Source organism: Onychostruthus taczanowskii, unplaced genomic scaffold (genome assembly GCF_017590055.1).
Source record: "Onychostruthus taczanowskii isolate IOZ18803 unplaced genomic scaffold, ASM1759005v1 scaffold14, whole genome shotgun sequence".
Classification (NCBI taxonomy): domain Eukaryota; kingdom Metazoa; phylum Chordata; class Aves; order Passeriformes; family Passeridae; genus Onychostruthus; species Onychostruthus taczanowskii.
Window position 1 is genome coordinate 6310586 of NW_024498573.1, and position 121896 is coordinate 6432481.

At 51.9% G+C, this 121896-nt stretch overlaps 4 protein-coding genes across 6 annotated transcripts in view; 2 read left to right on the forward strand and 2 right to left on the reverse strand.

Moving 5' to 3' along the window:
* The window catches only part of SPARC (secreted protein acidic and cysteine rich), a 9946-nt gene extending 2954 nt beyond the window's left edge, over nt 1–6992 (forward strand). Inside the window, exons 2-10 of the mRNA XM_041397745.1 lie at nt 3130–3198; nt 3375–3425; nt 3580–3664; nt 4081–4202; nt 4403–4523; nt 4927–5060; nt 5192–5340; nt 5910–6058; nt 6253–6992. Coding sequence (XP_041253679.1) covers nt 3142–3198; nt 3375–3425; nt 3580–3664; nt 4081–4202; nt 4403–4523; nt 4927–5060; nt 5192–5340; nt 5910–6058; nt 6253–6281 — 897 coding nt within the window. The 5' untranslated portion in view covers nt 3130–3141 and the 3' untranslated portion in view covers nt 6282–6992. The remainder of the gene's footprint in view (nt 1–3129; nt 3199–3374; nt 3426–3579; nt 3665–4080; nt 4203–4402; nt 4524–4926; nt 5061–5191; nt 5341–5909; nt 6059–6252) is intronic.
* Nucleotides 6993–48904: 41912 nt separating this feature from the next.
* FAT2 (FAT atypical cadherin 2) lies at nt 48905–92468 on the forward strand. The gene is made up of 23 exons (XM_041397737.1): nt 48905–52169; nt 52579–52893; nt 59332–59393; nt 60216–60527; nt 61154–61364; nt 63590–63729; nt 65447–65722; nt 66150–66360; nt 67201–71253; nt 73419–73615; nt 74670–74823; nt 75505–75738; nt 76532–76921; nt 77695–77909; nt 78569–78706; nt 79547–79690; nt 79939–80136; nt 81259–82066; nt 82829–82974; nt 86061–86502; nt 88928–89081; nt 90572–91164; nt 91936–92468. The coding sequence occupies exons 1-23, from the start codon at nt 48905–48907 to the stop codon at nt 92466–92468; spliced, it is 13191 nt and encodes a 4396-aa protein (XP_041253671.1).
* A 2501-nt stretch (nt 92469–94969) lies between these two features.
* On the reverse strand, nt 94970–115733 carry LOC121332313 (proton-coupled amino acid transporter 1-like). 3 transcript variants are annotated; one of them, XM_041397668.1, is made up of 11 exons: nt 115682–115733; nt 112328–112475; nt 111554–111644; nt 110879–110967; nt 110553–110648; nt 109748–109832; nt 107436–107654; nt 107106–107204; nt 105525–105691; nt 100425–100594; nt 94970–97697 (listed from the first exon to the last, which is right to left on the reverse strand). In XM_041397668.1, exons 2-11 carry the CDS (start codon nt 112468–112470, stop codon nt 97429–97431), a joined length of 1428 nt encoding a protein of 475 aa, XP_041253602.1. In that variant the 5' UTR covers nt 112471–112475; nt 115682–115733; the 3' UTR covers nt 94970–97428. The 3 variants fall into 3 exon arrangements, with proteins under 3 accessions (XP_041253602.1, XP_041253603.1, XP_041253601.1); XM_041397669.1 differs by having other exon boundaries at nt 115630–115728; XM_041397667.1 differs by lacking the exon at nt 115682–115733 and having other exon boundaries at nt 112328–112927.
* Nucleotides 115734–116697: 964 nt separating this feature from the next.
* On the reverse strand, nt 116698–121529 carry GM2A (GM2 ganglioside activator). Its single transcript, XM_041397997.1, has 4 exons — nt 121250–121529; nt 119338–119490; nt 118320–118502; nt 116698–118206 (listed from the first exon to the last, which is right to left on the reverse strand). Exons 1-4 carry the CDS (start codon nt 121364–121366, stop codon nt 118051–118053), a joined length of 609 nt encoding a protein of 202 aa, XP_041253931.1. The 5' UTR covers nt 121367–121529; the 3' UTR covers nt 116698–118050.
* Between the last annotated feature and the right edge of the window lie 367 nt (nt 121530–121896).

Here is a 121896-nt window from a genome sequence, read left to right on the forward strand (position 1 = left end):
GCCCCAGACTGGGGTCCCCGTGACAGACCCAGTGGCACAGACTCTCTGTGCATAGCTGCAGGGTGTGTTCCCCGTCAGGAGGAGCTCATTATGGTGCCACAAGCTTGGGGGGAGCGTGGTAAAGAGTTCCCTGAGCAGCTGGCTTGGAGTCTCTGGAGGTGCTGAGGGTCAGCCTCTGCCCTCTCTGCACCCCTGGTTTTCTTCTTTGGGGTATGGCTGTGAAATGCAATGAGCAGCTGGTGCTGAGGGCCATGCTGCAGAGGTGAACCACTGAGAGGGGTCTGGGGGAGCCCCCAGACTCTGTTTAAAGAGTGACTGGGAGCTGAAGTTCCCATGTAGGATGCAAGTGGGATCAGGTATTAAAAAATCTGCCCAGCCCATGAGTCCTGCAGCCCATGGTGCCCTCTTGTCTGCTCAATCCACAGCATTCAGGAGGGCAGGCCTGAGGAGAGGGTGGTGACCATGGAGCTTGTCTTATTCTATACTCAGCAGCCCTTTCTGTGCTGGTTTCCAGCATCCTGCAAAGTGCTGGTGTCTGTTGATTCCTTTAGGATGCAGAAGAGCCTAAGTCCCTGCTTGCTAAAATATTTTTCCTTGTTTTCTTCTGTCCAAAACAACCCTATGGCTGCACCCTCCTTGCTGCCCTGTGCCCTCCATGGGGCTCACAAAGCAGTGCCAGGCATTCCCAGTGCAGAGCCCCTCAGGGATCCTCCCAAGTCCCTGCAGCTGGGGGATGGATGCTGAGCTCGTGGTGTGGCCCAGCTGCCAGCTCCAAAGAGCATCCTCTTGGATAGCAGGACCATGGTTGCTCCACAAGAAGGGAGACTTGCACCATGGACCACGTTATCCTGATAGAGCAACCCTGTGTGCAGGGCTCCCGAGCTGTTATTTCAGGACTTTTGGCCACCAGGCATTCAGGAATGACCATTTGCAACCCAGCCAGGGGCTCACAGACTCTGTAATGTCCTTGCTGCACAGCTTTGCCTCCAAAAAGTTGTTATTTTATAATAAATTTGTTTTACCGTCTAAGGCACAAGACAGTTCTGCAGAGCTTGTTTGCTCAGACTTTTTCATGCTCCTTCTTCCTCCAAACACAACACTGGCAGCTCCAGCTGTCTGCTGGCTCCTAGCAAACACCTAATTCCCTGACCCCACTTACTGCATGCCCAGCCTTTGAAATTCCAGGCTTTTTTAAAGCTTGGGGAAATGATCTAAGATGGCCTTGGTGTGGGGTTGGGTTCTTCTTAGTGCCACCTCCCACATGTGCATGCACTGCCCTCTCCTCCAGGCTGGGCACTGCCCAGTGAGCATCACTGAGCCTCAGAGCACCTTCCAAAGCAAACAAGCCCCTGGGAGAAGCCCAGGAGGAGCCTTTACTAGCCAGGGGATACCAGCAAGGGGGGAGATGGCCAGAATCACCTGTACTTTTCCACCTCCCTCCCCAAACAACCCTTGCAGAAAGAAAGAACCAGTGATCTCTGCTGGCTGATGCTGGCAGAGCTCACAGAAACCTCCAGAACAAACCAAAACAAGGGGAAAGGACAGCTCACACCAAGGAGGAGAGGAAGGAGGTGCTCAGCTGCAGCCTCAACAGCCCCAAAGAGCTCATCACCCCTCCCCACAGCCCCAAGGAGCCCATCACCCCTCCCCACAGCCCCAAAGAGCTCATCACCCCTCCCCACAGCCCCAAAGACTCATCACCCCTCCCCACAGCCCCAAAGAGCCCATCACCCCTCCCCACAGCCCCAAAGAGCTTGTCACCTCTCCCCACAGCTCCTCTGCCACAGGCCCTTCACACCAGCACAGCAGCCATCCCCACCACCCCCTCCCAGCCCTCTGACATCCCAAAAAAACTGCCTTCCATTCCTTGACCCTTATTTTGCACAGACACCCCACTAGAGGCTGGGGGAGATCCTGAGATTGGAAAGAGGCTGTTCTCTGAGTGGCCAAACCTCTCTAAATTAGGAAGCCGAGCCCAGCCAGGTTTGGTGCCCTGGCAGCACAGCTCTGGTGTGGCTTTATACCCAGAGAGCTGCTGTGCACGAGGAGGAAAATGCAGTGACATCAGATACCCTGGGAGACAAGAAGAAACCTCATGCAAGGCTTTCAGTCCCAGCAAATCCCTCTCTGTGTGGCTGGCCCCGAGGCGGGCTGTGTGCAGGTGGAGAGGAGCAGGGCAGGGCGAAGGGGAGGTTGGCAGGGGCGAGGTCCCCTCGCTGGCAGGGGACAGAAGAGCGGCGCTGTGCCGTGTCCCCGCGGGCGGAAGGGAGCGGGCAGCCCCGCTGGCAGCCGCGGAATGCCAGCGCACAAAGCGGGCAGCTGAGCTCCGCTCCGCCCGCACACAGAGCGCTCAGCCCTGCCAAACGGGAACCGGGGGGGACAAGGACACGGGGATGTCACCAGCTGTGCTCTCCCGGCTCGCACCGCAGCTGGGCTGCCTCTCCTGCAGGGACTCTGCAGCAGCCCACGCCGGGAGGTGCAAAGGGCTCATCAAAGGCACAACCCCCAAGTGGCTTGGATCCCTCAAACCCAGCCTGGGGACCCTCAGGTCTGAGCAGGAAAGGGAAAAGCAATAGACATCCCAATATTTTGTGGTGCTGGGGATGAGGGACTGGTCTGTGATACCCCTAGGGATGTCTGTGTCCATGAGGGAAGGGGTTTTCTACAGGATTTAATTCTCAAGTGCTGTCTCATTGTCTCTCTGTTATCTCTTTCCTTCATCCACTTCCATATTTTTTCTGATTGGCAACTAACATGCTAGAGTTTCATTCCTTGTACCGGGCACTCATATCAGGGGATTTTTAATGTGAAAAATGTGGGGGATTGGTGAAAATAAACTCTCCAGAGAAGGAAAGAGCCATTTTGACTGTAATTTTCCTAAAGGTATCCAGGAGAGCAACAGACATCTAAACCCCACTGTCTCATTTTGCAAAATCAAACGAATTTATCTTGGAAACACGATTTGGCCCAAGGTTTTGCCTAGAAAAGCCAGCATGTGGGTCTGTAATACTGAACAGACGAGGCAGGAAATGGAGAGAACACCTTCCTCGAAGTGTCTGCTCAGCCTGGAGCCCAGCAGCACACAGTGGCCTCCTTCCTCATCCCTCCTTTTCCTCTGCTTTGTTCAAGGTCTGCTGAAAGATGAGGGCCTGGATTTTTTTCCTTCTCTGCCTGGCAGGCAAAGCCCTGGCAGCACCGGTAAGTGCAGGAGACAGGGGAGCCTCTGCTGTTGGAGTTGTTCATATGGAGCAGCTGATGGGGATTTGCTTTTATAACAAATAAAGTACTGAGGAATGAGGAATCATTGTTCCAGTGGGTCACCCCCCCTTGGGACTGTCCCGTGGACCCCCACTCATGTGCATTTTCCTCTGCAGCAGGAGGCTCTGCCCGATGAGACAGAGGTCATCGAAGATCCCACCACAGAGGTAGGTGGTTCTGTCCCTGCTCCTCTCCCATCCCCTCAGCACCCACTGCTCTGCAAAGAGCATCTCCAAAGCTCTGGGGAGCCATGGGGGGCTGCTCTGCCCCCCAGGAGCTGGGGCTGTGTACCCACAGCAGAAACACTAACCTCTCTTGCAGGAGACTGTGGGGGCTAATCCTGTCCAGGTGGAGGTGGGAGAGTTTGAGGAACCCACGGAGGATGTAGAGGAGATTGTTGCAGAGAGTAAGTCACTCTTCCCCTGCCCTCCAGCTGGCAGGGACACTGTCCCCTGCCTGTGTGGGGGAGCTTTAGCCACCCCAAACAGTGAGGGGCTCCTTTGGGAAGGGCTGTAGCACAAGGACGATGCCAGCCTGGGTGCACATTTAAAGCAAGAGGCACATGGCATCTTCCAGCCCTGGGCTCTCTGCAAGCCCATCTTTGCAATAGAAAAGCCATTGGTGTGGCTACAGAAAGGAGTCCACGATTAGCCCCAGGGCTAACATGGACTTCTGGAAACCTTCACATCTTCCCAGTGTGAGAACAGATGTGGGGGGTGTCCCTGGCAAAGTTTCAGTCTTCCCTCTGTGCTGAGGTGCCCTGAGCATCTCATGGGAGGTGAGGATGTGGCTGGCTCTGACTTTGCTCCCCTCCTGCTCCAGACCCCTGCCAGAACCACCACTGCAAGCACGGCAAGGTGTGTGAGGTGGATGACAACAACTCGCCCATGTGTGTGTGCCAGGACCCCTCCAGCTGCCCCGCCACCGCCGGCGTCTTCGAGAAGGTGAGAACAGGCTCTGCTCGGTGGCCCAGGGCAGGGAGGGACCCACACGGGCTTTGTCAGAGATGGTGACACATGGAGACAGAGCCAGGGTGGCTGGTCCCCATCTGGTGGTGAAGAAGGAGCTATTACCCCAGGAACAAGCTAAACATCTCATCTGGAGGCTCTCCCTGCCTCTCACGCAGCATCTCCCTTCTGTGCAGGTCTGTGGCACTGACAACAAGACCTACGACTCCTCCTGCCACTTCTTTGCCACCAAGTGCACCCTGGAGGGAACCAAGAAGGGACACAAGCTGCACCTGGACTACATTGGGCCTTGCAAATGTAAGTGGAGTACTCCCTCAGACAAGGGGACCCCTAAGTGGGCACAGCCCCCATGTTCACAGCCTGGTGGAGAGCAAAGGTACTGGCAAGTTCAGGGCTGAGGTGGGAGGGCAGCGGGGCTGTGTCCAGAGCATGGAGCTGCATGTCCAGATACTGCAGTGACCTCTGTGTGTGACTTGCAGTCATCCCTGCCTGCCTGGACACAGAGCTGACCGAGTTCCCCCTGCGCATGCGGGACTGGCTCAAGAACACACAGCCCCCATTTTCACTTTGCTCTCCACAGCCTGGTGGAGAGCAAAGGTCCTGGCAAGCTCAGGGCTGAGGTGGGAGGGCAGCAGGGCTGTGTCCAGGGTGTGGAGCTGCATGTCCAGATGCTGCAGTGACCTCTGTGTGTGACTTGCAGTCATCCCTGCCTGCCTGGACACAGAGCTGACCGAGTTCCCCCTGCGCATGCGGGACTGGCTCAAGAACGTGCTGATCACGCTGTACGAGCGCGACGAGGACAACAACCTGCTGACCGAGAAGCAGAAGCTCAAGGTGGGGCACAGGGGAAGGGGTCTGGGAGCTCACCCCCACACTGGAGGCCAGCACAGGCAGGGAGCCCATCCAGGGAGCACTTGCACCCCATTTCCCTGCTGACAAGGCCTCCCCGGCCTCTCCCACGGCAGGTGAAGAAGATCCACGAGAACGAGAAGCGCCTGGAGGCCGGCGACCACACCGTGGAGCTCCTGGCCCGGGACTTTGAGAAGAACTACAACATGTACATCTTCCCTGTGCACTGGCAGTTTGGGCAGCTGGACCAGCACCCCATTGATGGGTGAGTGCCAGCAGAGCAGGATGAGGACCCCAGAACCATTTCCTGCCTGAGGACCAGGGTGATTTGGCAGTAGAAGGTGTCAAGGCAGGGTGGAAATGTGACACAAGTGGGTGGCTGGTGGCAGAGGTTGTGGCAAACCAGGCTGGGGTAGAGGCACCTTTGCCTCCTGCAAACTGCTCTTCTGCAGGAAGAGGGGCCTCCCCCAGCCCCAGCTGCTCCCACCTCCCTTGGGTGTGGATCTTCTCAGATTTACTGTTCTATGAGAGTGCCCTAAAATATCTTAGTCCAAAGGCCCTGGGATAACTTCAGCAGCTGAGATAGCAGCTGCTGGCTTAGCTGTGGGCTGCAGATGGGCATGGGAATGATCACACAGGCCTGTGGGGCGGGGGGCAGCTGGCAGGGACCCCCAGCTGGTGGCTATTTTGTGACCAGCACAGCTGGCTGCAAAGACAGATACCAGTCCTTGACCCTCGTGCCACTCAGTGGCTGATACTGGGAGGGCACAGCAGCCAAAGCAGGGAGCTGGGGCCAGCATCTTCCCTCCTGTGAGCGCGTGATGGCCTCGGCAGGTACCTGTCACACACGGAGCTGGCCCCGCTGCGTGCCCCCCTGATCCCCATGGAGCACTGCACCACTCGCTTCTTCGAGGCCTGCGACCTGGACAACGACAAGTACATCGCCCTGGAGGAGTGGGCCAGCTGCTTTGGCATCAAGGAGAGTAAGTACCGAGGAGGGCAGCAATGGGGCTGGGGGAGGCTGAAGAGCACCCCCAGAACCCCTCTGTGGATGAAGCAAAGCATCACAGCCAGCCCTGGGTGAGGGGAAGCAGGGGCAGTGGGAAGGGTACAGGAACAGCACAAGGACCCTGGCAGCATCACCTCCTAACTTTGTCTCTCTCTTTTCCTTCCACAGAGGACATAGACAAGGATCTTGTGATCTAAACGCTCGCCTCCCTGCTCTGCTGCCAACTTTGTCATGTTTTAACCTTCCCACTTCCTTTGGTTTTTAAACTGCTTTTGTTTTGTTTTGTTTTTCCCTGGGAACAAGGTGCTATTATAGGTCTAAACATATGTAGTAACGGTGCTAAGAGAAATAACAGTCCTCATTCATAGCCTTATCTATCACCACTAGATTACTCACCCAACTGTTTCCACAAGCTCTTACCAGCCTTTTCTCTCTCCTAGTCTTTATTGCTGATTGTTCCTGTGCTAAATATCCGCTCTGCCTCACCATCCGCTCTCTCTGGGATGGACTTCTCTTAACTTCTCACTAACAGCACGTTCCTGGACACTCAGACACAAAACCCTCTCAGCTGATTCACCACCCCAGGCACAGATGCCAGCGAGGGAAGGCAGAGCCAGAGGATGTAGGAGGACTGGGTTCTCAAGCAGAGCAGCTGTAGGTGACATTGTGGCCACCCAGCTCGTGGTAGGAAGGATGGAGAGGGGTGAGAAAGACAGAGAGTGGTAGGATTTTGTTTTCCTTTTTTTTTTTCCCCTCCCATTCCCAGGGTTTGAATTTAGCAGTTACTGGGCACAAAAAAAAAGATAAACGGAACAATTGAATAGGGAAGCGCACAGAATTTAAAACAAATAAAATGAAATTATTCCCATCCTGTAAAATCCTCTTGAATAATAAAGGTTTGAAAGTGCTACATGCTTCACCATCACTCAATGACCACGCTGCTGTCGTGTTTTCTGTGTGGCTGCCTGTTCCCCGGGGTGTGTGTGGCTCGCCTTGATGTTGTGATTCAGCTGCAGGTGAGATAAAGCTCTTGGCTCGCCCCAAATCACAGTGCCCTTAAGCACTTCCCACCCCCTGCCTTGGCTGTGCCTAAATTCCAGCCCTGCTCTTTCAGGGAGGCTGTGTCAGACTTGGAAGGGATATTTCTGCCCAGAAAGTGGCATGTTTGCCACATGCTCGAGGGAAAGGCTGTAATATTTTTTTCCTGTTGTGGATTTAAGGGATGCAAAGGATGGAAGGGAGAAAGTATTTGGATTTTGCTTTATAAGAGAGAGTCCTGACAGGAGCAAAGTGATGGTTAAATCTCACAGGCTGAGAACTCTTTTTTTACCTCTGAATGTTCCCTGTGCCTTATATTATTAAATTCCTGCCACAGTGTGAGCAACCTGATGAGTTTCTGTAATAAAAAATACTGATTTGAAACACTGACAATAAACCAGCCTGCAATGTTCCTCTGTTTCCTCCCATCCTGGTGAGAGGGACTGCCTCCTCAACACCAGCCTGATGCATGGGTTCAAGTTGTTACCACAGGTCTCCCAGCCCCAAAAAAGGTTCTGGTCCAAGGTAAGCTGAGGAGCTTCTGCCTATTCCAACCCATCATTGGTAAGGGTTTGGGGAATATTGGATGGGAAATGTGGGCAGAGATGGGGTCACTGCAGCAGCCAGCACAGACACTCACATGGCTCTCAGGCCCTTGCCTTCATCAGCAATAAAATCCCTGGGAAAGGCAAAAAGGCACAAGAGTAGGAAAATAAACACCCCCATTTGCATGGGCTAAAAATAGCCAAGTTGCAAGAGCTCTGGCTCAGCTGTGAGGTCCCTGTTGACAGCCCCTGAGGAATGTGCTGTGCTCCCAGCTGGGCTGTCAGGTCAGATCCTGCCCAGGTCACTCCTGGCTGCAGAGCTGGGGCAGGTCCCACAGGACATAGACTTTGTATGGCCAAGGTGTTTGACCCCTGTGGGAAAGCTAAGCCCAGAGGGGCCAGGTGAAGCACAGCACCCATTCCCCTGGCCACGCTGCTTCCCAGGGCTGTGAGCCAAAGGGGAGCTCTCAGTGGAGACACAGTGAATGCCTCCCCACTGTGGGAGCAGCTGCTACCAACTGGCAGACCTGACACAGAGGGGCATCAATGCCCATGACCCCTGCAAGAGCCAGCTGGATGTGACCCACCTCCAGGCCTGGAGAGCTGTTGAGAGAAGTTTTGGGCAGGGGAGAGGACAGGAAGACAGGCAGGGGCTGCCGGAGATCAGCCATCCTGTGCAAACCTGCTTTCCAGTCACTCCCTCTCAGCCAGAGATCCTCACTCTGCTCCCCTGTGGGAGGCAGCTGCAGTCCTTCCAGCTCAGCCCTCCTGCCAGTGCCACCAGACAGGCACAGGAGCTTGAGTCCTGTGCAAGGGAAGGCTTTCCAGCCCTGCTCTCCCCTGCCTTCCCCTCTGGTGCACGAGTCAGCCCTGAGTCCCAGCAAGCTCAGGAAAGCCAGCAGGCTGCACCAGGAGAGCTGGGTATCTCAGCTCTGAACATGCAGTGATCGCTCTCCAGGGCCATGTCCCGTCCCATGGGACAACACTCCTGTCCCAGCAGTCTGGCAGAGCCCAAAGGAGCCAACCCAGTGCTCCAACAAAGTGCAGCTGCCCTGGCTTTAACTGAGCATCAGAATGAGCTCAGGAGGTTTGAGCTGGGGCTCTCTTAACCCTTCAAAGGTCACAGCCTCAAGTATCAAGTGGTTGGAATTTCACTGCCTTGGGGCAAATGCCATACAAGGGGTTATGTCAGGACTTGAGGAATAAGCTGGCCTCTTTGAGCTTTCAGACCCAGACAGTCAGCAAGGGTGGAACAGAACAGCCCTTTCCCTGTTGGAGCTGAAATGGAGCCTTCCCGTGCCTCCACAGCAGTAAACCAACTCCCCTGTACTTTCCGAGTGGAAATTCTCCCTGTGGTTTGTGCTGACTGAGGACACAGTTTGCAAACCCGAAAAAAAAAATTAAATAGAAAACTAACAGACAGATCTGGATCCAAAACCAGCACCCGAGTGCTACAGTGCATCCGCAGAGAAGGTTCCTTTGGTGCAGTTACTCACTGAGCCATGTCCTGCATTCAAGAGAGGAAAGATGGGGCAGACAAAGATTTCTGTAGAGATTTGTGCTGTCCTGTCTGTTTTCCTGACCCATACTTTTGTAAGAGAAACAAACTGTGGCATAAATACTGCATTAAGGTTTGTGGCTGAAATGTACAAAGTGCAGGTGATGAAAAAGGTGACAAGCCAGGGATCACTGTGACTACTCCAGTCACACACCTGGAAACAGCCTGGATCAGAGCCCCACCGTTTGTGTAGCTGCACCTGGAGCTGCTTCTACTCTAGCTAACAGTGACACTGGAAACCCATGGAATTAAACTCATCCTACAACATGGAATCAGGCAATCACAGAAAATTCTGAGTTGGAAGATCCCACAAGGATCTCTGAGTCCAACTACAGCGACAGGACAACCCCAAGAATTACAACATCTTGAAATCATCTGCTTCTTGAAATCAGGCAGGCAATGTGGCCACTTCCCTTGGGAGCCTCTTCCAGTGCCAAACACCCTCTGGATATTTAAAAATATCCAACCTAAGCCTCCCCTGACACAGCTTCACATCATTCCCTCAGGCTCCATGTGTGAAGGCTGATATTTCACACAGGTTCAAGTCTCATCAGCTAAAATCAGCCCTGCAAAGGAAGATTGAACCACGTAAGTGAGGGCTTTGACCCGTGGTCAGGTACTCAGGGTGGTGGGGTTGATGGAGTCACCATTCCTAGTGGGAATCTCATACACAGGTCTCTGCCACAGCAGTTCAAGCATCACCAGAATTACTGAGGGGGGATTTTATCATGGGTCTGGCACAGAGGGTGTCCCCCAGTGTTGGGATTACCTCCACCCATCTGCCCTGCTCCGGCCTGAGGAGCAGCTCCCAAACTGCCCATATCCACTGTGGAGCATCCTTTGGTCTTAAAATCCCATCTATTTGAAAGATGCACGAATTCAGACAAATCTTGCCCAACCTCCAGCGAAGAGACAACGCCGGGGGAAACCCTTCGAGGGACGCATCTCCTGCGGCCGGCCTGGAGGGAGGGCAGAGGGGAAGGGAGCAGAGACGCTTTTGTCTGCCTCCTGAAACTGTAAGAGGAGCGTCCTCTCCTTCCTCCCCGTTCCGCTCCTCCTCGGCCGGTCCCATCCCATCCCCGGCTGCGGCAGCGGCGAGGAGCGGCCGGCGGGGGGAGCGATGGGATCGGGATGGAGCGGGAGCTGCAGAGAGGCTCTGAGGAGCGATGGGATCGGGATGGAGCGGGAGCTGCGGAGAGGCTCTGAGGAGCGATGGGGCCGGGATGGAGCGGGAGCTGCCGGGAGGCTGTGCGGAGCGATGGGGCCGGGATGGAGCGGGAGCTGCCGGGAGGCTCTGAGGAGCGATGGGATCGGGATGGAGCGGGAGCTGCGGAGAGGCTGTGCGGAGCGATGGGGCCGGGATGGAGCGGGAGCTGCGGGGAGGCTCTGAGGAGCGATGGGATCGGGATGGAGCGGGAGCTGCGGGGAGGCTCTGCCCGCAGAGCCAGAGCGGGCAGGTTGTGCTGGGGCTGCCTGGGCACAGGGACAGAGGAGGGACCCGCTCCCGCATCCCTCAGCTGAGGGCTCTGCTCTTTGCAGTGGAGCAGCTCAGAGCCCGGGTCCCTTTAGGGCTACGTCCCCACCACGCTTGGCTACTGCATCCCATCCATCCCATCCCATCCCACCCATCCCATCCCATCCCATCCCATCCCATCCCATCCATCCCATCCCATCCATCCCATCCTATTTGCTAAACCCTTCAGACACAAAGCAGTTGATCAAATCTGAGCCTAAGTCTGGCCAGGGAGTCCACTCTGAACCTCATGACTCAATGGGAGGCTCTTCCTTACTCTTTGCACTCTTATCCTTTTGTACCTCTGGTCTCCAAGCAAATCCTTTTAAGATGATTTTGGTCAATTTTCCTCTGTATGCTTCATCCACGTAGGAAGTGACAGAGTAGATGTTGCCCATCAAACTCTGTTAAGTTGCAGTTTGACCAACTTACATTCAAACATGCTTTTACTGATACCTTTGTCAGTGACTCTCTAAGTGACCTAAGCCACTCATTCATGACACCATCCCACCCCACCCTGAGGTGCCTGAGCCCCCCCCCCCAGCCCTTCTGGAGCACAGATCATTTTACAATCTATAGGATTCATGGCTTATATGATTCCAAGTTTTGTGTTTTGCAGCTCGGTCTGTCTTCCTCACTACCATTCCCTCTAATTTTTGAACCTACTGGCTGGTCTTGATTTGATGGGGCATAAAACCACAGCCATGGCGTTCCTCTGGGTGGCCTGAGGACAGAGAGAGGATGCAGACAGACAGACAGACAAGTATTTCACTTCACAGTGATGCTGAATTCTAACAGGAGCTGGGCTCGGCTCTGGTGCCAAGGTAACTGCACAGTAAGTAATTATTTGTGTAAGGGTTTATCCAGTTTCTGCACTGCCCATGGAGAACTTCCATTACTTTCTATTTTATGTCCTACCACATAAACAAGGGCCATTTCCCAACTGAGCCCATTTTTTGTCAGGCTCAGTATTATGTTCCTAATCAAAGAAACTCTGATTCTGTGATTCTTGGGAAACAACTTGCCCCAGGACACATTTTTATGTGCATTCCCTACATTTTTCTTAATTTCATATTCCTTTTGATTGCTGCTCCATCTGGATTCAAGAGACTGCATAAGTCTCTTGTTATTTCTTGTCCAAACACCTCACTGATCACCTTTACTGCCTGGGTTTTGGAGACTCTGCTGCTGTCAGCTCTGGGGCCGAAATTCTCCGTGCACAAAGCCCAGCCTGACTGCAGCCTGATCGTGACTGTCTGCGGCTGCCCAGGGCAGTCGTGGCACCACAACCACACCTGGCAGGACAATTCTTGGTGGCCAGGGCTGTACCTGACACTCACAGGGCTTTTCACAGCCAGGAGCAGTGTAAAACCACCACAGGACTCCTACATTGAGCAGCCAGTGCTGACCAGCCATGTAATGCTTTTCCTTCCCGTGAAATGAGGGATCTCCTGGAAACTGGAGGCTCTTTCTCCCCCAACACTAATGTCCCCAGAAGAGCTGCTTCAGCTCACAAGTGCCTGAACTGGATGCAGTCTGGAAGCTGGGTTAATATCTGGGTCAAGTATCACCACTTGTTTGCTCTGCTCCTTCTCCCTGAAGCATCTCCCATTGAGAGCAGAGATGAGTCAGGGCAGACCTTTGGTCTGACCCAGTCCTGCTGCTCTTCTGCACTAACCACACCTGCAATCATGCCCTGTCTGCTTGGGCTTGAGCAGCACCATTCATCCTACAGGATTCCTGTTGTTTCCTCCTGGTCATGGTGTCCTTAATGAAAACCTTACCTTATCTTCCATCAGATGATTCCCCCTTCACTTGAGAGCCAGCTCCAGGTTTTAGCTCTGGTGTGGATTTTCATGCCCTTCAAAGAGCCGTTCCCTATTCTGAGCACTGCCCACATGCTGTCTGTTTGGCGAGCCTTTATCCTGCTCCACAGGAATAATTTCCTTTTCCTTTACAGCTTGCTCATCTAGCAGTATTTTACTTTACATGTCTTGTTTGCATCCTTCTCCTTCGCCTGGCAGCTGGCATCAGATGAACTACCTGTGGCAGGAAGAAACATGCTGTAATAATCAGAGGGGAAATCTGGAGGGCTCCAGAGGTTTGTTGCCCTTCAGAGGCAGATGCCCATATCCCTTGCACTTTAACCATAACACAGGGCCTGTGCATACAGATGTTCTCAAGCCAGTGCTGGCAAACTTCAACCCCTGGCCATGGAAACTCATTTCCCCTGGAGATCCTGGCATGGCAGACAGACAGGAAGGAGAATGAATTTCCCTCTCCATATGCAAAGGGCAAAAGAGGAAGGAAGGAGAAGACCATCCTCCTCTCCTTGGCTGCCTCTGCCTAAAATCTGGCAGGGATGAAAGTGCTGCACCTAGAGCTCACACCTACAAACCCCTGCCCGTGCTGCCACAGGGGCAGCCCTCCAGGGAGGAGAACAGGGCTGGGAGCCAAGCAGCCTCCACAGCCCTGGGCACCGCGGGGCTCAGCCCAGCGCTGCCACACCGCCGTGCCCATCCCTCCCCCTGCCACCTCCAGACCCCATCATCACCACACAGCTGCAGTCAGAACACAGCACGCAGGAAATGGCCCCCTGGCAGACCCAGTCCTCCTACTCTGGATGGTTTCTCTCCCCAGGGACGCTCAATTCTGGCTTGAAAAGACAAATGTTAACTGAGGAGGAACTCCCTTGGAAAGGAGCTGGGCTGGGATGTCAGGGCACACCTTGCTGCTCCAGCAGCCAGGCCCCACTCCACAGCCCCAAGCTGGGGGCCCTGCTGAGGGCTCCCCTTTTCCTCCACGCTGGAGCTGTGGCTGGCTTCCCTGCTTCTGGCCTCCAGCCGTACCTTTAACAAGTGTGGGCAAACCCAGGCTCCTGAATGCAACTCGGTTCAAGGCAAAGGTGTTGGGGCACGTTCCGTTTGGGAGAGAAGGAATGATTGAATTGCTGGGGAAAGGCCAGCCTTGGACTGCCAAAGGTGGGAGAGGCCTGGCTTCCTGATCCAGCCCTGTCTGGGAAGGCTTTGAATGGACCCAGGGAGGAGGCAGCGAGGGATGGAATCGCTGGCAGCCACAGGGACAGAGGAAACAAGATGGGGTTGAGACATGCCCCTGCTGCAAAAGGTTCCTTCTGTGAGGATGCCAAAGGATCTGTGAAGAGAGTGAATGAACCTGCCTTGGCATCCCTGCTTCTTTGTAAATGTTTCTTCTTTCCATCCAGGTGTGAGAGCAAAAATCTTCCCCTTCCATGCAGACTGAAGTGAGACCCCATGGCAGAGCCGTGCTTCACACACACGTGTGCACACCCACGCACAAACAGGGGTTCTTGGCTTATCTGACAAGCTTCTACTTCTTCTTCCATGCTCTGTTCCCTCTCTTGCTTCTCCTCTGGGCTCAGCTCATCTTGCACAGCTCCTTCCATTCCAGTGAGTTAGGCTGAGATTAAAACTGACTCAGGGTGGCTCTGACTCTGTGGGCACCACACCAGCCCCACAGAGAACAGGAGTGGGGCTTGTTAACCCAAGAGACAACTCTTGGTGGGTGGGTGTCTCTGTATGGGAGTCATCCATCCAAATCCTGCTGCCAGCCAAACCCCATGTCCATCTCTGCACTCCCTCTCCCTGTCTCTGTCCCATCCTGCCAAGCCAGCTCCTTGGGGCCACTGCTGCCCACAAAGAGGGCTGGAGAGCTTTTCTCAGCTACTCTGAGCACCCCAGGACCCCTTTGTCCTGCCCGCTTTCCAGCCTGTCTTCTCCAGAACCCAGCAGACTTCCCAGGAAATGCTGGAAGGGATTTTCTGCCTCTCTGTGCTGGGGTTTCCGGGAGCCAGAGAAACCTCCTACATATCTCCAGATCTAAATCACCAGAGACGTGCCACAGCCAGCAGCCACCCCAGCACTCCCCCCATCCCTCCGGAGTGAAGTCAACCTTCCCCCAGAGCTAAACAGGAGGCTCTGCTCCCCACCCTCTTGGCAAGTCCATTGCTCACCCACAGGGGAATATCAGCCTTCATTCTCCTGGCCCCATCTCTCCTTCCCCCCTCAGCCTCAGGTGCTCGGGAAGAGCAGGCACTGATCTCTCAGCATGTTTTCCTAGCAGAACCCTGCCTATGACCTCTGCCTGGAGACCTGCAGAGGAGCAAAGTTGAAAACCATGAGCACAAACTGAAGGGTCTCAGCTTTCCAGCTGAGTTGATTCATATCAGGCACCCCAGGAATGGGGTTAGCTGTGGGGTTCAGCTCTTATCTGAGTACTTTGAGTCTGACTCTGCCTTGCTGAAGAAGAGATGGTTGGATTTCTTGTAGATTATTTAGGGTATCAGAAGTAGCCTGGCAACAACATTTTTCTTCCTTGCAGAACTCAGAATTAAGCTTTGGGGGTGGTGAAAGGATGATCACACAGGTGATCATTGAAAAAAACCACCCAAAATCTCCACTGACTTCTACTCATTTCTAGTTTTGCTCATTGCCAGTGCTTCCCATTTCATCTGACTCTGATGATGACAAGCAGGATTCCAGCACTGGGAGGCATTGATTGACCAAGTTCTTCATCCTTTTATTTACTTCCCCATCCACCCACACGTGGCCAGGCTTCGATTCCCTGAAGAATCAGCCCCTCGGCGTTCCTGAAGACTCATCTACAGCAATAATCAGCACAGATGCCCTCAGCAGGGTTGAACTGTTTGAGGGAGGGAGTGCTGATTTTTTGGTGGGAATCCAATGAATGATCTCATCCTAGAAAGGAAGCCAGAAATCACCATCTCCACCGGGCAAGTCATGGTGCTCACTGTCAGCTGCACAGACCACCCCGTGCTCTCTGCAGATGGTCTGTCATGCCTCCCCACCCCTCAGTCCCACCATCACCTCCACCTCCACATTCTTCAGCTTTGATTTCCTGGCAGGAATAGTCAGGACTGCTGTCATGGCTGTGACTGTTATCTCACCAAATGCCAAGCTGGCCAAAAGGAGAAGAAAATAAGTTCAGTGTCAGAGTAGCAAAACAAACCCCAAAGAAGGGTGGCACAAGCAAGCAGTCTGTCTGATAAGGGCTGTGGTGGCACATGTGGTGTGGTGGGTGCTGCTGGGGCAGAGGCAGACGTGTATCCCTGCACAGCCCCACCCCTGCACAGCCCCATCCCTGCACAGCCCCTTCCCCATTTCCCTGCTCTCCTGGTGGCAGGGCAGCCTGGCCATCCTCCACAGAGCTGGGGGCTGTTCTGCACTCCAGCTGTTGTCCCAGTCACCCCTTCCTTCCCTGTTGTGGCACTTCCTCAGCAGGCCCAGGCAGCAGCACATCAGTGGCACCGTGCTGGGGCACCATGGCTCTGGTGAAGCCCTCGAGATGTCCCTTCTCAGCCCCGTGGGAGGAGGCCAGCAATGCAAGGACTGATCAGCACCATTCACTGCTTGCATTTCTCACCTGAGCCTCCTCCTGCCTCTGAGCCCTTTCCTGTCTGCCTCCCAGCTGCATTTTCCAAAAAGGGGCTACAATTCTGTTTTTGAAACCTAGGAGCCATCCAGCCCCTGTGATGGTCACTCAGCCTCCATCCACCACGCTGCAGCCACAGCTCCACTGCACCCCGAGCCCTCCACCCTGTGCCTGGCTGACACAGCCTGCTCAGCTCCTGGAAGCAAGGACAGGGAGCTCCCTGCCAAGGTCACAGAGAGGGCGGGGAGGAGATGTGGTTTGTGCATGTCCACAGACACCACTGCAGTGCTCCCACTGCCAGTGGGTCAGAGGCTCAGAGATCCCTCCTCAAGGTCGCTCCCTTGATCTGCAGCAGGGCTGCTCTGTGGTGGAGTGGAGCCCTCCTGGCCCACCTGCCTCTCACACATGGGTCCTCCTAGAGACATCTCATCCTTGTTCTGACTCCCACTGTGACATTCTTTTTCCACTCCTCTGTATCTCCATACAGTTCCAGACCTCTGGCTCGTCCTTCCAGACTCTACCATACTCACCATCCTAATTCTGCATTCCAGTGCCTCCTGCCACAGCCCCCCATTTCACACATCTCATCTAAGTATTTTTGCTCTATTTCTGTCACTCACCAGCACATCCCTCACTGGCTCCATTTCCCTCCCCAGCTCCCCAAAAACCATCTCCACCCCCCTTCTGTCTGCTCTCAAGCGTTCTCTCTGCCTGCCTCCACCCACAGCTTCCAACAGCACTGCCTACCTCACACGTGGCTTTCCCTGCCCACCTTCAGCCCTCCCCTCTTCAAGCTCTCTAGGAGGGCATGGAGCCATCAGGAAAGGTTCTGCCCTTTTGGAGAGAAATCAGCCTGACCCAGATCCCCTTCCACGAGTGTAAGAGCCAGCCAGAGGGAGAGGTACTTTGGATGGGTGCCTCCCTTTGGTGGGAGGAATTGGGGTCCACAGGCAACAGGTTTTGGTTTCCTGGGCTGGAAAGTCCTGTGGGACCTCCTACCCTCCCTGCCTATCAGCCACTCTTTCCAGATAGCCCAGGGTACCCTCTGCTGAATGTGGTGCAGCTCCTTCTCTTTGTTTCTTTTCCAAACTCTGCAGTACCTTTGTTCCCTGCAGATTTCAAATTGCTGAAAGATTTATAAGACCGCAGTAAATCACAAGATGCAACACCCAAACAGGGGCTTTAATTATCATCACAAAGGTATTAAGCATACATCCAAAAAGAGAGGGGGACTGCTCATCTCTCTGTGGGTATAATTCCCTGTTGATGTGTTTGGGTACATCTCTTCCCCCCACCCTGCATATTTGTATACCAGTGCATGAATTCATCTTTGAAGGCTTTACAAGAATGTATAATCTCTGCCTTTTATGTGCTTCCATATCTTTTCTCATCTCGATTACCAGGCCTCCCCTTCAGTCATGTTCACGTTGTGCCATGAAAGGCATGTGTGCACATCCATGGAGAGGAGCATAAACTGGTGTTTACTACCTCCAGACATATTTCCACATAAATATATTCTCTATCAACAGCTGCTTTTGCACCTTACAAGGATGTTTTGACACATGTGTGTGTGAAGTGTTTATCCCATGTCCCTAAAACCACTAATTTCTGCACATGCACAACTTTGGCATGGTTTTCTCCACTGCTGGTGTCATATCCTTGGATCAGCACCATTCCCCACCAACCTGCCCCAGCCTCTGCATCCTGACTGCCCAGCAGAAGAGAAAGCAGAGATGTGAAGACCTGGTGAATTTTACAGGTCACTTGTTTTATTTACAACACCTACCTTAGGTTAGCCTAAGATGCCCAACCAGCTTTGAAGGCAATCCCTTGATCCCAAAAACACCCAAATGTCTGTGTTCTTTCCCTTGGAATTAACTCTGCCTTCAGAGCTGGCTCTCATCAAAGGCCCTGGCAGAGAACAGTTTCCCCCACCTCCAGTTTGCTGTCTCCTGAGCCCCACACAGGTCCACATGCCTCTTTAAGAACAAAAGCACACTCAGGAAGGCTGGTGGAATGCCACAGCCTGTGGTCACTTTGCCTTTACCCTCTGTTTACACAGCCCATACATGTAAAAATCCACCACAGAAGAAGACATTGGCCAGGTACACCCATGTGAGGAGCTCCCAGGGGTTTGTCCATTTGTCCATCTGGCACTCACATGCTCCCACTGCCTTGCTGGTCCATTCCTGTATAAACAAGAGCAAGCTGTGGCCATCCTGTTGTTGCTTCCCACAGCCGTTCTGCCCTCTGGTAATTTTGGACAGAAGCACTTAGGAAATTATAAACCACAGGTAACATAGAGGGCCCTTTCAGTGCTGCTGGCAGTCAGGCTTTCTTTTCCCCATCTTCAGTGATTTCAGGTATGAAGAGAAAGGAGATAAAACAGAGATACCAGAACTGGTGAGAATCCACATACTCTCCTGTTCTGCCAGAAAACAAAGAGCAGGGGAATGTCAAATCCTGCAGCCAGGAAGCCAATGTCCCTGCTGTGCACTGTGGGGCTCCTGTCCATGCACTCTCTCTGCTGGACACACCGGGCCACATTTGGAGCCAGCCTGGCCAGCAGGCACACCAGCTGCCACAGGAAGCCTCCTGACCTGCCCCTCTCTCCAGGAATGCTTGGCTCAAGGCACATGTTTTGTGAACTAGGACCTGCCCTCACTTTACACCAGCCTTGGCACTCATGCTGATGGATGTCCTGCTTCCCAGGACTCACAGCCAGAGTCAGTGCATGCCCAGCATCTGCTTCACCCCTGAAACTGCATCTCCCCCAAGGAGAGCACAACCCAGCAGGGAGGTTCTGGTCACCTTAAACCCCTTGGATTCAGTGGTTTGAAGCCTCTCTGAATAAGGCTCCTCAGGGGCTCAGTCAGAACCATTGTCAGCTGATGGCTTTTCCCCTCACCTGAGGATTCAGTCACAAAACCTCATGGTGCAGGAGCTGCAAAGGCTGATCTGATCTGCCCTGAGAGAACAGTGCATAGCCAGGGGCTTTGGCTCTCCCCTCTCCAGCTCTGCATGCCCCAGGTCTCCTTGTACCCAGGGAGCTCCCACAGAGTCCAGCTCCACTGCACTTTCCTGAACTGTGCTGCCCTTTCCCATCTGTGACAGAGGTATGTTTCCTCCTAATCCCTTTATAATTTCTCCCATTAACACAACACGCTGCTTTTGCAGAAGGAAATCCTTTCCAAGTACCTAACAAAGCTATGCCCCATAATTTCCTATTCATTTGGGAATCCTGCATGTTGCTGAAATCCACCGAGCTGTGCTAAGGACTGGCAGGGAGCGCACGGTAGTGTCTAAAGCAGAATTTCCTCTATAACCAGCTTAGGGAGCATTAAGAGCATATTAACAGCGATCTGGGCCTGGCTAAGGATCAGCCAGTGCAGATCCACATGGGAACACCTCACGCTGTCACACTCCCCAGCAGCAGCAGCAGAGACATCGACATGCAGGGGTGTGTTCCCAGCTGCAGCCAGCCTGGGCTCCTTATGCCCTGGGGCTGCAAGCAAGAAGTTCTCCAGACGTAAAACTGGATGAAACACCTGGCTCCAAGCTTATCTGAGAGCAGAGCTGTGTCTGGAGTGGCTGTGTGCAAGAGCCACAGCTCCTGTGCCTTTGTTGAGCTTTGAACAGTGTTCAGTGAAGGGGCAGATGGACACAGAGAGAAGCACCCCAACCAGCGGGTGGATTTTGTGACAACAGAGCAAAAGACAGGGAGCAAGATCTGTCCTCTGAGCCCAGAAAAAAAAGACATTAAGCTGCACATTGTGGCCCTCATAATGCTCCTGCACTGCTGTTCAAGGTGATCTCAGCCAAGCAGAGCCCCAGCTGAGGCACTGGGACACCTGAAGAATTACCCCTCCCTGGTTGTGCAACACTGGTGTGATTTGCATGACAGCAAACTATTGCCCAACAATCATATTTAGGCTGCTCACAATCATCCTTTGTACACACACACACCAAGCCATGTCAGTATTGGCCAATATTTATTAGATCTCACCCATCCATCTGCCTGCCTGCATCTCTGCAACACTTGTGCTGCAGCAGACCAGAAGGCTGGGTTTCCCATGATCAGTCAAGGAACTGGTTGTTTCTCAATTCTTCCTCTCCTGGTGCTTCAAATTCCATATTTCAGGCACTTTACTCCTCTGATTTGACACCAAGGGTGTTCAAGCTGTTCACCTGCAGATTACTCATTTGGCATTAAATAAAACCTTAACAGCAAGAAAATGTAACCAAAGTGAGACCCTCTCCAGAGAGCAGGGAGAGTCCCTCAGAAGGCAGAATGAGCCCCGTGGTCAGCTCAGCCACCTGAAGCAGACACCCCCTCCAGAGCCTGGTATGTGAACCCTTAGGTTAATTCCCTATGAATTCCCTAAGAGAAGCCACCTAACACCTGATGACTTCTTCTAAAACTCAGTGTCAAACTGTCACCCTCAGCTCCAAGGAGCAGTAATGGCACACAACATTCACTTTTTAGTGAAGCCCTGGGCTCCATGGAGCTAAACCTCCCTACAGAACCATGGGGAGAAGGTGTGCAGCAGAGTCTGGTGAAGATGATGGGAAGATGATTTATTACAACATACCAGCCTGGCCTTTAAAGCTCAGCCTGGGGTGCTCTGGTGCCCTGGCAGATGGTCCCTTTGCTGCCCAGTGCCCTCCACAGAGCCCATTTGCTGTTGTTTATCCGAGTACAAGTCAGCCAGGCACAACCCTCGTTGTGAGAGGAGGGACACAGGTTTTACAGCAGAGCTTTCTTCAGGCAGCTCAATAGATGGCCTGGAAATAAAACCCAGGAGAGCTTCGCTCTGGGTGGCACCCACCAGAGATAATTGCTGCTGGATACTTGCCTGGGGCTAGGGAGAAGTTCCTACATCAGCACAGAGGAGCTGCTCCCCAGGTACCCCTGCTCCTTCACCTCCTCATGTCTCCCTTCCAACCTGCACCGGGGGGAATTCAGCCAGCAGCTGAGGTGGCTGTGAGAGTCCAGCAGCACGGGCGGGTGAGAGGGGTTAAACCGCAGTGCCAGCAACAGGAGCCCACCTCCCACTCCCCTCCCCGTGGCTCCTGCCTTTTCCCGCTCCCCCCAGACGAGTTCTGGTTTGTCCTGAGGTTTGCTTCTTGCTTGCCTTGTTTATATGAACGATAATTTTGGATGTGGTAATGGCAGAACTGTAGCAACATGCCTCCCTCCCACCCCCCTTTCTCCACTGGGGGTGTGGGGCACCAAGCTGCACGGTGCTGTAGCCCAGATATTTGGGGCCTGGGAAGGACCAAGCTCCTCAGCACTCACCTCCCAGCATCCTGCTTACTTCTTCTAACCCCAGGTGCTGTTAACAGAGCTCAGCCCATCCTGGCCAGTGCTGTGGTGTGTCCTTGGAAAGCCTCCCCACAGGCTGCCACGCTCCCACCACCCTCACTGCAACAGCAGGGGTGGAACCAGCTCTGGGTTTCACCTGATTTATTCCATATGCCTTCTATGGGCCTGTTCCACACAGGTCTAATAAATCACGAACCAGATCCTCTCAGAAATATATTAATAGCCATGTTTATAGTCAGCAGATTGCAGGAAATTCCCTCCCCACACCTATCACTGTCAGGCTTATCACTGAACTTTCAGGGGCTGCGATTTTATTCTTGATTTCCCTGTGCCAGGAATAGATGAGCTGCAGGTCCCTCGCCCTGCCCCAGAGATGTGTATCTGAGATTCATCCCCTGCAGTTATTGATGGTGTGAATTACCTCAGCACCTTGCAGCCCTTGTCCCAGGGTGCTCAGCACCAGGCACGTGCGGGTGTCTGCCAGCAGCAATGGCACCAAGAAGGTGCCTGAAGGATGGTGACACCACCAGGGTGAGCTCCCCTTCTGCCCAAGACCAGCAGGGAACAACCCCATTGCTTGGTATCAAATAAGGGACGCATGGGTAGGTGGGATAAGCCATAATACATCCTGAGAATGAAGACAGCCTGATGTGATGCAGGATGAGGTGAGTGCAGCCATGCTGTCCTTTAGGGACCTGTGTCCAGATCAGACACGGCTTTGCTGCTGTTCAGATCAGTCCTTGGGTAGACTGAATGGAGCCAGCAGCAAGGCCCAGCAATCCTGGCCAATATTCCCACCAGAAAGCTCAGGTCAGAGTCACAGCCAAGCACAGAGCAGCTCCATGCAGGGGAACCCCAGGCAGGATGTCTGTGGTACCTGTCACCACAGGGCTCCTGCCCTTTCTGGGTGCAGCAGGCTTTTCAGTGACTGGCCACAGGGTTGCTCCAACCCGTTAGTGACATATTTTTGCAAATCCCATCTAAAGAGATGCTCACCAGGCTTACCCACCACATTAGCTTTCCAGGGAGCCCAAAGCAGCCTTACTTCAGCTCCTAACTCCGTTCTCCCAGGACCTGGTAGTACAAAGAGGATTTTGCTGCAAGTGACTAATGCTCATCATTCTACAAGAGTGCACCAAAAGCAGACAGGTCATAGAGGAAGACTCACCAAATGGCTTTCTTTTTAAACTGGTGTCATTGCCACAAGTTGTTTTTATTGTAGTAATTCTTAAATTAGATGCTCTTAACTGCTCTGAACCAGTGGACAGCAAATGAAACAGCACAACAGAAAGAACACAAGGAGAGTTTGCTCCATCCACACAAAATGCCACCCACTGCCTGTGGGAGACGACAGCTGGGCAGGCAGGATGGCCCTGTACCAGCTTCCCCACTTGGAAAACCCCCAGCTTCCAGCTCCAGCGAGAGGCTGTGGGAACTGGCACAGAAACCAGCCCAGCATCAGCCCAGTGCGTGACACGGCGACATCCCCTCCGCAGTGGCCGTGTCCCAGCTTGCCTGCAGCGCCAGCACAGGACGAGCCACGGGGCTTGGGACGAGCTGCAGCCCACGCAGCCAGCACAGGGCAGGCTGGGCTGCCCCGCTCTGCTCCGGGGCTGGCAGCCACCAGAGTGCCCTGCAAGGCTGCACAGCAGCAGCCCAGTGCTCCATCCCCGCCTGATTCCTCTTCCTCTGCAAAACCCGCGTGCTGCATTGCAAAGCAGCCCCGGTCCCTGCGCGGGAGGAAGGCTGCCCACACTCCTCCTCTCCTCCCACTGCCCTTCCTGCTCGCAGCAGGCAGGGCTGGGTAAGCCACTCCTGGGTGATTCACTGCCCAGCAGGCAGAAATGCTTTCCTGGATACACACAGCTGGGCGCAGGGAGAAGGAGCAAGTGCTCTGATCCCGGCTGAATCACTGCCCCGCCGAGCTCCTGCATGCAGGGACAGGGCTCCCGCTGGGGTCGTGGCCAGGTGAGTATTGCAACAGCGCAGCGTGACTCACCGGCACAGAAAAATGCCATTTGGGGTAGGAGCGGGGAACGGGGGAGGAGAGGAGCCCGCCGGGGCACAACCCGGGGGTGGAAGGCTCGGGAACAGCCAGGTCTGTCTCAGGGCGAGGAGGAGAACAAACTCCGGCAGAGCAGTGAGAGGGCTCCGGGCACGGAGCGGGGGGAGCGAGCCCACCCCGAGAGCCACGGGCTCTTCTGCACCCAGCCCTGACAGAGCTCAGTGGGAAAGATCCCCACTCAGCACGGCGCTGGGAGTTCTCCTCTTTCTGTTTCAGGACAGGATGCAGCCACGCAAGCCCCCGCATGGACAGGGAGGTCACAGGAGGTTTGGGCTGGATGGTGCCAGGTGCTGAATTCTGCCGTGGAGTCACACTCCCATCCCAGACAGTGGCACTGCCAGGCTCTGGGAAAAACAGCCCATGGGACATTGTTCTTCTCCTCCCCTGCCCAGTCCCTGGGACAGCAAGACCTGTGCCCTAGCAGTGAGCCAGTGTCCCCAGCACCCAGAGGCTTCCTTGGGCACTGCTCTGGGTAATTCCAGTGGCATGCCCTGCACCTGCCCTACAGGCTAACAGGCTTTTTCCCACACCTATGTTCTCTTGCCTGTCCCTGAAGGCAAGGCAGCCTTGATCAGCATTTCCATGTTGTGTTGAGACAAGACACCAACTCCCTCGAGTCAACTGTCCTAACAGCCTTGCCAGGGGCAGCAGGAAAATGGGCAGAGATTCCCGGTCAGGTAACAAGACTTTCCTAATTCCTGCTAGGAAATGTGTGTCCCTGGTCCAGGGCACAGCCCCATCCCTACTTCCAAGGGAAGGGTGTTGGCCGAGAGCAGCAATGCTGAGCTGACAAGTCATGATGGAAAGCTGCATCCTCCTGCATCTCCCCAAAACAGCTGGATTTCCTCCTGGAGACTGCAGAGGAAGGGAAACAGGGCACCACGAACCACCCAGACCAACAGAGGGGCTCCCCCATCTCCCTCTAGGACTGCAGTCCTTGGAGGATTTCAGGTTGATTAGGCTGGACCATTAGCTCAAGCTGCAGCCCCGTTGGTTCATGGAGCCCTGGGACTCCTTGTCCCAGAGGGCAGAGCCCACAGCATCCCCAGAGCAGTGTCCCCAGAGTGGTGGCAGTGTTTATGTATATGACAACAGCATGTCAGAGCAGGGGTACAGAGCCAGAGCCCTGCTGTGCAACATGCTGTTCAAATGGAGAACTGCAAAAAAAGGTAATACCTATCTATATAAATAAACCAGGCACATCTCCATTGGGAATTTCTGGAAAAAAAAAATAAAATCACTACCCTTTGGGATGCAAAGCAGCTAGGCCTGGAGAGCAGCTAAGAATTGTTATTAAATAAATTAATTAGCTCAGCAGGGCCCGCCAGGTACTGAACACTTTCCACTTCCAAGCAGGTAAATGAGTCCGTGGGAACAGAGGCTGCTCCACGCCTGCCAGGCAGCGCAAGCTGCATTTTAATGTGCATGCAATTTCTGCAGCTCTGCCCTGGAAGTGGCACACCGGGAGCTGTGTGTCCCCCAGGAGGGACCAAAGAGCCCCCCAGGCATCAGGGCCACCTTGCCGTGTGCCCCAGTGCAGGAGGGGTTTGTGCACAGGATGCCTGTGCCCAGCAGAGCCCGGAGCCCTCCCTGCTGGGAAGCAGCAGGTCTGGAGCCAGGGCTGTGGGGGTGGCACTGAGCTGGGCTGGGGGACGAGGAGTGCTGAGCATCACCTCGAGAGCACAGCCCCACGCTTTGCATCGCCAAGAGCTGCTGCAGGCAGCATGCTTTGATCCCTCCCCAGCCCTATCTCGCCGCCTTTAAACACCAACTTTCATCACCCTGGGGTCTGGCAGGAGCAGGCTGAGTAAACTGCCCTGCTGTGCTAATTGCAGCCGACACTGGCAGGCACGGGCCGGGCTGGCAGCAGGTGACAGGGCAGCACTGCCCTCCCTGCCAGGGCCAGAGGCTCAGCTGGGCTTTGGCCTCGTCTGCAGGAGGTGACCCAGGGCCAGGCTGGGCTCAGAGCACGCTGAGAGGAGGCAAAGGAAGAGGAAAACAGGAGCTGGGAAGGAAAGGTGGAGGTGGTAAGCAGGAACTCTCCTTCCTTCCATCCTTCCTCCAGGGCAGGCCCAGCTGCAATGACCCTTCCTGCATCTCCCGCTCCAAATTTTCTGCATCAAAAGGTGAAAAAATCCCTGTCCTGCACCAGCTTTGTTAAAACTGAGAATTTCAAGGGAACTGCAGAAAACACCAGCAGAGCTCAAGCCTCCCTTCCAGGGAAGTGGGGAGTTAGATCTCTGTAATAAGAGGAAGTTCACAATTACAGCACAAGTCGTTACTGGAAAACAAAATTCCCTGGCATGTTGCAAATAAAATCTGAATTCCCCAGTCTGGGGTTCAGCACAGCCCACAGCCTTCATTCCAGGGCCCATTTGAAAGATAAAATGAGATGATATTTATGATGGCGGAGACAGATAAAAGGGGAACAACTCTGGGAGGGCATTTCAAACAATGACTATTACATCCAAAACAGCACAAGATTCACTTGCAGAAAGAAGCCCACAGTGCTGAAAACTCCTGAAATTAAATCTCTGCGCACACCCTCCCCAGTAATCTGAGCAGCACTATTGCAAACAGCTCCAAGAGCAGGATTGTGCTGCCTCTTCCTCTCCTTGGGGAAGGAGGGTTTTTAACTCACTGAGAATCTTCAAACAGCCTTATTTTTCAGTGGGTGACAGCAGCTGTGCCCAGGGCATTCCAGGGCATCCAGCTGCTCCAGCACACCAGGACTGGGGACGCTGCTTTGAGTCCAGCTCTGAGGCACCAAGAGTGACCCGCAAAGCAGCAGTCAATGCTGGCTCAGGTTAATTCCTTAATGGACCCTGATCCCCACCCTGGATCAACCCTCAGCATTCCCCATGGGGGCTGTCCTAAGAACAGAGCACAAACCCAACCTTCTGAGCACTCCTGCCTGCCCATACAGATGTGCCTGCCTGTACAGATGTGCCTGCCCGTACAGATGTGCCTGCTCGTACAGATGTGTCTCCCCACATAAGTGTATCACCTGCCCTTTCCTCCCAGCCTCCTCCAGAGCCACAACAAGCCCCAGAAGCTCCCCAAGGGGCTGCAGAAGCCTCTCGTGTCACCCCACAGTTGAGCAATCTCCAGATTTGCCACGACTTGGGCAGGATTAGGCAGAGCTGCTGCCAGGCTGAGCTGCTCAGGGAGGACAGATTATTCCTGCCAGGAGCCAAGACTCTGAAAAGGGACATTGTTTCAAGGATGATTCGCTGTTTCCCCCTCACACACACACACAAATCTGTAGCTCCAATCTGGCTTTTTTGCGAGGCACCTGCTACCACCTGTGGTCAGCGACCAGACCGGAGAGGGATGAGCAGAGGAAGGAAGGAGTGAAAGCCAGGCTGGTCAGACAAACCCAGGGTCCCTGCTGAGGGGCTGAGCTGTGTCTGGGTGCTCACCTTGCCCAAGCCCAGCTGCTCCTGGTGCTGCACAGTGATCTGAGGGCAGCCCAGGGCAGAAGATGCTCTGCTCCCCTCTCAGGCCAGACCCTGGCTCCCCTCCCCACAGCCCTGCTGTGCCCAGGAGCCACGTGCTCAGTCCTTGCTTCAGGGAACAGGCGGCAATCCCTCACTCCCTCCCCAGCCCATCCTGGCTGGGGTGTGCTGGCAGCTGGGAAGGGGCAGCGTTGTTGCTGACCTCAGGCCCTGCAGGAGCTCGCTGGGAGGGTGAAGCACGCTGCCCTGGCCTCCTCCTGCCACCAAAGCTGTGCCGAGCCACCAGGAGCCACAGGGCAACCTCCCCATCAGCTGCTGATTTCAGATGTACAGCAGCAAACCCACACCCCCAAACACAGATCCTCAGTCAAGCCATCAGCCTTCCCCAGGAGAAGGCAGAAGCCCAGAGCTGGTCTCACATGCTCTGGCTGCAGAGCTCTGTTCCTGTTTCTCTTTGCCCTGTGAGATCCCCTGCAGCCCCTGCCCATGGCAGCACTTCCCTCCACCCCTCAGCACAGCTGGTCCCCCTGAGGTGGGCTTACCCCTGTCCTTCTGCTCCCAAGCCAGCACTCCAGCCTGCCTTTGGTCACACCAATCTGAGAAGTGATGGGCAATCTCTTCTCCTGACTTTAACCTTAGTTTAACCTCAACCTCCAGCCAGCTGCTCCCCTCCCCTTTATCAGGCAGCAAACTCCCCACCTGCACGTTTTCCCCATATCCTTTTTCTGCCAGCACAGTCCCTGCCCAGATGTGAGGCAGGCAGACCCACACCAACCTGACCTCTAAACTTCGGGGACTCAAATTAAAATGGGCCCAAGAGATGAACCAGCCTCCCAGGTTTACTTTTAAGCTCAATGCAAACAAATACAGAGGACATTTTGCAAAAGTCAACATTGCCTCTTGCTGCAGCACTTCAAAACAAAAAAAAGAAACCCCTGGATTATGGGATGGCTCGGGATGAGGTTTGGTCCATGGGTCAGAAGTGTCTGTCAAACTTTCCCTATCCTTGCAGCCAAAGAGGATGGAGAATGCCTTGAGGTCTTTGCAAAGCTCCTGCAAAGGACTCAGTGGGAGGATTTGCATCTGCTGAGCAAAGAACAGGGCCTGGGGCTGTGCCCCCAAGACCCACTGGTCCCAGTGGTCAGGGTTGCTCAAGCTCCAGGGCTCACCACTGTGCTGGGAACGGGGCAGGAACGCTGGCCAGAGGAGCCGTGTTCACACCCTGGCTCCTTCCAAAACACTCCTGGATGGTTTGGAGCAGGATGCCAGAACCGCCCATCATCGTACTTCACTTTTTTTCCTTTAGTCTTTGCCTTAATCCTTTAATGAATTAAGTGGAGCAATTAAGCAGGATTTTTATTTCTTTTTAAAGTGAACACGCATGAAAATGGAGATTGGTATTTTTGTAGTTTGAATGCTTAATATGATAATTAATGCAAAGCCCCTCAGCTTTAGGGATTCTCCACACCTCTCACCCAGGCCTTTTTCTGTTTATCTTCCTGGCAGACTGCCTCTCATTCCAATGAAGGTTGCCCCTTCCTCTTGCTCAGGCTATGCCTGAACTGCACAGATCAGGGGAGGAGGGAAGGGTGATACTCACAGCTGCTTCAAAAGCCCCAACTAAAGCAAAAGCCCCAGCTAAGAAGCATCAGTGGTGGAGAGTGCTGCCATAGCAGAAAATGGAGAAATCTCCTTTTTGGGGAAACACAGAGGGGATCAACCTTGCTCTCCAGCAAGGCATCCAGCCTTCAACTCAAACAGCTGAGTTGAGCCCTCATGCCCAGCTCACTGGGGAAGGGTTTGCTGGGCAGGGTGATGAGAAAAGTGCCTTCCCCAACCCTGACAAAACAGAAGGTTTGGCTCTGCAAAGGAGGCTGGACAGGCTCACCTTCCCAGCAGCATTTCCAAACCCTGTATCTTCTGGCCCCACCAAACCTTCCAGTCCTCAGGTCCCTACTCCCTTCCTCTGCTTTCCTTCATCCATCTACTCCATTTGGATTAACATATTTCCAAGTATGGCTGAACATCTCTGTGCCTGTTTCCCCAGCAGATGCCCCTGCTTCCCTGGAAGGAGGCAGGCACTGGGAGATGAGAGACATTTGGGGGATGCTGTGGGCCCAGCTCAACACTACTGAGGCTCTGCCACCCCTGTTCTCAGCACACATTTTTTATTAAGACTGTCAGCCCTACAGACATCATTATCCCCCATCCCTGGAATGAAGGGAAGGAGCCTGGGACTGATACACATCAGAGCAGCACAACTCCAAAGGTAAATTTCTCAGATATTTCTCCAAATGGTTGGACAAAGTGCTTCAAGGATAGGGAAAGTCTTACTGTAGCTCCATGAGGTGTTACCAAACATGGATCACATGAAAGCAGGCAGTGGGCCACCAGTGAATCCCACAAAGACCACCCTGACTGGGCTGGATGGTATTCCTCAGCAACAGGATTTGCTGTTTGGGAAATGCCTCTGCAACCTGCATTTCTTTCATTTCTCACTCCTTTTTTTCCTCTCAGTTTATTCTACACGTCTTCCTTTTTTCACCAAAACACACAAAAAGCTCCTGGTAATGTTCTCTGACTCACTGAACTGCCCAAACAGATCTGCCTCCACAGGAACTGGACCATCCTGTTTGTGGGTACAACAGCCACCCCCAGCCATGTGCCAAGGGCTGAGGAAAGCTGTTCCCATTGTGAAACACTCCCTGCCAGATGTGGGCAAGCCCTCCCTCACATCTGGAGAGCTATCAGACATTTTGATTTTCTCTCTCAATTGTTTGTTTCTCTGTCCTGAGCAGAAGAAGCCTTGGACATGAGGCTCTTTGCCTTTTTCTGCAGAGCAGTCCACCAGCTTTTTTTTTCCTGTTTTGCAAACCCAGAAAATACCCGCTGAAAAGTAGCTTCAGCACTGGGAGAGGAAGTTTGTCTCCTCTCTTTTGCTAGCCTGTGAGAAATCAGTGGGTTTTTTAAAGGCAATAGATTTGTTCAGTAGTACAAATTCATGGAGGTTTGGGTTGCTGGTACTGTGTCCCTTGGTGGCCACCACACACCTGAGACCCAGCTTTCTTCCATCCCAAGGCACAGAGTGCTGCAGAGGCTGCAAAGCCTGTGGTGATCATGGCCAAACACAGCAGTCAATAAAGCTGATGACCTTTGCTTGGTTGTTCAGTCAGCCAAAGGAAACACTTTTCCCCTCGGGCTCCTGTACTAGATGCTTCAAAAATTAGGGAGACTGCTCCCATAACGTCCCTGGGAAATCTCAGGGACACACCATCCATCAGTATTTTGCAGTCTGAGACAGTAGCAACATCTCCTGCTACACTGGTACAAGCCCAGACACTGTGCTTGGCTTCCTGTAAACAAAAGCTGTTTAGCTCTAAATTCCTCTTTTGGCTGAGGCTCCCCTGGTTCAGCGAGGATGGTATCGAGATAATCATCACAGGATTGTGTTCCTGGTACACGGCTCCCTTGCACAATGGCGCCTCTTTAAAATGCCCTTGGAGCAAGGAACTTCCAGGCTGGTTTCTCTGCCAGGCAAGACTGGTGTCAGGTCTAAGCACCAAGGCAAAGGAGAAGGAGAGAGCGAGGATCTGAGAGGGGAGCATGGAAATGTGGGACTGAGGGTTAGCAGACTAATAGACAAACACAGACTGCAATGCAAAGGAGAGAGTACAAAGGATTTGGGCTGGAGAAGAACAGAACTTTTTTCCCAAAGCATGACAAAGCAGGAGAGGAGTGATCCTTCCTAGAGAAAAGAGTTAGTGGTCCAGGATTTTTCAGGCCAGACCAGAACAAGCACAAATTATTTCCCTATTTCAAAATTAACATCCACTTTGAAAGAGTTTCTGCTCAAGCCAGGCAAACAAGAGACATTTGAGTGAAGCAAGAGTGTGGGCAGACCCTGCTCTGCCTGTGCCTGATCTCCCAGTGCCCGTGCAATCCCCAGCACACGATCCAGTGCACTGGACTAAAAGTTAAACATCCAGTCCAAGCTGGTTGTGTGGCATAGTGAGGGGAGAGACTCATCTTCTGGGAATGGCTCATTCTCCCTGGACAGACACCTGAACTATGGAGCTGTAATTTAAACTCATCCTTGCTCTACCTTTCAGATAAGTTAACTCACTGTTCTCTATCCCCAGCTCCAGTAAGACCCAAGCAATTCCCACCTTGTACCCTGCTCTATTATTCACTGCCACCCCCACCAATCTCTTCCACAAACACCAAGCTGAAGTTTGGTTTCTCATTCAGGGTGGTGGAAAAGCACATCTGTGTTCATCCACCCATCACAGCCCCAGCTCCTTCCTGCAAAACTGGGCCAGCACGAGGCACTCACTGGGTCCCTGCCTTGGCCAGAAGCCACCATGCCTTGCAGTGCATGGTGGGGAGAAGGGAGTCCAGTGCAGGAACTTCAGAAAGTCTTATGGTGGCCTGGAACATTCCTGGTGCAGAAAAGCATGACCCAGCAAAGTCCTGTGAAGGGGACCAGCTCCTGAGTGAGTCACAGGAGGGTTAGGGAGTCTGTGATACACGAGGCACCTGGGAATGGCCAGCAACACTGAGAGAGAAACCTCCTGCCAGACCTGGAAGTGAGAGCTGTTCCCTGGGAGTGCCAGCGAGGAACTCACCTCGTCCCCCACCACCCACTCAAGTCTGGTGGGCAGCTTTGCTTGAGATCATTTCCCCAAGCCTTGCTGGGACGTGGTGGCTCCTCTTCCCACGGTGTCCTGTCGGGGACTGCGGTGACACGCCACTCCAGAGCCAGCACTGGTGGCACAGCCAGCGATGAGATCAGCCATCCCTGAGATGAGCCATCCCTGAGATCAGCCATCCGGCACGCGGTGCAGGACGAGCAGCTCGGGATGAGCTCATGCCTGCTCCGCACAGAGGGATGGAGGGAAGGAGGAGACATGCTGACTCACCAGCTCATCCCATGACGAGGGCCTGGTACAGCCCCCTGTCCTGCCAGGAAAACCTGCAGCTCCAGCCCCCAGTGGGGCTCCGCTCGCAGGGATGGTGACAGTGGGGCCGTGGCACACCTTGCTACTCTGCCAGTGGGTTTTCACTGCCTTCCCCGGACACCAAACCTTCTCCCGGGGTCCTGAGCAGCACCTCACCCCATCCCATCAGTGTCCCATCTGTCTGCAGAGCGATGACATCCCCTCTGTGGGCTGGCATCCCAGCCTTCTGTTGCACTGAGCTTCTGACTCTGTCCTGGTGCCAGATGGCTTCAGAGGCAGATGACTTCATCTCTTTTAAAGGGGCAAGGGATCTGTCAGCAGTGCCCTGTAGGAATCAATGTGCATCATGCTTGGTGGGAAGCCAACACGGGGAGCATGCCACAGCATCCTTATGATCCCACACAGGGCCCAAAGAGGCTTGGATTCCATTCCAACACTGCCAACAGCCTCGTGCCCTTCACTCTTAGCCATGCGTCATGCTTCATCTGTCCCAACAATAAACTTGTGGAGTGGGGGAGCTCCAACAGGAGCTCCATGTGATGCCCTCCTGAGTGTCTAAGGGCAGGGACTAGCCAGCACTCAGCCTCATGAGCCAAACATGTCTTAATAGATCCCACACTGAATGGAGGGGAGTGGTCTGCAGTGCATCAGCCTCTTATTCCCAAAATTATGTATGATGGGTGGCCTGAGTCAAACTCATTCATCACTGGACTCCTCTTGGACTTCAGGCCAGGATAACCTGGATATCAAAGGAAATCCCAGCTCCAATTTGTACTGGGTACAAAGGGTGCGTCTCAGAGTGAGAATGAGGTGTGCTCACAGAGATATGAGTCAAGGGTTGTGATTACCACCCTGCTGCAAGGGGAGAGATGGATCCAGCCTGTGCCCCTTGGGAGATTCCAAACAACCCAAACGTCCCTCTCCAGGCAGCACCCCCTCATTCCCCCACAGACTCTGCCTGTCTGGGAGCTGCAGGGTGGTTTACAGGTCCATAGGAACGATCCTGAGTCATTGGAGCTGCTTCATCAGCACTGGTCAAGGAGGCTGCAGTCAGACACAGCCCAGGATCCCTGCCCAGGACTGGATCCTCCCTGCCCCCAGCACACGCTCCCGCTCGCTGGGGAAGCGCTGCCGCCGTTCCAGGCAGATAATCGCCCCTTCCCTGGCAAGTCCCTGCACGCTGCCGTGCAAACAGATGCAGGGCTGAAGGGCCAGACACACAGACGGGCTCTATTCCCTGCAAAGGGGAAACTGAAGTTGTTTGTCCCTGAGGGAGGTAACTCACAGATCCCAGCACACCTCTGAGCGGACGTTTGCTGTAGGTTTGGAGGCGGACTGATACATCTGGGAGCTGGGATCGCTGAGGAAATGCCCACCAGGAGGATGGCTGCCCACCCTCACCAACACAGCTGGAGCAATCCAGTCCCCAGCTCACCCACACCCTCAGGAGCGATGATGAAGGGGCTGTTTCTGAGGGCAGAAGGGTTTGGACAAAAAAATCCAGTGCCACATCTCAACAGCACTGCCCTGACCTCCAGATCCATGGAGGCAACACTCCAGTGGAGCCAGCTGCAAGTGCTAGCCAGGAAAGGCACACGTTTGGCAGGATGAGCTGGAAAATGGGCCTGCAGGCACATCTTCAGGAGACAGGCAGGGCAGTGAGTCCAGCCACTGGGAGGGAGGCCCCTGTAAATGTTTCTTGCTGGTCCAGAGAGGCCCGTGGTGATTTCCCTAGCCCAGCCTGAACATGCTGCTTCACTGGAACACTCTGCATGCAGGTAACCCACAGCAGAATGTCTTGGCTTTATTACATGGAGATCTTGGGTGGAACCAGGAAATGAAATCTCTCCCTCTGATTAGGGAGAAAGAAGCACCCTTGCCAGCCAAGTGATGGAGCTCTGACATTCCCCACACCCTGGAAAGGTCCCATTGCTTCTGACAGGGTGAGATCCCAACAGCAGGACATGGTGCCATGAAATGTTGACAGCAGCTTGTGGAGCGTTGCTGGCTTGTTTGACTGACTGTCTGAGTGGTGTGAAGGACAAAGCCAGGCACCATGCACAGCTCCCATCTTCTTTCTTTCCTCCTGGCACAGCTCCCCCAGCCAGGCCAATCCTCTCTGCTTGCAACCACAAGTAATTCTGCAACCCACCCCTTTCTGCAGGAGCAGGAGTTGCTCCTTGGGATAAACACAACACTCTTCTTCCCAACCCAGCCTGACTTCAGGTTGAGCAGGAGAGCTGAGGAGGCAAAGCCAGAAAGTTTTCACCAGTTCCAGGCTCTCCCTCAATGCTGATATGGAATGAACCTCAGGAAAACTTCTCCTCTGCTTCTTGTACTTCCTGGATCACTGGGATAGCAACCAATCCAAATGTGCTTTAAGAGACCATGTTTGCCTTTGTATGGAAGGCAGAAGTCCATCTTAGTATCCTACCTAACCATAATATGAGGATTTTGGGGGTTCCATAGCTAGATTGCTGCTCACCCCAAAGCCATGATTTAATTAGGAAAGGTAATTTTGTTATTAAACCATCTGTTACATTTGGAAAAGCAGGTGGGCTTTTGGATAATCAAGCCCTCCTTCAGTCATATCCCTCATGTTCTGCTGCTCCATAGTCAAAGCTTTTTCTGAGAGCCAAGTCCCCTGCAGCCAACGAGAGCGGCACCATGCTCTGCCACCTCTGTGGGAAGGAACACCCAGTGCCACCAACCTGCTGGCAACAAGGTGGAGCTGCCAGTGGCTTTTGCATTCATGGATATTGTACATTTTCTGTAAGGGGATCAGGTAATAGCCAGCTTACACCCAATTTTTCTGCAGGGCCTGGCTGATACACAGCTCTTCTGTGAGCACCAGCCTCCCCAAAGAGCATTTCATCAGCAGAGCAAAGAAAAGGGGTGAAAGAGGGCCCCTGTCACCACCTGGGAGAGCAAGAAGACAGTGCAGACAGGGAGAGCTGGCTCGTGGGTGGCATTGCTGAGATCAGCACTGCTGGCCTTGCTAGCTGAGGGTTCACACCTTGCTCCACAAGATGAGACCAAGTCCCCTCTGCTCCAGATGGAAGCAGAAGGAACAAGGCGACTGTGCAGCGGTGAAAGGCTCCAAACAGGGAAATGCTGGTTCTTGCAGCAATCAGCTGATGCCCTGAAGCCAGAGGTTTGCTCACTTGCACCTTGGTGTGTCTAAATATAATACAAGTATTGTTCTGAGCCCTGCGTCAGCCCTGCTGAAATCCAGCCACCAATACCTGATTCTCTCGCCTTCCTCAGCTGCAAGACCCAAGACAGGCAGCTTGTGTGAAGGAACTTTTCCTTTCCTTCCTCCCAAATGCACCTTCCAGTGCCATCACTGGCTGATCTGGCCTCCTCTCATGAGATGTCCTTCAAAAGAAGATGATTTGCAATTTTAAGGTACTATTACTTCTACTGTCACTTTCATAATCCTCAAAACTTCACTACAAGTTCCCCTATAAATCATGTGAACAAACCAGCTGGAAAAAAATGGGCAAGCTGCACATGTAAATCCAACTACATTTTTGCCCTCTTCCCATTCAGTTCAAACTGTTTCTGAAAGGTCACGATGAGCTGCAAACCAAAGTCACTTTCCAAGTGGAGTTAAGATGCTGTGAGCAGAGCAGCCAACAAGAACATTTGAAGCACAAAAACTACAGAGATTTCCCAACCCAGCAGTGTCCCACAGTGACCCATGGGAGATTGTTCAGTCTCACCATGCCATGCACATTTCCTCTCTCATTCCTGGTACAAACTCCCTAGATTTAACATAAATTCTTTACCAACTTTGATTCCATCAAAACTGCATTTTCTGGTGAATTCACCATATTGCTCTTGCACATCTCCACCAACAGCTCCAAACAGTCCAAATATATCATGGGTCAACTTCTTCACATCTTTTTGGACTTGCACCATGAAATCACATGGATTTTCCAAGGGATTGGTGTAGTGTGATTTAAACTGACAGCTATTAGTTTGAGACAAGTTCTAGTCAAGGCTGTATGTGTGGCCAGAGAATCAATAACCTCTGTCTTGTGAGGCTTGCTCGTGACCAGTAAGGTGCAAGTTTGCACCAACCACTCCTCCTCAAATGGATGTTAATAGACCCTGTCTCTCTCCTCCACTCATTGCTGTGCCATCATTGTATGTAACCTCACGAGGAGCAGCCAGGTACCTAAGTGGACACTTTGAAGTTAAAATTGTCCAAGTTTGAAGTTAAAATTGTCCTATTTCCATACGCTTTTTTTTTTTTTTTTTTTTTTTTTTTTTTTTTTTTCCCCTAAAACTGTACAGAAGGCTTTCTGGTAATTTCATCTGCAAAAACACACCAGAGGGGGAGGAAACAATTTCCATACTTTTTTTTTTTCTCCCCTAAAACCGTACAGAAGGCTTTCTGGTAATTTCATCTGCAAAAACACACCAGAGGGGGAGGAAACTTCACCTAAAGCTGAACATTCATTTCCCACATTGGGAACTACCCTGTTCAAACCTCACTTCAGTCTAAAGGGGGAACGTTAATATTTACTGGGGTTTGGGGTGGAAAGGAAGAGGGGACGCAGAAGGGGACAAACAGGACTGAAGAACACCCACAGAAGGGTCGCTGTCCTTCCACCTTGGTCCAGCCCTGAACAACTCCCCCAGAGTCAGGATGCTCTACTTGTACAAAGAAAAATCCCCCAAAGCTCCTGCACGTTGTCTGGTCTCCCCACGCTGCCATGCCTCCCTCTCTTCCCTCTGCCTCCTGCCTTTTCAGGGCAGGACCCCCTTTTCATCCCCCTCTGCCTGTGCAGCACGGAGCACCCCGGGGCGGCAGATGAGGTTTCTGGGGGCTCCCCAACACAAACAACAACAACAACCACCTTCAAAGTGCCTCTCGCATGCAGCTGCTCCGAGGGCAGATTCAGGTTTCCCCCACCCCCTTCTACCCATCCCTCCTCACAACACCCACCTGGCAGATAGCTAAAAACAATCTTTGAGTTTTTCAGGTGTGTTGGAGGGATTTACCCGACTTATTCCAGCAGCCCACCACCCCCCCTGCAGTTGAAGCCCTGGATTTCATGGCAGTGCTGGTTAATCTAACAGTAAAAAGCGCTGCAATTATTTGGCTCTAAGGCTTGGGTCCTTGCCCAGCCCTGACACAGGCACACACACACACACACACAACTTCACTTCGGGAGCGGGCGATGCCTCTCCTCCTCCTCCTCCTCCTCCTGCAGCCCGTCACGGAAGGGCTGGCGCTGCTCACAGCGAGTTCCACCCCTCGCAACTTTCTCCCTCGCTGCTCCCGAGCGCTGCCGCCGGGGTTTCAGCCGGCAAAACCCCTTCTTGCGGGAATTTCTCGGAGCCCTCTCCTCTGATTTGCAAGCACCATGGAGCCCCGGCGGGCAGCGAGGTGCTGCTGCTGCGGGAGAGGATTTCCAGCGCAGGGAGCACAGCGACAGTGAACGTCAGGAGAGGTCCCTCTCCTGTTGCAACAGGTAAGGCACGCTGCTCGCCGGTGTGGGGAGTTGAAGTGACTCAGGGAGCAGTCTGTACGGCATGGATGGAGGAAGGCATGGAGGATGCAGAGATTTAATCGTGAAACTGCTGTTGCATGTGAGTAATTTATGTTGGGAGCAGCCTTCACCTACAGAGAGAGCTTTGGGATGCAGAGCTCTTCATGTCTTCCTCCCTTCTGGCAGCCCTAGCACGGGGCTCATGGAAGGAGGCAGAAAAAGTTTCATTTGTGTTTGCATCTGGCTTAGCTGGGAAGCTTCAGCAGGCTGCAGCCAGTGCAAGCAGGTGGGCTCCAGGTATCAAAGGCAAAAGGGACGCTGCAGAGCAAGGCAGGTGTGGAGGGAGTGAGCAGAGAAGCAATCCAGGTGTCTGAACAGGGCAGGATTTCTGCAGGGAGCAAGCTTGTGCTGGAGTAAATGGATGAGCTGTGGCAGGAGCAGTGATGGCTTCTGGCTGAAGGCTGAGCTCTTGGCCATGTACAGCCCTACTAACTGGGGTGAGGTGGTACAGCTCCAAACTGTGTCCCCACATGCTCCGCTAGGCCACTTCCACTGTCACCTCGAACTGGGCTGTGCTTTGGGAATCCCCGAGTGCAGTCACAGTGCTGGTGTTCCCCTGCCCAGCTTCCCTGTACAGCCAGCTAAGAGCTCCTCACCTGCCCTTGGATGGGCAGCAGAGCCAGGGAGCTGAAGCCAGAGCCACCCTTTGTGTGCCTGCACCTTCGTTCAGTGCCTTGTGACGGGATGAAATCCCAGAGCAAGCCCAGTCCCACTTCAGGGCGTGCAGGAATTATTTCCTATGTACATGTGCAACCCTGATAAAAGAGGTGGAAACACAGGCAGAGAGGCCTGAGCACTTCCAAACTGCAGTTATCAGCTAATCAGCCTCCCGGGAAATTGAAGTTGGACTCGGTGGAGCACGGCACTCCAGAGGGGCAAAGATCAGCGGTCACGCGACTGGGGTTGCTTCAGAGGAAACCCTTAAAGAAAGCTCCTGCTCCTGTGTGTTTGTGGCTGCGGAGGGCTGAGAGTTTCCAGGTGGTGTGGAAATTCAGGCTGTGTGGTGGTACTAGCTGGGCAGGCTCTGCTGGGCAGGCAGGGCTGTGGCCAACGGGCTCCTGCTCGCCCAGGGTGCCCTGGATCCTGGCAGGAGGACATGGAATGCTCTGTTCCCCCTATTCCGGCACTCAGAGGGGCAAAGAGCAGGCAGGGGATGTGTAGGGAGCTGCCGTGGCTCTCCAGGCTGTCAGCTAGACAGACCTGGGGGGGTATTGAAGCTTTGAGATGGAAAGCAAACAGTGTGTATTGGGCTCCTGAGCAGGGCTGGGCTGTCTGGGGATTCAGGACAGCAAAGTCTCCAGGCTTGGCATTGTGTACTTTTGTCACCTCCTAATGTGCAGCGCACCTCACCTTACCAGAACAGTTCAGGGATATCCGCCTGTCTGCTATAGGATTGGGGTTCCTGAGGGTCTGGGCAGGGGAGAGGTCTCTAACCCAGCCAGGGAGTTTGGTTTCTGCTTCTCCCAGCCTTCCCTGTTGTGCTCCAGTGTGCTCTGTGCATTCCCAAAATAAGCCCAGCTGCCCTGCCTGTGGAGGGGAGAGCGCAGCAGGATCCATCATCTCCTGAGCCTTTCCCTCGCACCACGAATGCATTTCAAATCCTAATGTTCCCAAACCAGTGCATCGTCTCCCAACCCTGCACACAAACAAGCATCATTCATGTACGGAGGGAGAGTTCAAAGGAGGCACGACACCTGGAATCAAACATCTGTTAGGAACTAATGCATTTTGCATCCTGCTCTCCTGCCAACTGCTCCAAGGCAAGTGCTGCAGGATCGTTCCAGCTACCTGCATGCTGCAGCAGTGGCATTCCCTGCTCCGTGCTCCTCGCTTTGTTTTGTGCCACGTGTGGAGCATGCAAGTGCAGCTGCACCTCGAGCAGTTAGCAGTGGGCTTCCTCCTGTATCATGGACAAACATGAGAGGATTAAATACCCCTGAGCCCTTTTAAATTTTTTTAACTGGGTTGGCAGCATGGATGCTGCATTGTCTACTAACAAGCTGATCTGCTGAGCAAGCATTTTTTCCTCTAACCACACTTTTTCCTTGGCAATGAGGCAGGTACTGCTTTATTAGCAAAGAAACTTTCTTCTCTAATTCTTGGAAGTAGGAGCTCCAGGGAGGGGCAGGCTGCAAGGGCTGCTAGAAAGGTTTGTAGCTCAGAAATGGACAAGGAGCAGGGTTGAAACAAACCAAAGGAAACACTTTGCTTTTCTGTAGAGAGTGCATAATTAACTGTGGAACAAATTGCCACAGGATATTGCACACACCAAAAATTGTGTTTGGCTTCAAATAAGGTTTTGATCCATTTGGGATGGAGGGCTCCAGTGAAGGTTTTTAAATGCAATAGCCCAAGATCAGACAGGTACTTGCACTGATGCTGAAAAGTGGGAGAAGGAGCAGGTTACCCATGCCTTCTTTTTTATGCTCCTCCACTAAGTAATCAAAACTGGCCATTTTGGGAGAGAGAATAGAGAGGTAGCCAGGCAGGGCTATTTGGATGCTCTTACATTGTGTGGTTATTTTTGAGTGGCTGGGTTGCACGTTGGATAGAAGCTGTGACTCAGGCAGCCCGGGAGACTAGGTTATGCCATGAATAGACACTCCATATGGCCCCGGTTGACAGGGACACTGTGTGCCCAGCCCGGTTGTCACAGGTGCTCCACGCAGTGTCCATGCACCGTTGCTGGCTCCACAGAGGCGCTGCAATGGCAGGAGATCTCAGAAATACACTTCCAGCAGAACAGGAGGGAGTGACCTGTGCTGGGAGCACAAGGGACACACTGTGGCAATGAGACCAGCCTGGCCTCAAACGCGTCTGTCCTGGGGGTTAATTTTTTCTCCCGTGAAATGCCGAGCTCCCCAGGGCACGGGCTGGCCTTGCAGCAGCCTGTGCAGCGCTTTGGACACTGCACAGGAGGTGGGCGGCTGCGGGCAGCTCTGGGAGCCGAAGGTTTTCTATCAGCTCGCAGGTAACCCTTTGCATTCAGTAAATGCCTGCTGCGGGGAATTTTTGTGGCATGCCGGCCAGCCATCCTTTTACGAGGGAGGATCGTGCCCGGATTGTCTCATTAATTTTTGGTCCTGTGTGTCCTTACGCTGCCTCCAAAGGCAGGAGAGGGACGGGAAGGAGCAGCTCGGGGCAGAGGGGTGGCAGCGGAGGGAGAGGGGCTGCGGGCAGAGCAGAGCGCTGCTCTCCGTGCTCACCTGCGGGCAGCAGGAGGGCAGGGCCGGCAGGCTGCTGGCCAGGGAAGGCGAACAGCGTCGGATGAGTGCGGGGACAGCTCTGCAGGGTGAATGGGAATTGCAGGGTAGGAGGTGAGGTGAGGGAGGAGCGCGGTGGGCAGGGCTGTGCTGCAGGGCAGGGGAGGCTGAGCACTCCCCGTCTGCTGTGCTGCGCCGAGCGCTGCGGCTCCTCACCTGCGTCCAGCAGGGCAACAGGTCCCTCACACAGCTTTTCACGCCAAGATGCTCCCGGGCTCCTTCCCAAACAATTTTGGCGATTTTAGGATAACATGTATGCTCTCCATGAGGGCAGTGGCCTCATTACCAGCGCCCAGGCTGAGCTAAGGGGGCAGTGAGGACTCGCAGGGTCAGACCCCTGCACGCTGTGCAGAGCTGCTGCTGTCCCAGGGCTGGGGTGGGCTGAGCCCTGTTGGTGTCCGTGGCTCTGGTGGGTCGGGTGGGAGTTGTGTGTGGGGCCCTCGGCTCTCCCGGCTTTGCAGCACCTCAGTAAACAGCTGGTTTGTGAGCAGCACAGTTCACGAAGCTCGGTTGCCTGCGGCGCTCCCTCTTGTGTGGATTCTCTGATGTCTAATAATCGGGTTGGGCTCACATTAGAGCTTTTTCTTCCAGCTGGGAGTCCTAATTTGGATTTCTCTCCTCTGTCCTGCTGCTTTTCACAAGCTTGTGCAAAGTTAACTCCTTTCAAGTCTTTGCCTATCTGGTTAAATTTGGCTGGAGCTGGCTAGTGGATCTGAAGGGTAGCAGGATTGACAGTGTGGTCCCACACACCCAAATCCCTCAGCAATCTGCAGACAGGGGAGTGATTATCAGTGTAAGATAACTTGCATCCCGAGCGAGGGAAATGTGAAATGCTCAGTACGAGTTTTGGCAGGAGAAAGCAATCAGAGAAGAGCCCAGGAGCCCTTGTGGGCTCTCACAGGCAGTTTGCAGTGACTGAGGTAAGGAGGTGCTTGGTGCTAAAAGCCTCCATGGCACCTGAATCACAGGGTGAGTGGTGCACAGTCCCAGCAGCAGCAGAGCTGGGACACACTCATGTGAGACCCTGCCATGCTCCACCTGGCCCTTGTGCCTATGTGCTTGGGCTCCTGCACTGTGGTGCCCACCCTCACACCCTGCCTGGTGAGCAGCTCCCACCAAACCTCCTTCCTACCATCACTGACTGCTCCTTCTCCAGCCCCCAGGGCTGTTTCTTGTCCCAGCTAGCAGGTGCCCCATTCCCATGACAGCCACCAGTGGGATGTGCTGTCTCCTCCATGTCTCCTGGCTGTCATATCTGCTGTCCTTGTCCACCCTTCAGCACCTCCACTGCAGTGGCAGCTTTTGGATCATAAGCAGGATTTACCCCCTTGCTCCCATAACTGGGGAGAGCAGAGGAAAGGGATTAGGAATGATGCATAAGGATGGTTCCCTCTTGGCACAAGGAAGTTCACTTCCCTCCTGTCACACTTGCCCTGCGACAGGAGCCAGCAGCAAGGCAGTTGGCACTGCAAGGTTCCCTCAGCCCCCCAGACCTCACTGAGGGCTCCGTAGTTCAATTAACTCTTGCTCTAGAATGATGCTGCAGTGCCAAAACAGAGAGGGACCATTGACCTTCACAACTCTGCAGAGAGTTCAGGCATGTTCAAGTTGTCCTGTGCCTAAAGATGAGCTTACAACAGTGAGACCTCAGCTAGGTGACATATCTGGGCCAGGCCTAGGTGTTGGCAGCAGTACAAAATCCAGCTCTCCCTGGTTTCCTCACAGAGCAGACAGAAATGCACATTGCAGGTGGAAAGGTGGCAGGAGAAAGCCTTTGGCTTCACCTACCTGGTGATGCTGTGGGACAGAGGATGGCTTGGAGGCAAAGACACACAGCACCTGCTTGCTCCAGTGAAGGATCACACCAGGGCAGCAGGAGCAGCATCTGGGCACAGCCAAAGCCCCAAGGATGGGGAATGGGTGAGATGTCCCAGGGGGAAGGGGGTGAGTGGCTGGCTGGAGGAAGCCACAGTAAGGTGTCATGGAGCAAGGTGCCTTTAGAGTCAGTCTGGCTCTGAGCATCCAGAACCTGGCACGTGGAACCTGGCACGGTGACAAAAGCATCCAGCTCTAAGGGGGAAGGAGGAGCTGGACAGCTGAGTAACTAAATGCTTTCCAGCTACCCTTCCCATGTGGAAGGCCATCCTGCCATCTCCTCTCTGGCTCAACTCATCCATGTCTTGCAGCACTCAGGGACAGCATCCCACCACTGTCAGCCCTGAATGGTGGCCCTGGCAGGACCCCCCACAGGTCTCTGGCCACAGCAGACCAGGCCTGGGGAAGGCAGGGCTGCCTCAGAATGAAGCCTTTTCACCAAGCCCTGCTGCAGTACAAGACAAAGGTTATCTCTGCCAGATCTCCCTCCCAGCCTGGGGCACAGACTGCCCCACACAACTCAGTGTCTCACAGGCTTCCCCCAAACTCCTTCAGGGGAGTCTCTGTTCCACCATCACCCCATAGAGGCTGCCAGTCCGAGCTCCTAGGGGTACCCAAACCCCCTGGGTTAAAGCACCTGCCTGGTTCAGCTGGCAGATGATGGAAGGAAGATCTGTAGTGCTTTAGGGCTGTACCTGTTCTGCCCAGGGACATGTGTGTGACCTCCTGCCATGCTGAGCAGGCCAAGGAAAGAGTCCCTGCTCTGCATGCCAGCATGAGACTCGTAAACCCTCGGCTTTCCATGGCTCAGGAGAGCCCTCAGGAGAGCCCACCCCATCAGTACACAGCCCCTTCCCCCCAGGAATAGAGCTCAGCCATGAGATGGTAGTGGCACAGGTCTGGCACTGCCACTCACTGCCCTGGCAGCATTTCATGGGACACTGAGAGCAAGGACAGCCCTTGGTGGTAAAGGGCACGTGCACCAGGTTCTACATGATCAGCCACCTTGCTCCAGGCTGTCCAGCAACCTGGAAACAATTTCCAGAATTCTGTCCAAGCCATTCAGAGATTGGAAAGTCGAGATGGGGAAGGAACAGCCCAGCTGTGCCTGGATGGAATCTGCAAGTCCAGCAAAAAGCTGCACCCACACCAACACAGCCCCCAAGCAGGCTGGTGCAAGCAGTTCTGCAAACACCAGCCCTAAGAAACCATCCACAGGCACTGGAAAACCCCGAGATACATTGAAGAAGGAAACACCGTAACTTCAGGGGCTCTTTTTATTAGTTCTCTGGCTTTGTGTAGTACCTCCAGGACGTGTTTCTCCTGTGCACTGCAAAACCAAGCAGAGACTGCACAACCAAAGGCAGGAGCAGGATCCCCAAGGAGATGGGATAGTTTTGTTTGGTTTTTTTTCAAAATCCAAGAAAACAGTTTGAAAGATACCCATCTCCACAGAGAATTCAAACCCCAGGGGTGACTGTGAGCGGCCGTCATGGAGCTCCCCAAATGGAACAGGATCCACTTCCCACCAAAATCACTGTGGCAGAGGAGAGGGCAAACATTAACCAAGTAGCACAACCTCCCTGCAGGGTGAGCACAGGCTATTTCAGCATTGGGAAGCAAAACATTTCACAGACGTGGCCAGCACAGTGTTCATTTAACGCTGTGACTCTGCCACACTGAAAGCCCAGGGACTGCTTTCTGGTTGGTCCTATTTGGGAGGCAGCTCTAAGGATACTGCCCCAGCTGTAGCTGGACCCCTTCTGCTCCACCAAGCCAGCAGAACAGTGTCCCATCTCCTACTACCTTCCCAAAACCTTGTACTCACCCTCTTACGGGATTGCTCCCTTTGCACTCTCTGTTTCACAATGGCCATTGAATTGCATCGTTAAACTAATTACTTGAACAGCCAGTCTCATCTCCTGTCTTTCCCTGTTCTTGCAGCCTCTGACAAAGAAGTTGATGTGTTTGAGGGTGATTTTGCTTGGTCCTTATCATGGGGAAGAGGGAGAGAAAATGGAGGGAGGAGAGGGAGGAAAATGAGAAAAAGAAAGAAAACTTGGGATGCATGCTAGCAAAAGTGTAGTAAGGGTAGAGTTGTCCTTCTTTTCCGATGAAAATTATTTTTTTTAAGCTTCTGATCTCAAAACCTTGGGCTAAGTCCTCACCACAGCTCATGAGGGGAATGCTGCTCTGGGTGCACTCAGCACTCGCTTTGTTTTGTGTTTTGGTTTTTATTGCTCCTAAATGCTCCTCTTGAAGGGAATCAAAAGGTGGGGCTGGGGCCACACCTGCTTCCTGGCAGGCTGCAGCACTTTTCTGCGATATGGCCAACAAACAGAGCAGCCCACACCTTGCAGGAGACCCCTGGGAGGGCCCCAGAGACCCCCCTGGCCATGCCCCAGCCGCTCCCCCCGGCTGGCTAGAATAGCCTTGTCCTGCCCCAATCCCCCCATCTCCACGGTCTCCCCACGCACGCACTTGGAATCTCAGCTCTGTGTTTGTTCCCTCGTTTCAAGCCGGCAGATTTGGGCATGTCTTTGACAGAGGTTCCCAATTTGGATGTTAAATTTAGACGCGCGCTCGGGCTCTGATTAGAGATACACCGACTGTTTACCGCCTTTGCGGGGAGTTTGCATCTGCAGGGCTGAGGGCGAAGCCCCCCGAGGCTCTCTGATCCTCGCCTGGTGATTAGGAAAGGAGGCTGAATCACCACATAATGATGCCCTGGTATTTCCCTCAGTCGGGAGCGTGCCCTGCCTTCCACACTCCATCCCACCGTGGGCTTCCTCCAGCGCTGCTGCCTCCCCATGTGCAGCCAGCTCCAGCAGGACACCAGAGAGAAGTAGAACACTCTCTGGAGTAGAAATAAATGGTCCCACGAGGTGAAGAGACCAGAGGCAAGTGGGGGTTGTTCAAGTGTTAAATGCTTGCAGCTGGTGTGGCAGCCCTGAAGTGTGCATGGCCCTTGCCACAGGTCCCATGGATCATGCGCTAATTACTGACAGCACAGGGACATGGGGTAGTGCAGCTCAGAAAAGCAGGAGGAATGGTTCTTCTCTTAATCTGCATGAAAAATCGGTTTGATTTCACCCAGTTTCCATGTGGAGATCCTTGAAATCCGTGGCAAGGACCCCTGAGCTTGGCAGCGCTGCCCCTCCTTGGTAGCCACCAGCATCTGGGAATAAGGGCCAGTAAATTGATTTTTTTGCTGGTTTCATGCTATGCACAGCTTTCAGCCCATGGAACAAAAGTCATAGAAACCCACCTCATTTCTTCTGATTCATTGCTGTCATCTTCCAGGGTCAGTCCCAACAGGATTTTCCCTGGAGCTGAGACAATTCACCCTCTCTTCAGAGCACTGTTCCCCGTTTTTCTGCTAAGCTTCACCATGGCCCTTGGAAATGCTCCAATCCAACTTCTGGATAATTTTGCATTGTGACTGTGGCATAAATTATTCCAGAAGCAGAGGACAGATCAGGGACAGCACAGTCATCTCCTGTGAGATCTATCACACTTCAAATTGCACTAAAACCATGCTGGAGAAAGAGAAACAAGACCCTCAGAGCATGATTGCTTCCTAGTGCAACCTACTAAAGGAGGAACTGCAGCTGCAGGTCATAGGGGATGAATTCCAGGTCCAGGATGGGAAGTTGCTGTCAGGGGACACAGACTCTCTCAATTGAGCATGGTCCTGACACAAAGAGAAGCTCTTGAAAAGTTGATGGTGATGCCTCCTAGACAATTCTCCCCAAGTTTTGACTGTGTCTTTCAAAGTTTCAGATCATTTGCAGAGGAAATGAGGCTTCTACCTCGTGCCCCAGATGCATAGTCACTCTCCATCCTCATCATAACTGCTGAAGCCATTGATTGCTTTCAGTCCAGCTTGTAATTGAGAGCAAAGCTCTAAGAAATATTGAGGTCACAACAGGTTTTGAAAAATAATTATCTGGACAGAGAAGCAAAACACTGCTAATACAGAGGGGAAAAGCAGCAATGTTAAGTGAAGCCCTTCTTAGATGTCAGGAAATATACAGGGAAGAGGGAGGTTAAGTGCATTCCAGGAGAGATTCAGACAAAAGCTTGCACCTTGTTAAATGCCAGAAAACCCACTCCTTGCTCAAGGTTATCCTCCCATATTGAATTGCTGGTGCCCAGGAAGGCATGTGCTCTGGATCCAGCTTTTCTTGTGGTTGTGGAGTTCATAACGTCTCTGCTTTTGTGGCTTCTCTGATGTCTTATGAGAGATGAGTTCACATTGCCGTTTGAGTACAATTCAATTAAAAAGTCAATTAGCCCAGATACAAAGCGATCGGATTCATTAAGTCTGCTGTTGGTGGAGCAGCTCTGGTTTGGTTGCTGGTTTGTTCTGCTGCCTTGCTGCACTCTGGGCTCTGTGGACTGCCCCGCTCCCAGCGCTGGCGGCCACGCGTGCGCAGCCTGCCAACGTCTCCTCTCCAGGTTCAGCAGTTGAAAGCGCTGCAAGGGAGTAGCTCTAGGCAAGTCCCTACATGCTGCACAGCTCTGGAGAGCTGTTAAGTAACAAGCAACAAGCAGAGCTTTTAAGAGCATGGTTTTCGACTTCTCAGGAGGAGCCGCATGCCTTTCTGGGTCACCCATCTCTGCCCTCCACGTTTTTCTTTAATTTGAAGTACATTTGGGATTATGTTGTGTTTCCTAGAAGTGAAGTGATGGCGTGAAAAACTGTCAAAACTTAATTGTGTTGATTTCTCTCAGATTTCTGGTAGTTTGACTTCAGTTTCAGACCATTTGTTTCAAAAAGGAATGACCACAGAGAGATTTTTTTGGATGTTTGGTTTCTGTTTACCAGGGAGAAAAGGATTTGAGGCAAATATGAAATGTACAGCTTTGTATTTATCAGTAATTAGATAGCTCAGTGAGAGAATGTGACACATACTGTTAGTTGGGATCTAACAATTTGTTCCTAACATTCAACTTGAGATACAAATTGAACTAGTTCTGGTTCTTAAAGAGATGAGTCTTGAAAAAGTGTCTGGAAAAACAAGTCTTCCCTGTTTAAATTAGGAATGTGCCAAATGACTGGCAGGTACTTGATATATAATTTAAATTTAAAACAGGAAGAAACAGTTCTAGATAAAGATCTCCTAGGATATCTAGGAGAAATATATGCACCTATATTTAGCTTATCCCTGGTTTCAACCCCTAACTGCACACACAGCAGCATGCACTTAGCTTTTGAAAAGAACAGGCCTTGATCCTTTAACAAGCTCTGCAAAGCTCCCTAATAAAGTTACATCCCTGTTAATCACATGTGTGCTCCCCAGTTCCTCCTTTGATACACCTTGTTCTCAGAGATAAACCGTGGAGCTGCTGGGGAGCTCTTGGAGAAGGAAGCTGATGGCAGGTGGTCATGGACAGCAGATCCTCCACAGGAATCCTGACCCTGGGGCTTTGCCATGAGAAGGCAGCAACCAGAGAGATTACTCAAGGGATGAGGGTGACATGGGCAAAGTGTAGCTGGAAACCTGCTCCTTCAGTCAGCACACAGGAGGCAGCAGGGTCAGGCCTGTGAATTACAAGAACTTTGAGGTGATTGAGACAGAGCTTGACTAGAAAGTGAGATAAAGCTGTTGGAAAGGCCACATCGTGGAGCTGCACATTCAGAATTTTTACAACACGGCATGTGTTCTCCATCATTGCTGGGGAAGGACAACACATTCTGTAGCACAGGGAGAGAAAAGGGAAGACAGCCACAGAGAGGCACATAAGCCGGTTTATATTTTGACTCTTGAAGATACTTTTCAGTGAGAGAGAAGTTAAGATGGAGAAGGGAGGCTGGAGAAACAAAACAAGAGAGAGTTTGGATTGGGGATGGAGAGTATAGATATGCTATTTGACTTAGGAGAAAGCAGAATGAAGGGAGGGCAAGATTGTTCACAGAATAGCAGTCAGCCTGATCAGAGCATTTTGCATGACTTATCAGATTTTGCCCTCTATAAAGACAGAAGCTGGAGCAGAGAAAGTGAAGCAATCTGAGCCAGTGTGGGGATGTGGGAAGACAGATCTCTCACTGGGACAGAGGGAAGAAGGGCTGAGCTAACAATTTTATCAATAAAGGTCAGGGTAGACGGAGCAGGGAGGTGAGGCTGAGCCCTTGCAGACTTTTATCTGTAGCACACTGACCTTAATGAGAATTACCAATGTTCTTCCTTTGACACCTGCAGGGCTCAAGGAGACACCGCACCATGGAAGTCTCCATCAGGAGTCACTTCCTGAGTGTTGCAGTTTTCCTGATGCATTGTGTGGTCCACAAGGCCAGCTGTGAGAAGGGCAACACTTCCCCTCTGCACTTCACTCACTTCTTCTACAATGCCACCATCTATGAGAATTCAGCCCCCAAGACCTATGTGGAGAGCTACGTCAAAATGGGTATTTACAAGACAGACCCTGAGTGGGACATCAGGTACCGAATAGCTTCTGGGGACAACACGGGTCTGTTTAAAACAGAGGAGCACGTGATTGGGGATTTCTGCTTCTTGAGAATAAGAACTAGGAGCAGCAACACAGCACTTTTAAACCGTGAGGTCAAAGACAGTTACATGTTAATAATCAAGGCCACAGAGAGCACCTTTGCTTACGAAGCCTGGGCCAAAGTCTTGATTCATATTCTGGACAGAAATGACTTGAAACCTCTCTTTTCACCCCCCTCCTACAAAGTGTCCATCAGAGAAGACACTCCTCTGAAAACAGTGGTCAGCACGCTCAGTGCCACTGACGCTGACGCTGGCCAGAACGCTGAGTTCTACTATGAGCTCAACACCAAGTCCAACCTATTCAGTGTGCACCCCACCACGGGGGCAGTTATGGTCACAGGCAGGCTGAACAGCACCCATCGAGGTAGGCATAACCTGCAGGTTTTGGCTGTGGACAGAATGAGAAAGATCACGGAGGGGAATGGCTTTGGGAACTTGGCTAGTCTCACCATCCAAGTGGAGCCATCTGCCAGGAAACCCCCCTCTATCTCCTCGGTGAAGGTGACATCACCTGACTCAGATGAAGACTTTATCTATGCAACTCTCTCTGTAGAAAGTGGTGACTCAGAAGCAGGGATTGATTCAGTTGAGTTTGTGGATGGAGATCCGGGAAGACATTTCAAAGCCATCAAATCCTACTTTGGGAGCACTGAGTTCATGATTGTGTCAAACAAAGAGATAAACTGGTTACTTTACCCATTTGGTTTCAACCTCAGTGTGCAAGCCAAGGACAAGAGCAAGCCACCACTGTTCTCTCCTGTCAGAGTTGTCCACATACCTCCCTCGAAGTATGTTTCTGCCAGGTTTGAGAAAGAAGTGTACCGTGTCCAGCTCAGTGAATTTTCCCCAGCTGGAAGCCAAGTTGTTATGGTGAAGGTCACACCAGTTGTCCCAAATCTTAAATACATTTTGAGACCGACTCCTGACAGCACAAGCTTTAAGATCAATCCTCACACTGGACTGATTACTACAATCAGAGCAATGAACTTCCAAGAGCAGTCTAGTTTTGAGCTTGAAGTTACAAGCAGTAACAGTCACACGTCCACGACTGTTGTTGTTGACATTACCGACTGCAACAATCACGCTCCAAGTTTTACTCAGTCTTCATACCATGGGGCCTTTGATGAAAATGTTCCTCCTGGCACCAGTGTCTTAACAGTAAGGGCTACAGATGAAGATAAAGGAGACAACGGCTTTGTCACCTACAGCATAGCCAACCAGAAGTCGGTTCCCTTTGTCATTGACCCCTATTCTGGTGTCATTTCCACCTCCAAGTCGATGGACTACGAGCTGATGCAGAGATGGTACCACCTGCGAGTGTGGGCGTCAGACTGGGGCTCACCCTTCCGCCACGAGACTGAGGTGTACGTCTCCCTGACGCTGAGCAATGTCAATGACAACGCTCCTGTGTTTGAAAAGGCAAGCTGCAGTGGCACCATCCCACGGGACTTTCCAGTTGGGAGCCCTGTGGCCACGGTCTCTGCAATCGACAGTGATGAGCTGCAGCATATCAAATACGAAATCAAGTCTGGCAACGACTTACAGCATTTTGAACTGAATCCCATCTCTGGAGTAATATCCCTTAGAATATCTCTGCGAGATCTTCCTTCTGAACAGCCACTTTTCTACTCTTTGAAAATAACTGCAACAGATGGAGAGAACTATGCTTTGCCAACATCTGTAAACATCACTGTGGTCAGCCAAGGCCTCCCCGTCAAAATGCAGTGTGAGGAAACAGGAGTATTAAAGCAACTGACAGAAACCATCATACACTCCATCGAGTCTCAGTCTCAAGGCCATGGGCAGGATGATGAAACATCTCTGAACTTGCACCTTATAAACCATAATGCTCCTAAGTTTGATGACAGCTTTCCACGATCCATTGATATCATAGAGACTGTTCCCATCAACTCAACTATTGCTGACCTTTCAGCCATTGATCCTGACACTGGTTTTAATGGAAAATTGGTTTATGTGATCTCAGATGGAAACGATGACAGCTGCTTTACAATTGACCTGGAACTGGGTCTCCTTCAAGTCCTTTCTCCTTTAGATCATGAGCAAACCAGCTTCTACATTCTCAACATTACTGTGTATGACCTTGGCACACCACAAAAATCATCTTGGAAACTTTTGGCTGTGAATGTGCTGGATACCAATGATAATACTCCTAAATTCACTCAAGGTGCCTATTGGGTGGCAATACCAGAACATGTAGCAGCAGGGACAACAATAGCTCAACTGAAAGCAGAAGATGCTGATACAGATGATAATGGGAGAGTAAAATACTCCCTTCTCACGCCCACTGACAAGTTTGCTATTAACAGTGTCACTGGAGAAGTGACGGTTACAGGTGCTCTAGACAGAGAATTGTGGCCTTGCTATGTGCTGAAAATAGAAGCTAGGGACCAGCCCAAAACGGGCTTCCAGCTGTTCTCTGTTACAGACCTCGTTGTGACTCTGGAGGATGTAAATGACAACACCCCTCAGTGCGTCCCAGCCCTCAACAGTGTGAAGGTCCCCGAAGACCTGCCCGTGGGGACCATTCTCCTGTTTCTGGAAGCTTTTGACCCTGATGCTGGCTCTGGGGGGGAGGTGAGGTACAGCCTCATTAACAACGAGGAGATGATGTTTCACGTGGATAAGCTGACTGGGGCGCTCCGTTTGGAGAAGGAGCTGGACTATGAGAAGAGGGACTCTTACAATCTAACCGTGCAGGTCAGTGACGGTGGGAAGCCCTTCTCTCGCTCTTCCCTCTGCCACCTGGAAGTGAACGTCATTGATGTCAACGAGAACTTGAACCCACCACGCTTTGCCTCCTTTGTCTTCAAAGGCTGGGTGCAGGAGAACAGCCCTAAGGGCACGTCGGTGATGATGGTCACGGCCAAGGACATCGACAGGGGCAAAGATGGAGAGGTTCAGTATTTCCTCCGAGAAGGCACTGGCCTGTCTGTCTTCCACATTGAAAAGGACACAGGTAAGGACATCTTCATTCAATAGTTTCCCTTGAAGGCTTAAACTACCTGCTGTGTTTGGCCTGGCTGTTTACAATGTTCTGTGCATTCAAGCCTTTCGTGATTGTGCAGGGATTTACTAATTTATCCCTGGATCTGGGTAGGAACAAGCAGGGGGTTTTCTCCTTAAAATAGCAGCAAATCAATGTCTGTCCTCCCCCAAAAATACCAAGGTCTTCTCTATCACTTGTATAGCAAAAATTAACCTCAGCAGAAGCAAGCCCCTCACACAATCTCACAGCCACACAAGGTGTGTGTGGGAGTGTGTGTGCAGCCAAGAGCAGGAAGCAGACTTGAGACTGCTCTGTCATCAAGGACTGAGTGGTCTGAGTTCCTTAAATCCCTCACAAACACTCCCTGTTCTTCTCCTAGGCACCATACGGACCATAGGATCACTCGACCGAGAGGGAACATCTCACTACTGGCTGACTGTGCTGGCCCTTGACCTGGGAACAATTCCTCTGTCTTCTGTGACTGAAATTTATATTGAAGTCACTGATACCAATGACAACCCACCTCAGATGTCCAGACCTGTCTTCTATGCCTCTGTGATGGAGAATTCCCCACCAAACACATCAGTCCTTCAGCTTGATGCCTTCGATCCAGACTCCAGCTCAGAAGGAAAACTGACTTTTCACATCCTAACTGGAAATCCTCAAGGACTCTTCACCATTAACCTCATTACAGGTAAGACTGACCCAACTCAGCATCTGTTTTTGAGGCTTCCAAGTGCCCAGAGGATGTTACATATTCAATATAAACAGCCCACACAGCTGCCTTTGTCGCACTTCTCTGCTGCAGCAAAAGTCCCAGTCTCCAAATACGCTCTGTGGGGAGTCTGAGGATTGAAACCCTCAACCTGAGGGCTGTGATTTGCATCCAGATGGCTCTTAGAATGACACAAATGTGTTGCTTTCAAAGCCCTGAACAGTTTCTTTTAATCTTTCCCCTTCTAAACAACTGTTGCACAGCCTGAGCCAGGGAACACCCTTCTGGAGGTGACTCTTCCTGACACAGACCCAGGCAGGATTAACAAAAATGAATTCCACTGCACTTAAAGGCTCCACCCATTCTCCAGCACTATTAATGTAGTAAGTGTAGTAAGCCTCTTCTGCCATCTTCCTAGACTATATCTTTCATCTGAGGATTATTTACCAGATCTTCCAGAGCCATCAAAAACCCGCTGCTGTTTTGTGTAAACAGCTTCCTTAAACTATCCCAGCGGAGCTGACATTGGGCCAGTCTGGCAGGGAAAGCTGTGCCGAGCCCTTCATGCCATCAGCTCCTGGGAGAAGAGGGAAGGGAGGGCACAGAGCCTGAGTATGGGAGAGGATTAATTGCATGACTTTGATCTCCTGGAGATGATAAAAGCAGTTCAGCTTCTGCAGCGGGATGGAAGCTTGCTCTCAGATGAGGAGCTGGATGTATTGGAAAAGGCTAGAGCTGCTCTCAGCTGCATGTTTCCAGTGGTGTGATGTCTCTCTGGCAGTGCTCTACAGCTGGCTAGGAGGGGAATGGAAGAAGGAAATTATTATCATTATTATTATTAAATACTAAAATCTTTTTGTCACAAGAACCTCACAGGGTGTATTTACATGGCACTGTATAAATGCACCGGGAGATGTCAGCTAACTGTGACCACTGCTGCCCACAGCTGTAGCTGTCTGTGCTGCCAGAAGCTTTTTAGCCTGGTCAGGACATTGCTCTGCATCCAACTTTCCCACATAATCCAAACAGCCATGCACAAATCAGCTCCAGGACAGCTTGCACAATGCAGGGTTCTGCAGAAATGTTCCTTCAGAAACCCTGTTGCATAAAACCACTGCCTTTTTGATGGGATGTGGAGCAGGACGCCTGTCAGGTCACCAAGCTGGCTCCCCTCTTCAGCTGAGCAGCCATGCACCCTGCAGGAAATGCAGCCTTTATGCTGCAGGCAAAGCTTTCAGCCCTATTTGAGTGCAAAGTCACAATCCAAGGCTGTTCCATAGCAAAATGAGTGACTGGCAAAATCCAAATGTTTGCTAATGAGACACCTCACCTCTGAGCCATCCCATTAATCGCCATCTTAGACAAAAAAAGCTCTCTCAGGTATGAGTCATCTCCTCTCCATCTCTGCCTATACTCAGGTGATTTGCATGAGAAGAGTGATAAGTTTGTCAGTTCTGAAACAAACCTATGGGCTGATCTTATCTCTTGGACAGTTGCTGGAAATCTCTTCTTTAAACCCTGAGCTTGGAGGTTGTTTAAGGTCCTGCTTCCAAGCTTGATGAGGATTCAGTTATCCATTATTTTACTTGCATGTCACCCAAAAGAACCTATAATTGCCTGTGAACATTGGCATAAACTGAGCAGTTATACTCTCATGTTTACAGTATCTAAAGAGAAGTCATTTGCTGCTGCTGCCAGAAGGAATATCACAGCCTGTCTAACGTTCAGGGCCCTAGGCAGCCTTTTGGAAACCCAGTAATATTTTCATTCTGCAGGTTAGTTGCTCCATTAAGTAGAATAAAACAATAATCTTTGGTCTTGGCTTGGTAGTGCATCAGTGGAAGATAAACTGCTGTCATCCCCATTAGTGCAGGATTGTATTAAAAAAAAAAAAAAAAGTTATCCCACTGCAGGGCAGAATACTGTGATCAAGGCATCTCCTTTTCACCTATCCCACATGGTCATTGTCATCAAAGGATAGACAGATAAGTCACACTGGCACCGAAATAAGCCAGGACACAAGAGGGCCAGAGGTCAGCCTGGGTCTCTCCTAGGTTGGACATTTCTGGTAGTGGCCTCTAGGCAAAGGCAGAGGAGGAGGAGGAAGCTTGTTCTCGTCCTGTGTCCTAATAGGAATTAAGGTACTGATGTGCTGCTGCAACACTTGTATCTACACCCAGAATAACCCTGCAGAATAGCCCTGGAAAATCATTCAGAGCAGAGTGACACACTATTGTAAGTAACCTAATTCGGTTCCTGGTTGTGTGTTCGATTCAGTGCCTTGACATGGGTGGATTGGCCAGTGGAGACATAACCAGCAAGCCCCTTGACTTCTCCTGAAACCTTGCAGGGGAGCCAGGAACAGCCATGATAACTGTCCTGGGCTTCTCCAGCATTCCCAAACTACCACAGAAAGGCTCTAAGATCTCCAAGCTCTCAGTTCTCTAAAGAAGGTGGAGAAAAAGGAGGAAAATACATGAAAGGCTAATGAGAAGAGGGAACAAAACTGTGCAGCGAGATGAAAGCTCTGTGCCATGGGCGATGGAATCTCTCCAGCCCAGCCTGGCAGCTGGTGTGGAGCAGTGTTTGTGGGAGACAGGGATAGATAGCTACATGGAGAGATGGGCAGACAGCAGGGCTTGGGGATATTCTGCTGGAAAAGTTTTCACCTTGTTATATTCAGGATTTGATGTGAAGGGGGTTTGAGTCCAGACAGGACCAGGAGGAGCTGGGAGGCTGTGGCAGGAAGAGTCAGGACAAAGCCATTCATCCTGCTGAAAGGCTCTTTGGAGAATCCTTTACTTTGGATTATTTGTCTCCAGCTCTTGTCTAGTGCTTGTTCTTCTGGTGTTTCTTCTGCTGTGACAGTGTCCATTGGCTTCCCCAGGATGCCTATGGTTCCCTGCAAGGAAAGACTTTCCTACAAGGAAGGACATCCTGCTCTTTAGGCCCGAGAGATGGTTGCATGGCTGCTCCCCAAAATCAACCTAACACACAGCTGAGCATGGAGTAATGCACAGCGGGGTCAGAACAAGAGTTGGGGTGGTAGGAGAAGAAGGAAAAAAATGTTAAATGGAAACAGGAGTAAGACAAGAGAAAGAGGGTTTTAGGAGGACAACTTCTTCCCTTCTCAAGCTCTTGTGAAAGCCTCAGTGCCTGCAAACCTGATTCTGGCTATTTTAACTATCTTAGATTTTCCCCCCTACAGCAAGGGCAGGGGGCCAGCAACCTCCACCCCAGCCCTGTTCTTGCCAGCAGAAGTTATTATTATTTTTTGTTCCCTGACAACAGTGCCCTGGTAATTCTGGTGCTCTTGTTCCAACATGACCAGCCTTCCTCTCTGCCCTTTGCAGGCAGCAAGCAAGAGAGGGAGACAATCCTTTCTCATTGCTGTGTGGATAGGCTGCTGGAGCACAGTCTATGCCTGCCTGCATGCAGGCAACAGAAGGCATTGTTCCTGGACCTTCCCTAGATGCAGAGCTTGGCTAATTAGCCAGGTGCAATTAGGACCTTTGACAGTGTTGTTCAGTCTCTGTAGGATTCAGCAGAAACCATCAGGGCCTCATGCAAGAACACAAATAAAGGACACCCACTCAACTCCATCACACGTCCCATGGGACAGGCTGGATGGGGTTTTCCAGCAGGGCAGGGTACTGATAACTCACACACATGCACATGCACACACAAAACACTCATTAAAATGAAGCATGCACTTCCCAGGTCTTGCAGGGGACAGCAGAAAGAACCAAGGAACTGTGTCCCCAGGCCACAAAAACTGATGGCAGTTTTAATAATAACAGCTTCCAATTGCATTTTAGCCCTCTGGCCTCACAGGGTGCATAACCAAACAGCAACAAATGAAAACGTGCGTTAATTCCAGCCGGCTTCTCTCAGGAGCCTTGTGCAGTGTCCATCTCCCAGCTCCGGGTGCTCCGTGGCCGTGTGAACGCTGCTGTCAGTTTGTGCATCTCAGCACCGCCCAGCGCCGCGGCTCCAAGCGGGAATTAGCGTGATTAACCCTAATTAATTAACCACAAGACCTTTCAGATCCCAGGGCAGAGTGGTAACTGGCTCCAGAGAGGGGAACCGGGAGCCGCGGTTGGGCGCGGAGTAAGGGACAGAGTTTGCCTGGGGTCAGGAGGAGAAGCCAACCCTTTGCCTTGTGGCTCAGCAGATGTGAAGATAAACCAAAAAAATTCCAGCTGGTGAGACTCCCAGCTGGGATACAGCACAGGTTATGTGATAGAGAGCAGAGTCAGCTCTTACTCCCCAGGAGATACGAGCATCTTCAGTGATACAGACATTCTAGAGTGTCATTAAATTCCAGTTCATCTGCCTTCACTACAGTCCTCCTTCTCCAGCACTAGAAAGCTGAGCTATGATCCTGCTTTCTTTCATTTTTTTCATTGAGTCATGGAAGAATTTCAGGGTGTGGCCAAGCAAATCCAGATAGTTACTTCAGATGGGTTAAGTTCCCTTCCATCAGCTGGCATGCAGTAATCCAGTACAAGTAAGGTGTTAGTCTGCTGCAGCTGGATTTTGGAGTCTGATAAACCAGAAACATCCCCAGCACATACATGGGTGTCTCTTTTCAATATCTGTGTGTCCTGTGGGCTTTTTGGGCCAAAATTATGAAGCATTCCCTGAAGTAGCTGGAGTTCTGGGCTCAATAGCCAACCTATTGGTAGTGAGGACAGTAACATCAGAGATCTCAGTGAGCTGCTGCTGCAATTCCTTCTCCAGCCCCCCTTTAGGAGAGCATTTCCATGAGTTTTGCTGCTAATGGACCCATACGGGCTCTCACTAACCTGGGAAAGTTTTAAAAGCTCCTCAACCAGCAGGCTCTCTGCTGAGTCGTCTTCACCTGCTGAGATATTAAAAGGATGATTAAGGAGAGAAAAAAACCCACTATGACAGACAAGCAAACAGAATTTTTCAAGCCATCCTGTCATAACACATTAAGGAGTGTTGATTTATGATTGTAAAGGCATCAAATAAATGTTTAGCGCCATGGCTGGTGCCAAATGTGAATAATCCCAGAGAACAAGTGGAAACTGTGAACAAGAGTCACGTTCCAAGCAGCTGCTCCTTGCTCCCTCCTTCAGCTGCCTCGTGTTTCCTGCAGCCATTTGAAATTTTCTCCTGCTGTCATGCTCAGACAGACATACACAAAAACTATGGTACACCTGAAGACAGTACTGTTAATTAAAGCTGTCTGGTTCTGCACCAGAAATGAGACTTGAGATGGGTTCATGCAGCTGGGATTTACAAGTCTTTCAGGGCGCACAAGTGCACATGATCACACCACTGCACATGCACGTGGCATCCCGGGCAAAGCATTTCCCAGGGTAGCAGGAACCTGTGTCAGTGCTTGCTGTGCTCAGGAAAATTCACCCTGCCTTTTGTTGGTGTGAAGAAGAAGAACTTCCCTTCACAGGGAAGAGAGAGACCTTGATAACTGGGAGTGGACAAAAACACTCACACGTGTCAGCTGTGATGACTTTCAGGAGGTCAAATATTACATATACAATTTCCATCGTTGGTAAAGCAGTTGTAAAATGATCTAGAGCTGCTTTTCCCCAAAAGTGAAGAGTCAAGGCACTCAGCAAGGACTTTTATGAAACCAGACATGGAAACAGAAGCCTAACTCCATCCTTTCCACACTTGCATCTACTCAGCTTAGTCATTGACAGGCCCAAAAGGGACAATTATGATGATTTTCAACTGTAGTTTATTATAGCCACAATTCTTCCCTCCTGCATCCAGCCTATTCCCTGTGGTTAAACTACTGTGTATATTTCAGAAATCCCTCAAATCTTGCAGTTTTTGGAGGACTCACCCTGTGTCTCAGCAAGGCTTAAATAACATACCAACATTATTTTTGACTGTGTACCTTATTTTTAGCCTGAATGCATTTGTTCTAGCAGTTGAGTAGAGGGTATTTCCCAAGACAGAAGACAAACTTTTGTCAAAACACTGTAAATTACAAAGAGCAGGGTTCAGCAGAGGAAAAACAGGAGTAGAGACTTGTTAAGAGACTTGCTAAGAGGCCAGAGCTGTGCCAGCACATGCAGAATGTTTCTTACTTAGAGGCATAAGAAAAGTTTTGTTTTCATGGTCCTGCAGCTTTTCTCACCTAATGCCTTGCCAACCCTCAACTGATGCAGGCATCTGGTAGGTGTTCCCCCTCCTCCATGGTCTCTGTGATCAGAGAGCGGCAGCAACACCTCCACAGAGGGATTCAGGCTGGGAGGGGATGGGTTACCCTCTGGGGGTATCTGTCTTTCTCCTCTGATCACAAAGGGAACCTGAAACAGGACAGGTGGGCAGGCTGATTTTGGGCATTCAGGGATCTGATCAGCCCTGGCTTTTCTTGCATGCTGAGTCTTGGAGCTCAAAGGGTTTCTTTCTTGGCAGGTCTGATTTCCACGACTTCACGGCAGCTGGATCGAGAATACAAGGCTGAACATATCCTAGAGGTGGGTAATGATGATTGTAATTAGCTTTATTTACCTACAAGTGTATTAAGTCCTCAAAGGGCTTTCCTTGCAAGTTGGAGCACAGAGAAAGAATCTCATCCCATCAGCTCCCAACTGCTGGGAAACTTAATTAAATTGTGTGTGTTAACCCAAGAGACAGCTGCAGCAGTACTGCAGGGTTTATTATTTTCTTGCTGAGGACTGGAGCAAAAGTTCTGTTCTGGAAGCTGTGGGAGTGCAGGAAGAGGACTGGAACTGTCCTCTAGCAGGATAGTTTATACACCATGAGGGAAAAGAACAAGCCAGAGAAATCCACCATCATTTATCTCATTGTATCAAATATTGCTGTGTAGCTCTGCTCACCAGCCCCCATCCTCAGCTGCTCACAGCTATGAGTATTCCCATCAGAGGGATCTGGAGGTTTTTGACTCTGTCAGGGTCTATAATTTCTGTCTGCAGTGCAACATGCCGGGAGCGTGCCCAGGCAGGGCAGGGTGAGGATGGCTGGTACCTGGCCAAGCCAGTACAGATGTTTTCAAATGTGTGATCTCTAATGACCAGCCTGACCCACTGCCCAGAGCAGCTGGAGGCAGGAGCCCTGCAAACCCATCCCCCTGTGCATGGACAGGCCCTGCACACTGCCAGCTGCAGCCACCAGGCTTTGCCTTGCGGAGAGGAGCAGTGCCTTTGAAGATGTTGAGATACAAATGCAGACCCACCAAAACCCCCTAACTGAGTCCTTGCCCACCAGGATGGAGGCTGGCTGGTCACACTCTAGGTCACCTAAGAGCCCTGTCACCTCCTCCCTTTTCTTGCTGACAGGTGGCTGTCTCTGACAACGGAGAGCCAGCCCTGAAGTCCACCAGCAGAGTCGTGATCCAAGTCCTGGATGCCAACGACAGCCCTCCCAGCTTCCCCCACAAGCTGTTCATGGTGCAGCTCCCCGAGAGAGCGGCCTCGGAGACCCCACTGCCGGTGTACAGGCTGATCGCTTCCGACCGCGACCAGGGCCAGAACAGCCAGATCACCTACACCATCGAGGAGGAGGAGGAGGGCGTCTTCACCATAAACCCCACAACTGGCACAGTCTTCTCCAGGAAAGCTTTTCCTGCCTCAGAATACAACATACTCACGGTGAGAGGAGAGGGAAACACAAAGAGACTTATGGGGAGGGGGAAAGAGAGAAAGGAGCTCAGAAACAGAAAATATGAAAGAGATTAAGAGAATGAAGCAGTGAAAGTATAAGGCAAATGTGTTAAGAGGGAGAGAAAGTGGGAGGGAACAATAGGAAGTGCAGAAGGTAGAAAGCTATTAAAAATGGATAATAAATTTCAAGTTAACTGTCCAGCCTACCTTCAGAGAGGAATACAGTGATCCATGATCCCATATGGATATGGACCCAAACCTGAACAGTCTCTGGGTTCCATCATGCCTCTATATGGCATTCTGATCAGGCCATGGAGTTTGGATGTGAGTTCAAAGCCTTCCCACACTCTGTGGATTCTTGCCACAAGGCTTGTGATCCAGGTCTGTGCTATGGATAGAGCTTGGCAGATTTACTTGATGGCAAAGAGGAATTTGAGTTGCGTGGCTCTGCCTTGGAAGCAGCCAGAGCATGGGCCACTGGCTCAGGATCTGTTTCATGGGATTTTGGGCACACTGGGAGCTGAAACTCCTGGTGGGTGGGAGAAGGAGCTTTCTGTGGAGCTCCCATGTGCTAACTCAGCTTTCTCCCTGGGTGCATGTGCCTTCCTGTGCAGGTCAAGGCCACAGACGGCGGCAGCCCCCCGCTCTCCTCCCACGTGAGACTCCACATCAGCTGGGTCGCCCGGCCCGGCCCTTCCTCAGAGCCTCTGGCTTTTGATGAACCCCACTTCAACTTCGCCGTGATGGAAACAGATCCTGTGAACCACATGGTGGGAGTGATCAGCATCGAGATGGGCCCCAGCCAAGTGTGGTTTAATATCACAGGTGAGGCACAGCAATCAGAGCAGGGCAGTGGTATCTGTGAGCGTTTGCTCCGGCTCCCTTGGCTTTCAGCGCTCGCATGCCTGAGCTAATGGAATTGTTTGCTTTAGGTGTAGGTGAGCTAAGGGGAAAGCTTTCTCACAGGCACCAGGAGGTTTAAACAGCCATTAGACAAAGCTGCCCATCCAAGGCCTCTGGTGCCAAGTGCAATTACCCAACACATATTTTTAATGACAATCTGGAACTTGCCTGTGTTTGAGGTGTTCTCCGATGTCGCATGAAAGGCAGGGCATGCCAGTGCCAGCTCCTCCTGGGAATCAAGTGACACTGTTGGTTTTGTTAAAACTGCCTGCAAGGATCCAGGTGTGTGGCTGAGTGTTACAGATACCCCCCGTATCTCCCTCCATGCTGAGTCTTGAGCAGGGAACTGGGAAGGAAGCATTCCTCAAAGACTTGGTCTGCCCTAACTTGTGAGGCTCTCCCTTCCTCCTCACCACATCCCAGGGGTGATTTAGACATGGAATGTGGAACTCTAGGGCCTCCTTTAAGACACAGGATTCACAGGGGATGTGGGCTGTCACCCCAGGGGACTCTCCAGGCAGCATGTGCAGAACTGGTCCTACCAACAAGGGCCAATTGTGCTCCTGTAATTTGATGTTTTGAAGTGGTGCCCCAATCTTGCACAGCCTTTCACTGGTACTGCCTGCAGGGCCTGCCCTTGTCAGACAAAGCCTTAATTGGGCAAGTGAATAGTTTTTCCCCTCACTGTGTTAGGGCAAGCATAATGGTGTATAAATACAATTAACCAACAAGAGATACAACACTATAAGGAGAAAGACAATATCAGTGCAAGGTTTATCTGGCATTAGTAGTGTCTGCTTGGGTCTGCAGAATTAACACTGTATTCCTCTGACAGTTACCCCATCATTTCCCTGCTGAGTGCTGGAGCATAGCTGGACCTCATCTTTCCGCGTTCCTAGAGTTCCAAGTGATGCTGAAGGCTCTCTTGGTTTCTATCCTGATGGAAAAGGACAGGATTTTATTTTCCCTGCAAGGGAAGGAAAGTGTCATGGTAGCTGGCAATCACAGGGGAGGGATGCAGAGATCCAGGAGCCTTCAGCACCTCATTCAAAGTTTCACCTTCCCCAGATCACAAACACTGTCACTGGGATTGATGGAGTCTGCAAAAACTGACAAAGCAACATTGCTCTTCATCTCTCTCCTTTCCTGGGCTTCTTCTTTCCATTTGGCACTGTGCACAGGGAGCTCTTCTCTCTTTTCTCAGGGAAAGACATCCATGGGTCTCTTGTTCTGTCTCTGCTTCTCTGTGTCTCCTTCCCAGCAGGAGAGCAGTGGTCCAGATGGCTGGTGAGCACTGCATTCCTCCAGCAAGGGAAGACACATAATTTTACAACCAGCAAAGATTTTACCAGCTGGTAATAGAATAAAGTAATATCCAGAGCATCCAGTGGCCAGGAAGTAAGAAGTTGAGACCTGAGATAAATTACAGGAAACTGTTTCAGCTTCTCCATGTCTCAGAGCAGCTTTGCAGGGTTTAATGAGGAAGAGGGGCCCAAAAGGCCCCAGCAAGCGAGGCATGAGAAAGGAGCTGCCATGCCAGGGCTGAGCAGCAGTAGGGTGAGGGACAGCCTTCTGCTGCTGAGCTGCTCAGGCCTGCTGTTCCTGGCAATCCTCAGCCATCTGGGTTGGAGGCAACAGGCTCTGCTCACCCTGGAAGCACCGTCTGCCTCCCCAACTGTTGGAGTGTTGGGAGTTCAGGTAGCTCACAGGCTCCCGGCCGTGGTGACAAGCACCGTTGCTGATATGGCCACAGTGTGACCTTGAATCAGAAGCCAGCAAGAGCCCTGTTCTACCCAGCAGGTCCCTGGTCCATGCTGAGCCAGTGATGGTGCATGGCTGGAAACCTTGTGCAAATAAATCAATGCTCAGATGGGCCTGTCACCGGGATATCACATGCATAAGTGCATCCTTTCCCCTTCTCTCCTTGTTTTCTCTCATTCCCCTCATATTCCTTTTCACACTCCTTTGTCACCACCTGTGACTATCCCTTTGTCCAGCTTTGCCTTGTCCTCCCCATTTCCTGTGTGCATCTATCTATCACATGTTGTTTTGAGTTTCCAGATTTGGGAGAAGCCTTACCTGTGGCACTATCCTAATCTAGCTGACTGTAACTGCCCTCCTGTTTCCCTGTCTCCCCCGTGTCCCAGGTGGTGATGATGACATGGATTTTGACATTGAAAAGAGTACAGGCAGCATGGTCATTGCAAGACCCCTGGATGCAAGGAAGAAGTCAAGCTATAACCTCACAGTAGAAGTCACTGATGGGTCCAGTACAATCAAAACCCAGGTAATGTTTTTTTCTTTAGTGGAGAAAAAAGCAGCTTTAGTTTTTGCTTTCCTTGTTGAGAGGGAGCATATGCCAAAGGGAACCTTTCCTCTGGGTCTGCTGAGCTCTGGATCAGGTGCCAGGCACAGGAATGTCCTTACACTGTGATCCTCCATTACACAGTGACAGGGTAATGGAAGATCCTCCAGCACACAGATCTTAAACCAAGCCAAGATTGTTTTTGTGTTGTTGGAAACACGGCTGGTCTAGGAAATCTTGGGTCTTTCCTGTTGACCCCAGGCAGCACACAGAGACACATCCACACCACCAGCCAAGCTGGGGTGGCAGTTCACACACTCAGACCTCAACTTGGTCTCAGCTGCTCAGGCTGAGTTACAACACATAACACATCTGGGTCAACATCTTAAGGGAAGTTGAGTCAGGCTTGGGTCTGTGATCCCATGTCAGGGGGTGTTCCTGGGATATGCTAGCCCAGGTACAGCACAAATCCATCTGCAGGAGGTGAGGTCAGGCCCAGGGACTGAGTGGGGCAACTGCAGAGATGCTGTGTGCTCTGAGTTCTCACATACAAAGTAAGTGCTGGTAAAAGGAGACACTTCACTCTCAGGCATGTTCCTGAGCCCCAGCTAAAATGATGAGATTTTGCCCATCTTTACTACCCTGAGGAGGGGTGTTCAGGGCATGATCTTTCACTAGTCATTCTATCCATGCATAAGAAGCAGCCAAAAATCCAGCCCTCAATGCACAGGAAGACCTAGGATGTGAGTCACCTGTCAGTAATGCTTATCATGGGAAATTCACTGTGGGGGATGATGAGTGAGGAACTCCACCATTCCTGTGAAACGTGATGTTAATGGATGGCCACATGTCTCAACTATCTTCAAGTATTGTTCCAAATAAACAAACAAAGCCCCACCTTGCCTAATGTGCATTCCCTGCCACCTTGCGTCTCATCCCTACTTTTATTTTGGCACTCAAGGCCGCTAGCAGATGTCAAGAAACCTGCTGGTGTAAAACCCCCATGGCATGCTCAGGTTTGCTAAAGGAAGCAAATTATTACACTTGGTTGAGGCTTCCTAAGATGCAGGAGGCACATCAGTAGGAGGGTCAGGACAGCCAGGGTAGGAGACCACACAGGAGAAAGCAGTGACTTCCCCAGCAGGATTCAGGATTTCCAGCATGTGCTGTTCAATGCAGAGATGAAAACTTGGCTAAAAAGGGTAGAACAGAAATTTTGCTTCTCCACACACTTGCTGCTCTTGGGATAGGCCAGACCCTCCCTTCTTTAACCAAACATCCCCTTCTGTCAGCTTTCTGTTGAGTAAATAATGGGGGTTGCTGTGTAGGCACCAGCCAGCAGCAAAGCTGGCACTACAGCTGAGCCACTGCTGCTTTCTATGGCAGGCTCTGACTGTTTCCCCACGTGCCAAGTGCAGGCACGTTCACTCTGAATGCCTTACCAGACTGGAGAGATTTTGAAAAAGGAGAGGAAGCAAACTGAAAAACACAAAAGGGGAAGGCACAGCAGGTGTTCCTTGGGATGAAGGACAGAGGGGCTCCTGGTCATCACAGATGGCACAGCTCCAAGAGTTGGAAAACTGTGATGGTTATGGCACCCAAGAAGCCCCCAATGTCAGCACCCAAGAAGGATTGGTGGCTGAGATTTTACATGGCTGCATGTCCAGTTGCTGCCCTCGCTGTGCTTTCACCCCCACAGGCATTTATCCATGTGATTGACATCAACCAGCACCGTCCCCAGTTTCTTCAGAGCCATTACGAGGTGAGGATTCCAGAAGATACTCCCTCAGGGAGAGAAATCCTTCGAGTCAGTGCAACAGACAAGGACAAAGGAAAGGGGCTCATCTACACCATCCATGGCAGTGTGGACCCCAAAAGCACAAGACTTTTCCAGCTGGATCCAGGCAATGGAGCCCTCACAACAGCAGAAGGCTTCAGTTCCCAGCCCATGCCTCAGCACACCCTCACAGTGATGGTGAGTCCTGACCAAGCCCTGCTGAGTCCACCGGTTTGGCCAGGATATATGGGTCACTGGAGAAATTAAAAGTGGCTCTAGTCTTTGAGGGAGGATTTGTCTGGAACAATAGGGAAGAGGAAAGCAGGGTGTTAACCTTTACTGTACAGCTAAATGCAGTTAACACCCTGCATTCCTCTAACCGCCTTCTTTGGAGGGCCACTGGATTCTTACAAAAGAAAACACAGTGTGTAATAGTTAATGTTTGGTTTCAAATTCAAGGCTGAGCTTTGGTGCTGAAACTTCCAGGCTCTTTCCCAGACAAGGGGTTGGTACCATTGCAAAACATCCACTGCTGTCAGAGTGCTGGTGAGTTACTTGGAAGATGGTGCAGGCAAGACTGGCTTGTCCTGGCTGTGACTGTTCCTGCTCTCTCTCTGCCGTTCAGGTACGAGACCAGGAGGTCCCCATCAAGCGGAACTTTGTCCGGGTCATCGTCCACGTGGACAGCTGCAACCTGCACCCTCCCCAGTTCAGCAGCATCCATTACGAAGCAGAAGTGCTGGACTCAGCAGCGGTGGGCACAGAAGTCATACAAGTCAGAGCCCTTGATCAGGACCAGGGAGCTAATGCTGAAATCCACTACTCCCTTCAAGCAGGTGAGAGCCATGCATCTTGTTTCAAAAAATCCAGAGTGAGTAGGTAATGTCCATATTATGGAATATTAGCATCTTTTCTTAAGAAGACAGCTTAATGTTGAGTCACTGGTCTAAGAAAAATAGTGACTGGACGAGTTAGAACAGCCTAAAATTTGCGCCTCTTTATCCATGGGAACTATTCAGTTGTTAGGCAAAAGTACTCCCAATTCCCACAGGAGAATCATCATTCCAGTATTTCTACCAAGAAACACATCCTCAAGGAATGGTGAGAACCCTCTCAGCATTGACTGATGGTGGTTTTGAGTCACTCATGCTCAATGGGCAAATATTTTATCATTCACTATAAAGGTTAAAACTTAAGTATTTATGTCTGTGCCACACGGCCTATTTAGCCTGTAAACTCTTTGCAGGAGACAAGCCATCCTTTGCTCCATCTTTCTCACTGCAATTTAGATCAAGGACTGAGGAATTTAATTGCTCCTGAAGTATTGGTAATTACAAGCATGACAGGGCTTGAAAGAACTAGTACTGTCTGTGCTACCATGTTCTGCACACGAGGCAAAAGCTTCAAGCACATGCTCTGCCACCACTAAATATGCTTAAATTAGAAGGGTGTTTATCTCCAATTTACATTTTGATTGATTCAAATGTTAGCTCACAGATCTCAATGGGTTCGTTGTTCTTATAATTAAAATTATTTAGAAATTAATTAATTTCTCCCAGTAAAAGAAACAGATGTTAATCAGGTCTGCAATCAGGAGAATCTGTGAAAAAGAATTTCAGAAAATGAAGACTAATAAGGTGTCTGCATTCTTCACTCTGTAATTTCTCTTCTTGCAGGTAATGGAGAAGGCTTCTTTAGCATCGACCTGTATTCTGGAATTCTGACAGTTGCCCAGAAACTGGACCCATCCAGGCAGGAGCGATTTACTCTTATTGTAAAGGCAGAAGATCAGGGATTTCCTCAGCTTAAAGATTCTGCTACAGTACATGTCCACATTAGACCCTCAGATCGAACCCCTCCAAAATTTCCAGAAGCTGAATACATCACAGAAATCAGTGAATCCACTGCTATTGGCTCTCCTCTGATCCAGGTTACAGCCACAAGTTTGTCACCAGTCAGCTATGAAATAAAAGAAGGAAATGGAGATGGAGTGTTCTCCATGAACTATCAGTCAGGCCTTATTTCCACTCAGAAGAACTTAGATTTTGAGCAGGTGTCTTTTTACCAGTTGAAAGTCCGTGGTACCAACATGGCTGGAGCATTTATGGACGCAGTGGTGCTCATCTATGTCATAGATGAGAATGACAATGTGCCTGTCTTCGTTAAGCCTTCCTTCGTTGGCTGGATCATGGAGAATGCTCCATCACAAAGCATGGTTCTGGATGAAAGCAATGCTCCCCTCGTCACCTATGCAACAGATGCTGATCAAGACTCCAATGCTTTGCTGATCTATGAGATTTTGGAACCAGAGGCCCTGAAATATTTCACTGTGGATCCCAGCACAGGGACACTGACCAGTCGTGCTGATATAGACTATGAGCTTACCCCAGTTTTCCACTTCAGTGTACATGTGCACGACAGTGGAAGTCCCAGCTTGTTCGCATCCAAGCCTGCCAAAGTCACAATCCACGTAAAAGACGTCAATGATTCACCTCCAGTCTTTCTCAAAGACACTTATGACATTTCTGCCTTGCTACCTGCCCACCAAGGGATGGAGCTTTTGTCAGTGCAGGCAAAAGATGCAGACTCAGAGGTGACCTACAGCATCGTGGAAGGAAATCTTGACAATGCTTTCCATATCCATCCACTCACAGGTCTCATCTCCATTCTTAACACAACTGGGCTGAAAAACTACCAAGAGCTCACAGTCAGAGCTGGTGATGGCTTGTATAAGAGCACTGCTCTGGTTAAGCTAAATCTAACTCGGGCGCAAGGTACCAGCTTGAAATTTGATCAAGACATATATACAGCAACTGTGATGGAGAACTCTACAGATGAGAAGACTCTAACCATTCTTGGGGTCAAAGGGTATCAGCTAAATGAACCCCTTTCCTACTCACTTTTGAATGAAAAGGAAAGGTTCAAAATGATCCAAGCCTCTGGAGTTCTTCAGACCAAGGGTGTGAAATTTGACCGCGAAATGCAAGACATGCACGAGGTAGCTGTGGAAGTGAAGGACAGCAGGAAGCCACCAAGAGTGTCCCAAGCCACAGTCAGAGTTTATGTAGAGGATGTCAATGACAACCCCCCACAGTTTGAGAATGTGCCATACTACGCCTCAGTGCAGGATGGCACGGAGCCAGGGGATGTCCTTTTTCAGGTGTCAGCAACAGACAAAGACATTGGGGATAATGGAGCTGTTACCTACTCATTTGCAGAGGAATACAAATACTTTTGGATTGACCCTCACCTTGGAGACATCTCCCTTAAGAGGCCTCTTGATTATCAAGCGTTAAATAAATACAACCTCCGGGTCATTGCTAAGGACAAAGGAGAGCCTCCCCTGCACGCTGAAGAGGAGGTTGTGATCAGTGTGAGGAACAGATCCAACCCTCTGTTCCAGAGTTTGTACTACCGAGTGAAGGTGCCAGAAAACGTCCCCCCATACACATCCATCCTCCACATCCAGGCCCGCAGCCCTGAAGGCTTGCGCCTCATCTACAACATTGTGGAAGAAGATTCCCTGAAACTCTTCAACACCGACTTCAAAACTGGTGTCCTCACTGTCACAGGGCAGCTGGACTATGAGCTAGAGACAAAACACACATTCACTGTTAGAGCCACAGACACAGCACTTGGATCCTTCTCAGAAGCCAGAGTAGAGGTGGAGGTGGAGGACGTTAATGACAACCCTCCCGTATTTTCTCAGTTCATTTACACAGCGTCTGTATCGGAGAGTTTGCCACCACAGACCCCTGTTGTCCAGCTCTTTGCCTCTGATAAGGATTCAGGCAGAAACAAAGTGGTCTCCTATCAGATCATGGATGATGGTTCAGATGCTGCCAAGTTCTTTAATATTGATGCCAGCACAGGGCAAATAACGACAGCTCAAGCACTTGATTATGAAACAAATCAACAGTTCCGCCTGAAAGTCAGAGCTGCAGATCACGGGGTGCCTCCACTCAGTAGCGATGCCCTGGTAATCGTAGATGTGACAGACATCAATGACAATCCTCCTGAGTTCAGCCAGCTTCAGTATGAAGCCAAGGTCAGTGAAATGGCTACGTGTGGGCACATAGTGATCAAAGTCCAGGCCCTGGACCCGGACAGTGGAGACACCACCCGGCTGGAGTACGTGATCCTCTCGGGTAATGACAACAGGCATTTTGCCATCAACAGCACTTCTGGGATAATATCCATGTTCAACCGCTGCAAAAAGGACTTGGAGCCATCTTACAATCTCAGAGTTTCTGCTTCAGATGGGGTTTTCAAGAGCACTGTGCCTGTGTATATCAACACCACAAATGCCAACAAATACAGCCCCTCTTTCCAGCAGAATGTGTACGAGGCAGAGCTGGCAGAAAATGCTGAGATAGGAACCAAAGTGATTGAGCTGCTGGCTATTGATCCAGATGGTGGCCCATACGGCACCGTAGACTACACCATCATAAATAAACTCGCCCATGAGAAGTTCTCCATAGACAATAAAGGCTGTATTGCCACACTGCAAAAACTGGACAGGGAAAATTCCACAGAGAGGGTCATTGCCATTAAAGTCATGGCCAAGGATGGGGGTGGGAAGGTGGCCTTCTGCACTGTCAAAATAATCCTTACAGATGAAAATGACAACCCACCTCTGTTCAAAGCCTCTGAATACACACTGTCCATCCAGTCCAATGTCAGCAAAGGCTCCCCTGTCATCCAGGTACTGGCTTACGATGCTGATGAAGGTGCAAATGCAGATGTCATTTACTCTGTTGACTCTGTGGAAGATGTGGCAGAAGACCTTGTGGAGATCAATGCTGCCACTGGGGTTGTTAAGGTCAAGGAGAGTCTTATTGGTTTAGAAAACAGAGCCTTTAACTTCAAAGTGAAAGCTGAAGATGGCAGACCCCCTCACTGGAACTCCCTTGTTCCAGTGAATCTCCAGATTGTCCCCAGGGAGGTGACATTGCCAAGGTTTTCTGAGCCCCTTTATACGTTCTCTGCAGCTGAGGATCTTCCAGAAGGGTCAGAAATAGGATCAGTCAAAGCTTTTGCAGAGGATCCCATTATATACAGCCTGGTGAAGGGAACCACTACAGAAAGTAACAAGGACGAGGTGTTCACACTGGATGAACAGACAGGGGCCTTGAGAATCAAAAAACCTATGGATCATGAGACCACCAAGTGGTACCAGGTTGATGTCATGGCTCACTGCTCACATCTGGAGACTGAGCTGGTCTCTCTGGTCTCTGTGAATATCCAGGTGCAGGATGTGAATGACAACAGACCTGTTTTTGAGGCAGATCCCTACAGAGCTTTTGTCATGGAGAACATGCCTTCAGGAACCACAGTCATTCAAGTGACAGCTAATGACCAGGACATGGGAAGTGATGGGCAGGTGACCTACAGTCTGGAAGCAGAGTCTGGCAACCTCCGTGGGCTCTTCACCATCGACGGTGAGAGCGGGTGGATCACCACACTGAAAGAACTGGACTGTGAGGAGCAGGAGATCTATCGCTTCTACGTGGTGGCCACTGACCACGGCAGGAAGGTGCAGCTCTCTTCCCAAACCCTGGTGGAGGTCACTGTCTCTGATGAAAATGACAATGCCCCGCAGTTCACCTCAGATTTCTACAAGGGGTCGGTCATTGAGAACGCGGAGCCGGGGCAGGTCGTTGTCACCCTGAGCACCGTGGACGCCGACATCTCCGAGCAGAACCGGCGGGTCACCTGCTACATCACCGGTGAGTTCTTCCTGACTTTGAACCTCCAGTGGGCAAGAAGAGAGTATCCTCTCAAAGTGAGGGTTTGATACCTTGTCTTACAGGTTGTTAGTACAGAAATAGTGTTACACTGACAGTCCTGTCAGAAGCAGGAGATGAAGGCTGAGCTCTGTCATGAGCCGGACTCAAATGAATCTTGGGAATACAAAACCCTTTAGTAACTGCAGTGGGTGGAATGATCATTAAAATAACTGTCTCACTCATTGAATCGTCCTATGTCTCTGAGAATAAATACATAAAGAAATAAGATACATGTAAGTAATTACACTTTACCATAGAAATATTTATTTACACTTTCTTAACAGAGGAATATTTAAGACAGTGTAATTGTAATGCCTATTGGAAGGACAGGAGAGGCAGTACAGCAGGAAGATTTTTCTAACACAGATACTGTGATCTGTATTTATGTTCTTTGACCCAGCTTTTTCTCCTGCCAGCACTGCAGTCAGTTTATACATCACGCATATACCTGTAGCCTGTTAGTGTTTTTTAATAACTGTATATAACTTTTTGGTATGAAGTGTGTTTCCTACAAAACCACTTGGAGGCTGGTGTAATAACAAGGCTGCAGATAGTCACTCTGCACTGGGGAATATTTAAGACTATCACGTCAATCTTAGTAAAGGTTTTGGCTAACAAGAAATACTAAAAATTACTCTTGCATCCTTGAAACATCACATGTGCCAGCTAAAATGAACCACTGCTGTAAAATAACAAAAAGTTACACTGGAATGTTTGTTGTGCATCTGCACAAGTAGAAGCTTGCTTTTATGGTATTTTTTGACCCTAAAGGGTCTTTCTAAGACCTGAGGCAGATCCTTCAAATTAAAATGTTTGTTCAGGCTCAAATGAGGACCCTTCAGGGTCAAAACATTAGGCCAGATCATGCTGCAGCCTGTTATCTATTATTGTAACCATCTGAAACAGGGGAGGAATGCTGGTACTTTCATTCGGTTTATGGCATGCCTAGGTATTTCCAAGCCTTTGGGAGGAAAGATTTAATCCATTATGTATTCACATTTCTGCCATCTTAAAGGTAGTAGTAACTTCCAAGTACTTTAAACCTGAGAGGATGCACACTTATGTTAGGTGTGGACACCTTGTGCTCTCTGCTCTGCACGTACAAACACAGCTCAAACTTTACAAATAAACATGGAAATGCAGCCAAAGATAGGATTAGATAAAGACAGAGCCCTGCTTCCTCCTGTCCACATTGATTTCAAACACACAGAAACTAAATCTGGGGCATGAGCTGGTGTTTCCCAGCATCAGAAGAAGAGCTAGTACAGGTGTCATTGTGCCTCCACCACCTCATCACTGCAGCACAAATGAAAGCAGAAAGGGAGTGAATTTAATTTATCCCACTGTGTGAGACCCTTCAGAGTCCAACACAAACAGATTCCACAGACAGCTCTCTTCACAGACCCCCCACTGCCTGTCGTGCTTCCTCCTGGGTCAGCAGAGAGCACCAAATCCAACATGTGTAACAACAGGAGGAGCAGCATGAATCTGGTGAACCAGAGAGCCTGCCTAGTCTGGATTTACCTGTCTCTCATCATTTGGCTCTTATAGAAACAAAAAGTAGCCCCAGAAAACAAAGCTATATGTTAAATACTTCTACAGGTTAGAGGAAGTACAACTGTACACGGTACCATAACAGTAAGATCCAAACCATGTCTGCAGGGTGTTTACAACTCTCGGATCCCTTTAGGAACATGCACAAAAAAGACTGACAGGCTCTGGGAAGGTGAGACAATGTGGTTTTGAGGCAATGAATATGCACATCTGCAGAACATTACTGACTTTTCTGCAGTCAGTTGTTTCCTTCTCCCACTGTAATGTGCAGACAGGGAATAACTAAAACATGCAGGGTATTTCCCAGCTGTGCAGTGAGGTTGACCAAAAGCTCCTCACCTGCTGGATGCACCACGAGTGCCCTCTGCATCACCAGTGTGAGTCAGAGATTCATGGAATCATTTAGGTTGGAAGAGACCTCTAAGAGCATCCAGGTCCTTCAGGTCTCCTGAGGAGCCATCAGTGGACACACCCATATTCCCTTTCCTTATCCCTTCTGATTTTCAGCACTTAGTAAATGCCTTTTTTACTTGCTTCCTGCCCCCTTCTAGAAGGAGATGTACTGGGACAGTTCACTGTTGATCAAATTGAGGGCAAATGGACAATTTCTTCCAAGAAGCCTCTGGACAGAGAAGATACAGAGAAATATCTCCTCAAGGTTATGGCCTCTGATGGGAAATTTCAGGCTACCACTGAAGTGGAAATTTTTGTATTGGATATCAATGACAACAGCCCTGAGTGTGGCCAGGTAAGACGTCTGTTCTGGGACATCAGGGGCATAAAGGGAGATCCTGGGAGGTAAAGAACACAATAGAAAAGAAGAAAGAACAGGCAGAGCATGTTAAAGGATTTGGCTTGTCATAATTCTTCTCATACGATCCTGTTGCTTTGATTATGCTTAACAATTTTAATTAAGCAGCATGTCAAGCAAGAATATTAAATCTAGCCTCCAAGCATGTTTGCCAGCAGCAAGTGAGAGCCTAAGCATTATGAAGAGTAATTTTTGGAGATAAACAATGCCAGGAAGCCTCCTGGGAAGGGGCATGTAAATTACTGAGTTTTATATCCTGCTAAGCTGGGAGATTCCCATCAGGAGGTTTGTTGCTGTAGAGAGCTGATCGCTGGTGTGGACGTCACCCGTGGTGAGAACGAACAGAGGTGGTTACTTCCCAAAGGAGATTCAAAGGCTTGTGTGAAATGAGCTCACTTGTCCCAGTCCACACCCCAGCAGCCAAGAATGGGAGGCACATTGTGTTCCCCTATAAAACACAGGGTTTATCCTCTGTGAAGCTTCTGTGGGTCTGTTCTCCTTCCATGGGGGGTGGAGGTATTTATTGAATCAGGGCGACCCCAACGCAGGGAATAATGTGCTCCGATTCTATGATTTAGAAGGTTGAACAAAAGCTTTATTCAGTTATTCTAAATTACACTAATACTATACTATATTAAAGAAATACTATACTAAAGAGGTACTATACTACAAAGATACTAAAGAAAACCTGTGACTATCTGGAGACAGTCACAACACAGTTTTGACCTAATTGGTCAATCAATCCAAACAATTGTCAGCAGAATCTAATTAACTAATCATGCTCCGTAAACAGTCTCCATAACAAGTACCACATGTGCCAAACAACAAAAACAGCAAGTAGAGATAAGAATTGTTTTCTCTTCTTCTCTGAGTTTCTCACTACCTTCCCCAGGAAAAATCCTGGGAGAGAGAATTTCTGTTCAGAGAATGTGAATACCACAGGTATTTTGGAGACAGCTCAGATGCCAATGATTTCTTCTGTCCTGGCCAGATGCTCTACACTGGGAGAGTCTCTGAAGATGCTGGGCCGGGTCTTTTAATTTTGAAAATATCAGCGAGCGACCCCGACGTGGGCAGCAATGCCCAGATAACCTACAGCCTGCACGGCCCCGGCGCGGAGGAGTTCCGGCTGGGCCCACACACAGGTGAGAGCAGGGCTGCTTGTATCCTCTTCCTCACCCACCCCTGAGAAAAGCAAGCTCCCAGCATGGCTCGACGCTTACCTCCTCTTAACCAACACGAGGAGCTGTTTATTCTAGCTGTCTCAAGCTAGGAAGGAATGGCCACAGCATAGAGGAGAGGGAGCTCCACATCATCCTGTTTGCTCTCTCTGTTCTGTTAAAATAAGGGCAGACACCATTGCTAGCAGCCAGGTCTCAAGGAAGAAAGAGCAGCAAGTATTTGGCTTGAGCCAAAGACACAAGTTCTAAATCCCAAAACACCTCTTAACGGGTCTTGGGCAGTGTATTTACCCAAACAGGCTTGATGATCGTTCTGGGGATCACTTGGGTTCATTGCATTGCAGAAATCACAGTGCAGTGAGGTTTAGAAGTACAATTTATTTATGAACAGTTTTATCCCATGATGGCATCCCTTGGATGAAGTTCAGCTGAACTTGCAGGACTGCCCATGCGAAGCCTTGCCAGGCCCCTGGCTGGCAATGATCCGAGGATAGCCCTGAGCAATGTGGCGTGGACACATCACCGCTATTAGCTCAATTACTGTCTCCCACGGTTCATCCAGGAAAACAGCTGAACCTCTCTGAGGTCTTGTGGGCTGCGGCTGTGATTGCTGGAGACACGACCACCTCCTGTTCTTTCCCACAGGGGAGCTGACCACGTCTGCACCCCTGGACCGTGAGCAGAAGCCCACGTACCACCTCGTAGCCAAAGCCACTGACGGCGGGGGCCGCTCGTGCCAGGCTGATGTGACACTGATTGTTGAGGACACCAATGACAACGCACCAAGGTTCTTCCCCAGCCACTGCGCTGTGGCCGTCTTTGATAACACCACAACTAAGACACCCATCGCTGTGGTTGCTGCCAGGGACCTTGATGAAGGTGAGTCAGAATGGGATTTATGTGTTAGTAGAGTTCATCTTTCATTCTGAATAGAAGCCTTTGAAACCTAGGGAAGTGCTACAGCAATGGGCTTAGATGATTGAATCTTGGCGAAGATGTGCCTGGATCTCATCTCTGACATGTTCTTGACGAGTGGGCTGGCATCAGCATTTTTGTGACCCTGTTGGGAGCACAGTATCTGTAGAAACATGCAGACCTTCTTTGACAATGTGCTCAGTAACTGTACCTGTGATACACAGCACAGACTGTGACACAGGAATCCATACTGGACAGAAACTTGTTCAAAGGTGGGGACTGAAAATGAGTGTAATAAAGGAAAAAAGGAGTTTTAGATATGGGTGGGGTAGGTAATATGGATGGAGAGGTCCTCCTGAAGACACGGAGATTCTCAGAAGTTTAGGTAAGGCTCCTAAGAAAGGAACTTTCAATAAATCTCTCCAGCAGAGGCTGAATTTAGAGAAGTAAGATCGTATTTATCTTCCTTGGAAGCAGGTATGAAGAGAAATTACCTTTGAAAACAAGGCAATTAAAAATGGGGGACACAAGTAAATGCAGACAGCTGACACTGGTGGGTAATGGTGAGGGCTGGCTAGATGGCTGAACCTGCAGATGGGCAGGGGCACACTCGATGTTGGTGTGATGTTGATACAGCCTCTGTTTTCCCTGGGAATTGAAGATCATTCTGTTCATATAATCCTAATGCATTATAAATAAATAAACCCAGCAGCATCACTATCCATGAATTACTGCAGCCTGTCTGTTTCCCTTCCAGGTCTCAACGCTGAGGTGGTCTATTCTCTGTCTGACTCTGCCAATGGACACTTTTCAATTGAGGAAACCACCGGGGTGATCCGGCTGGAAAAGCCTCTGAAGGATTCCCAGCACTCAGCCTTTGAGCTGACAGTCTGTGCCACCGACCGGGGCACCCCGCAGCCCCTCTCTTCCCTCGGCACTGTCACTGTCTCTGTTGTGGATCTCAATGAGTACCTGCCTGTTTTCCTGGCCCCTGAATATGTGGCCATGGTGAAGGAAGATGTGGCTGTTGGTACCGAGGTCCTCAACTTGTCAGTCCTGACGAGGGACAATGCAGAAAACACAGAGATCAAGTATGAAATTGTGAACGGCAACGACCATGGGAAATTTCAGCTCAACTCAAACACAGGTAAAATGATCTTGTGCCCAAGCAAGTCCAGGATGAGCCAACATCAAAGGATGCCTTTGTGTGCATCTTCTCTGGTTCTTCCCTGTTTGGCTCCCACTTCTGTTTAGCTCTGTCTTTACCCAGCACAAGGGGAGGGAATACAGTCTTGATTTCTACTTCAAATTTTGCCATCCAAGTCACTTCAGGAGTGATCCAAATCTTACTGAAATTAATGGAAAGATTCCTCCTGTGTGTCTGAGACCGGAGACAGGTCCATGTGAATGAGGGATACGTGGAGAACAGGATGAGGAAATTTTCCCACTTCAAAATTCAGGAGAAAGTATTTTCATTTAAAACGTCTTTCCATCAAGATCCCATGAGGAACCTGCAGCAAATAACAGGCAGCATTATTGAGTAGCACTCAGTGATAGGACCCTAACCACGGGCAGGTGTTGAGCCATGATTACCAGCCAAATACAGTCCTATTCTGTTTGCACAGCAATGTGATAAGAGCTGTTATCAGAAGGCCACTGTTAACTCCTTGAAACGAGCCCTTGGCTGCATCAGCAATGGCCTTCTGCCCTGGCTGTAACATCCTCATCAATGGCTCCTCAGCCTCTCTGGTCACGAGGCTCCTGCTAATTCTTCCACATCAAAGGGGTCAAGGTTAGGTCAACTGCTGTTTCAGCTGGCAGTTTGGCAGTTGCCTTGGCATATCTGCGGTATTCCAAGAAATCTCATGTGCCATTCATTTGAAGTATTTTCTGTCCTTTCCTTCCCATCTCTCAATGTAGGTGCCTTATACATCAATGGGAGCCTGGACTTTGAAGCAAGTCACGAGTATTACCTGTCCATTGAGGGCACAAGGAAGGGCTCAGCCTCTCTCAGCGATGTGACCATGGTGGTGATCAACATAACTGACATTAATGACCATGCACCAGAGTTCATCCAAGATCCCTACTTCACTGACATTCGGGAGGATGCTGCCATTGGAGAGGTCATCCTCACGGTATGACTGAACCAGGCCAGCTGCCTTTTCCTCTTTTTATTTGTGCTGTGCAATATTCACTCCTCTTGTGTTCTTTACTTTTCCTTGGACACAACAACCTCAGTGGGCTTGTGACATTCAGCGTCTAAGATTAAAGCATGACTTTTGAAAAGGATGATTTGCAGAATTCCTGAAACTCCACAGACATGGAGAACACTTTGCCTTATAAGACACCTTTAAGTGAAAATTAAGTGTGGGCTCAGGAGCTTTGAGAACATCCCAATAAAACAAAAATGCCGGAAAAAGGACAATGCCCTTGTTACCTGGGGAAGGCAGAGGTTCCTCTGGGCAGAGTAGCAGAGTCCAAGGTGATGTGGAGTTCCCTGTCCAGCCTGTTACCATCACAGGGGTGGTAAAGTCAGGAAAGGGACTAGGAGAAAGCTGAGGAAGATATATTGTCTTGAAAAAATCTATTGGAGGATACTTACTTGAACCACCTTCCCTTCCCCCTCCTCATTTGAGGCAAGTTCAAATCAATGCCCTTAAATAACAAACTGGTCCTATTTCTCCATGGTACCTCCTTTTTGGCGCAAGGGTCCTAGCAGGGTTTTTTTTTTTTCCCAAACAGGTGTCAGCTGATGACTCCAAGGGTCCTAGCAGGGTTTTTTTTTCCCAAACAGGTGTCAGCTGATGACTTGGATGGCTCCATGAACAATCAGATCACATACTCCATCGTGGAAGGGAACCCGCTGGGACACTTTGCCATTCAACCCAAAAATGGGCAGATCAGCATTGCCAAGCATCTGGACAGGGAGGAGGTGAGTTCACGAAAATGAGAATGGGAAGGCTGAAACAGATGTGTCCCAAAAGACTGAGGGAGAGCAGCTTACCCAGCTACCTCCTGGTTTCTGAATTATTTACTCATAATATTGTAGGTAAAAGACAAGGCATTAATTGTTTTCTAGACTGACAGATACTGCTGTAGGAAGGCTGGGCTTTAGGAAAGGCAGTATAGAATCATATAATGGTTTGAATTGGAAGGGACTTTAGGATCATCTAGTTCCAACCCCTTCTGTAGGCAGGGACACCTTCCACAGCTCTGAGTTTTTGGTCTCAGTATTAGGAATGTTGGTTGTGGAAACCAACATAGTTGGGTTCTGCTTCTCTGCATTAGAGAAAACAGGTGTGAGGAGGAGAAAGGTCACCTGGACAATCTCTCATTCATAAAACAGCAGCAGCAGCTTGTCTCAGCCTGCCAGAGTTTAGAAGCTTTTGGACAACACTCTTGAGGGACATGGTGGAATTCTTGGGATGTCCTGCACAGGAGCAGGAGCTGAACCTGGTTGGTCCCTTACAGCTCAGCTTATTCTGTGATTCTATGGTTCTTAAACCACTGTTGACAGGTGTTTGCCCAGCTTAATTTCATCCACCTTTGCCAAGTTGTTTCTCTTTTCTGCAACTGTTGTGAAGCTGATTTAGTTTGGCAATGAGCTTTTAGTGAGATTTATGGATGGAGAGCCTTAGCCAAAGGCAAAGCTGTTGTGGCCATGGTGCATCACCTTGGGCATTTCATCAAGCTGCAGCAGAATAAAATTTCAATGTGGAAAAGCCACCATTCTGCCATTTCACCAAGTAATCCTGCACTACAAACCCTCCAGATCCCCAGTTATTCACTGACAGTTCGAGCCACTGACAACGGCCACCCTGCTCAGTTCAGCGATGTCCCTGTGCACGTCCATGTGTCTGATGTCAATGACAACCCTCCTCGCTTCTTCCAGCTCAACTACAGTGTGGTGGTGCAGGTAAGCCAGGAGACAGTTTGTTCTCCCAGTCCCTCTCATTGCACTGGGGAACTCATTCCTAGGCTGCTGTTGGAGTAAAGTGGAGAGACAGTGATGAATCACGTTGCTGCTTTGTGCTCTGTGTGTTCTAGGGCAGGGGTGGGATTTGTTTTTCTGTTCCTGATCCAGCAGCTCCTGGGGCACTGTGGGTTCCCCTGGGCCATTTCTCTTTGCTTGCCTTCCTCCAATAGCATCTTTCCCCATTTCAGGAGAATGCTCCCGTGGGGACAAGTGTCCTGGAACTGATTATGAGCGACAGAGACTCTCCAGAAAATGGACCACCATACTCATTCCAGATCACCCAGGGCAATGATGGGAAAGCCTTTGAAGTCACCCAAAATGGTCTGCTGGTGACATCGTCTGTCCTGAACAGAAGAGTGAAAGAACAGTACCTATTGCAAGTGCAGGTAGAGCCTGTGTTACTGTCCTGGTGTCTGAATTCCCCAGCTAGCTTAAGTAGCAGTAAAATGCGATTAGCATGGCCCAGCTAAATGAAAACATCTCTGGCTTTGAAGAAATCCAATCCAGGCACAAATTTTGCAGCTTGGAGCCAGCTGCAGAGCTCATTTCTCCACACAGTCTGCCCACAAGAAGCAGGGGGCCAGCTTCTGTGTTGATAAAATCAGATAATATGATCATGAACAATACTCTGTCAGCAGTTTCCTTAGACAGATGCTTTCCCCATAATCATTCTAGTGAATTCCAATTTAAAGTGAGACCTGGATCTGGTCCTACAAGCTTTCTCTAATTATCCTTGTCATTTAAGAAGTGGTTTCAGTTCCTCTTCAAAAAGGATTTCTACTGTTGCAGAATGAATTCATTATTTTTCAACATTATCAGTAGGGATAGTCCATTACAAACAAAAGGATAATAACATGTAAAGTACATACTTCTTCAGTAATGGCAATTGTTGTAAAAGCTGGGTACTATTATATTACAAACCTCAACCTCTAACTGCTTAGCATTAGGGAGAAATTTATCCCATAATCTGATTATTCGCATTTTTCTGTTTGAGGTTCCTTGACTCAATGCTAGACAGACATTGTCAGAGGTGGGACAGGGGCTTACACAGCCTGGAGGGTGAGCGAGTGTGTTGATGTGCGTAACTGCTTTACATCTCCCTACACTCAATTTCACGTGGAACCACAAAGATTGGCAACATCACAAAAAATTATTAACCCTCAGGAATTCAGAGCCACTCAGAGGTGCCTCAGCTGCTGCTGAATGCACAGGGAAGTGAGCATGACCTCACCACTAGCAGAAGGCCTCAATCAGTCTCCAAGGCCTCATCAGTCTCCTCCATCCGTCCCTAAGGAAGGGATGCTGCCCTTTTCCCTAGGGCCTTCTCCAGGCAGAGCTCCAACGCTGCTGCCAGTTTTTCCCATTCCTTCTTCACTCCCAACCTGCTGCCTGAGAGCTTCCACTCTCTGCTCCCTGAAAGGCACTCTCCTTTGAAGACCTCACCAGTCAGGTGAGGTGACAGTAAGTCAGCGTGTGGCTGTAACAGATCCCTCTCTTTTCCTTGCCAGGTCTCCGACAGCGGCATCCCTCCCCTCTCCTCGTCTGCATTTATAAATATCCAAGTGACTGAGCAGAGCCAATACGCCCCCTCAGCCCTTCCCCTGGAAATATTCGTCACCACCAACGAGGAGGCCTTCCGAGGCGGCGTTCTGGGCAAGATCCACGCCACGGACCGGGACCCCCACGACACGCTGGTGTACACTCTGGTGGCACAGGTGCCCAAGGAGGGGCTCTTCTCTGTCGGGGCTGCAGATGGGAAGATCATTGCTGGGGACAAGCTCCCCCATGGCCATTACCTTCTGAATGTGACAGTGAGTGACGGAACGTTCACAGCCACCACGAGCGTCAGCGTCCACGTGTGGTGCTTCACGCAGGAGGCCTTGGACAAGGCCGTGGTGCTGCACTTCCGACACCTCTCCCCCGAGGAGTTTGTGGGGGACCACTGGCGCAACCTGCAGAGATTTCTGGGGAACATCCTTGTCACCCGGCGCCAGAACATCCACATGGCCAGCCTGCAGCCTGCAGCTGCCTCTGATGGAGTGGATCTGCTCCTGGCTGTTGGAGAGCCACACGGCTCCTTGTATGAGCCGCGGGTGCTGGCCAGCAAGCTCACTGGGTCAGCTGGGGAGATGGACCAGCTCGTCGGGCTCCGGATGAAGAAAGCGATCCATGTGCCCTGTCACGGGTCAGACTGTGCCCACCGTGTCTGCAGGGAGACCATCCAGCTGGACCCAGGCATGATGTCCACGTACAGCACTGCCCGGCTCAGCGTCCTCACCCCACGGCACAGCCTGGAGCAGATCTGCTCGTGCAATGGTGAGCAATCCTTCCTGGCAGTGTCTGACCCTATAAACCTGGGCATGTTGTGTTTTCTCTCAGAAAACACAACATAGAGCATCTGGATTTTCCATGGAATTTTGTTGCCCAGTGACCAACAGTTCTGCCCACAACTTCAAAGACTTTAGAATCTGAAAGTTTCATACAGTCTATTTTTTTAAATTGATCTCCTGTAGCATTTAATAACAGCAACATCTGTCTCTCTGATTGAGGAAAGTCGCTCATACTTAGCAGGAAATGAAGGTCAGTGATCAGAATTTTTTATCTGTGATCTCATGTGTTGATCCTGGACCTGGCAGAGCACAGAATAACTGATAAATTTGAGGAAAGCCAAATAAAGTATATTTGTTACACTGGCTCTAGGATACTTCAAGAAATAATTGGAGGGAGCAGGGATTAGTAACACTAGGGAAGGAATGTAAGGGGATACCACAGAGTAGCATAAAAACTTACTAAGGATGGAGAAATTCAAGGGTGTTGTAGACCACGCTGAGGACACTTTGAAGGACAGAAATAGCCAGGCTGATATTTCAGGGTTGCTTCACAGTTGAGTGCATAGAAGAAATACTGGGAGTTCCTGGTGAGGCTGTGGGAGTTGCAGTGTAGGGATCCATGGGTTGCTGTGGATAGAACTGCTCCTGAACAGCTGTGGCATCAGGCTAGCAAAAGAGGTGAGGCTTAATACAGTCCATAGCCTCAAAGTGCCACAGAGATGAGACCTTTCTTTCATTTTCCTTTCAGGAACGGCTGTGAGGTTTGGGGGCCACAGCTACATTTGGTACCAGCACTCCCAGGTTGGCTCCTGGCACATGCACTTTCGCCTCAAGACCCGCCAGCATCACGCAGTCGTGTTCCACGCCAACGGGACCGACCACGCCACTCTGGAGGTGGGTTTGGCAGTGCAGGGGGATTTCTCTCCACAGCTACAAAAGTTTTACTCTGTCGGGGAAGGGAATCACAGTAAGAATATGCAAAAATATGTACCCTTAGTAATTGGTGAAATACAAGACTTGGGAAGACCGAATGAGAGCCAAGCACAGTTTGGCAATTGCTGCAACCACAATGGGAAATCATCCTCTGTACATGTAAGTGCATGTGTTGGTCTCTTGTGTGACTTCTGGTGAAGTCATAAGACGCCCATAGTAGGTCTACATCACTTTCTTTCTTGTTTCTTCATTCCTCTCTTGCATCTCACCTCTCAGGACAAAGAATTTATCAGGTGGAGTTGTCCACAAACCAGTTTGTTTCTACTTCAGCAAAGGGCAAACTTTCTCCCATAGCTCAGATTAAAGGTCCTTTACAATAATGGACAGAAAAGACAGAACAGGAATCCTAAATTCTATTTTACACACACACCCCCCTCTTTTCAGCCACTTTCTTCAGATAGTTTCACTGTTTTAGACACCTGCAGAGACAGGAATATTTCATTCTGATTACTCTCCTCCCTTCAACTGAACACTGAACTTACTGAAGCATTCAAAGATCATCTCCCTATTCCACTTTGGCAACAGAAGGAAGGCAGCAGATGACTAAGGAAAGCTCTTTTATATGTTCCTCATCAACTGAATTCAGACTAAGATCACAGGGCATGCTTACCAGCTTACAGAGATTTGTCCTTGAGATTTGTCCAACTGATCACGTTGAGATCTATACACTACAACCTACCTGGAAGTGTTCATCCTGTCCTTGGATTTCCCCATCCCTTCTCATAGTTTCACAACCCCTTCTTCCTCTTGTTCCAGCTTTCCACAGTTACAAAAGACACATACAGACAGGGAGCTGCACAGCAGCCAACCCCCACGCATATGCCTTTTGCACATATTTCAAGCTCCTGCTGCCACAGCCATCACTCCTAAAGAGCAGGAGCAGAGAAATATCATCCATGTGTCCTGCACCCATCTCTGAGAGTGACATGAGACTGAAATGTAAAGGGCCAGTGAGAAAAACTTCTCATGAAGGGTCTCATGCTTTCTACCTCACTTCTGGGAAGGAGAGTCACCAAAGAGTTCATCAGAAGAAATCAAGCACTTTACGTGGTGCTTAGGAAGTTCAAGATGGCAAGAAACTCCACTGATCCAGGCCAGCACAGGGAGTCAAGAGAGAAAAGGCTCATTATTGGTGGAATTCAGTGAGCCCATGATCTCCTGTGCCCAAGCTTGTCTCCACAATCTTTTCAATAGGAAACATTCATAAACCCTCCTCCATAAAAGCACCTGTGAATCATTTATATCCTGGCTCACTTTACTAGTAATATCTTAGGGATAAAAAGGGTTCTAAACCACCTGGCCTGATAAAATTGAAGGACTCCCTCGAGATTTTAAACTTTGTAGACTGAGTACTCCAGATAGGAGCCAAAACCTTGAAAGGACCATAAGTGATGGTTTGTAGTTTTGATTAAGAGGGTGAGCTCTCCCAAGATTATGAGTATCATCACTTTTCCAGTCTCTAAGCTCTCCTGATGTTCAGAAATAGGTTGCAGGAAGAGATTGGCAGACCAGGCAAGCTGGGAAAGGCTTGGCAGTGTGTCAGTTCTTGCTCCAGGGAATTGAGTTCTCAGCTGTCTCCCAGCCCCAGAAATTGATAAGCCGAATCTACAGACCCATCTGAAGAGAAATCATGTTCCTGCAGATGAAGTGAAGTGACAAAGTTCTCTGGTGTGCTTGCCAGTTGTGCAAAAGGATTTACACATGTGTTGCCCTGAGGCCCTTCCATGCCATGTGCCAGCTGCTTCTTGTTCTTTCTTCCTTCAGCAGTTGCTCTCTCCTCCCACTGGTATTTTTTATACCGTGGGTTCTCTAAGAGTTAGCTGTTGTCCTGCTCTGCTCCAGAGTAGCCCCTTCATATTGTGTGTGGTTTCTCTAGAGTCACTGTAGCCCATAATCATTCCTGCTGTCCTAACTCCTTCCAAGAACCAAACCCTCCTTGCTGTCTCTAATGTCCCCCAAGGACATCTCTCTTGCCTGGGATGAATTGATTGATGTTACACAGCAGGCTTTGCAGGTTTCCCACCAGCTCCTCATTCCATCTCTTTTCTCTTTTTCCATAGGTTTCTGGCTTCTGTGAGACAGGTTTTATCAACAAAGCACTGGGGAGATAAAGGTGAAAAACGGGTTTAACCCTGACTTCACCCTGAAACAACACAACTAACTTTTCCATTCTCTATCCTATATGACTTGTAAAGATTAATATTGGGCCAGAAATAGTAATTTCTGAGTCCCAATTTAATGCAGAGGATGTTGGTGTGGTTCACTTTTAGCAGCTCAGTACCTTGTCTCTCTCCAGTCTGGTGGAGATCAGGGATTGGATTGCAGCACATATCAGTAACTTTGGCTTGGTTTTCTAGCATGGGTATAACAGTAATTCCTTTCTCTGCCTCCCAAATTTTCTTTTTTCCTCCAGAGAAAGCTGCCAGTGCTTCTCCTCAATAAGGTTCTTTCACCACCCTCACCCCTGCCAAAGGGGCAACTGCTCCAGCACCTTCCCCACCACTAATGAGACAGTGAGAACAGAACAAAAGCCACGTGGCCCAGAACAGGAGTCCATCTGTGGCTGGTGATGCACTTATGGATAGTCTGAGTGCCAGGCTCTGATCAGACTCAGGAAGGTGGGAGAAAGGGCAAGCAGCTGCAGCAGTAGCTGTATGATCTCATGGCTCTATTACATGGAAAGATGGGCTTCCCTCCTTGCATGCTGGTCAAAGGCTGCCAGGCAGGACCACGCGTGAAATTGTGCCAGAGATGAAGGTGTTTTACAAAATAAAGGAGTTTCAGTCACTTAATTGATCCAGGCATAGGTTTAAAAAGGTGAAAGGGGCTGCATTTGGTACTTCTTGGAAGAGGAAAATTGGGAGTAATCTCAACTGTCAATGTGAAGGCCAGGAGAGGGGGGAACAAGCAGCAGGAGAAATGTTGAAACCCTTCATGAAACAGCAGCCACCTGTGTCACAGCTACCTGTGACTTCTGTGTTTTACAGATGGTTAATGGAGTGCCTCACCTCAGCTACAGCTGCCAGGGGAGCTCCTCTGGGAACCTCTCCTCCTCACGCTTCGTGAGCGACGGCGAGTGGCACTCGGTGTTCCTGGAGGTGAAGAACACTTCCGTCCACCTGCTCATCGACGGCCTGGGCAATGCCTCTCTGCAGCTGCCAGGCACCTGCAGTGGCTCCCAGGGCAGACGAGACCTGGTTTTTGGGGGCCTCCGGCAGTCGCTGCAGTCCCAGAGAGTCACGCGGGGGTTCAGGGGCTGCCTGGACGTGGTTGCAGTCAACGGCAGAGAAGTGGTTCTCCTTCCCGGGAAAGGGCAGTCGAAGGAAGTCTTGGAGCAGGTGGGGATAAGGCAGTGCTGCTCCCCCACCGGTGCCTGCAGCAGCAACCCTTGCCTCAACAACGGGATGTGCTCCGAAACTCACGGAGGAGGTATGTGAACATCCCACACGGAGCTGCAGGAGAGCATTGAGGGGGGGAAAGATGCAGCAACTTCTTTCACCCTTGTGGAGGGGCTGTTCCAGAGGGGAAGCAGAGATCCTCTGTCCCAGGGGACCTCAGGTGACTCAGTGCAGCAGCAGCTGCAGGGTGTGAGATCATCATCCTGGCTCTCACCAGTGGACCGTGGGCCCAGAGGGCAGGAAGGTGTTTCTAAGGAGTGTGCATGACATAGGAGAGCAGAGTGTTGCCAAAAACTCGAATGCATATAGAGATTCCACCCACCCCTCTGCATCCTTTTTGCTTAAGGAGCTGTTAACAAGGCTGGAATCGGGCAAGATGGGATCATGTGGTGATGGTATCTGGGCAGAAACAAGCCAAGGTCTTGGTCTCTTCCCACTGCAATGAGCGACTCCCCAGGGCTATGCAAAGGGATATGGGAAAACCGTAAGCTCAAATCCAAGAGTCCCAGGCTAACGTGGGGTGCACACACCCAAAAGAGGTTTGATACAGGCTCTGCCCCAGGCTGTGTCCCTGCTGCCCCGTTCCTGCCATCAGAGGGGCTCCTTGCAGTGACCTGTATCACAGGGACAGGGGCTGTGAGCAGAGGAGCTGCTCCCAGTGATGTCCACCCGTGTGTCACTGCCCTACAACTAGCTGTGGCTGCCAGCACCGCAGGGCTGCACCCCATAACACCCCATCTGTGAGATGGTACTGCCTGTGCCTCAGCCCCTCCGAGGGGCAGTGGGGCACTTCCCACGCTGCTGTGTGGGGCAGAAGCTGCTCCTGCAGCTCTTTGGGGCCCTTGCCAAAGCACACCCTGCCTGGCGAGCAAGTGAGGACAGAGGAGGCACCACCTTCTCCTGCCCTGCCCGCTGCCTCTGGGAACAAGATTCCCAGCCCTGTCGACTCAGCAGCTGCCTGCTTCAGGTGAACTTGTTTGACACCAGGTGTAAATGTGCAGAACAGTTAGTCTGGCTGGCACTCACACCTCAGCCTGCAGACCCTCTGCACAGAAAACCTCCCTGGCTGGGCTGAAAGGGGCTCAAAGCCCACGAGGGGAAAACACATCTCTGGTCTAAGTCAAGGCATCCCCTGCTTTCATTGCAGAGAGAATACAGTGGGAGGGGGAGGTGAAAAATCACTCCCTCAGTAATAACCTAATGATCATCCAGCACCCTTCCCTAGTTTCCTTCCAGAATGAAGAACAGTGAATCCTGCAGATGGCCCAGCTGACCAGGAAAGAACCTGTGGGACATGGTCCCAGGCAGGGCACTGCTGCAGGGAAGGGATTGCCCCAGAGGTGTTTATTTGTGAGGTTATCCTGGTTCCCTGAGTGCCATGGGCCCCATCCTGGGGACCCTGGGCAGGCAGCACGAGTTCATGCAGAGCTGTGCCCAGGGATCTCAGGCGTGGGATTCCAGCACAGGCAGGGACTCGCCTGTGGGAGCCAGCCTGGGGAACCACGTGGCCGTGTGAGAACACAGCTGTGGGGAGAGGACCCAGGCCAGCCCAGCACCACCCCAGGACCGCAAACACAAGTGAGCCCCACATCCAGGACATGTGTTTGGGCACACACAGCCCTGTGGGCAATGTCCAGCACCTGCTGCACCAGTGGCAGCACGTCCTTCTGGTACAGCCCCTGACACACGTGTGGGAACAGGCCCAGGTTGTTTGCCCCGTGCTCTAAAGCAGGGTTGTTCAGCTTGTGGATGAGTAGCAAAGACTTTTCAAGTCTTTTGCAAGTGCTGCAAGGTGGAAACTGAATTTCCTGCACAGCAGCACCAGCCAGGTGACGAGCAGGAGCTCAGCACAGCCAGGGACATTGCCGTGCTTAGGACTATGCTAAACAGCACCCAAAAGCACAAACAGCAGGAGCCCCCTGCGAATCCTTGGCTCTGCTGGGTTTCTCTCTCTCTGTGAGCAGACTCTCCTGCAAGCAGGAGAAACTCGGCATGTTGAGACAGGCACTTCATACCACGAGAACTCGCAGGACCGAAGACTCCTGAGAACAACAAATTACAGGGGATTGCACTGAACAGAGTCAGAAACTGTGAATCAGCCAGCCAAGTTCCCCTTCCTTTATCACAGATTTGTCCCTCATCTTCTCCATGCAAGAAAGCTATGCCCTGATCTGTGTCAGGAGAGGACGGGCTTGACTTGTTGCTGAAACAGCTCCCTAGTGTCACTCTGTTGCTCCAGAGTGACCACCCAGCCTCCAGCAACCATAGCAGGTCCTGTAATGAACTCACAGGCCTCCAGGGATGGCCTGGGTGTCCCACAGCATCTGCTGCAGCAGCAAATTCCTGCGCTTGGGTAGCTGTGCAAGCCCACTGTGGGGGCCATCAGCACCAGGCTCTGCTCCTCTCTGTTCTTGCCCATTTTTCCACAAGGGTATGTTCACTCTCATCCTCTCTAGGTTACACCTGCATCTGCCCCGGGCTGTTCTCTGGTGAGCACTGTGAGCTTGGGGACAGTCCCTGCGAGTCCAAGCCCTGCCTGCACGGGGGAACCTGCACCCTCTCGGCCACTGGCTACTCCTGCCACTGCCCTGACTGGTACCTGGGCGAAAGGTGAGGCTTGGGGGGCTTTGGGACAGGTGACATGCCATGAGGGGCTGAAAACATGAGCATTGCACGTTTCTGGAGCTCACCAGATCCACACGCTCTGGGATTAATTGCAAACTGCAGGCAGCTGAGCATTGCAGCCGGGAGGTGTTGGAGGGCAGAGCTGAGCAGAACAGGACACAAATAACTCTGCCATCGTGTGGCCACTGCCCCTCTGAGCAGGAGGGAAAACAGAAACATCTCCTCTGCTTACAGATGCTTTGGTGCCTGCAGGTGCTGTGGGGCAGTGCAGAGACTCTCCATGATGGGACACAGTGCTGCTGGCACACACTGCTGCTCCCTGTGACAGGAGCTGAGTTCAGCAGAAAAGGGAACACCTTGGCTCTGGTGGGTGCCAGCTCACCTGTGATGGGGGGCCTGGCAGCAGGGTACAGGCAGACACTGCCCTGGTTGGCAGGAGGGTGCCCTGAGGCTGGGGGAACCTGCCTGGCAGAGCTGGGAGGTGCCCCCTGCTTCAGTAGCCTAAGCACCCACCCTGCAGGGTGCTAAAGAGATTGCTTCTATCTGGGACCAGCTCTGTGGAGTTCATGCAAAAGAAATCTCTGTCCCAGCTTGCAGCTGTGGTTCATCCTGTGGGTCAAGGCAAAGGCAGAAATTATCTCTTCAGCTCTTGGAATAAAAGCCTGTGTCTGAGCATTAGGTGGCAGTGTAATACCTGACATCAGCCAGAGCCTGTGGGTGCATGTCACACACACCAGCTCACCCATCCTAAACCACTGACTACAACAAGGGCAGTGCAAACCTCACTGAGTTTGTTCAGTAATGAGAACAAAAAAAGGGAAGAAAAGCCACTAAAGCACTGTCTATTCCCCCAAGCATTGGGAGGTCATTGATGTTGGAAGGAATACTGTTGGCAAACATTTAGATAGTGTGTAGGGTAGAGCAGGACAGAGAATCAGAAATTCCATCTGAGTTCTACAGATGCTCCATAAAATGTCAAAAAGCCTCTCCAGCAAGGGTGTCCATTCACCACCTCACAGGGTAGGGTGTCCATTCACCAGCTCACGGGGTAGTCTTTTCCCAAATGTTTGCTGCAACCTGCAGACATCCACAGACCATCCAGGGGCTCCACAGAGCTTGGAGGACATGGGACGCTTCATAATAGGTTAACACACCTCACACTGACCCTGGGCTCCCTGATTTTACAGGATGGGAGCATCTCTCTATGCAGCGTTAGCCCTAGAATTCCAAACACTCCTCTGAGGCAGAAAGCCCCCTATTTTAATTTGGGCGTACAACTGAAAAATAGGACCACCCTGTATAACATGGTCTCTTGAAAAGCATAATTTTATACTCGAGGATTCTCTGCCAGGATAAGCAGGTAGCAAGAATCCAGCGAGGGAGGGAGAGCAGACCAGGACAGAGCATCCTTGGTGGTGTAAGCCAGAGCCTGACCAGGACCAGGCAGTTCTGGTGCATCCCCTTTCTCCCCACAGGTGTGAGAAGCTGGCAGAGGAGTGCCAAGACAACCCGTGCCGCAACGCCGGGCGCTGCGTGAGCAGCCAGGGCTCCGTGTACTGCATCTGCCCATCGGATTACCAGGGGGACTACTGCACCCAGCCCATCATCACCCCCGCCATCGTGCCCACGCAGTGGGCGCTGGGCCCCGAGGAGATCGCGGAGATCGCGGCCGGCGTGCTGGGGGCGGCCATCCTGGCCGCGGCCTTCGTGCTCGTCCGCAAGCGCTGCCGCCACCGCGCCAAGGCGCACAAGCCCGTGGCCCGCGAGGACCCCGACCTGCTCTCCAAGAGCGAATTCTCCAAGAGCGTGGGCGTGGGCACCCAGCCCGTGCCCCCCATCGAGCTCAACATCCTCAGCGACGCGGCGCACAACAACCTGGACCGGGCCACGCCGGAGCAGCGCAAAGCCACCGGCACCCCGGAGTTTGTCACCTTCAACTCGGCCAACGCCCCGAAGCACCGGGGCACCATCGTGTGCAGCGTGGCCCCCAACCTGCCCCCCGCTGCACCCCCGTCCAACTCCGACAACGAGTCCTTCATCAAGTGCACCTGGGCCAGGGAGGAGATGGGTCAGTAGCCACAGCTTTTGCTTGTTCTTACACATTCCTCTGTCCCTTGGGAAGTGGATCTGAAGTTTGCAAACGGGGGGAAAATGGTGTTGGCCAAAGCAAAGTGGGGGCACATGCTGCCCCAGCCCTGCTGTAGGGCCTTCGTTGGCTCTTTCCTCCTGGCTCACCACTACATCCCAGTTTTCTGCTGTAACCTGCTTGGTTTTGTACACAATCAACAGGGAAACCATTAATGCACAGCAGGCTGTGATCCTGGGTCAAAAAAGCCTGTAAAAGAGAAAAATTGGAAAAATAAATAAGATCCTAAAAGTCAGTAGGAGTGTAGTGAAGACATTTGCACCAGTGCTTCTGGGCAGAGGGATGACATTCTCAGGGAAACATCTTGAATGGCTCTGGACAGCAAGGTTACCCCATGCAAGAGTTTGTCACAAGAGTAACTGCAGGGAAAGGGAGAGATCCAGGGTGTCACTGCCCCAGACCCTTCATAACATGAGTTTCTTGCATCCAATCATAATGATGAAGTGTGTCTTTTGGGTGCTGGAGTAGTGGTTATCTGTAGGGTGGTGGGGACTCTGCATCAGCACAGCCAGGGGTGATCTCAGGTCCCCACAATTCCCCAATTAGCAGCTACACCTCCCTTATCCCTTCATCTCCTCCCTAGTCTGCCACATCTCCTACAGGCTCAGCGCCTACAGAGGGAATTGGCAGGAGGGCAAGAGAGAGGCAACAACCACTAGAGCTGCAGCTAACAGGGCTTTTCTTTTGTTCCAGTCTACCCAGCAGAAACCACCTACTGGCCGCCCCGGTACATGTCCTCAGATGTCCAGGAGTATTCCCACTACGAGATCATCCAAGGCCCCCCTGCCTCCTCCTCTCACCCTCCTCTCCCGCCGCCGCCCCCTCCCCCTGCAGACACAGAGCCGGTCGCTCTCTACGGGGGCTTCCCCTTCCCGCTGGACCAGAGCAACAAGCGAGCCCCCATCCCACCCCGCTACAGCAACCAGAACCTGGAGGACTTCCTGCCGCTGGGCCCCGTGGACATGGGAGCATCCCAGTGCCAGAACGAGTACACGGCCATCAGCTACTACCCAGCACAGCTGGTGCAGGGCGAGGGGGTCCCGTTCCAGCCCGAGCCGGGCTACAAGAGGGTCAGCATGCGCCTGAGCGTGGCCCAGCCCTCCTACGCCGACTGCGAGCTGGGCCACCAGCCCAGCATCCGAGCCCAGCCCCTGCCACCCCCCAACTACGAGGGCTCCGACATGGTGGAGAGTGACTACGGGAGCTGCGAGGAGGTGATGTTCTAGCAGGGCTTGCTCGTGGGATGAGGAGAGAAGCACATTTCCACGCAGAACAGAGCGCAGGGGGCTGGCACATGCTGCTGAAAGGAGGCTTGTGTGTGTCCCTCTCAGCTTGCAGCGTCCCCCCCTGCATGGCTGGGTTGTATTTTGGCTGGATCTTTCCCCTTGCTGCCATCCACGGTGCTCCTGCTGCAAATGGAGGGGAAATGCTCCAGCCACTGCTGGGACATGGAGGATGCTCCTGGGATGCCAATGACTAACCTGCCTCCTCACAAGGGGACTGCCTCCAACACCATGCAGGACCACAGCACGCTACCTCCTCCCACCCCAGGCTTCCTGGCCACAGGGAGGATGAGGAGGAGGAGGACGGCAAGCACTGCAGGCATGGCAGCAGTCATGGTGGAGAAAGGTGTGGAAGGATTAGCAATGCACAGCCTGGCAGTGCCCCTTGTGGGGTACAGGGGCTCCCTGTCCCAGCTCTGGCTCCAAGGGCTTGCATCAAGCCAACAGTTTGTTCGTGGAGTGGATCAGCTGGTGCAAACCCTCTTCATGTCTGCTCCCTGACAGTGGGAGAGAGAAGAGGGAATGGAGCTGGTCCCACCAGCACATCCCTGACTGGCTAACAGAAGTCCAAGGGAAAAAAAAAAAAAAAGAAAAGAAAAAAGAGTCAATTTCTGTAGAAAAACCAAGCAACAGGATTTGTTGCAGCAGGAACCACCCACAGACTCGAACCAGGCTGCCCAGCTGGGCTGTGTGCACAAAAGTAAGGGGGACCCTGCCCCGAGGATTGTGTGCACAGCCTTGTCCCCGTGGCTGTCACAGTCCCACACTGATGCAGCTGCACACCCTGTGCTGTATCCCAGAAAGACTGGCCAGCACTGCCTGGAATCTCTGACCAGAGAGGGGCACCGAGGCTACTGAGCATGGGTTTGCCTGTTTGTCCTTGTGCTTGGACATGTATTGTTTCTTCGTGAGAGGTTTTCTTTGGTTGGTTGTTTGATGTAACTTTTTTTGTTGTTGAATTTTTTGAAAGTATTAAAAGAGTTTGGATTTTTTTTACTATTATGATTTTATTCAGTATCTCAGGGATTCTCTTGTAAAGAAATAGGACACCCTTGCCTAGCTTCAGCCAAGGAAATAACAGCTTAGGTTGGGCACCAAAAGCTTTCAGAGAAGTAGCAAGACAGCAAGTTAAACATTTTTTTGAGGATCCTCTAAGGGCCAGAGGGATGAGGCAGACAGACCCACAGTACTCTCTCTTGCTGTGGGAAACCATGAGCCTCCTGTATCTCTTAGCTCAGGAGTAAAGGGATTGAAAGGACCCAGTCTGAAGCCTTTGGTTTGCATCCCAAACAAACACCACCTGTTTTACCTCTCAAAGCTCTCATGCACTTCCACAAAACTTTATCACCAGCTCTGCTCAGCAGAAAGCAGTCCCAGCCTAGATTAGACCTATTTTATCTAGTTGATTTTATTCTGCTTGGTAAATCCCTCTGAACATCATCCTAAAATAATGCTTGTCCTTTGAGGACATTTAATTTTGAGGTGTCTCAGCAACAGGCACACTTTTGCCCATAGGGAAAACACAAATTGTTCTTCCCAGCAGCAGAAGCAGCACAAATAACAGTGATATTTTTCTTCAGACTTTTTAACTCCCCAGTGTTGCTTTGGCCAGTGGTCACAACACAGGGAAGGGCAAAGGCAACTTGAGATGAAGCTCCTCTAAGTGACACCTGGGAAGGAGCAGCCTCAGTAAAACCATTTCATGGGATGGGGACAGCCCTGCAATGCTCAACCCTAAGAAAGGATGGCTGTGGATCCCACCACGGTGACTCTCCAGAGCCAGGAATACCCTGAGGCACCAGGAGTGCCTGTGCTCAGCCATCCCTCCTGCCCTGTCATTCAGGTGACCTCAGATCCACAGTTCCCATCAGCCTGCAAAAGCCTCCTAGTTTAAGCAAAAAAATTTTGCCAGAGTTTCTAAAGATGAACTTTTTATAGCACTGATTTCCCAACAGCCCTGTAATGACACACTGCAATGGCATGAATTATTCAGCAGTGAGGATAAAGCCGAGCTGCAGCAGTGCTGGCAGCCTCCCAGTGTGGGCTGACTTTTGCTCCTTTGATCTCTAGGGCGGATCTGCAGCAGCTCAGCATCCCCCATCTTTTTTCACATGCCAGGCTTTTTTATTCAGCTGCAGCCCCACTTTTGGCATAAATAGGGAGATGAGAAACCAAGGCCCAGCTTTGGTGAGGCAGAGAAAAGCCCAGCCCTACAAGCCCAGAAGCTCTGCCCACAACCTACTTGCACAAATGAGGTCAAAAGAAAAATTATATTTTCCAAGCAGCAAAGCTGGAACACTTTTATTTGAAACTCACTAGAAGGAAAAATCATGTGTGCTGTGTGGGGGTGGGAGCAACACAGGATAGAATCCTGGCTGCCTGCTGGGCTCCACATCTCCTCACTTCTTTTGGAAGAAAAATCCACACTTCACACCCCCAAAGCCTTTACACATAAAAAATAGATCATATTTATTGATTAAAGTAAGATACATGATTCAGGTGCAGCACCAGCTCTCCTGCTGGGCAGGCACCTGTGCTGTACACTGACAATATCCATAGGCACGAGACATGGACGTGACCATTGCTATATTTACACAGACAAGTTTCTTGGTTACTGAGCAGCCTACAATACACAAGTGTCAAGTTTTCGTGTCCATCGTTGACCCCTGGCTCAGCAGAGCCCCTCACACCACATGTGCCACCAGCACAAGTTGCCCCATCTTCAAACACCCCTGCTCACCCCATTAAAAGGGAAGAGGTGCAAAACCCATTTTAATGCTTCTGTGATATCCCAGTCCCCTTGGAAATGAGGTCTTCACTGCTGCTGCAAAGTGAGTTTGGATGCCAGGAGCCTCATCAGCAAACCCACTGATGCCCAGTGCCAGGCTGGGGGCATGCCTTGGCACACAGCTGTCCCTAAAATGTGGCCAGCCTTCTTCGAGTGCACTACTAGCAGGGCAAGGGGAAGCATCACACATCCCCTGCTCCTCAGAGCACTCCCTCCTCTGCTTGACAATTCTGACTCAAACCCAACCCCAAGGGCCACGCTGGGGTCAGTACACAGAGATGGACATGAATATTGCACTTGTCCCGCCTGTGTCATGCCCTGCAGCCCCTTCCCAGCCCTGGGTGCTCCCTCTCTATCCCCATGGTGCCCTCCAGAGGGAGGATTTGAGTTAAAGCTTTGCTCTGCTCCTGACCAAGCCAAAACCTTCCCCAGCACAGCCTTGGATGAGACGAAGTGAGCCCCAAGAGATGAAGGGAGCAGAAGAGGGGCTGGAAAAGGGCACAGACATGGCAAAGACCCACCCCACACCTGGCCATGGGTCCACGTACTGGCATGTGGCACCCAGAACTGCCAGCCAGGAGCACAGTGCAGACACAAGCAGCACCCAGGGAGAGGCAGGCTGCAGGGACACTGCTCCACACAGCCTTCTCCTCACAGAACGTGGTCAAACACCGAAAATAACTGCAAACCTCACCCTCCACCAAAGATGGGAACACAGCCCACTGGTGCTGTACTCAGCCTCTTTTCCCACCACCAGCAGCCTTTGCCCACCCCCAGGAAGACATGGCTGCAGTGGGATGAGGGATGAAGGCTCTCCAGAGAGAGCTGGCATTTGGGAGATGCTGCATTAGCAGGCAGGAGTTCAACCTGTCCTGTGGAGGATGCATTTGCTCCCTTGTCTTAAAAAAGTAGAAATCCAGTAGAAAGGCAAGGAAACCCTCTAGGGAGGAAGCTGGGCTCTCAGAGAAAGGAAAGCAGCAGTGCCACGGGACCATCCCCACCAGGCATGCACCAGCCACGACAAAAAAAGCAACAGGAGCACATGGAGAAGTGCCAGGGAGCTGCATCCTACAGGAGGAGAGGAGCGGGCAGAAGCAGAGGATGCAGAGGGAGTGCAACTAGGAGAGGAAGAGTTAAAAACAGAAATATGATGGAGTTTTTGTGTGTGATTTGACATTCAGTATCAGCCTGCAGACACAGGCAGAGCGTGCCAGGGCCAGCTCAGGCACTGTAAACAAGGTGATGTATTCTTGTGGCGTGTGGGTGACCCCTAGGGACACCCCATCCCACCCAAAGGGGACCAGCTCAGCCCCTCATTATGGCAGAACCTGTTTGCTCCCCACACACCTCGGTTCTGTAAAGCTTCTGAAAGCCAAGCACTGGGTTGTGCACTGGATGGGGATAAAGAACTGTCACTACTGAAAGCGTGGACCAAGGGTCAGCAAGCCTTCCCAGTACCCAGCTCCAGGGCCTACTCAGACTTCCTGCTCAAGGCAGCTGGAAACAGAGCTGAAGCACTGCAGGAGCCAGTGCCCACGGATGGGGATCCCACTGAGAGAGAGCTGTGGGCCCCAGCACGCTCCGCACCTCAGGCTCTGCCCACCCTCCCCACAAGGCTGAGGTGAGGAGGGAGCTCCATGCTCTCTAACCTGAGCTGAGGTTTGTCTGTTGCTGTAAAAATAAAGTGCTCAGGAAAAAAAAAAAAAAAATCATCAAACTGGCACAAAAAAGAGTAGTCCCTGTTCCCTGCCCTGACTGAAGGGACAGGGGAAATATGGAAAGGTTGGGATTTTAAAAAATAATAAAATAAAATCTACATCCCTGGGATTCCTCACCTCTCAAAGTGCCTATTTACAAAGCAACTGTTTTGCTCCACACCTGCCCTAAGAGCCCCCAGGCAAGGCACTGCCCCAGCCTGGATCCCACCTTGCAGACAGAGCCCAGGGCAGGATCCTGAGGATCCTGCTGCAGCCAGGCGGCCGCAGTGCTGGGCAGCCCCGTCCCCTCACAGACCAAACCCAGCACACTTCCCAAGGGGAGAGGGGAGGCCGTTCCCAGGAGAGCAGTGCCCGGTGTCCGTGCACCCCCAGAGGGGCCAGCAGGGCGCGGGGACGGTCACTGCACCAGGACAGTGGTGGCGTTCACCACGGTGGCCGCGGGTGCCACCAGCTCCACCAGCGCCTCGTACGTGCCCACCACGAAGCCCACGAAGCCGAAGAGGCTGATGGCGATGTCCTTGGCAATGACAAGGGGGTGCATGCCCTCGGAGTAGTAGGTGGCAATCTCCAGCAGCGGGGGGAAGATGAGAGCCAGGGCGCTGCTGCTGATGGAGCCCACCAGGGAGATGACGAGGTCCAGGCGCGGGATGAGGATGGCCAGCACGCCTGGAGGAAGAACGGACACGGGACACAACATCAGTGCTGCCACCTCCCAGACGGCAGAGAGGCTCCTCCCCGTGACAAAACTAGCAAAACCCCACCCAGGGACGCACTGGCTGAGTCCCACCTCTGCCCTCCTCCCTGACAGGAGACAAGGCTGCATATTTTTCCGGCAACTCCTCCCCAAGAAGCAATTAAGCTGTTAAATTAACAAGCCTTTTTGTCGCCCTGGGCGCCACCAGAGCGAGCTGCAGGGCTGAGCAGGATGGGTGCCGCTGGCTGCCAGCATTCCCGACCCCCCTGTGCGAGCCAGCACTCTTGCTCCCCACACCTGGGGAGCCACAAAGCCTCAGAAACCCCATAAAAGCAGGAGAAGGAAGAAAAAGGCATCTCCCCCCACCCCAAATCAATCCGTGCGGTTTGCGTGTGTTTAGAGCTGCTCCAGCAGCAGCACGCCCACGGCACAGCCCGGGGGAGAACATTTGTTAGGACTCATTTGTTAGGTGAAAACTGCAGCCAAGGAAAATCCCCCTGGGAGACTCCCGACAGCTTGAGCTTAGCAGTGGGAGCTTTGGCATATTCCTGCTCCTCCTCCTGCATGGCACCAGGAGGGGACACAGGGATGTCACCGGAGCTCTACACAACACAAGAGAACCCCCTGCAAGGAAAGCAGACTTCAGTGCTTAACCAGTGACCAAGGGAAATAAATTGGTTTATTTCTTTGAAAGCTTTTCTGCTTAGAAACAGGATACACCTAGAACCATGGCAGGTGCAGTCCCTGTGGAGAAGGGACATCTCAGTGCTCCTTATTGGAGGGATTTGTTCTTTCCCTGGCCATCACCTACAGGCAAGAGAGGCTGTTAGAGCCTCCCTAAGCCAAAGATCACCCATGGAACTGCAGAAGAAGGAAAGTTTGAGAGACTGTGCCACCACTGCAACACTGCTGTTATCTGGATAAGCCTAGAGATAAACCATCCCTTCACCAAGGGAAACAAGCAACAAAGGTCCTCAGCCAGTTTATCCTGGTGCTCAGCCCTGAACAGAGCCAAAGGAGTGCTCTGCCAGGTGACTGCTGCAAGCAGCATCCCTGCTCCAGCAGCCTCTGAGGAAAGCAGAGCAGCTCGCCTCCAACAGCATCCTCAGCCCACCCCAACTGCTCTTTGGACTCAAAAGTAAACAAAATTATTAACTCCCCTCTAAAACAAGCAGATTTGAAGCACCAGCTGCAGTCCTCAGCCTCCGGGGAAACGGTCTGATTTCTGCAAGTATTAATTCAAAGAGGTTTTAAGCATGCTGGTTTTGAAGTTTAAGCTTGAAAGACACCCATACACCAGATTGCATCCTCTCTTTGGGAGCCAAAGCCCTGGTGGGGGCTTGTTGTGCGGCCACACAATCATCCAATGAATATTCATGCAACCCCCCTAATCGCTTTTATCCTCAGCAGGAGCCACAGAGATCCCTTACATGGAAGGGTGAGGGGAGGAGGTACAAAGGAACCTGCATCCTTCCACCAACACCTCTGCTGCCTCCCTACCCCCAAGAGGAGGGCACTGACGATGCCTAAAGCCACCCCATCTATCCAGCCTTCACTTCCATGTTTTGGCACAGCCCAACAGCCTCCAGGAGAGGCTCCAACCCCACAAGCAAGTTCCAAGTTCACCCACAGCACGAGGGTGACCAGAGCATATCGCCCAGCATGGCAGGATTTCATCCCTGCACCCTCTGAAGACATCAAAGCTTCAGGAACTCAGCACAGAGATGGGCCTTGCCCACCTCTGTTAATGCAGCACTCCTGGCCTTTCATGAGTGAGCCAGAAACAGCAGCACCCTGCTCTCAGCCAGCTCCACCACCCCTGAGTTAGCACCACGCTCCTCTCAAACCCAAACCAAAGCCAGCTGGGACGCAGGGCCAGGTCCCTGATGCTCAGCTCTGGCTCATCAGCAGCATCAAGCCATGGAGCAAAGCTCCATTTCAGCAGGGGACGCCAGGGAGCTCAGTCAAGCATGTCAGCTGTGCTGATAACAGCAAGCATTGTGTCTTCAGGAATCAAAGCTGCCGAAATCAGATACCACCTCACTCGCTCCACACTGTTCCCAAAGGTCCATCAGGCTTGAGCCAGGAGCCTGCTCCACCAACACCTCACTACAGGCTCCACACACCATGAAGGGAAGGGACCCTGTGGGGCTGGTGTTATGGTGTTATGGAGCTCTGGTTATGGGTCACCTACCCCTGTCAGCTGTCCCCTGCTGTGCTCTGTGCTCAGTGAGTGTGTAGGCACAAGAACAGCCCATCCCTCACCGTCAGTGACTCCTTTGCAGTCATGTCCCCATCACACAGGCACGAGGAGCCTGGCTGCACACTGCCTACAGAAAACAGCCTCTAGGCTAGGCTGCCCTGGCACTGAACCCGTGCTGGATGTTCCATGCAAACCCTGGTGGGACTCAATATCCTGCAAAACTGCCATCCCCAGGCCTGAGACTCCATGGGGATCTGCCACTTCTAAACAATGCAGTTTCCTACTCCTCCACTGAGAAGACTGGTCCCATACAGAGGGGGCAAAGGACCACTACTGCTGCTCCTTGGAGGCCACTTGTTTGTATTAGCCAGGCCCAGGGACTGCCAGCTGTGAGGGCTTGACCAGCAGGGCTAAAGGTGCTGGGGCGAGGGGTGAAGGCTCAGTGGGAAGAAGGTGCCACAATCTCATAGGGAAGGTCAGGCAAGTTTGTACTCACAGGTGACACAGACCAGGGCCACCCTGAGGAGCAGGTTGATCAGCCAGCCCCAGCGCTCTGACACCCGGGCCACGAGGGGAGGGATGATGATCTCGGCAGGCACGTAGAACTGCACGGCGTAGGTGAAGAAAATCCCGAAGGAGAAGAGCAGCTTGACAGCTTGGTACAGCCTGCAAAGGACAAGGACACAGTGAGACAGGCTCTTGCCCCAGCCCCTGAAACGTCAACAGCAGCAAGCAGAAGGTGAATGTTCTGCAAAGACTTTTGTGAGCCAGGGGTCTCAACTCCTGAACATTCCTAGAAAATTGGGAGTGATTCACAAGCACCTTCACTGAGCAAGAGACAGCAAACACACGTATCAGCTGCAGCCATGATTACACATTGCAGCTACTGCTTGGCTTCTGAGGAGGGAGAAGAGGACAGCACTGCTGGGATAAGCCTGGGCTCCCATGCAGAGTGAACATCACAATGTTCCAAAAGCAAAGTGATGTGAACAGGCAACTCAGCCTCCTGATCAAACAAAAAAGAGCAGCTATTTTTGGAATGCTGCATGATACATGTTTGGGGGGAAGCAAGTTAAAAGAGCAGTTTGGGCTGAGCAGAAGGAAGGCAGAGTGCAGACAGGCTGCAAACAGCACCTTGGGCTCACCCCAAGTCAAATCTCACCATGTCCCAGATCCCACAGTTATACAGTGCAGCTGCAGGAGAGAGCCCATCACAGGTGACCAAAAGGCACCTCCCACCCCATCTCTGCCCTCAGCTTCCCAGCAGCAGAAAAAGGCTCTCCAAAACAAAAGTAGCATCTGGTTGCCTCACATATGGTCCTAACGCTTCCTCAACTCAAGACACACTAACCAAGCAGGAAACATGGGTCCTGGCCATACCACTTGGGTAAATATGGGGTGGATCCAAGCTGAGGAATGTATCTGGCTCCTGCCTTCCCTCTACCTTCTTTGGGCCTGTGCCCTTCTGTACAGTGGATCTCAGCATCCACCTTCTACAACAGCCTTAAATCAGAGAAATCCAAGTATTCCAATGCAAGAGAGCTTTGAACACTAGTGGCAGAGTCTGGCAGAGTGAAACTTTTCCCACAGATGGAGTAGGGATCACCTAAGTGAATGGAATGTTACACAAGTCTATGGGACCAGTCCAGATGTATTCAAGGTTGCAGCCAACAGGAGCCTGAAGCCACCTTATCATCTTCAAAAGAGCAGGGTGCTCAGGGAGAGGATCTACTGCCTTGGGAGAAGGATAATATCCACCTTCAAAAAGGATGAGGGAAGGTACAGGCTAATCAGCCTCACCTCAATCCCCAGAAGAATATGGGTTAACTCCTCCTGGTATCTATTTCCAGGCACATACTGGACAGTAAACAGCCAGCAGGGATTTGCCAAGGGGTGATCATGGAAATATCCTCATCAGTGACCTGGATGAGCTTTCGTGACCCAGAGCACATTCTCATCAAATTCCAAGCAAGATCAAATTAGAGAAAATGGCTGACAGCTCAGAGCAACAACATGTCACAATCAAAGCTCAAGTGCAAGCACAAATTCCCACACATGTGAAGGGCTGGGGCCAGGAGAACAGGACCTGGGGGTCTTGGTGGGCAGCAGACTGAACATGAGCCAGTAGCAGGACCCTGCAGTGATGAAGGTCAATCACAAAGCAGGCTGTGTTAGCAAAAGCACAGCTAGGAGATGAAGGACAGGGATCAAGAGATTATTTTCTTGTGCATCTTAAATATTGTGTCCAGTCCTGACTCCAGGACAGGACACTGACTCACTCTGCAAAGCAAGTTGAGTGCAGGCTACTGAAATGGTTAGGGCTGGAGCTTGATGTACAAAAAGGGGCTGCAAGCCCTGAGCTCATTCAGCATGATGAGAAGGTTAAAAGGGGATGTTATTAATGTCTTCAGCTGCCTAATAGGAGGGCATGGAGGAGTGACAGGCTCTTCTTGGAGTTGCACAGCAGAAGAACCAGGTGCAAGGGGACAGAGCTGCATCTCCAAAGGATGGTTAAGGGCCAGAAGAAGAGCCTGGATTGGCAGGGAATCACTGTCCTTCCTGATAAGCAACACTTAAGCTGGTGAGAGGACCCAGTGATCCCATGGTATCCTCTCCTACCTGAATTATCCTTAGGTTCCAGAGGCAGACTGAACACAAAGTTATCTCCAGAGTCCAGAGTGCACCCATGCAGCCACACGTGTGCACAGGAGCCTTGAGCCACCAACCCACGGCTGGCATATCTTATCACTGTATTCCCAAGAATGGGATTCTATAAAAGCTATCATGTGCTCCAGGGCAATCCAAGATTAATAGTTATTAAAAAAAGTACAGAAGAAGGCTGTGTACCTGTCCTGCACAGGTCATGAACCACGACAACAAGATCAAAGGGCATTTTAAATACCAAGAAGAGGAAGAATTCAAGCATTACCCTTGATTCACAGAAAACAAAGGCCCATGCAGAGCCTTGGAGAGGCACTCTGCCAACCACAGCAACGCCTGCTTCAGCCAGATTGCCATGCCAGGCCATGCCAAAAGGCTGCAAGAAGTGAAAAACTCTCCTGGGACCATAAGCTCTGTCATTACCTTCAACTGGCCACATGCAACCCAACAGCTTCCCCCTCATTACAGCATTTCTTCACCCTTCACATAGTGCAGTGAGGCAACCCTTCCTAGGAGGCAAGGAAGGATTTCTGCACAGCAGCAACATATTTTGGACACTGTGGTTAGACCTGGGCACTGGGAACTGACACACTCCTCGTTTGAGGAAGCTGTGGTTTCAGAGAAACGAGACTGGAAAAGTCCTTAGTCACCCTGTAACTCAACGATTCCTGAAACACTCACAAATCTGCTCCAGAGACCTCCAGGCAATGGCTACAGCTCAGGAAGGCTGCAGCACCTCCATCACAATCCTTGCCTTGTCTCCCAGGCTGCAGGCAAACCTCATGACTTCTCACCCACAGCCCTTATGACCAGCTCCTATAGCCCAGCCTTTTACTGTCAGGAAGCAAGCGCAGGGGCGAGGCAGGATGGGCAAGACTTTCATTTCAAGAGCAAGTCTTCACCTGTGGTTTAATCTACAGGAGTGGTAGTGAAGACTTTATCTCAACTATCACAGCCTTTACTTGAGATAACCCATTTCCAAGTTCAACATCCACTGCCAAGAGGCAACATGCACAAACATCAAGGTGTCCTGTGTGCCAAGTGACAAGGACCACAACACACCTTTCCTGGAGCTGGCCTGACACATACTCAGGCTTCCCCAGACACTGCTTCCAAAGGACTATTCTCTTCTCACTTTCCAAAAACCCTATGGCTACTTTTAGGAAAATAACTTTAGAATACTTCACTTTCAGAAAAGTAGTTTGCTTTAAGAAAAGACAGAAGGTGTGGATACTCCCACAAACACGGATTTGCACTCTTCTCTCTGTAGCCCTTCAGGTCAAAGTAATCCCATTCTAAGGACCTGTTCTAAGGGAATGTCATTCCTCAGGGCAAACAGAGCTGAGATTCCCTGCAGAAGACCCTTTGCAGCATTTCAGGTCAGCAGATGTCATTGCAGGCTGTGGCATGCAGAGCCCAAACCTGGAAATGACCTGCTTTCCACCTTCAGGAGAAATAGCAGCATCTCATCCCCTCCACATTGCACTTCTGTTTACTAAGCAGAAAGGATTCATAGCTCCTGTGCTTGGCATGGTGGGATTCAGACCTCCCTACAACACAGGCACATCATTCCACCAGCCCCATCCCTCCTCACTGAGAACAGGGACCTGGCAGAGTTCCCAATGCCTGCAGGGGACAAGACAAGGCTCTTGGCAGGAGCAGGATCTTCTATCACACCAACACCAACATCCAGCAGTGCAGTCACTACACAGACCCAACATGAATGAACATCCATGCACTCAAACTGAAAAGAAACCCACACAGCAATAATTAAAGCAAAACCAGGCTCTATTTTTGTCAAATCATTGCTGTCTCCAGAGCCCCAGCTGTGCAGCTCTACAAGGACAGCATGTGGAAGCACCAGTGACTCATAACTTGAGTCCTGCCCAAATTTACTCTAACAGTGAGACAGTGAGTCCCACTGCAAGGTGCTGGGTGCTACTAGGAGCAGAGAGGATGGGCTGAAGTGGAGGACAGGCACCCCCAGCTCCAGGTCTCACTCTGCTCTCTTGCAGGATTTCAAGCTAGCAGACACCATCAAAGAGGACTGCTTGCATTTCTCCTGTGGAAGAATATGCAGCCACGACACTGAGCAGCCACCCATCCTCAGGGACAGAGCAGCACACAGCTTGGGCAGCTGCTGCAGCAGCCACCAGCCCTGGCAAGAGGAGAAACAACCCCTCCAGGCAGGCAGGCAGGCAGGCATGGGATCACGCCACAGGGCTCCAGACAGAAACTGGAGCATCGAATCTGGCTTCACCAGATCCCAGAGGACAGACAGGTTTGGGAGGCTGCTGCAGAGCTCAGCCCCCCCAGAAGGAAGGGGTATCCTCATGGCACTAGTGCTCATAGGCAAAGCATTGGCTCAAGATGAGCCACATCCAGGCACAATGTGGAGCACAGAAGTGGGAGTTTCAGCTCCAGGGCTTCAAACAAGGAACACAACCCACACATGAGGATGTCACATCTCACTTCCTCTGGGAGCTCCCAGCTTTGGGCTGGTTTTTCATGTGCTACATTTGAGGAAGAGAAGTTTTGCACAATTCAGTGATATTCTGGTATGGCTGCATGGCGGTTGTGTTCAACACCTGCTAGCCAGTGCCCTGCTGAGCCCCAAAAAGATGCCACAAGGCTCCAAGAAAAAAACAAGAGCTGCACCTACGAGGCAGGGACCACCAGGGACCCTGATGAAGCTGCCTGAGCTCTAAGACACTACAGCAACAGCTCAGACACTACAGCAACAAGGCTCTTCCAGCACATGCATCTGACAATCCTTGTCAAACTCCTTGAAGTTTGCCTATGGCACAGATCCTTAAGCTTCCTCAAGCTCACCCAGATTAGCTCCTTTAAGGAGTGAGGTCCCCCTCTCCCACCTGCCTATCTGGGCCCCTCATTCCACACCCCCCCAGTCCCTCCACTGCCCACAGGGACTCACCAGCAGTTGGGCAGGTTGAGTGTTATGCTGGCCTGAATGTCTGTCCCAAAGCGCAGGTAGCCCAGGACACCCAGGCTGATGTAGAGGATGGTGACAATGGTCATCCCCACGTAGAGGATGACTGGGAACTGACGGGGGTTCTTCATCTTGTTTTCCAGAGGCAGCACCTGGGAGAAGAGGAGGAGGAAGATGACACAGCAGCAAGTTGCCCGTTCCTCTATACCCCTCAGCCCCAAAAAGAAGGAGGGGCAGCCCCATGGTCAAGCACAGCCCACCATACCAGGATGGAATAGCCCCACATGGAGCTTGGAGAATCTAGCTGAAAAAAAAACTCTACTGGATTTCCAATTTCTGTGCTCCCACTGGAGCATAGCAAGTCTCCAACAAATCACCCATACCCTCTTCTTAAAGATGGGACCTGCTCCCTGCCCTTGGCAGGAGCTGTGCCCAGTGCTGAGTCTTGGGGCAATGCCAACCACCCCATATCTTGGGTGCATTACGCTCTGCACCCCAAAACAGCACAGCCATGCCCACAATTTTACACTGTCCTATTTTCCCCAGCAAATTCTGGAAAGACTAAGACACACTCTGCTCTGCTAGCAAGTTTGTCTGGATAGATTCCAACCAGGCAGGACAATAAAAAGAGCAAGGAGAGGTAATTCTCCCACTTCTATACTACTGACACTAAATATAGGCCTTCAGCAAACAATTTTATAGCTGCTGTCCTTGGGTGGTGTTAATTTCAAGAAGCAACACAATGGCAGATCTGGTGAGAAGGCAGAACAAGAAAAACTTTTATTTGCTTCTTCACCTCCAGGTCATGCGAGGAAGAGAGCATTTGTGCCTCAGTGCTGGCAAGAACCCTCTGCCCAGGGCACAGCATTCAGTAAGCACTCCTCCTGTAACGGATTTGGCCCTCTCCAGCCCTGTGTTTACACAGCCAGCTTATATTAAGAGATGAAAACATTTTTTCCTCCTTTGAAGGGAGCTCCCGGAAACAACTCACAACATCTTAGGGAGTAATTAAGCTCTCCACCCACCCAGCCAACTTTTTTCACAGACACAGTTGGTCTATTTACAGCATCTTGCATGAGAGGCCCATTTGCATGGGCAGGTTGGGGCCACAGGGCTGCCAAAGGGAGATCTCGGTGCCCCCACAGCAGGGTGGGAAGGGAAGGATCACATCTTTTCATGCACAACTTTTTGGCCTCCCATTTAGGCAACTTCAGGATCCAGCCTGCTTACAAGACTCAGGACAGTTCCTCATCTGCAGGTCAGCCAGCAGAGCCCAAGGCAGAGTCTGGTGTGATTCCCAATCTACTGCCAGATAAAGCCACCTCTAAAGCAGCAACCAACCTCCTGAGGTTTGGAGCATGTGCTCCTCCAGCCTCAGATGGAAGCACCAGAGTCTGACCCAGGAGATAGCCTGGAGCTAAAGCTAACAGCATCATCCAGAATTTGGGCTATTGTCAGAGAAGTTCAGCTGCAACTGCAGCTGCAAAGCAGAGCAGGTGCTGCAGCAAGTCCGAGCAGGGCTGAGCCTCCTGTGCAGCAGCCCCACTGCCACATGCCCAGACTTACCACACCAATGCCTTCAAAAGCAAAGATTGCAGTGCCAAAGAACAGAGGGTAGGTCTTCCAGGCTGCTGCTAGAGGCAGGTTTCTGGGATCAGGAATATCCTGGAAAAAAGCCCATGCAGAGTTCAGACACAGGGAGGACGGGGAAGACCTGGCCTGTTCCCATCACTCCCTGTCACAGCCCCATGCTGCAGGGAAAGCCCTGCAGAGCAGAGGGAACCATCAGGAACAAGAAGTACCCCACAGCATCCAAATACCCCATTGCCAAGCTCCCTCCACCTGGCAAAACATGGGACAGCAGAGAAAGGAGAGAGGGGAGTCATACACACGTACCCTGACAATGTACTGGTAGATCACTACAAGGCTGACAAGCATGGCCACGTTGGCCAGCATGGAGAAGATGGACAGGACCTTGAGGTTCTGGATGAACGTGAGCAGCACCACAAAAGGCAGGATGGAAAGCATGTACAGGCGGGAGTCCATGGTGGGGGTCATCACCACCGTCCTGTTTGAGCTGCAGTCATTGGTGGTCCCGTTTGCAGCAGATACAACCTGGGGAAGCACAGGAAGCCCTGGTGAACTTCATCACATAGGTCTAAAAGGCACAGATCTTAGCAGCCCATCCCAGGTGGGTCAGAGTACCCCAAGAGCTCACTTCAAGTACAGCTAGCTGTTAAAATCAAACCAACACGTGTTTTCAAAGGGCTCTGAAGCAAATCCCTGTTATCTTGCAGGGGGCAGAGGTGGGACTGGCTAAGGCACCTAAGCCAGGCCAGCAAATCCTGCCCCAGCCCAGACACACTGAGCAGGAGGACTCAGCAGCCAGGCACACAGAGGGCAGAAAGCACAGGCTGCATGTTTGCACTGCCCACGAGGTCAGTTGAGAAGAGAGGAAAGAGGCACTAAGTGCTACTTCCAAAGGTATCTTTTCCCTCTTGCTGCACCAAGTTGTTATCTAAGTCACAGAGTCCTTCAGTTACCCAGTGCCCCGTTCACGTGCAAAGACATCTGGAAACAACTGCTGGCCTCCAAGTTCACTTTCTCATGACAAACCATTCTTTCCTTGGGGTCTTTCATTCCAAAGGCACTCCAGGCCATGTGCTCACTTCTAGAGGCAGCTCAGGCCCAGGAAACAGGTGGCTGAGCCATCCCTCCCAAGAGCATGGGCTCCCTCAATCACCAATACAACCATGACCAAGCTGGTTCAGGTACCAGGTCCTGTCCAGTCACTGCAGCAAAGAGCAGTCTGCAAACTGATTTAACCAGCTCCAGAGCAAGTCCTGCCCCAGAGGAGAGGCTGAAGAACTCTGTGTAAACCAGCATCCTCTGTGGGAGAGGGCAGTGCAGGACCATGCACCTATGGGACAGTGCTGCTCAAGCCCCAGCCTGCCCTGCCTCTTCATGGCTTGCTCCAAAGCCGTTTTCCAAACCAAAGCCCTGCCCAACACAGTGGCACCTCGCCCAAGGTACCACCTGCACCATGACTCTCCACCTAACACGCTATACCTCACCACAAAAAAAAACAAGCAACACTCCCCTCTCCCCACCCAAAAAAATTCCAAAACCAAAGCCAAGGGGTTTCCCAGCTGTGGCCTAAAAAACTGGTGTGGATTTGCAGGTTTTTGAAAATTTCCCCTGAGGCTTGAGACAACCTTCAGTCTTTGCTGTGAGGGGCTGAGGAGAAAGAAGCCCACCTTGAAGTGGGGCACGGGACTGTTCCCAGGGGTGGGGGCCAGCAGCAGCCTGGCCTCTGCACACACCCTGGTCCCTCCTGCTCTCAGGACTGGTGGATCACTAGTGTGGACCTGTTTACTCCTCCTGCCACCCCACAAAGGGAATCTCCTCACTGCTGCTCCAGGAGCAGAGGAAGAGTCTCACACTGGAGGGATCCCCACCCCATTGCTCCCCAGGAGCCCCCTCTGAAGCTGATGATCATCACTGAAAAGCTGACAAAGGGCACAGCCATGGTGGCAGTGACCAGAGCACTGCTGCAAGAGCACAGCAGGAGCACATGGGGAAAAAAGCTAAGCAGTGCCTGCAAGGCACTGAGCTGGTGGAGGCTTGGAATGGGGACTCATTATTCCCAGTTTCTTACAGAACAGGAGCCAGCCAAGCGGTTCAGGGTTTCTGTTTATTTCCTCCTGAGGCCTGGCAGGAAGAAACTCTTTCTCTAAAGATGTAATTAAGCTTCAGAGCCACAGGATGAGGAAAGAAACTGGAATGCAAACAGATCCAAGGAAGGGAGAAGAGAGGTTCACAGCAGGTCCTGGGACCTACATATTACTATCAACACCAATGAACCAATTAACTGAGAGGGACAGGATAGAAAATGCACAGTCCCTCTGCTTTCATTCCTTTCCTGTTGTTCCCTCACTAAGGATGGCCTCACTTTTCCTGGGCAACACAGACACCTCCAGCACCTCTGCAAAATCACAGAGATTCTCAGGAAAACCCGCTCTGTTTGAACAGGAAAACCAATCCTCCAAAATATCTGGGCAGAGGAGTGGACTTTTCTGAGCAGCATATCCTACACAAACCAGACCATTGGTGGGAAACAGGGCACAGGACACAGGAGCTAAGAATAACCCAAGCACCTTCACACCCTCTCACCTCCCCCCAGCTCATGAAGGAGGTGTAAGTCCAACCTGTTTCAGATTGTCCGCCAGAAAGACAAAGTACACGCAGCAGAAACCCAGCTGAGTGATGATCAGGAAAAGTCCCACTATACGCCTGGAAAGCAAGAGAAGAGCATTTGCCAGCCAGATCACATGGAAATAAGAGCCCACGTGGGCTGCCTTGGGTTGCACTTGCAGAGCACAGTGATGCTGCTCTCCCCAAGGCTGGGGTGTACAGGTCACAGCACACCCAGCTCACTTCTCTGTGATCAGGAGAGAGGACCTTCTCTCCACCCAATCCCACAGATCTCAGGCTCTCCAGTCTCCCCCTCCCATCTCTTTCACAGGGTAAGGACCAGCCTCAGGAGAAAAGTCTCCTTTTTGGGTTTAGCATCTCCAGTCTGCTGAACTGTTGGAGCTGGAGACAACACTCCCTGGACACAGGAATAGGTGAATGCTCCCATCCCCTGATGGGCAGTGATCTGTGTGATGCAATGTGGGACACCCACAGGGCAGGGAGCAGCCACTGGACACGTTCCATGTCTAGCAAGATGGGCCAGCACTGCAAGACCCTATTCACCTCTTTGTTATGCTGTGGAGACTTAGTTATCCCACGCATTTAGTGTAAGTCACATCTGGCTGGGGACAGTACTGGATCAAAACCTCAGCATTACCCTCTGGGGAACACTGAGCACTCAGGGCAGGTGAGCCAAACAGCATTCTATGTCACTTGTGCTTATCTGCTGACACAGCTCAGTGATCAGAGGCTCTTCTGTCCCAGCTGCAGCACATGCTAGGCTCAAAGACAAGTCCCTGCCTAGGGCAGGAGCAGTACCTTCCCCAGATGGCATGTGTCCTCAGGCAGGCACTGGGAGTTGCCTCCAGCCCGTACATCACAGCACCTCCATAGTCCAGGAACTGCTTCTGGAACCTGTCCAGAGAAGGGAGAAGGATCATCACATCAGCCCTGTCTGCTAGTTATCAAGGCAAATAGTGACATTAAAAGGAAAACAGTTCCTGTGAAAAAGAAGAGAAGTTCCTACCTGAGGCTTTGGCATGGGCAACTTGCTGCTGAGGGGCTTCAGAAAAACCCCAGGGCTTTTTGGGTAAGAGGGAAGAACTGTAGGAGTTGCAGGGCTGAGAAGGGGAGTTGCTCCTTACCTGTTGCAGAAGTGATGGGCACATTTGACCAGGATGCCCATGCAGTGCACAGCTACGACTCCCATCACCACCAGGCTCAGAGGACCCAGCTGCAGGGAAGAGAGGGGGAAGGCTGCACTCTGATGGCCAAAGGCAGAGCTGCACTGTGCCTTCTACTTCCAGACGAAACTCCATGGGCTGGCTGAGTGCAAACACTGCTGGAGGCTGAACCAGAGCTCTGGTGCAGCTCCCAGGAACCAGCCCCCCAGGACCAAGTAACCTGACAGAGCCACGAGCTTGGCAGGAATGATGCAAAAGAAGAAAGTTGGGGCAGCTTGGGTGTAGCAAAGTGCTTCCAGGATTGTTTTCCAAACTATCTTGCACATCTCTACTATGTAGGTGATGAAGAGGTCATGACCTGGACACAGCGTCCTGCCTGACCCCAGCAGAGGAAACCACAGACCCAGCTCACACACTGAACTCCCCCACACCTGGCAGCAACAATGCAGGAGCAGCAGGAACATTCTCAGCAGTGAAACAAAGCCACAGAGCTTGAGGTGCAAACATGTGCAAGTCACCAAACATTCAGAGGTGTGGGCAGGGACTCAAGCCCCAACACTGGCTGTGTGAGCTGCCCAGTGCCCCAGGGTCACTCTGCCCCACAAGCTCCAGCACAGCAGGGCTGAACTGCCTTACCAGGACACCAGCATTCTTCACAGCCAGAGGCAGCCCCAGCAGCCCCGTCCCAATATTCCCCTTCAGCAGATGGATCAGGGTCTGGTACCACCTGAGGGAGAGCAGATGCAGAGATCACTGTCAGCAGGTGCCCACACCCAAACCATACACAGCTTATCCTGTTAAGGGTGCACAGCAGCTCTGAACTGCTGCAGGGAATGCACATGGAAGTCATGCTCCTGTCCCCTGAACCCACCTCAACCAGCTGGGACTGAGTTAGGTGTGAAAGCAAAGACAGAACAAACAGATTTTGGATGGGCATTTGCAAAACCAACTTCATGGCAAAACCCAGCACAAGCACAGCCCAGCACCAAAGGAGCTGCACAAGGAAGTCTCGGAGGTGAAGGGATCAGTCTCTGTCAGGCAAAGACAGCATCCTCTGCACACCTGGGCAAAAGGAAGCCCCCAGAACATGGCTGGCTGTGAATGTGGGCATGCTGCTTGTCTGACAGAATGAAGGTGGAATGGGAAACTATTTGGAAAAGCATCAATCACTGCCCACTGCCAGCAAGCCCAGCTTCACCAGAGAGCAAAGAGCTACACTGAGGCAGCTGCTCACTTGGTGCCAGCACCCCACAGATGCAGGACCACAACTCTGCCCTCATCACCCTCATGAGAACTCCCCATAAAACCACAGTTCCACCATCCTCTAGCAAACTCAGCAGGGAGCCAGCATGAACTCTTCCACCTTTCCCAGTCCCAGGCCAGCCCAGGAAAGAGGGAAGCATCACTCACGTTGTCCCGTTGGTCTCCCCGAAGCGCTGGTAGGACTCGGGGTGGGCAAAGCCATTCATGCCGTCGGGAGGGCTCCCCTCTGGTGTGACATCCGTGGAACTGTAGTCATTGTAGTCCTCGCTGCGGAGGCGCCGGGTGGACATGGTCCCTGTGGGGGCAGTGGCATTAGGGGTGCCCAGCTCAACAGCCCCATCCTCAGGCTTCTTGGGGTCAGCCATTGTGCACAGAGAGCGGCTCACACTGCCAGAGCAAGATCTCCTCCAGGGCTTTTATACAGCCACATGCTCCCGCCCCAGCAATCACACAGTTGGCATGTCCTAAGGTCAAAGGTGCATGGCACATTCCCACTGGCTCTTCCTTCAGGCTCGTGCCCATGTTTTAGGCACACCCAGACAGAACGGGGTCAGGATCCTGCAGCAGAGCTGGATGTGACCCAATTCGTGTCAGGCACGGGAGCTGCGTACCCCTGCTCTAAGGGTGGCAGTGGGGTAGGAGGGGACATGCTGGCACCGTGTCCCCTGCCCTGGCACTCGGGACTAGGGCTGTCAAGTGGACGGGCCAGGAAAGTGTAACTGCTTTTAACTTGCACACAGTGTGCTGCAAGGGAACAGATTGCTCTTGCCAGGGAAGGGAAAGTTTCCTAACTTCTCTTTTTTTTCTTTTCCCTTTTTTTTTTTTTTTCCTTATTGAAGACTTTTTATTAAGGAGAATTTTTACAAAAATTTATTATACTCCCATTGAGAAGAGCACAGACCATGTGCTGACAGCGAAACACCTGCCCCAAAGGTTTCACAGCCAAGGAGGGGAAAAGGAGCTTCCCAGAACAAGGCACCTGCACAGACTGGAGCTCTTGCTCCAACAGAAACTCCAACAGTGTCCAGCAAGCCAGGAGCACCAGCACAAGCCTCACCAAGGACACACACCTCATGCTTTTGTCTGGAAAACAATCAGCTGGTTCAATTCCCACACATGCCACACCCAGTATCCCGAACACCCACTGGGAAGGAGCACCAGAGGCAGGGAAATTATGTGTAAGGCTCTTGCGCCACAGACTGGTGACCCAGTCCCTGCCCCACGGCTCCTCTGGGCTGTCATGCCCCAGGCTTCACACCTGCCCCAGCAGTCCTGGTGCTCCCCCATCCGACTCCCCAACACTGGTAAAGAACTGGGAGCAAGAGGAAGCAGCAGAGAAATGTTACTACTGCAAAAAACTGTCTCATTTCCTGCCAGAGCTGTTCATGAACCCACCAAGTCATGCAAGTGCCTGCCAGATGCAACCTCAGCACAGACCAACACATCTGGCTGTGCCAGGAATGCTCAGTCCGGGCCACCCAGGTGCTTCTTCAGAGCACCAGGCATTCCCCAGAGCACTGCTCTGCAAACCTGGCTGCTACATGGAAAACAAGCCAAGAGCTGCCACCACTGGGAGGGTCCAGCCTGGCGATCAGAAGGGTAGCAGAGAACAAGGGCTTTTCCTCAGGTCTGGATGCTCCAGATGCCACCTGCTCTGGAGCAGTTATCCAGGCCACAACAGCAGCGCTGTATTTCCCGCTGCACCAGGCAACACCAGCAGCAGGAAGCAGCAGCGTGTCCCGTGGAGCACCAGGCTCTGGAGCAGCAGTGAGGCTGGCTGGCTGGCAGGCACTCCAGAGCCAAAGGCAGCACACACATCACTCCTGCCCAGCCTCCTCCCTCACAGCTGGGACACGTAACCATGTCCTGAACCGGCTCTGCCGCAGGCAGGGCGATCCGGCGAGGCAGGGACCGGGAAGAGCGGCAGCAGGAGTTTACACAAGGAAAGCGTTAGAAGCTATTTGTCATCGGTGACAGGCACAAGGGGCAGGACAGAAACCTGGGAGGCTCTGCCAAACACCATGGGCTGGCAGAGGGCAAGGAGAGTGGGCACAGGGGGTGCAGGACTGGCTCAGGCATGGGTACCCTTCCCAAAGATGGCCTGCACAGCATCCAAAGTACCCAAGAGCAGTGACTTCGAGATAAACAACGTGCTGACATCACTCTGCCTGATCGCTCCCTGTGGATTTTTTTTCCCTTTCAAGCAGGCCTGTTTGCTTTCTGCTTTGAAGAGCCAGGGAAACGCATTCATCGTGACTTGCCTGCCTTGTGTCTGGATTAAAGGTTGCGTAGCAGCAGGGAGCAAGCACTCTGCTCTCCCGCAACCAACAAGGAAAAGCTGCAAAACTCGTCTCATCCATATGACAAACACTTAAAACCAAAGCAAAACCCCACTACACAATTTCCTCATCATTGGAAACAGCAAAGGCAGCAACATCTACATTCAGTTCCCACTTCAAATCCAACTCCTCAGCCACTTTCATGTGCTTTTTTTGCCACCCACACACAGAAGCAATTTCATTCTATAAAGAAAGCTGGGGGGGTAGTGACAGCAATTTGTCCCTTACAGCGACAGCCCCATGCCAGAAATCAAAAGCAAGCTGTTACTTGCTGCTGACCATAACAGCTCTCCCCAGCTGAGCTGGGGCTGTGTGTATATCAGGAAATCTTCCAGAAAAGTGAGCTTCACTGCTGCTTCCCACTATGTGTGTTGAACCGTTCATTTCCAAAGCACTACTTTTAATAACCCACCTCAGCATGACACAAGGGAGAGCCAACAACAAGCCCCTTCCCCAGGCCACCGTGTCCATGCCAGCCCAACACCTCCCAGTGACAGCATCAGTCCTCTTGTCCCTGTGCTGCCCAGTGCTCCCACAGCACCAGAGAACCCCCAGATTCACCTTTCCAATGTTTCACAGCACAGCCCGGTGCCCACAACCCAGCTTCTCCCCACACAGAGAGCTGCTGGGCACACACCCACCAGTGCCCACAGCTCCCACCCAGCCAGGCTGTGCTGCCCAGCTCCCCTTGTCCCTCCACAGAGCAGCACAGCTGAAGCCTGCAGAGCGTGGGGCTCCCTGCACCCTCCCGGTGCCACAGAGCATCCCGCGCCCTTCCCAGCGCCTCTCATCGGGGCTGTGGCCCCACAGTGCACGGCACGGCCGGACACTCCCAGAGGAGCCCCACGGGGTCCAGCCTCCCTGCGGGGCATCGCCAGCACGCCCATGTCAGCCTCCAGCACCCATGTCAGCTGCCAGGACCCCCAGGCCCTGAGCACCCGCCCATGCACAGGGGCTGCCCCGGAGCCCCGGGTCCCGTCAGCGCGCCCAGGCTGCCCCGAGCACCCACGCGGGACGGCGGCACTGCCGGCACCCCGCGCATCCACCGCGCCCCCGGCTCTGCGGGCACGCGGCGGGCTGACAGGCGGCTGGCAGCCCCCACCCACCCACCGGCAGCCCCGCGGTGCCTGTCCCGGTGCCTGTCCCGGTGCCGGTCCCGCACCTCTCCGCCGCCCCGCACCGCCCGGCCCCGCCGGGCCCGCTCGCTCGGACGCCCCGTCACGTGACCGCGGCTCAGCTGAGCGCGGCGCGTGCGCGCGGGGAGCGCTGAGGGCGAGGGGCGGGGCCGGGAGGGGCCGGGCGCGGCGCGGCGGCGCCCTCTGGCGGCGGGCGGGTGCCGAGGCCGCTGAGGGGAAAGGCGGCAGCGCCGAGCCCCGAAACCCCGAGGGGCGGCGGGGACGGGAACGGGGCTGGGCAGCGGCCTGGAGCAGAGTGCTGTGGGGAAACTGAGCTTGTTCGGCCTGGAGGAGGCTCGGGAGTGGCTTTATCGCTCTCTACAACTCCCTGAAGGGAGGGTGGAGCCAGGTGGCGGCGGGCTCTGCTCCCAGGCAACCTGCGACATGACAAGAGGACAAGGTGCTAAGCTGCGCCAGGGAATGTTTAGGTTGGACTTTAGGAAGGCTTTCTTCACAGAGAGAGTGATTAGACTGCCCAGGGAGACGGTGGAGTCACGATCCCTGGAGGTGTTTAAGGAAAGACTGGACGTGGCACTCAGCACCGTGGTGGAGGGGACATGGTGGTGCTCAGCCATGGGTTGGACTCTCAGAGCGAGGTCATGATCACAGAGATCTTCAAGCTCATTGATTCTGTGCTTCCGCGATGCCTCCAGCAGGGCAGTTCCTTGGGGCAAGGCCTGCAGAGCCATGCAGGTGTCAGGGTTATAGAAGGTCACCCAGATGAGCGACACCCTCAAAGCCCCTCAGCATGACCTGTGTCCCCCTGGGCCATGGCTGAGTCCCTGTGTCCCCACATCACAAAGCAGCGCCTGCAGATCCCTGCAGATCCTCACACAGGAACTGGCCTCGGGGCTGCTCAGCTCCACTGGCCACAGCATCCTCCTCTGCTGCCCCCACCACACCACCTCCGCTTCTCCCAGCTCACACCCACATCCGCACTATTCCCAGCAAAATAAATGTCACCTCCAGGTCACCCCCAGCAACAAGAGGCACCAGCTCCACATCCTGGTAAAAAGATTTATTAAGAACCTGCAGAACCTGCCCAAAAGGAGGTTGCTGCCCTGGCACTGAAGGGGAGCAGGGGCAGAGGGTTAGTGCTTCTCCAGGCAAAGCCACGGGGTGAAACAAAGCGAGTGGAGGGCACAGAAAGGCAGTGGGAGCACATCTGCGTGGTGGAGGAACACCCGCAGCAGTTAAGGCATATAAAGTGCTTGTAGAAGACCAGCCCTATCGAGGGGCTACATAACACAAGCAGGCAGGGACAGCAAGGAATGTGTGTGGCTGGTGGCACCTGGCACAGGGGAGTGATGACAGCCTCACACCCTGCTCAAAGCTTCAGCAAGAAGGATGCTGCCTGCCCACATGACAGTCCCTAGCCACAGTCAGGACACCCCCAAATAGGATCTACGCTGCTGGTCCTCATGGTCATCTCCCAGTTATCCCATGTTCAGGATGCTGCTGTGTTTGGGTGCCTCTGCCAGCACATGGGAAGGATAGTCCCTGTGCAGCATCCTGCCTCGGCTCACTCCCAGAGGAAAAATGAGATGAATGTGACTGGTCCTCATGCCAGGCTGTGCCCCAGCAGCTCATCACAGCCTTGTGTCCCCCTCTGGAATGAGCACAGCCATCAACCAGCAACCTCTTCTGCTGCTGGGAGCACCACCAGCCTCTTGGTCCCCTCTAAGTGGGAATGTCCATGTGGGGCTCGGGTGGTTTCTATCCTCTTGTGTTCCTGTTTGCCACAGGAGGAGAGGGAGGTGCCTTCTCAGGTGCCTCATGCCACCAAGCTGGTTCCCCATGCAGGACAAGGATACAGCAACAGCAGATCCAAAGCTGTTGTGTGGGGACAGGTCTCCTTCCTGCAGCCACTTTGGGGACACTAAAGCAAAACAGCCCTTTGCTCTGGCCAGAGATGGTGGGAAGCAGGAACACCCTTTGCAACTAGTGCTGCATCCCTCTAGCCTACCCCAGTACTCCCAAACACTCCCTCATCCCCACGGACTGCTCCAAGAAATACTGCTTTTCCCTGGAATGTTTTTGTCTAAAATTGCCCTGATAAGGAAAAAAAAAAGAAAAAAAAAAAGAAACTGGATAAAAAATAACAACCCAAGGTCATGCTGGAGTTAGGCTCCAAGTCCACCCTGTCCAGGCAGGAGACACCCTGGTGATGGGTTTGGGGACAGCAGAACAGCCAAAGGGGCCTCTCTGGGTGTAGCAGGGGAGGAGATGCTGGGGGGGACAGGGGCTTTCTCCTCCTGACAGCAGGAGGGATGGACCTCACAGGGATGGGTTGGGACAGGATGGGAGGGGACAGGGGACCAAGCTGGAGGGGATAGGAGGGACGGTGTCCCACCCCTCAGTGGGAGTGCAGGGAGAAGGCCAGTTTGACACAGCTGAGCTCCTCCCCGCCATTGCTGACCACCACCCGGACGCGGTAGTTGCCGTTGGTCATCCAGGAAGGGAGCTCCACATCGGGCACGTCAAAATCGCTGGCTGGCAGGGAGTAGGAGCCCTATGGAGAGAGGGGACAGACAAGCAAGAGGTCAACCAAAAGGCCAGCCCAGCACCAAAGGGCACAGCGGTACCCACTGGCAGTGCCAGCGTCACCGCGGGGCGCGGCCGTACCGCTTTGAAGGGGCAGTGGCAGGGGATGCCGTAGGTCAGCAGGGGCTCCGGGCAGGGCGTGCCGGGTGGGATGAGTTCATCCAGAATGCTGCAGACGTCGTTGTAGGTGCAGCTGCCCAGCTGGTCGATGCAGGGCAGCTGGATCCAGAGGTCACCCAGTGCCTTCTCTACCACCAGCGCTGCCTGGAGAGAAGGTGTTCAGCACCAGCACAACCAGCAGGGGCACCCACAGCTCCTCATCAGCCAATTCCCTCAGCTCCTGATCATGCAATCTTTGGGATGTCCATGAGGCCCCTCCTCCCTCTCCCTCCTGGTTTTTGGCTCTTCTCAACCTGCAGCTTCTGTTCCTCCAACCTCAGTTTGACCCCTTAAGCTAATACCTCTTAACACCTCATATTCCCACCTCCTTCCCCTCTCTTCTGCCTGTCCCAAAACTCCCAGGGCACTCCCATCCTGCAGCTCTGGCTCCTCACCCCCCCCACCCCCCAGCACTCGCCCCAGAGTCCCAGGCCCAAACAGACACCATAGCATTGCTCAACACAGCCCATGCACACTGGACAAGAGAAATGTTCTGTCTCATTCCAAAAAACTTCCCAAAAAGTGTTGCAGGGCAGCTGGCATGGCCCAAGGCTCACAGAGCAGTGCTGTGGCATGTCCTTGGAGGGAGCAGCTGAGTTGGCTGCTGAAAAACAAGTGCTGCAGTGACCTCCAGAAGCACCCACAGCACTTGGGTTTCATTTCCCTCCTGAAGCCAATACATCCCCAGGACATGAAACAACTCAGGTGGTTTCTGTCCTAGGAACAAGGTTGAGAGGCTTCTACTGAACTGTCTGCTCCCACCACAGGTCTCCCCATGCCCACTGCCCTGTTCTGGCTTACAGAGCCCAGTGTGCTCAGCCCTACACCTCTCTCTCCAAGGGCTGCTCATTCCTGTACCCATGAGAGGCATTTCCCAGCTGCCAGTGGTTTGAGGAAGCTCTGCCCTCCCTCACCACACAGAGGCACATCTGGCACTTACCTTCAGAGGGGAGCCCATGGTCTTGCCACTCTTGACAGCTGCGCTCACACGCAGGCTCCCCGGGATGCTGATGGGGTCGGGTGCCACAGAGAGGCTCTGCAGCACCACGGGGTCCTTCTTGTCACCACAGTTCTCCCAGGCAAAGCCACCAACCTGCAGCACGGAGGGACAGGAGGAGTTAGAGGCAGGGCAAGCCCTGTCTTGTGTTTGCAGGAGGTTTATCCACAGCTGCACCTCTGACCCCTGCCAAACCTCTGCTCACAAAGAGACAGAAAATGACCTTCAGCCCCTTCAAATGCCAGTTCTTGAACTCCCAGCTCTCTGAGACTGAGGACATTGCAGAAACCCTCTGTCTATGTGCCTCTACATGTACTTTACACCCAAAGATGATTACCGGGCTGCAATTTCCAAACTTGCCTCCCAACACTTCACATGTGACCAAGGCAAGATCCATCCTTCATGCCAACGGCACCAAGCAAGGTGTGTGAGGACAAGTCAGAGCAAACTGGGACCAGGTGGTGTCTGCACTGTCCAGTGGGATGCTGGGCAGGGATGTGGGGGGATCCCCTTGGAGAGGCTGTGGGGTTGGCACTGCCTCCCACCTCATCCACCAGCTCCAGCCACCTAGTTCCACATAGGAACAGGAATCACACTCAGGGACCAGATGAGTGTCTGAGCTCATCCTCTGCCTGATACACCCCAGGGGCCTGATCCTGAGTTACAATGAGTACAAAGGAGCCAGAGAAGCAGCATTGCCTATGGGATAATGAAAATCCACATGTAAGGAGATGTCACCCAAATGAGTGACATCACTTATGTGTCCTGTCTGAGTTAAGAGTCATGCTGGGGCATCTCCCCTGTTTCTTACAAATCACACCAACCTCTCCAGCCACCACCAGTAAAGACACTTCGATTCAAAGGTGGAGGGCTAGCAGCACTTGTCTGCAACAGCCACCTCTGAGCCTGCCAGAGGCAAATGGCAGAGACCAGCCCCAGCTCCCTCCCCGATCAGGTTTGGCCGGAGCATCCCGTGTCCCCATGGCATGACGTGGGGCTCTCCCTGCCTGCTCGCAGCCGCAGAACCGGTGGAGGCTGTATTGCCTGGTGCTACGCGGCAGCCCCAGCGGGCACAGCGCAGCCCACGCAGCCGAGCAGCCCATCCCACATCCCGCTCGCAGCCGAGCAGCCGAGCAGCCCAGGGCAGGACACAGGGCTCAGGACAAGCCGGGACAAGGGAAGGCTGCACCCCCGCCACTGAGCAAGAGCTGGGAGCCCCCAGCCCGAGAGTCTGCAGGCAAAGAGGCTCCAGCGAGCTGAGCATCAGTGTGTTGCTGCAGAATGCTGCCCGCCGAGCCCCCTGCAGCCTTCTCAACCTGTTCTCCCTTCCCTCGGGCAAGCGCAGCTTTCCTGGAAAATAAATTGCGTATTTCCCTTCACACCGCGTGAGAGTTACACGTGGTAATCGGCTGTGTCTTAATCAGCGCGTGTTAATGAGCCCGACCCAGAACTCCGTGGGAATAGGGAAGAAGAACCTGGGCTGGAAAAAGACTCATGGAGCAGCAACATGAGAGCCGGGATACGATCAGCCGAAGGACGAGGCCGCTGTGTTTCTGCGTTGCGAAGTGTTTGTAAACACTGGATTCCTCCTGCTCCGAGCTGCCCCAACCTCCAGCACTGCTCCCCAGCGCGGGGGGCTGCGGGGCTCCAGGGGGTCCATGGACCCCACTCCCCTGCCCAACCACAAACACGCACCCACCAGCGATCTTCCACCCTGACGGGATAGGAAAAGCTCCTGGTCTCCCGCAATCGCAGCGGGATGACGGAGTCTTCCCCCTCTCCGCCCCGCCGAGTCCCCCCGGCAGCCCCCTCCGTGCCCGAGAGGTGCGGGGTGCGGGTGCGGGTCCCTGCTCACCTTGCTGAGCCGCCGGGCCCCGCTGCGCTCCACCAGCAGCTGCGGCTGCGGCCCGGCGAGCGCGGCCGGGACGAGCTGCAGCGCGCACAGCGCCAGCGCCAGCCCCGCGCACAGCATCCTCCGGGAATGCGCCGGGAACGGTCCGGGATGCGGCCGGGGAGCTGCTCCGAGCGGTGGGGAGGCGAGCGGAGGGCAGGGACCTCGGTGGGACCGGGCTGGCGGCGGCCGGTCTATGAAGCCCCGAGCAGAGGGGATGAGCCCTCTCTCGGAGCCCGGCCCACCGCCCGATTCCCCTCCCTCCCCCGAGGACGCTCACATTGTCCCTTCCCCTTTTGCTTTCTTTTTTTTCCCCTCCCTTCCCCGGTTTCGCTGCCAAGCGCAGGACTGGACTCGCAGGGATGCTGGGACGGGAAGCGCCGCTTTCCCAAGCTCCCAGAACTGGCACTTGGAGCGAGGGGGCGGGAGCTGCACCCACCACCCCAGGGCACACAGATCACCCCGCTGCTATGGGGGAAGCACGACCATCTCCCCACCACCCACCCGTCCACCCAGGGCTGCGGCTGTCCTCACATCCCACTCGGGGATGCCCTAGCTGTGCGAGGGTCGGTACCCTCTGGTCAGTACCCGGGACCCCCACGCTCCCCCCG

Excerpts from the sequence above, each read along its gene's own strand:
- FAT2 (XM_041397737.1), top strand. The coding sequence starts at position 48,905 with ATGGAAGTCTCCATCAGGAGTCACTTCCTGAGTGTTGCAGTTTTCCTG. Across the intron at positions 61,365-63,589 it reads AGTGTGGTTTAATATCACAG|GTGGTGATGATGACATGGAT; the intron begins GTGAGGCACAGC and ends CCCGTGTCCCAG. Across the intron at positions 65,723-66,149 it reads AGCACACCCTCACAGTGATG|GTACGAGACCAGGAGGTCCC; the intron begins GTGAGTCCTGAC and ends TCTGCCGTTCAG.
- LOC121332313 (XM_041397667.1), bottom strand. The coding sequence starts at position 112,545 with ATGGCTGACCCCAAGAAGCCTGAGGATGGGGCTGTTGAGCTGGGCACC. Across the intron at positions 111,645-112,327 it reads GGGGAGACCAACGGGACAAC|GTGGTACCAGACCCTGATCC; the intron begins GTGAGTGATGCT and ends GCTCTCCCTCAG. Across the intron at positions 110,649-110,878 it reads GCCCATCACTTCTGCAACAG|GTTCCAGAAGCAGTTCCTGG; the intron begins GTAAGGAGCAAC and ends TTCTCTGGACAG.
- GM2A (XM_041397997.1), bottom strand. The coding sequence starts at position 121,366 with ATGCTGTGCGCGGGGCTGGCGCTGGCGCTGTGCGCGCTGCAGCTCGTC. Across the intron at positions 119,491-121,249 it reads GGGCCCGGCGGCTCAGCAAG|GTTGGTGGCTTTGCCTGGGA; the intron begins GTGAGCAGGGAC and ends TCCGTGCTGCAG. Across the intron at positions 118,503-119,337 it reads CCATGGGCTCCCCTCTGAAG|GCAGCGCTGGTGGTAGAGAA; the intron begins GTAAGTGCCAGA and ends CCTTCTCTCCAG.